The 144,179-nt window shown below is 39.3% G+C and overlaps 2 protein-coding genes and 1 pseudogene across 2 annotated transcripts; 1 reads left to right on the forward strand and 2 right to left on the reverse strand.

Annotated features, from left to right (window-relative positions):
* Positions 1 to 4,627: 4,627 nt before the first annotated feature.
* LOC140227808 (adhesion G-protein coupled receptor G6-like) lies at positions 4,628 to 82,105 on the reverse strand. Its single transcript, XM_072308204.1, has 13 exons — positions 81,940 to 82,105; positions 55,402 to 55,653; positions 54,288 to 54,542; positions 52,777 to 53,034; positions 43,490 to 43,620; positions 42,041 to 42,187; positions 41,366 to 41,756; positions 40,514 to 40,710; positions 38,812 to 38,976; positions 38,337 to 38,446; positions 37,646 to 37,908; positions 15,094 to 15,163; positions 4,628 to 5,192 (listed from the first exon to the last, which is right to left on the reverse strand). Exons 1-13 carry the CDS (start codon positions 82,103 to 82,105, stop codon positions 4,628 to 4,630), a joined length of 2,970 nt encoding a protein of 989 aa, XP_072164305.1.
* On the forward strand, positions 16,617 to 22,972 carry LOC140227072 (uncharacterized; annotated as a pseudogene).
* Positions 82,106 to 125,164: 43,059 nt separating the features above from the next.
* On the reverse strand, positions 125,165 to 127,511 carry LOC140227174 (uncharacterized). Its single transcript, XM_072307607.1, has 2 exons — positions 126,605 to 127,511; positions 125,165 to 125,250 (listed from the first exon to the last, which is right to left on the reverse strand). Exons 1-2 carry the CDS (start codon positions 127,509 to 127,511, stop codon positions 125,165 to 125,167), a joined length of 993 nt encoding a protein of 330 aa, XP_072163708.1.
* Between the last annotated feature and the right edge of the window lie 16,668 nt (positions 127,512 to 144,179).

Here is a 144,179-nt window from a genome sequence, read left to right on the forward strand (position 1 = left end):
AGTGCATAAGACTTTACTCACTTTAGGTTTGCAGCTAGACCAACGGGTGACGGATAATTAAATAGTAATAATGCTTTTCATTTAGCGCAAGTCACAACAATGATTATATTATTGATGTCTCTATGCTCATTTAAGGAGGGAAATACAGATATAAAGGAAAGAAGATTTAAGAGGTAGAAAACGACATGAACTGAAAAGTGTTAAAATGACACAGTGTACACTTTTATCCATCGACAAAACTTGAGAGAAGAGATACTTTTTCCAAAAGGCTTTTGAAATCATTTACTCTATCAGCCTGTATGCTACTGTAAGTAACTTTCGTATAGCTCTGCTGCCTCCAGCTGGAAAGATATCAACAAGCGTAGACATTTGTTGATATTTTTGGGTGGCTAAAAGAAATTTTGACTGGGCCTAGTTCGTGGTGCACATGAACACTACTGTTGAAATCTTGAAATGTAAAGACTAAACGATACCGGACCCCCCCCCCCCCCCAAAAAAAAAAAAAAGAAAAAAAAAAAAGAAAAAAAAAAGATCCTTGCGGGACCGCAAATGAGGATCTTCTAACATCAAGGGGCGTCCATCCGTTTGTCTCCTCAATATTTTTATGGGGGTAAATGGGCTGCCCGACTCAAGCATCTACGCCCCTGCTATTATCTGACTTGTAATTATCAGTTATCACGACACGTGTCATTCCAAGAAAAAAAAAATGAAAAGAAATAAAAAAGGTGACATGTTGATGTGCCTTCTGAGATACAGAGCAGGGCTCGACATAAGCAGTGGCCCGCTAGCCCGCCGCCCAGGGGACCCTAAATTATGTCCGGCCACCAAATAAAAAAACAACTAGTTTTGGTGGCTCGATGTGACACTTCTTTTCAAAATGGATCCCCCCCCCCCCCCCCGTGTATTTCGTGCCATTATATATTTCTTGTTTGGGGCCACCACTATTTCAGATTTTATAATGTCAGAAGCCCGAACGGACCATCAGAGAAAAACGATTGCGTCAGGCCCTGTATTAATAATCAATTAAAGCTGCTGAGGGCATCACTCGACACAAACATTAGACGAGTAATTTTTCGTCGTATATGTGATCTCCTGAATGTCTAGCTACCAACGGCGTGAATCCGGACTGAGGAGTGGGTGGGTGGGGGGGGGGGGGGGTGATCGGCGATAGTCACCATCACCACGATTACAAGCCCATAACTGGACCGGCGCAGCCTTGGGAGGGGTGGGGAGGGGAGACACACACACACACACACACACACACACACACACACACACACACACAATCACAAAATGAAACAAAAGGATTACAGCTACTTCTGCGTAATCACGAGGACTAGATCTCCTTCACACACTCCCACTCTCCCTCCCCCTCCCTTTCTATGTTCTTTTGCTCAATCACTCTCTTTAACGGTATCATTACTTACATCGAATGATCCAAATAATCATCATCATATTTATACTCGCAATATTCACTTCAATCTGACGAATAGAAATGCGAGTGCATCAGACTTTACTCACTCTAGGCTTGCAGCAAGACCAACGGGTGACTGTGTGTATAACAGTAATGATACACCTTTTTTCATGTAGCCAGAGACTCCAACCCGAAGCACCTTCTGATCTGGAGATTCTCCCGCGAAACCTCTTGTAAACGGGAGACTCCAAATTTATGTGCGCGAAGCGCAAGTCACAACAATATCAAATTGACGTCTCTATGCTCATTTAAGGAGGGAAAATAAAGATATCAGGATAAATGCATTTAAGAGGGAGAAGACTTCACACAGATTAACTGAAAACAGTGAAAAAAAAAATTGGCATACAGTGTAGACTCTGATCCATCAAAAGAAAAATGATAAGAAGATACTTTTTTTTTTCTTTCAAAGAGGATTTTGAAATCATATACTGGAGCAGCCTGTTTCTTGTGCTATTCTAGGGAACTTTAATACTGTGTACAACTCTGCAGCCTCCAGCTGGAAAGGTATTGAACTAGGTATACAAATTTGTCAATATTTTATGGCTAAAAGAAATTTTGACAGGGCCTAGTTCTTGATTTGGTGCACATGAACACCACTGTTGACATGTTGAAACGTAAAGACTAAAAGAAACCGGACCCAAACCGATCCTTGCGGGACCGCGCATGAGGATCTTCCAACATCCACGGGCGTCGATCCTTTTTCACGGGGTGGGGGATGGGGGGGGGGGGGGGAGGCAATACTGGGTATGTGGGAGAGAGCGGAGAGACCGAATAGGGGGAGGGTGGAGGGTGTAGAAGGGGGATAGCCCCTCCCCCCTCCCTCCGAGGGAGATTTTTCATTTTCAGATCCGATGCCTCTGGTTCACTTTTGGCGAATCTTTGGAAATAAAAAAAAAGGAAAGAAAAATAAATATTCTTGTGAAATTAGAATTGCTAAATCGTGGTATTTCAGTTCTACTCCACGTGTTATCACTGCGTACTAAGTGTGTGGAAGGTGGGGGAGGGCGTGGAAAGGGGTATCCGTCTCCCACACGGTGGAGCTTTTGTTTTATCTTTAAAATTGTAATAGAACGATCTGATGCAGTTTTTGTGGAATGCGTCATGTATTAAGAAAATTGTAAATCTCGAAGTGTACCAGGTCTACATGGAGGGGGACAGAGAAAGAGGGAGGGGTGGATATCCCCTCCCAATTGAGGGAGATTTTGCTTAATTATAACGATCTGGAACACATTTTGGTGGGATATATCGGGTAATTTGTATCAGAGCAGTGTAGTCAATCTGTCACCTATGGAGGTACACCAAGCGGGCGAAGGATGTTGGAGGCATCCCTCTCCTCCAAGAGGGATACCTCATTAACATACTTTTGACGAAATGTGGGGAAAATGTCAATCCCTAAAGTGCACCAATCAATGGCGGTTAACTAAGCGGGGATACGGTTAATTGAAAGGAGATATTCCCTCCCACACAAGGGAGCTTTTGAATTTTTTTGAATTAAAGTGACATATCTGGTGCATGCTTTTGATGAGTTCGGAAGAACAATGCCAATCTCAAACATGTGCTAAGTGTATTAACCCTAACTAGGCCGGGCTATTTAGGTAGATCATAGAGCCGGGGGGGGGGGGCCTCCCAGGCCCCCCCCCCCCTCTCCAGATCTCGGCCGTCGACTGCGCGATCGCGACGAAAATTGGCACACACGCTGCCTATGATGTGATCTAAAGTACCATGAAGTTAAATAAAAAGAATTATCATTTATGCTTAATTATGCTAATTTATGCGTAATGATGCATGAAATCAGACAATTTGGTATAAATCAGTAAATAAGGCTCAAAATGGGCTCATTTTTGTGCAAATATTCTTTTTAGTGTCCTAAGCAAATATAAGAGAAAAAATTGTGCCATCCAAAAAAAAAAAAGTATTTTATTGTTTTTTGAATTTCTTATGTATTTCCTTCTTTTTCGACTTTATGTTTTCATTGTTTTTTCAATGAAACTTGTCCGCGACATTGTTCCGAGCAAGAAAATATGTTATTAATTGATTTTAATCAATCAAAACCCCCAAACATTCATGCTTTTATGAAATTTGCCTGTAAGCACAGTTTGCATTGAAATTGTACATGAATTCACGTTTTTGACCATTTTTTTGTCTGACATGCACATACATATTTATGCGCAACTTCGGAACCGCGCCCGGGCATTGCAAATTTGGTGTCAAAAGATGCGGGAGACTCGAAAGAAAAAAGTCATGAAACGTTGCGGCGTTAGCTTTTCGCGTTAGCGATACATCGCGCGAAACGTCGGGGGGGGGGGGGGGGGGTGGGGGCTCGGAGGCCCCCCCCCCCCCCCCGGTCTACATAGGGTTAAAGGGGACGTACAAACCGGTATGAGGGAGATTTAACGTTTTTCAGAATTGAAATTAAGCAATCTGGTGCACACTTTGAGTGAAATACGTGGACAGTCTTTCCATATAAGAAAAAAAATTAAATATCTGGAGAATCATTGTTGGTGGGGGCAAAATTATCGTTTGTCCTCTTCATATTTTCATTTCATTTTTAATGGGGATGGGGGACTTCCCGCCCCTAGGATCGACGCTCCTGCGATCATCTGACTTGTAGTTATCAGTTATCACGATACATTTCATTCTCAAAATATGATTTACTGGAGTTTGAAAAAGGGGAAATGTTGATTTGCCTTCTGCGATACAGAGTAGGGCTCGGCATAAGCGGTGGCCCGGTGGCCCGGTGGACTCTAAACAGTTATATCGGGCCACAAAAAAAACAAAAAAAAAAAAAACAAACAAAAAAAAAAAACATATCACAATTAAAATGAATATCATTGCTTTGTTTCTGTTTATTCCGCATTGCTACACTTCTTGTCTTTTCTTTTCTATTTTTTTTTTTTGGGGGGGGGGAGGGGGAACAACATCTTTTCAGATGTAATGACTTTAGTAGATCAAACGGGCAACCAGAGGAAAATGTTTATATCAAGTCCTGCATTAAGGATTAAATAAAGCTGCTGAGAGCAGCTTTAGACGAGCAACTTTTGCGTATGTGATCTCCTAAATGCCTATAAATTGTCACACCATTTAAACATCTCGCTATAGCCACTTGGGGTTAACACCCGCTCGCATCTTTTGAGACAGCATAAAAGAGACCAATCACGCGCTGACACTAGGCGCGTTGGTACTAAGTGTCCCGCCACTCGTCAGCTGGATACTCCCGGGATCCAAAGAACCTCCGTTGGTTGACTTCTCTGACGTCACACGTGTGCCGGAAGCTGAACCGGATCCCGTTCCCGATCCCGACGTTGGCTTGGCCTTGACTTTTTCTTCGCGGAATTGTCCTGGCCTCTCCTCTCCGAACTGGCAGTGGAGCCAGCGCCGCCATTGGTCGCGGATCTCCTGCTGCCGAAGGCAGAACATAACGAAAACGAAGAAGCCCTGTAGCGAGTTAAAGATGAGGAAGAGGATGTTGAAGACGATTCGAGCGCCCCCTATAGCCAGGAAGCCGAAGATCCAGGTCAGACCCAGCAGCACTGATATGGCCACGGCGTTTTGAACTCGTCGCCATGTCTCTCCTTTGTCGGCCTTCTGTGCTGCAATGGTCTTGCGACAAGTCAACCGCTGTAGCACCAACGCGAAGACAACGAAATTTACGAGAAGGAGTACGGCCACTAAGAGAAGGACACCGTAATACAGAGCCGGGCCAGGACTGACGAAGCAACTGGAAAAGGAACACATCCATATCAAACAGCGTATAAAGGAGATACATGTACCACGTGAAATTATGCTGTACAAACACAGAAAACAACTAGAAATGTCACTATGGCGACTGATGCCTCCGCCATAATGCATGATTCTCCCAATAGGTGTATGGTACGATGTCTTCACAATGTGTTATGACAGTTTCACAAAACTGACAAAGTATTGAAATGACAGGTTTGTCAGAAATATCTTGAATGTTCACTTTCCTTGAACTAGGTTTGCTATAATTGTCTAAGAGTGCAGGTACCTGTATTTGGGGAATTGAGAATTTTTACTTGATTTCTGACCGACCCTTTTATAAGTTTATGCATTAAGTAATTTTCAAGGTATGAAGAAAGAGTGTAATGACAATATATATATATATATATATATATATATATATATATATATATATATACATATATACATTGCATTTAAACCTGGCCTTTGACACTTAAATTTTGACCTTTGACCTTCTGGCTGGAAATTTTCCAGAGAACCTCCATTACACTGTGAAAAATTTGTTTAGTTTCTAAACACCTAACTAAACACTTTTCTGTGACAGTTTAAAAACACTGCGACGCGTTTATATATTAAACATGTTTAGGAACTAAACACATGCTGTGTTTATTTTCAGCACACCCTAAGTGTTTATCACACACACGTTTATGTTTTAAACGGTTCTGATGTTTAAAAACTAAACACCTGCTCTGTTTATAGCCTAAACACCAAACGTTTACACCATAATCACTCACAGTGTTTAAATACTAAACACCGCACAGTCACATAATCACTCACAATGTTTAAGATCTAAACACTGAACCAAAAAATAAACATGACGCACTGTTTACGATATAAACACTGCGACATGTTTATTCGCTGTGACAGATTAAAAACACTGCGACATGTTTATTTGCCATCTTAGTGTTTATTCTCAGAACACATGTCTGATTTTTAGATCGATCACAAAATTGCATACACTAAACATGTGACATGTTTACATATTAAACATTGCAATTTCTCAGTGTTTATATGATACATGTTTACACCTTATACATGCTGAGTGTTTATATGAGACATGTTTACACATCATACATGGAAATTTCCACGTGTTTATATGAGACATGTTTACACATCATACATTCATACATGCTAATTTCTACGTGTTTAAATGAGACATATTATTAATGTAAGGTGGATTGTTTCCACTTTTTTTTTTGTATGGAATGAGATAAACGCATAACATTATATAGAATTTACCCAGTATGTACCAAATCATCAGCACACTTACATCGCATAATACCAGGGAAGACCTGGGTTAGCTTTCACAAACATGACAAGAGTCAAAGGCAATTCTCTGAATGCAAGTTATCAACACATCAGTCAGAGCTTGGGCGATATCTGATGAATAATAAGTTGCAATCCTTGAAAGGGGAAATCGAGTCCAATAAATAAGATATAGTCTGATAAAAAAGAGTAAAATCTTACAAGTTTAACAGTGAAAATTTGAATGAAATCAGATGAAAAATAAGGAAGTTATAAAATTTTGAAGTTTTGCTAATTTCTGCAAAGCAGTTAAGTGGATATGAATATGCAAATGAGTGAGTTGACCATGCCATAACCTCACAATTTTCCATTGATCGCGTACAAAAACAAAATGATGAAATTCAATGTTTATGTTAATGAAATGTGAAACATTATGGCATTGCTGGTTGAATTAATAACTTCAGAAAAGTGATCAGTTAGATATATCAGGACTTGAGCCTCGGGAATAATTGCGTTTGAATGAAAAACTTGAAATTAAGGTAGTTGTGCGGGAATGACATGCCAACGTTGCCATTTGCATATTTATATCAACCATTCAAGAACTGTTTCCTCAAAAATTAGCGAAACTTCAAAATGCTATAACTTCCTTATTTTACATCCGATTTCGATCAAATTTTACCAATGAACTCTTGATATTTTAGTCTTTCTTATCAGACTAACTTGTATTTGGACTGGATTTCCCCTTTAAATATTGCCATGTTTTGCTATACGACACCATACTGAGTTAAATGCAAGATACCTGGGAGTCACTGGACTGTGCATGAAGACGTAAATTATTCTCTCCTATACACACAGTATAAAGTTTGTATATATGCAGGAAATGGCACACAATTCATTTTGGAGAAAAAAAAATATTGCATCTAACAATTACTTCTCAGTCACATGTAATTCTTGGCCTACTTTCAAGAATTGTCGTCTTTCAACTGTATTCAGAACTAATTCTTAGTATTGTAAAACAAACTAATAAACTTGTTGATTGTGAATTGCAGTTCAACGCTTCGGAAGCTTGACATGTATGTAACACCTCAAGGAACATAACTGCAGTCTGTACACAAATCCATGCCGACCTTGAAGATTGCATCAATTATTTGGAAAGTGCTTTGGGGTGTACCCGAACCAGATTAGCCTCACGCCAAATTATACCATGCACAACGCTATGATGGTCGTATTGGTACTGATCAGGGAGTGTAGATGATGCACTCCATCATAAAGAGACATAAAAAAAGGTTTTCACCCTATTTAGCCTGTGGTGAACATCTGCACTCCCTGATCAGTACCAATAATGGAACTTGAATACAAACATGATATTGTTCTTTTTACTGCGACGATCCCTGAAAGTACATGTAGGATAACAGTAGTGCATGGATTTTTCACTTTTGCTATTTTGAGAAAAATATTAGAATGTTAGGGCATTTCAAGGGGTGAGTGAGAAAAAACTTCCTACCTTGCTAGAACCTTGGAGAAAGAAGTCAAACTCAATGGGTATACATTAATAGTCTATTAGAGTCTAATCAGTCTCATCATACTCCACATAATCATGGTAAGGAGGGCTACTTTCAATCTCGACACAGCATAATTTTTGGTAAAGACAAGAGCATATGAGCAAAGAAAAAATGCATTATTTAACAACTGGAGGCGGGAGGGTATATGCAAGGCTGTCATGAACACGCGAGGTGATCAGCAAGACCCCTCCCTTGCCAATTTGTCAGTCAGTTGCAAGACTCCTCCCTATTCTCGATACATGTTGTACTACATTTCTAATACCTCTCTCCATGTGACCGATTTCAAGAATATCTCAGAAAGAAAATATTAACTACCGAATACTGCATTTCCTATCAGGTCTACAAGAAAATTGCAAAGAATTCCAAACAAATGCAAATTCTGGCCTCTTATTTGCGTCCAATATCTGCTGATTGTATTGGAAGCACCTGAGGGAAAACAAATGAAATGGCTGATATTTTGATTTGATTTGTTTTGATTTCTCGATATTCCCTTTTGCACAAGAATATAACAGAAAACCAATCCAACAAAGTTCTTGAGTAATATCTTAACAGTGAATTACAAGGACACTGGTTGATGAATAAAATGAAGTGAATAAAACTGATTTTCTTAATAGTGCAAAATGATTTCGAGCAAGTGTCTTTACATATTAGATGAAATTACAATTTTACGTAAGTAAAAAGGTTGCTCTAACAGGTGGGATACCTCCTAATAGGTCTGTAGTGCATCTTGACGATGTGAGACATCACATTGCTAGCGGGAAAAAGATTATTAACGTTCAAAATTATTATCCATGGTTCATTTCCTTCATATGGCATGTAGGCCTATAGATATACTGTATATCAGTATATCTTGCGATGTCCTTGTAATCCTCAGATGTTTGCACTTTTAGACGGGTTGTATAGAAGTAAGCGCATGCATCTTTCATTCTAATCCAGACAGGTTTGGCGTGATCCCTGATCAATTCTTCCATGACGTACTGGTGCTGGTAAAAACAAATGATTACACAAGGAAAACAAATCAGTTGGCTTTGCAATACAATGGACTTAACTGCTCCAATAAATTCTGAAAATGAATGGATAGCAAGGAACTTGACTGAATCCATAAGCAAGTTCAAATTAAAAGGAATGACAGAATCCCTTCATCACATTAGCACTTAGTGTCTTGCGTCAGTTTTACTTAAAGTGTATTTTGCTGAATTTTCTGGAAATAATTCAAATCTTTTGTTGTTGTTGTTGTTGCTTCTTTCTCATACACCATCATTATCAAGCAGAGTTACGACCATTACTGTATCCTGTGTCTCTTGGGTGAAGATTTTCACATCTGTAATTTACACGTTCAACAATATTTGCAATAAATCAATTTTCCATATTTATTTTAGCTAATGGATTGGATTCGGGAGTCGGGAGTAGATAATCCCCACCCCCCACCCCCCCCCCCCCAAAAAAAAAAAAAAACCACAAGCAAACAAACAATTAAACAGATGAAGAACTTAAAGCATCTAAAATCTGCATTTTATAGAAACTCATTTACATGCCCTTTAAGTACATAATATTCACTGATTTGGCTCTGCAATTTTGAGTACTTACGTGATTTCCACTTTCCACATGGGTAGTATACAGTGATGTACTATCCCCAGTTGATTTACTCTGCTGACTGCACCATGCCTCGTTCTCTGCCAGCAGAGGTAATGTCTTGCAGAATTTAAACAGTCGTCAGGACATCATCGTCATCCACTTTGGTGCCATCGGCATCCCTTTCCAAGACATCCTATTCCTATTGCTATTGGGCTTTACATTCAGTTTTCACCACCTGTTGAATTATGAAGAATTTACAGGGAATAAAACTGAATTTCACTCAAAATATAGTCACACACCTATCGTCATTCACATGAAAGATACTTCATAACTTCGGAAAATTAAAGATAGGGCCTACAGTGAGTTTACCGCTAGGCCGAGTTTACCTAAAACTACGGTACCGGTTATCTGTAGAGTGTAGGCCTATTGTAAACGTTAATGTACCGGTACAACACTAACACGTATAAATACAGTTAGAGCGTTCCCCCGTTCTAACGTTAGATTTAGAAATAGAAAACTGAAACAAACGAGCAAAATCTTTAAGGGCGTAGCTTATTTCTACGCCTACTACAGTTTTACATTAAACGAGGGCAATTTTGCAATAAATCTTGCTATTCACCGACCTAGCAGACGTAGCAAACTTACCGCTTTCATGCAGGCCGGCCAGCGTTTTTTTTTAAGACGGCACAGATTGGGGCATGGCGCGTGTTAAACCTATGGGAAAAACGTTGGATTAGGGTTTTTGGTTATGGTTATGGTTAGGGTTAGGGTTAGGGTTGGGGTTAGGGTTAGGGTTAGGGTTAGGGTTAGGGTTTGATGGTTAGGGTTAGGATTAGGATTAGGGTTAGGTTTGGGAATAGGGTCCCCGATAGATTTTTAGTTTCCCCAATCTGTGCCGTGTAAAAAAAACACGCTTCCCGCCAATTGTGCATTGATTATGGTCATAATACATTATGCATAGCACGAGTGTGCGCTAGAAGCGCACGCACACGGCATGCGTGCGTTGTGGCCGCGGCCGTCATGTCACATGCGCTGCTGACTTACAGAGTACGAGTATTACAGTGTTTATGTTAAACATGTGCGGTGTTTAGAACGTGTTTACGAGGCGTTCTAAATGTAAACGCGTCTGTTTACCCTGACAGTAGAAGTGTTTAGGCCTAACCAACAAACATTTGGGTAATGCCCTAAACCATGAATGAAATCATTAACAAAGGCAACTCCCATTTTTTCTAGCAGTTAAAATATAGGACTGTACATGAGAAACCAAAATATGAATTTATTACAGTTGTATTACATATTTTTAGGTACCGGTATATACTTTTCCCTTATTGATTAGGCATTTCCATAAAAGGCCTAAAACATGAATTATTTCATAGTGCATCTTGATGTCGTAACAGCTTCCACTTTCTCGTGATAAAAGGAAACTAGAAATTGCAATTTACACGCCATTTCCAACACTTCTCCATATATATATGGACATATTGAGATTAACATAGCGTGACCAGAATAAACACTCCATCTAAACACTCCAAGCTAAACACTTTAACTCTCAATACTTTACACGTGCTATACACACCGGGTGTTTAGATGTTAAACAAAGTGTTTAGATTTTTAACACTGTGTTTAGTTCATAAACATGTCGCATGTCGCATTTTTTACAGTGTAGGGAATACATGTATATAATATCAAGTTTTAGTTTTAAAAATAATAATGCAAGCATTGCATATAATAGTATATAAAGGAAATAGTAAAATTTTGAGGAGTTGACCTTGACCTTTGACCGCCTGACTATTGACCCATGACCCCTACATTCCCTAGAAAATCCCTGCCGGTCAGTACATGCGTATGTACCAAGTTCCATGAAGATACATTGAACCATTTGCGAGAAAAGTGAAATTGTGACATATTCACCTAACCTTTGTCCTTTTGACCTTTGACCTTATGACATGAAAATCTCTCTGGAGAATCTTTATGCAGTAGTACATGTCTACACTAAGTTTCAAGAAAATACCTTCGGGCATTGCATGGATATGGGGGAAATAGCAACATTTTTAGCATTTGACCTTGACCTTTTGACCTTTGACCTATTGCCAATGTTACTAAAATCTACTTAACTAATTGCCCCATCATACATTATCCTTGGACCAAGTTTGGTGAAAGCTGCTTTATCCAGTTTTGAGTTATCACGTAAACATAAATTTTAGGATTTGACCCTGATCTTTGACCTTTGACCTCTGTCCAATTTCACTCAAAAACACTCCTGTCAAAATCTCCTACAAGAAAATGATATCAACCCGGAAAGTGCGATCAATCAACGTTGGTATGCTGCGTGAAGATCCGATGATGGAATCTCTGCCTTTTATTTGCTCAAGTGCTGAAAATGTTGAAAAAGCTATTAGCAATTATAACTCTACTTTGTCGATGGTTCTGGACAAGTACGCCCCTATCCAGAAGCGCTGTATTACCCTTCGCCCAAACACTCAATGGTACAATGAAGAAATTGCACGTGCGAAACTGCGTCGAAGGCAATTAGAAAGAAAATGGAGGAAATCGTTGTTAGAGATTGATAGGCAGTTGTATTGTAAACAACGTCAGTATGTCCGTTCACTACTCAGGAAAGCGAAAACTGAATATCACTCTAAACAAGTTAATGACTGTGGTAAAGACACGAAGAAACTCTTTCAGGTTGTAAACAAGCTTCTTGGCAGAAAACAAAAATCCCCTCTACCTGAGCATGATTCTGACAAATAGTTGGCTAACGAGTTTAATCGGTTTTTCGTTGATAAGATAGCGAATATACGTTTATCCTTACCATGTGTCAGTGTGGTTAAAAGTGAAGCTGAAGTTGCAACTACTTCAAAATTAGACTCACTAAATCCAACGTCTGTAACTGAGGTTAAGAATATGATTATGAAGTCTCCAAATAAGTCATGTGAATTAGACCCTTTCTGTACGGATCTGATAAAAAAAATGTGTATCAGTGACTGCCCCTGCCATTACGAGCATAATAAATGGCAGTTTTGCAGCAGGTGTTGTGCCAAATGAATTGAAAACAGCAGTGATATTTCCAACCCTTAAAAGACCTCATTTAGATAAGAACATGTTAAACAATTATCGACCAATTTCAAACCTGCCATTTGTTAGCAAAGTTATGGAACGTGTTTCCTTTTCACGCCTACGAGACTACTTGCAGGAGAATGATTTTCTTGATAGCCACCAATCAGCGTATCGCCCTGATCATAGTGTAGAGACATTACTTACTGACCTAACTGATCAATGTTTGAGACAAATGGATGCTGGGAATATCACTGCTGTTGTTTTACTTGATATGTCGGCAGCTTTTGATACTGTTGACCATTCCATTCTCACCCAGACTCTCAGATCTGTTGGTGTCACAGGACTTGCATTAGAGTGGTTTTAATCTTACCTTGCCAGCCGTTCACAATATGTTAAGATCAATGACAGTAACTCTGATCCGGCTGCACTTACTTGCGGAGTCCCGCAAGGGTCTGTAGGTGGACCACTTCTATTCTCACTATATCTTTCAAGGATTAGACACATTTTTGAAAGACACGACATTCAGTATCACTGTTATGCAGATGATACACAAATATTTGTATCCTTTTCACCAACCAGGACTGAACTCACTGAAGCTGTAAAACGATTGGAATTATGTATTGATGATGTTAAGGCATGGATGGAAAGAAATGGTCTCAAATTTAATGACAGTAAGTCAGAATTTATTCTGATAGGATCCAAACAGATGTTGTCTAAGGTGAATTCTGATACATGTTTTGTTAGAATCGGCAATAGTAATATCAAGCCTTCGAACAAAGTTCGTAATCTTGGTGTTGTTTATGATGCAAATCTGACATTCAAAGACCACATTTCATATGTATCCCAATCTGTAAGATTTCATTTGCGTAACCTGGGCTCAATTCGGAGATATTTAACTAGATCAGCAGCAGAAAAACTGATGCATGCTCTTATTTCGTCTCGTCTAGATTTCTGCAATTCTCTGTTTTGCAGTCTTCCACAAAAAGAACTCAGTAAACTGCAACGTCTTCAGAATTGTGCCGCTAGATTACTTACTTTCAAGAAGAAAACTGTGCATACTACCCCAATACTTCGGTCCCTACATTGGCTTCCTGTTGAAAAACGTATTAACTTCAAGATTCTTCTTCTTGTTTACCGTACATTGCGCAAATTTGCCCCTGTCTACCTTCAAAATACTCTTCATCTTCACCAACCACCACGTAATCTACGTTCATCAAACTCGCTAAAATTACAGGTACCTCGAATCAAGCATAATTGGGGGGATTGGGCTTTTTCATATATGGGCCCAAAACTATGGAATGGCCTACCAAAATCTCTTAGAGAAGCATCTTCCATTGATAGTTTCAAAAAGAATCTCAAGACGTATATTTTTAATTTGAATTGACAATATTGTATGCCTGTATGTAATGTATGTGTACGTATATATTGTTTGTTGGTTTATTGTCTTATTATTTTCTGTGATACTGTTGTAACGTGACACAATATGTACTCTGTTCTATAGCGCCTTGAGTATCTTTTTTAGGTAGAAATGTGCGCTCTACAAGAGTCTCACTATTATTATTAAGTAATTGTCCCATCACACATCATTCTCAGACAAAGTTTGGTGAAGTTTGCTGAATCCAGTCTTGAGTTATCGCGTAAACAGATACAATTTAATAATTTGATCTTGACCTTTGACCTTTGACATTTGGCCGATTTCACCCAAAATCTAATCAAGTAATTGCCCCATCATATTATATACTTGGACCAAGTTTGGTAAAATTCCAGTCAATATACTCAAGTTAACGAATGCGGACGGACGGACGTACGTACAGACGTACATACGGACGTACGGACGGACGGACAACCCGAAAACATAATGCCTCCGGCACCACTTCGTGGCGGAGGCATAAAAACACATAATGCATATCATAAGCACAATTGGCCTATCATAAAGAGAATATTGCTAAATGAATATGATATTTTAGTCTATCATGGTATCACGAAGGCACTCATACAACAGCTGTCATTGTTGCATGACAATGACAATTGTACATAAAACGAAAATAGGACTTTCACATTATCTCAACTGATTATAGTACAGCTACTTGCTATCTATATCAGCTATGACATTAGCAAGAAAAATGTTATCTATGGTCACATGTAGGTCCTACTTATGCATTCCTATGACAAAATAATCGCATTCGATTTACTCATCCGTATGGATTCAAGAATTACCGAGTTTTCGTTTGCACCTCCTGCATTCCAAACGGATGAATTTTATCCAACTCTAATCACAAGAGATGAAAGAGATGAAAGACGGTTGTTCATGGAAAATAATATGATCGTGCAAAAGAAATTACCGTATACGATGACATTGATTGATCATGCAATACATATCGCTTTGAAAGACTTGTGTTTTGAAAGGGATTACAAACTTACTAAGTGTTGTCACCCAAGTACATGGAATGGTCCGAAGCTACAACTATGATGCACACGACAAGGGGCAAACCTATGTGGAATCAAGAACGTATGATACAGTAGATAAGGTGTTAGAAACTGACAAGGGAAGCATGCGTTTGAAACTCAACAGGTTCGTGCGATCTTTCTTAAATGATACTGCATCTACTACCTCAACCACCACTACTACTACTGCTACAACAACTAATACTGCTGCTACTACTACTACTACTGCTTCTGATAAATAATAAAGATACTAATGACAGCAAAAATAATGATATCGGTAAAGATAGTATCAGTAATAGTAATAGTAATAGTTATAGTAATTGTGTTGATAACAGTAATAACAATAACAACGACAAAAGCAGCAACTACAACAAAAATAATTATTAAACATGCAATCATTATCTCCCACTGTAATTACAATTGATCTCAATGATAAGATCATACATGCTATCGTTGAGAAAGATTATTGTATGGTTTGTTTTCATCAGTTATATCATTATCATGCTCATCAGAATTAGTTTCTATTACCACTGCAGCTGTATTACTACTACTACTACTACTACTACTTTTACTGCTAGTAGTAGTACTACCACTTTTACTGCAAGTATTACCATTAGTTATAGTAGTACACAATATAAAGTAGCAGAGTTGAAAGTAAAAGTACATGTAGTATAACACGTGATTTCATTGACCTATTTTTTATTACATGGTCCTCTCACAGGGTCAACCATATCTGTATTGTTGTTGATATCCTGTGATATGTCTTACTTGACTAACTTTGACTATATCATCCAAACATACATTCAGAATCACGAGACAAAAGAAACACGTTCGCACAGAAGAAGTTATGTTGCCGAACTCGTATAATATCGCAATGCGCATGCGCAGCAGCGATACATCACATTCCTCCCCCCCCCCTAGATAGATCATGTTGAATGCACATACAAAATAATTATCATCAATATAAAATAATGAACACAGAGTTCATATACATGTACTTAGAATAACGGAGTCCATTTTCATTGTGAGTCCAATAAGAGTAAAAAAACGTCCAGTTCACACATTTTTGAAAATAACAGAGCATTTCCCGAAGTTCCGGCATTATCAAAACTGCAGGTTCGAATTTATTTAACTTTAACTTTATTTTCCATAATATTTTTTTGTCCAAATTTATTATCCAGTCAGAAAAAAAATATATATATATAATTTAATAACCTTAACAAACAAATAAATTTTCTTTTTAGGTTGAATAAGTGTTCTTATTCAAATTAATAATATGCCGGTGGGCGTCTATTTCTCCTTGGATACTGCTTCCTCTGCTCTGCCTCATCGTGAACGTCAACTGCGATGTCATCTGCGACGTCGTCTGCGTTGTCATTCCCGATGTCGTCGTTCCCGACGTCGTCACCTTCCCTTCCAGCCACCGTAAGGACATCGTCATCTGGAGCTGACTCTGGAGATGGAAATGGAGCATCAGGTCGCCCGCGAAGATGATCAACATGCCGCTTCCACTGGAGTATTCGTTGTCCGACGACGACCTCGACGTCGTACGATACGGGGCCGGTCTTTCGGATCACTCGACCAGGAACTCATGCGTTGCCCGGCGAGAAGTTTTTCGCGAGAATTGTCTCTCCGATTTCGAAGTCGCGGTGGTGCCGGGGACGCGAATCACCAACCTGACGCGTGGTGACATTTTCGTCTACTTTTATTGTGATGTCAGGTCTGACTGCATCAAGGCGTGAACGGAGACGGCGTTCCATCAGGAGATGAGACGGCGCCACACCTGTTGTAGCATGCGGGGTTGTCCGATATGCGAACAAGAAACGGGCTACACGAGTTTCGAGGCTTCCTCCTGAGAGTTTACGAAGTCCTGTATTTACTGTTTGCACCGCCCTTTCCGCGAGTCCGTTTGTAGCGGGGTGGTACGAGGCACTACGGATGTGCCTGATCGCATTGTTTTTCATGAACTCGTGAATGAGGTGCCATTGTCCGATCGACACGAGTGTAGCGAATGTTTGCCGCAGGCGATTGACTGTGACGGCTGATGTCGCTGACGTCATCACATGTGCCTCTATCCATTTCGAGTGCGCATCGACCACGATGAGGATCATTTATTTTTGGAAGTCGATATGCAGTCTCTTCCATGGAGTACTCGGGTACTCCCATGCGTTGACGGGTGCTTTCGGCAGAAGACGCTGATGCATGTGATTGGCATGTAGGGCAGGACTGTACTTTTGACTCGAGGTCTTTGTCGATTTTCAGCCACCACATGAAACTCCTCGCCATTGATTTCATGCGCACAATGTCTGCGTGTGAACCGTGCAGCTCCTCAACGAGCTGTGCTCGACCTTGAATGGGGACGACGACGCGGGATCCCCACAGTACCCATCCATCTTGAACGCTCAATTCATTTCTACGCCTGAAGTATGGCTTCAGTTCGATGTCATCGACGGTTTCGGGCCATCCTGCCATGACATGGTGTCGGACCCAAGCGTCTTCATCAACATCACAGTTTCACCTGGCAGACGGGCGATTGGAGCTGTAATGTTCATGGGGAGACGACTGAGGGCGTCAGCATTTGCGTTAGCCTTGCCCTGCTTATACACAGGGTTTTACTGATAGGCAGCGAGAGTTATTGCCCAACTCTGCACTCGCGGAGAGGCCATTTGCGGTATGGCCTTATTTTCTCCTGGTAGTCCGAGGAGAGGTTTGTGATCGGTCACGATGCGGAACTTCCGTCCATACACATACTGGTGAAATTTTTTTAACTCCAATCATCACTGCAAGTCCTTCTTTGTCTAACTCAGAATAATTCCTTTCGGCGGAGTTCAATGTACGCGAGGCGTATCAGACTGTTTTTTCCTAACCATCCGGCATCGTGTGGGTGAGCACCGCGCCCACTCCATACGGGCTGGCATCACATGCCAGGATCAACTCCTTGTCGGGATCGAAGTATGTCAAGAGCTGAGAAGATTTGAGCAATTCTTTGCTACAATCGAAAGCTTCCTGTTGTTCTGAGTTCCAGTGCCACCGCGTTCCTTTTCTCAGCAATCGATGCACTGGTTCCAGAGTTGACGGAAGATTAGGGAGGAATTTCCCGTAATAGTTCACGTTTCCGTGATACGATTTCAGTTCGCTGACATTCTGGGGAGCCCGTGCTTCCGTAATTGTGCGAAGTTTGTCTTCTGTGGGCTGCAGGCCTTTCGCACTGACCTTGTGGCCCAGATATTCGACTACATCGGTCAGGAAAACGCATTTTTCCTTTTTCAACTGAAGTAATTCACACTTTGTGAGAGATACAATGCTAGATTCTGCTGTTTATTGGAATTTTTTATTAGATGTAAACCAGTACAGGAAACTGGAGATTACAGTTAAAGTGCAGGTATAAGTGTATTGTTGTTAGTGTTAATTGAGCTGCACTTTGTTTGGATTTCATGTAGGTGCATGGGCAATTGAGTTGAAACTCTAGAAGGATTAACTGTGGTAGATAACAGGGAAGGGGTATAGCTCTTTGTGCATTGTGCCTTTCCTGTATACAAAGCCATGGAACTTAATAGCAGTATAAAATGTTTTGTTAGGGAATTAAGTTGGCCACCTTGGATGAGTTTTTGATTGGGTCTGTGTTTAACTTGGGAAATTGTGTTCCTTTGTCCTTAGTTGTTGAGGTTGGCTTTTTGAGTGTGGGAGAAGAGTTGGATTTTAGATCTCGCCAAGGACAGACCTGTACAGTATATAGGGGAAGAGAATTGTCTTAAAATAATGATGAGCTGCTGCTCATCATCAGTCAGTCTGAGTGTATCATTTTCGAAATCTGAAATGTCTTGTGATCTGGTGAATATGTAACTGTGGTTACAGAAACAAGGAAAAGTAGAAATTACGCGGTGCGTAATATATGTCCCCGCCGGAAGTAGCATTTTGTAACAAAATGTGCAATATAGGTAAAAAATCAAGGTCAAAGGTCAAAGAAGTCAAAGGTCAAAATTCTGTGTAGAAGTTTTGAAGCCCTAACCTAGTGCCATCACATAAAGCAAATGGAATCGAAATTGGGTTAGAAATGGCGAAGGAGTAGCATTTTGTAGCCAACGTACAATATAGGTCAAAAATCAAGGTCAAAGGTCAAAGAAGACAAAGGTCAACATTCTGTGTAGAAGTTTTGAAGCCCTCACCTAGTGCTATCACATAAAGCAAACGGAATCGAAATCGGGTTAGAAATGGCGAAGGAGTAGCATTTTGTAGCAAAATGTACAATATAGGTAAAAAATCAAGGTCAAAGGTCAAAGAAGTCAAAGGTCAAAATTCTGTGTAGAAGTTTTGAAGCCCTCACCTAGTGCCATCACATAAAGCAAACGGAATCGAAATCGGGTTAGAAATGGCGAAGGAGTAGCATTTTGTAGCAAAATGTACAATATAGGTCAAAGGTCAAGGTCAAAGGTCACAACTGAAATTCTGTGTAGAAGTTTTAAAGCTCCCAGTAGTGCTATCATATAAAGCAAACAGAATCAAAATTGGCTCATAAATGACAGAGAAGTAGCAAATTGAACAGTTTTATCACACACGGACGCACACATGGACGCACGGACGGACGCACGGACGGACGGACGGACGCACGGACACACACACGTACGGAGCCCGTTTCATAGTCCCCTGCTCGAACTCGTTCGGCGGGGACAATGAAGCCGCTGAGGTCAGCTTAGAACTATACAATATACACCAAAAGTTGAAATCTCCATATGTTTGAGTATGTGTGGCAATGTTGGTGATGACAGTCACAACGATGGACTGTGAGAAGAAAAACCCACAGGAGTGCAATTGGGCGATGCCCTCCCCACGCGTATCTCTACACAACCTTAATCCTGCTTCGCGGAGAACATCCATCATGGTTTACAGCGTCGCGAGGTGGTTGTCGATTATGTCACCGGTTATCAAGATGTCATCCAAGTACACCATCACGTGTGGTATGCCTGCCAAGACCGATTCCATTGTCCGTTGGAATATCGCGGGTGCGGTAGTGATGCCAAATGGCGCGTGTATCGGAAAAATCCACGATGCGTATTGATGGACCACACGATTACACTTGCTGTAGGAAGTCTTTAACATTAGAATCTGGTTGGGGCACAACCTATCGACAGGGCACCTTCCCATCGGCACCCAGCGTACGCATGGCTGTTTGCGTACAGAACGAAAAGGTACGCGTGGGACTATGCGTAATACGCTATGAAAATGCACTGGCCTGACCAACCGATCCAAAATGAGGCGAAAGCAGGTAAGAATCTGCATTTAATCGTTATTTATTCCGGTAATAACCTAGTTGTTGCTATAAATTGTTCATACTTACGATTGAAATGCGTGAAAGAATTGATTTATGCTGTTATTTCGCCGAATTCTGCAGCATGTCGTCGCTGTCGATCGAATTCTGATAGTGACGTAATAATTCTAGTACAAAATGTATATGTCGCTAGCGCCAGCTACGCTTGCTGGTGGTTCAAGTCCATTTTCCGAGTTATTTTAGAAGACGGGGAAAGGAGTCAGTTACGGAAAAAAAGAATGCAAATCTGATTTTGATTTAAAAGGAGTTTATGTATGCCTAATAGGTAAAGACTGAGTGATAGATACAATCATAGTTATTTGGTTAAAAATTACATATGGCATTCAGAATCCCGGAATTTGTTCCGTGACCTACTCAACAATACTGGTGACAGAATATTGGTGGACGAAAGGGTGACGAAAGGATGACGAAAGGGCGATGAGAGTGTGGCGAGAGGGTATAATGTGATGAGAGGTTGAGATGATGTCATTCTGGGGTGACTAGAATTTGTTAGAAAGAGCTTGAACATTGATGAAAAATTGTTTCACGACATGATATTTGCAAACACACACACACACACACAAGGCAAGAATAATTATTGTTGAAATTTAATGTGATTAACATGAACGTCTGATTTTTCTAATTTTCTAGCCAAATCCCCGACGTCGTCGTCGAAGGAACTACTCTCCTCAAAGCTTTGAGAGAGCCCTCGCATTGGTGAAAAAGGGCGTATCAGTGATGAAAGCTGCCTTCAAATGTGGAGTCCCGAGAACCACTCTCCTGGATAGAGTAAATGGGCGCACGCAGAGCAGCAATTTATCCACGAAGCATACAATTTTGACACATGCAGATGAAGCTACATTGGTTGACCATGTAAAGAAACTAGCATCATATGGATACGGCCTCACCAGAACACAGGCAAATATAATTTCAAACCTAAACTCACAGTCAGTATTTTTATACCAAAATAAACAAACATAAAAACATTATTTAATTTAAGAACTAAACCAAAATTTATTTCCATGTTATTTCTGTCTCTCACTTTCTGCAGGTGATTCATCTTGCTACTGACATGGCAGACTCACTAGGAAGACGGCCAATAGAGATGAAAGGCAGACTTCTCTCAAAGAAGTGGTTCCAGCTCTTCATGCGTCGATGGCCTTCTTTGAATCTCACCTCTCCTCGCCGTCTTGAGATGAACCGTGCAAAGGCCACAACAAAAGAACTGCTCAAAAACTACTTCGGTGAGCTGCAGAGAACCATGCAGATATATGATCTCCTGGACAAGCCCCAAAACATCTACAACATAGATGAGACAAACTTTAATGCCGATCATAACCCCCCCCCCCCCCAAGTGGTGAGTGACAGAGGTGAAAAAAGATCAAACTCAATAACATCGCATCGGATGGGAACGACAACCATTCTGGCATGTGGGAGTGCTATCGGCAGAGCACTCCCCCCCCCCCCCCTTCTATATCTTCAAGGGGAAACGTAAGATATCTGATCTGATGAATGGTGCACTCCCGGGGTCGCAAATGTGCATGACAGAGAGTGGATGGAGCAACGGTGACGTCTTCAGAAACTACCTAGAACAACATTTTCTGCCATCACTCCCCCCACGACGGGTCAATGAGCACGTCATGATCTTATACGACGGGCATACATCATATATCTCCATTCCAGTCCTTGAATTTGCCAGAGCTCATCGAATCGTGCTGTTTGTGCTGCCGGCACACACGAGCCACGTTCTACAACCACTAGATGTCGCGTGCTTCGCACCTTTGAAAAGAGCATATAGCACTGAATGTGCTAAGTTCATGCAAACACATCCCGGAGAAATGGTGACCAGATACGACATCGCCCGTCTGTCCTCTTCAGCCTACCTAAGAGCCATGGGACCAGAAAATTTGTAAATCGGCATTCAGGAAATCAGGGGTCTGGCCATTGAATCCCAAAGCCGTAGGAATGGAGGAAGCCACAAGACCAAGCTTGTTAGTGACTCCAACAAGAAAGGAAGCAAGCGCCCCACAACATCAGGTCGGACCCATGGGTGACGCCAGACAGACAACACAACAAACGTCTGCAGAAAGCTTTCTGTCGTCAAAAACACCAAGCCCACCCCAGCAGCCGGCAGAAAAGGGGACTCAGAGGAGGGTTACTGTCCACTTCCGGCCATCGGGTGTGTGTGTCTCAGAGGATAGGATCTTCCTCAAGATCTGCAAGGCAAAAAACAAGGGAAAGGAAAGACCCACACAAAAGAAGACATGCCCGACAGATCAACCTGGACCATCAGGAATTTCAACAAAGTCAACAAGGAGGCTCTTTTCCGATCCCTCAGTTACAGACAGCGAGGACATGGAGGAAGATGACAACCCATGCTGTGTTTGCGGGAGGAATATGCCACCACATCCATCGCGGGACCATCTAGAATTCTACTCATGGGTTGCCTGTGACGAGATTGGATGTTCTCATTGGGTACACCAGAAATACTGCACAGCATCCAACAAAATGTATGGCAAAAATGACACCTACAAATGCCCATGCCATTGAAAAAAAAAAAAAAGATTATCTTGGCATGATAATACATCAGGAAAAATATTGAAAACGGATGTGTTTTGTCTTTTATTTGCACTATGACTCTAATCATCAGTGATCATGACTGTAATTGGTTTTTATGTGTTCAGAGTGCGCTTGTTGATGGTTATGTTTGTTGGCTGTGATCTTACCATGTCAAAGAAATTAATGTATCAAAATAACAAGAGATATAAACAAATTAATGTTTATATCGATCGGCCACACATAATATCAAAATTGCTAAATGAAACATACAAACATATATTCAAAGTGATTAAAGGACAAAAGATATATAACAGCAAATAATGACATTAACAACTTCACTACATTCCATCAGTTAAAAGGAAGCACTTTATTTTCAAAGGTTAATGGCAGAGGTTTTATTCTCTTTTTTTTTTGTATAGGTTGAAAAAAAAAGAAATATACTAAATGTATTATCAGATCATAGACCTGATGCAGAAATTTAAATTTCACATCTTATAATAATTCAAACGTCTACAATACAAATAAATAATAAATAACTTCTTAAAAATAAAAATGTAATTGTATTTAAACGAAGAGACAAAGAAAAAAATCATAAACAAGAAAGCAAACTAAACTAAATACAAGTTTACAAACACGGTTCTGTGTGTATGACAGCGAAATGCAATGCACGTGTATTACCAATAGAGGGCGGGGTGCCGATGGCAAGGTTCCCTTTTCAGCCGCGCAAAGAAACCAGACATCGCGTACTGAAACGGCGATATTTCACTACGGAGATTCACAATCATCAGCTATCATCGGGGCGGTCACGGGATTCGAAACTGCAGTATTTACGGCATATCTGAGGCACGGCTCAGGTAAACTGGTTTTATACTTTTGGAATAAACGAGCTACAGATCCTTAGGGTGTCGATAGGTGGTACCCCCAACCCTACATACTTGCGCGAATTTTCATCTATCACGAGCTGTTGGTATGCACGGCTCAGATCCAGTTTCGAGAGCACTCTTCCACCCTACAATTTGGCGTAAAGCTCCTCAATACGCGGGATGGGGTGTGCATCACCCTTCACTGCTTGATTCACTGTTACTTTGTAGTCACCGCAGATCCGAACTGAACCGTCACTTTTCACTACTGGGACGATAGGGGCGGCCCATCTTGAATACTGAACTGGTTCGAGAATTCCTTCACGTTTTTCATTTCATTTCATTTCATTTCATTTCATTTTATTTCATTCTCCTTTTTCCAACAAAACACAACACAGTATGAATTAGGTTATCATCACAATCGTATACACACAACTAACAAATGATATCAAATGATACAATAATAAAGTAACAGATGTATACGCAAAATAATACAAGACTTTGTTTCAGTTGAAAAAAAAAGGAGAACTGAGAGGTCCACTAAAAAGCAAGCTTGTAGATTGTGAACCACTCAAGAAAATCTAACTAAATACTTATTTGTATATGCTGGACACAAGTATGATTTACACAAGACGGAAACAAACGGGAGACACACAATAACATGACACGACTAGACAAAAAGGTGGAAAATGAAAGGAAGGAAGGAAGAAAGAGAATGCCTACACGCTGATCAAAGAAACGAAAGAGAGAATTGAAGAGGGAATTGAAGAAATTCTTTAAACAGCCGGTGGTTGCATACAGCTGTGTAGAAATTATAATGGCTATTTCATAAATTAATGAATTCAGAAATCAAATGGTTGATGGTTGGATGATAAACCCTGTGGTTGTTGGAACTTCATTAATAAAAACGAACATCAGAGAGGGTTTAACAGAAAGGATTTCAACTTACGCTTAAAGGAATACAAAGAAGGAGAATTTTTTATTTCGCTACTTAATGAATTCCAGAATCTAGGGCCTGTGTATATAAATGTATTCTGAGCCAATAATGTTCTCAGAAGAGGTAGATGAAACTCAGAAGATTGTCTGGTGGGATAATTATGGAAAAATTGATTCCTTGCAAACATTGAATTGAATATACAGGGAAGTGCATTTGTGTTGAAATTAAACATAAACTGTCCAAGTTGAAAAAAATACAAATCTTTGATTTTTAAAATCTTATATTTAGTGAATAATGGATCTGTATGGGAACGTGGCGGGACACCACAAATAACACGAAGTGCCTTTTTTTTTGTAAAACCAGTAATCTATCTAGTAAAGTTTGATGAGCGTTACCCCATGCTAAAAGACCGTAGTTAAGATAAGGTAATATTAAAGAGAAATATAACGTCAGCAAAGAAGACAATGGAATATGAAACTTAAGTCTATTAAGGATTCCAATATTACGTGATATTATTGTACTTATGTTAATAATATGTGGCCTCCATGAAAATTTATCGTCTACTGTAATCCCCAGGAATTTTATATGAGATACGCGTTCTATTTGAATGTCATCAAAAAAAAAAAATCTCTTTACGTAAAACTTCTATAGAGTTACTAAATAACATATACTTAGTTTTCAAAAGATTAAGAGATAATTTGTTAGCTCTTATCCATTGGGTCACTTTTTTTAATTCGGAATTAACAATGTGCACGAGTTCATCTGGATTTTGATGTGAAAAGAAAACATTTGAATCATCAGCAAAAAGTATAAATGACAACACGTCGGATGAGCTGCAAAAATCATTGATATAAATGATAAAAAGTAAAGGACCTAATAAGCTACCTTGTGGGACGCCACACTTAATGAATTCGAGACTTGAAACGTTCTCGTTCTGAGATACGTATTGTTTGCGGTTTTGCAGGTAGCTCCTGAACCACTCCAAGGCCTTCCCCTTATCCCATAATGAGACAACTTGTAAAATAAGATTTCATGATTTATTGTGTCAAAGGCCTTGGAGAAGTCCAGGAATATACCAATAAGATGAGAATGATTATCAATAGTATGCGCTGCGTGGTCGATAAACTTCAAGAGGGCGTGAATGGTACTGTGTTTTTGACGAAACCCAAATTGAGAATTTGTAAAAACGTTATGAAAAGTTAAAAAATTAATTTTTCTTTTAAATATCAATTTTTCCAAAACTTTAGTCCATGGGCCAGGCCAGATATTGGTACCACCTGAGGTGGCAATACCTTTTTGGTGTCATTTTGTTTGTCGGGCATAGATATGCTTATCAAGCTATGATAGCATTTCCAAATGAGTAGCTTAGTCATAACAAATGAATTTTGAACCAATATGGTCTCGTTGTTATATCCCTATACTTCTGAATCGAGACCAACCGCTATATAAAGAAGAGCACTGTCTTCTGTATTTTAACAGGTGTTCTGTTGTAAACGCGGTGCGCTTAGTCTTTATTCAAGGCAGCGAAGGGAATATCCAAGGGTTATGATGTCCACAGCGCTTAGTCTAATATTCAAGACGGCGAAGGGAATATCCAAAGCTTATAATACAGTGTATATCCCTTTATCTAAAAACAACAACATCAAAAAAGCAATTCCTCGTGAATTTTACCGTATTTTTCAATTATTTATCATTTTCCAGTGAAAACGCTACGGTGAAAAACGCTAATGCCACGCCAATGTCGCTTTATTTCCATCCAACAATGAAAGATAATGCAAAAACAATGTACCGGTACACTACAATACATTACAATAAATAATGTTGTAAATGAACAGAGTGATTTTTGTTTAAAACTGATGTATTTGTTGCGAGGGTGGTACAAAAACAGTATAGATAATCCCTTTTATTAGGAACTTTAAATATGATAACGGTACATTGGTCTAGATAAAGACTAAGCGCACCGCGTGACAGCTGTGGACATCATAACCCTTTGGATATTCCCTTCGCTGCCTTGAATAAAGACTAAGCGCACCGCGTTTACAACAGAACACCTGTGGACATACAGAAGGCAGTGCTCTTCTTTGTATAGCGGTTTAGTTTCGATTCAGAAGTATAGGGATGTAAAAACGAGACCAAATTGGTTAAAAATTCATTTATTATGACTAAGCTACTCATTTGGAAATGCTATCATAGCTTGATAAGCATATCTATGCCCGACAAACAAAATGACACCAAAAAGGTTTTGCCACCTCAGGTGGTACCAATAACCCATTTTTCGGGTCTTGGCCCATGGACTACGTACTAGGCGATCCAATTCACATTCCACTCTCGATTTCAACGCGAATGGGACTGAGCGGGCCTTGAAAAATTTCGGTGTTACGTTGGAATCGATGTTTAGCTCTACTTGCATGCCTTTAAGCTCTCCCAGCTCAGGCGAAAACAATGCACTATGCTCCTCCAGCAGACGAGACAAATTGGTTGCCATGGAGACGCTGTGCATCTCTGCCCAGCTGAGGCGTATAGCCTTCAGCCAAAGAGATTATGCCCCGATCCATGCACGATGATTAGTCTTAACTGTTTTAACACTGGCGTAGCCGGGGGGGGGGGGGGGGCGATGGGGGCGGTCGCCCCCCTAAGATTTGGACCGGGGATTTGGGAGGCGGGAAAAAAATGCGTGTATACTGTATGCATGCACATGAAGCGGGCCTCCTTTGCAACCTTTCATACACTAAGATCATATATATATTTTTTTAATATTTCACTCAAAGTGTGCACCAGATCGTTGAATTTCAATTCAAAATATGCAAAATCTTTCGTGCTTGGCAGGGGGTATCCCCCTGCCAAACCCTCCCCCTCTGTGCCTCTTTCCCTAGCTTAGTACACTTTTTAGACTTACACAAACTTATGAATAATTCACAAGACTTATCACTTATATTCCGAAAACTCAAAGTTCCCTCATGTACAAGGGGAATTTTCCCTTTTAATCGACCCTCTCCTCCCTTAGTCTCCCCCATCATTCTTTTTTTTTTTTTTTTTGGTGATTTCCCAAATATTCCATCAAATATGCGTACATGTATACGAGATATCTCAATTTCAACCTTAAAAAGCAAAAGCTCCATAGTAAGGGAAGGATGGAGATAACACTCGCCCTCGCCTTATCCCTGCCCGCCCGCCCCCCTCCCTCCCCCCCCCCCCGCCATGCATAGAAGTAGACTGTGGCTACACTTTGAACATAAACAGTTTTCCAAATATGACACAAAATGTGCGCACCAAAACGTTAAACTGCAATCAGAAAATAATACAGAATCTCCTTCCACAGACTTGCTACACTTCTCTTCTGATTGACAAATTTCCAGATATTGCAACAAAAGTGTGTGCCAGATTGTTGAATTTCAGTTCTAAAAGCTTAAAACTGGAAAAAAAAAGGCTCCCTTGAATATGGGAGAGGTATCTTGCCACCCATTCATTGCTTGTTACCCACTATAGACTTGGTACATTTTTGGGAATGACAATTTCCGAATTTTCCACAAAAAGTGTGCCCCAGATCGCTTTATTTCAATTCTAAAAATGCAAAAGCTCCGCGAGCGGGAAGGGGAATCCCCCTTCCCCTAAGCTCTACCTCACTAGACTTTGTACATACACACAGGTGATGCAAATTCGGAATAAGAGCTAAATTCCGTGATTTTAACACTTCGATGAAAAAGTATTGCACCGAAAATTTGCATCAGATCGCTGAATTTCAGGTCTGAAAACGCAAAAATTACTTTCGTGTGGGAGGGGATATGCCCCTATCTACACCATCGTGTGCATGCTTTTTCTGTTTGATTGCTGAACAGACAGCGTTCATGATATTCAGTGTAAGAATTGATACAAGAAGATTATTTAAATGATACTATTTTATAAGAAACTTGTTCAATAATAATCTACACTAAAATATACTGCAACCTTAAACAAGTGGGACTGTTTCAACTCGTTAAAACACGCAAAACATGCATCAAATTGCACCATTTGCAACATCAAAATGCAAAAAGTTCTCACCGTGGGAAGGGGGACACCCCCCTCCCACACCCTCCCCTCCCTCGCTCCGCTCGCTCGGGTTCAGTCTCGTTCATGATATTTAGTGAAAAGAATTAATACAAGAAGTATATTTAAATTATACCATATTGTAGGCAAATTGTTCAATGATAATCTACATCAAAATATACTGCAACCTTAAACAAGTGGGACTGTTTCAACTTTCCACACCCTCCCCTCCCCCTCGCTCGCTCCGCTCGCTGGGGTTCAGTCGCGTTCATGATATTCAGTGAAAAGAATTAATACAAGAAGTGTATTTAACCCGTTCCATACTGAATTCTAAAATCCTCATAGAGTTAATACACAGGCCACCAGGTTCCCATATGGAACGGGTTAAATCATACTATTTTATAGGCAAATATTATTGTTCAATAATAATCTACATCAAAATAAACTGCTACCTTAAACAAATGGGACTGTCGATAAAACGCGCAAAAACATGCATCAAATTGCACCATTTGCAACATCAAAATGCAAAAAGTTCTCACCGTGGGAGGGGGACACCCCCCTCCCACCGATCCCCTCCCCTCCCTCGCTCCGCTCGCTCGGGTTCAGTCGCGTTCATGATATTCAGTGAAAAGAATTAATACAAGAAGTGTATTTAAATTATACCACTTTATAGGCAAATATTATTGTTCAATAATGATCTACATCAAAATATACTGCTACCTTAAACAAGTGGGACTGTCGATAAAACGCGCAAAAACATGCATCAAATTGCACTGTTTACAACATCAAAATGCAAAAAGTTCTTATCGTGGGAGGGGGGAAAACCCCCTTCCACACCCTCCCCCCCCCCTCGCTCGCTCCGCTCGCTCGGGCTCGGTCGCTGCGCTCCCTCGCAGACTAACCGCCCCCCCCCCTAAGATGATTAATCCCGGCTACGCCGTTGCTGTTGTCCATACTCAACGACTACTTCACATTCCCCTTTGATTGGAATGTTTTGTCCGGTGCAAGTGTGCAGCACTGTTGCACACGGACGTATTTGCGGGCGGGATGCGTCATTCCAAGTGTATATCAAAATACGTACGTGCTCCCGTATCAATCTGAAATTCCACGCTTGCCTTCGAGACTGATAATTTGGTCAACATGGGTTTGGAGCTGTCTTCCTCGCTTTTCTCAAAAAACAATCCACTCACTTGTTCACTCTCCGTCTCCAACGATAAATTCTCCATTAGGTTGGCTTTCTGCCCATGGTTTTGTTTTTGTTATGCCCCTCCATGGGTTTTCTGCTGGCGATTAGATTTCTCCTGCGTGTTGGAGGATTTCGAGGGACATACCTTGGAAATGTGTCCTACCTTGCCACACGCGTAGCATTCCCACTGATTGGCAAGACACTCGTCCACTCGACCGCATATATCACATTGCGTTGACGACTGCGTCTTCGGTGGTCCTTTGCCGTATGTTTTCGGACGGCCACGATGAGACGTCGTTTTGTTTATCGTTTCTCGTGCGCTGCCTCGCAGATCAGCGGAATTCTTATCCGCGAGCTCCCCCAGGTCGAAAAACCAGTTGAAACCAGTAGAAACCAGTAAGCATTTTTAACTGGTCTTTACTGGTTTTAACTGGTCTTAACTGGTTTCAACTGGTACCAGTTGAAATCAGAAGGTAACTCCAAATTTCCAGTAACAAAATAAGCAATTCTAACTGAAACCAGTTGATACTAGTTGAAGATGTACTGGTACCAGTTGATACCAGTTTAATCATACTGGTACCAGTTTATACCAGTTGAAGTTGCACTGCTTACAAGTTGAAACCAGTACAAGTCTACTGGTACCAGTTGTAGTCTTACTGGTACCAGTTTATAACAGTTGAAGTTGCACTGCTTACCAGTTGAAACCAGTACAAGTTTACTGGTACCAGTTGAAGTCTTACTGGTACCAGTTTATACCAGTTGAAGTTGCACTGCTTACCAGTTGAAACCAGTACAAGTCTACTGGTACCAGTTGAAGTCTTACTGGTACCAGTTTATACCAGTTGAAGTTGCACTGCTTACCAGTTGAAACCAGTACAAGTCTACTGGTACCAGTTGAAGTCTTACTGGTACCAGTTTATACCAGTTGAAGTTGCACTGCTTACCAGTTGAAACCAGTACAAGTCTACTGGTACCAGTTGAAATCTTACTGGTACCAGTTTATGCCAATTGAAGTTGCACTGCTTACCAGTTGAAACCAGTACAAGTCTACTGGTACCAGTTGAAATCTTACTGGTACCAGTTTATGCCAATTGAAGTTGCACTGCTTACCAGTTAAAACCAGTACAAGTCTACTGGTACCAGTTGAAATCTTACTGGTACCAGTTTATACCAGTTGAAGTTGCACTGCTTACCAGTTGAAACCAGTACAAGTCTACTGGTGCCAGCTGAAGTCTTACTGGTACCAGTTTATATACCAGTTGAAGTTGCACTGCTTACCAGTTGAAACCAGCACAAGTCTACTGGTACCAGTTGAAGTCTTAATGGTACCAGTTTTATACCAGTTGAAGTTGCACTGCTTACCAGTTGAAACCAATACAAGTCTACTGGTACCAGTTTATATACCAGTTCATATCTCATTGTATACCAGTTTTCAATTAGTTCACCAATTGAAACTGAATTAAAAGGTTAACAAAACTTAGTTAAAACATTACATTAAAGAGTAAACAAAACACAATTAAACAAAACATTTGATGTGATTGAACTTGGACTCTTAATGACTTCAACTAAATGAAACTGGAACCAATTAAGATCAGTTGACACTTCAACTGACAGACTGTATTTTGACCAGTTTGTGTGTGTGATTGTGTGTGTGTGTGTGCGTGTGTGCGCACGTGTGTGTGTTTCGGTGTGTGTGCAAATTAGTTTACACAATTTGATACCCATGTAACAGACTGGACTTGCTTATAACTTCATTCCATATTAACACCCACTAAATCATTGAAATTCTAATACCAGTTGATACCAGTTGGTTTCTATTGGTTTTTACTGGTTCTTTTGCTCGTGAATATTCATAAGCTATTCAAATTATCTTCGTGAAAATGAGAAAATATTGTTAGATTTATCTTTTTTATGATTTGAATAAACATAGAAATGTCTGAAATGCATTAGAAATTTATCTAATGTTATTGCCGTGATATTCACAATTTCAACTTGTATCTCTGATGAGGTATTTTCATATTTTTATAATAAAAGTTTAATCTACTTGGTAACCATGTCTTAAATCATTACAGCAATATAGCCCTATATATATGAATGAAATGTCCCTGGTACTAACTAGGTCTAGGATGTATGCTAAGCCTAAATGTAGTGGTAGGTATAGGCTTTAAGACTAGCTGTAGGATTATGTTAGGTTAGATATTAACAATGTCCTGACATACACCAAACACCCATACACCAAATAATTCAACACCGAATTAATTTTGTCAACTGGATCTCAGTTGATTCCAGTTGATACCAGTTGACAACTGGTACCAGTTGATACCAGTTGACAACTGGTACCAGTTGATTCCAGTTGGACGAATACCAGTTGATACCAGTTCCCTAACAAAAAAGTCCTGTGGTACTCCCTGTGGTACTTGTCGGTACCACACAATGTACCACACACTTGTAATGTTACCACAGGAACTGTGTGGTACTGTACCACAGGCTTGTAGGGTACTCCCTGTAGTACTTGTCAGTACCACACAATGTACCACATAAATAAATGTTACCACAGGAACTGTGTGGTACTGTTTTACAGACTCATGTGGTACTCCCTGTGGTACTGGTTGGTACCACACAATGTACCACACAAATATATGTTAACACAGGAACTGTGTGGTACTGTGTCACAGGCTCGTGTGGTACTCTGGGATGTACCACAGGGCAGTACCACAGGATATTACCACAGGAAAGTACCACAGGACAGTACCACAAGACAGTATACACACAAATTGTCCTGTGGTATTTTGGGACGTATACCACACAACAGTACTACAGGACAGTACCACATGAATTGTCCTGTGGCATTTTGGGACGTACCACAGGAGAGTACAACAGGAAAGTACCACAGGATATTACCACAGGACAGTACCACACGACTTGTTCTGTGGTATTTTGGGACGTACCACAGGACAGTACCACAGGGCAGTTCCACAGGACAGTACCACAGGAAAGTACCACAGGATAGTACCACAGGACAGTACCACAGGAATTGTCCTGTGGTATTTTGGGACGTACCACAGGACAGTACCACAGGGCAGTACCACAGGGCAGTACCACAGGAAAGTACCACAGGATAGTACCACAGGACAGTACCACACGACTTGTCCTGTGGTATTTTGGGACGTACCACAGGGCAGTACCACAGGACAGTACCACAGGAAAGTACCACAGGATAGTACCACAGGACAGTACCACACGACTTGTCCTGCGGTATTTTGGGACGTACCACAGGACAGTACCACAGGGCAGTACCACAGGAAAGTACCACAGGACAGTACCACATGACTTGTCCTGTGGTATATTTTGGGACATACCACAGGACAGTACCACAGGAATTGTCCTGTGGTATTTTGGGACATACCACAGGACAGTACCACAGGATATTACCACAGGACAGTACCTCACGACTTGTCCTGTGGTATTTTGGGACGTACCACAGGACAGTACCACAGGGCAGTACCACAGGACAATACCACAGGGCAGTACCACAGGACAGTACCACAGGATAGTACCACAGGACAGTACCACACGACTTGTCCTGTGGTATTTTGGGACGTACCACAGGGCAGTACCACAGGACAGTACCACAGGATAGTACCACAGGACAGTACCACACGACTTGTCCTGTGGTATTTTGGGACATACCACAGGACAGTACCACAGGAATTGTCCTGTGGTATTTTGGGACGTACCACAGGACAGTACCACACGACAGTACCACACGACTTGTCCTGTGGTATTTTGGGACGTACCACAGGACAGTACCACAGGGCAGTACCACAGGACAGTACTACAGGAAAGTACAACAGGATAGTACCACAGAACAGTACCACATGACTTGTCATGTGGTATTTTGGGACGTACCACAGGACAGTACCACACGAATTGTCCAAAATCCCACAGGAAAATCATAATATGGTGCTATTCCACACAGAAGTAACACACGTACAGCAAATTAAATTCGTAAGTACCACAGAAAAATGCTACAGGATATTCTTTTTTTTTTTCTTAACATTTTATACCAGAGGACTATCACATCAGGAGAATATCAAACAGCAGTACCACACAGGAGTACCACACAGGAAAATTGTAAGGCAGAATCAACTGAAATTTATAACAAAAATACAAACAAAAAAGCACATATAAATATTCCTCAATTAATTGATAGATGAGTTATGCTGTGAATTATAAAAATTGATTTGCCATTACTTATCCTGTCCTATACTCCTACAATATTACCTATTTAGTGAAAGTGCTGATGTAAAGCATGAGAAATTTCATAAGGACTTCTGTGGTACTCCTGTGGTACTCCTGTGGTACTCCTGTGGTACAAATTTTTACATAGCTCATGAATATTCATAAAAAGCACTCTAGATTTTAGAAAATACATATATGACTTAAAAAGTCAAAGTATTAATGATGGAACTTACTTTGAACTTTATGAAAGATTGTCTAATTATGTTATGTTATTCCCAATATCATAGATATTGTTATGAAAGTGTAATTTCATATCTTGATAATAAAGTATAATCGAGTTAGTAACCATGCCTTAATGCTTTACGGATAGACGGCCATATATATATGTACTGATAGGGTCGATGGCTACCTAGGAATAGAATATGACTATATAGATCTATTATAGGACTAGATTGGCACTTGGCCATTAGACTCTCGTTTGAGGTTATATGTTAGGAGAAGGACAGGTTATTAAGTAGGGCCATGTTTGTCCTGCAATCCATCACTCACCTATCAGGAATATTCCTTGATATGTGGCTAAAATTGTCCCAGATTTTTTTTTTCGATCTATCCTGTGTGGTACTCTCCTGTGGTACCATGGAAATGCTGTGTGGTACTGCCCTGTGGTAATGCTGTGTGGTCATGATCGACCTGTGGTACTGTCCTGTGGTACTGTCCCAAAATACCACAGGACAGTTCCTGTGGTACTGTTCTGTGGTACTAGTCCTGTGGTACTGCCCTGTGGTACGTCCCAAAATACCACAGGAATTCCTGTGGTACTGCCCTGTGGTACTGTTCTGTGGTACCGGTCCTGTGGTACTTTCCTGTGGTACTGCCCTGTGGTACGTCCCAAAATACCACAGGAATTCCTGTGGTACTGTCCTGTGGTATGTCCCAAAATACCACAGGACAATTCCTGTGGTACTGTCCTGTGGTACTGTCCTGTGGTACTGTCCTGTGGTACTGTCCTGTGGTACCGTCCTGTGGTAATTACCACAGGAGTACCACAGGACTTTTTCGTAAGGGTTGAATGAATACCAGTTGATACCAGTTGATTTCTAGTCACTCATTCCAATTTCCATATTGAAACCAGTTGCCTTAACTGGGAATCAACTGGTACCAGTACCAGTTGCCAACTGGTTTTTCGACCTGGGCCATTGCGGTTGCGATTTGGAGGGCTTGAGCGAAAGACAGTTGTGTTTCAGCTAACAGGCTACGCTGTATCCTGTCGTCTGCGACCGCAAACCAAACGATCTCGTAGCATGTCCTCCAAGATCTGACCAAACCCTGCGTTCAAACGATCCCCCGCTTCGAGGGGAATCTCCCGTTTGCCAGGACATCCCCCGGCAATCCCATCGTGTGGACGCTCGATGGGAGATTCCCCGCTCCCCCGGAAAGCTTGTCGAGTCCGGAAACAATTCTGGCGGGGGACAGAGCGCGCAGCTGTTTTCCTCGTAAGTGCGCATGCTCAAAATGCCATTTTGTACGGTGACCTCCGACACAGCTGAAACCACCAGCCTTGATTTGTCCATGTCTCTGTTAGTAGCTCCATGATTTGTCCCCCGTTCAGCGGGGGATTTCAAGACACGTGTGGACGGTCGATCGTAAAAAAGATAAGATCTCTCCCCTTCTCTCCCCGCGAAGCGGGGGATCGTCTGAACGCCGGGATATTCGCAATGCCCAGCAATATGGCGGAGTTCCGCTATGTACTCAGCAATGGCTCGTTGGTCTTTCTGCATGACCCTACATGTACTATGAATGATGGCTTCGGGTTCTTATATTCTAAAATGAGTTTTAGAAGTTCATCCAAATCACACTCACCGGGTTTTCTGGGAGATATGAGACTGCTAAATAGCTTGTAAGTAGCGGCCCCACACACACTGAGGAAAATTGAACGTTGCTTTTCCTTATACTTGATCTCGTTGGCCAAGAAGTAATACGTCATGCGCTCGACGTAGCTTAGTGAATCCACTCTTCTTCACCATCCTTAAACTATCCCAAACTTCCAAAAGTCGCCATTTTCCGGAGAATTAGGCAAATCAGCACAAAAAGATCATCCTCGTCGCCAGAAATGATATGTCTTACTTGATCGACTTGCTTTGACTATATATCATTCAAACATACATTCAGAATCACGAGACAAAAGAAACACGTCCGCACAGAATAAGTTATGTTGCCAAACTCGTATGATATCGCAATGCGCATGCACAGCATCAATACATCACATTCTGATATCAATTTAAAATTCCATAATTGTACTACGTCTTACAAAGGAATATTCACGGTAATGATTATGGATAAGAATTTTCGTACGAAAACAAGTGCATGTAAGCTAATAATCATTCATAAAGTCAATCTACCTGCAGGGCGTCATCAAATTGGGTTCATCCGATAATTTAATAGAAAAAAAAATGTTATAGATATGGCTTTGAGCTTTCCATCATTCCATACTGCGAGCAGATCTTCTTCGAATATCAGGTTTTGAAGAGTTCATCGTGATGATTGATTTTCTTGCATGGAAAACGTTATCCTCCCCCACCCCCCCCAAAAAAAGGGGGTGCTGTTCGTTATTCCGAAGGTTCGATATTCCGAAGGTTCGTTATTCTGAAGGTTCGTTAATCCGAAACACGCAAATTCCCTATACCTAGGGGTTCGTTAATCCGAAAATGAAAAAGGGTTCGTTAATCCGAACATTTGTGGCGTTATTCCGAAGGTTCGTTATTCCGAAGATTTGTTCATCCGAAAATGAAATTCGGAAAAACGAACCTTCGGAATAAGGAATCTTCGGACTTAAGAGCCTTCGGAATAACGAACCTTCGGAATAACGAGTTGTAACCAAAAAAAAAAAAAAAGATACCTTAACAGAGGCATATTGGATTATTGGATTATGTGTAATTTCACTTAACGGCCGTTCTCGAATTGTCGCGGGTGGTAGGGAGAATAGTCCCGATCGATTTCAGTGAATATCACTCAATGAATCAAACGTATCGTTGGTCTTCCAATACCAGACTAATGCAATTAATAGGGCCTACAGTTATCATCTGCACAAATTAATAACAGCTTAAGTATGAGTGCAACCTGATGATTAACTCGCATCATTATGAAAATAAACTTAATTCACCCTTAAGATGCATCCCACATCCAAAGTGTCTCTGTTTAGAGAAACGAGCAAAGCGTTCCCGAAGAAAGAAAGAAGAGATAGCTTTGCTTTTAATTCATGTTGCAATCGCGCTCACTCTTTAAAACAAATGAGTTCTGACTCCCCGTGGCAATACATAATTGTAAACCTTGATCGTATACTTGTACTAGTGTAAAATTAGCTTTAGATTGCAGAGAGTATAATGGATACAGGTAAGGAGACGGACTGCGTAACTTACCCCACGCACAGAGACAGGCCTTCAGCATGAACTTCGACAAGTGGGCGTTGAGAACCTTGACGAAGCGCAAATACATGTTGGCGGCCTCGACCGCCATCCAGCACATGGAAGCTAGGAGGAAGTAGTGGATGAGCAGGCCAGCGATCACGCAACCCCCAGTAGGATATCGTCGGTCGATTCCGATAACGAAGACAAAGTAGAGACCGAGTAGAGCGAGACAGAGGTTGAGTAGAATCTGCTGAGGCTGTTTGGTGCGGAGTTTTCTGGCAGGTATGAAAATAGAGTGCAAGATGGCATTGAGATTGAAATTGCAAAAAAAAAAATGATAAAAATGAAATCGAGAAAACTTATTCAAGGATTGTTGTAGTATACGAAATCTTGGGAGATACTTTTATGTTGAAAACCTCCCTTCACTTTTGCAATAGTATTTGCTAACGAACTGCAAATCCAGCCAAAAATAACTAGCATCGTCATTACCTGTTACATTGTGTTCCTTCAGAGCGTTCACATCATGGGGTAAAGGATATTGTTTTGCTAGCATATTTACCTTCACTTTTCTATGATCATTAATTCTTGCATTCGTCTACCACAACAAAAGATGATAAAAAAAATAACAACAAGAGAATAAAGATGTGATGTGTATCTCAGACCGAAAAGGTCGATCACTACACCGAGGTCGCCGAATACCTACTTCATGCCCAGATATGTGACGATTGTGATGACAAGACATATGATCGAGATAACGCAACCGATGATGCCCAGTACGTCGAGAACACGGTGCCCGCTATCCCCAGAAATGTCCTATACGTCAAAATATATAGAAAGATAGATAGACAGACAGATAGATGGATGGATAGTTAAATAGATAGAAATATAAGTGCATAAATATTCAATCAAACGTGATCTCGTGCAACAAAATAATTCATTAAGCACTACGTCAGCACCAAACACAGTAATAGCAGAAGTCACTGACTATTAAAATGCGTCAGTCATGCCCTTCTTTGGATTGATTTGAGTCATTTAAGTGGCATGTACTGACGAAGCTCATTCTGATTGAAATTCAGATTCGTATCGATACATCGCCACATAATAACGGCGTAAGATGCCCCCCCCCCCCCAAAAAAAAAAAAGAAAAAAAAAGAAAGAAAAAAAAAAGTCGTTCTCACCAGAAGCACAGCGAAACTGGTGAGATGATCACAGAGGCAACGAATGCGGTCAACGTCGGGTAGATCCTCTCTTCGACACCCTTCGGATGACCATCGTCCTCCCAAAAACGTCTCCTCCCAAAACACACATGTCCGACCGTCCACTTGTTCGCCTTGCAATGTGACCTGCGTTAAAGCGTTATATGAACAGAGTAAAGAGATTTGGACCATCAAGCCATCTGCAGATTAATATATTTTGATAACGTCTCTGCCGTCGCAATGCATCGCACTTGACAGTGTAGTAGATAGTGATCACAGACTTGATCTATTTCTATTTCTTTCCTGACAATTTTTGCATATTCCATGCACCAAAGCGCGGCATCCTTTCACCAGTGAGTACGATTGGTTGTTTCAGAAAAAAGGGGCAAATAGTAAAAATGAAGAGATACATCACTAGCAGTAATATTCTACTCAGCGGAGCATCATGAGAAATATATTGCATACAAAATAATGCATAAAGAACAATGGATATGATATATATACAATTATATATTCATGTATGTTTAAAAAATCAAGTGCACACATTTGTCTATATACAGTACTCTCCGCGTAATCGGGTATCGCTTAAACGGGTACTCCGTTTAATTGGGTAGTAATGTCGAAATCAGTTAATCGCATTTTCTGCTTAATTTGCAAAGAAGACCGATCATTTGGGGAGTGATTAAACATGAAAACCCGTAGCAGTATCGACTTGCCACACGTACAATGTAAACGAACATTACACATGTAGCTGCATAGACAGACAGGAGTTGAACACACTTGCGCTCCTCCCCTTCTCCACAACATTCACAATAGGAGATGTTTGCAATGAAAATCAGGCCATGCACCAACTCCATAATTTTGCTTTTCCCCAGTCACTTCTCGAAAAGAAACCCGGCATTCTACGTGACTAGTGCACGCAAAGAGGCGTGTTCATTTCGGAAAACGTCTGCGTGTTAGTGAGGAGTCTATAGTGAAACGACAAAGTTTTCTGAAGCTAAGACGTATTTGTCCATAAAAAAAAATAAATTATTGCTCATGACTGAGCAAGTGTAAACCATGCGCCATACAAGCATGTGTGTTATGCATCTATGTACAGTGTAGGTGTTTGGTGCAGGGTACAATGCATGTACTTACACATTGTGTGTCAATTGTGAATGAGACGTTTTCTTTTATTTGAATTGCTGTGAAAGCAGAAAATGTAATTAAGTGGCTATGTAGTACATGATTTATAAATCAAATCTATAGTAAACTACAAGTACCTCGCTGTCCTCGACTGGATATGCTAATCATTATATGCAAGGGGTGCTTTTAAGGGACAATGATCAGTAAATAAGGACTGAGAAAAATATTTTTCGTCCTGGCACAATACTGTCTGACGTGTAATGTTCCAAATAAAACTGTAAATGTACATTAACTATTATCCCGAGGAAACAAGTATCGGCTGGATGGGTAAATAATATGTCAGGATCCGTAACGAAGTTTGTTTCCGTATCAGATTGTCATGACACCAGACTGTGTTATTGTCCAACGTCAAGATTTTATTACAATAGGTACCGCACTACAAGGCCATACTTCTTCAACTTGATCTGAAGTACACTCTATATTACGCTCATGCACCTTTCTGAAAGTAATATGTTTCAGTGAATGAATGTTAATGCCTTCCGTGATTAATTTTACTCACATTACGTTCCAAGAATACGGTTTCCACTTCTTGGCCGGCTGGTAGCCCCTTGATTATGACACCCTCAACTGTAGCCGAAATGACACTCGTGCCAACAGCCAGGCGACGCCCCGGACCAATATCGTACTGTTGATCTTGGCTTTGAAACAACTTACTTTGCTTGAAAACGAAGAAACTGATGGGGACATTGCCTTTGTCTATCAATAGAATGAGAAGATTTAGTTTGGTACATAGAATTACCGTTGGTACTCTGAAAATATCACTTTGTAAAGAAGGCCTGTTGACTCCTGGCATGTAAGTCTATTCAATCTGGTTTCGATGTCTTACCATCGGGCATTCTTTGTTGGACCAGAAGGGCTCAAATTATATCATGCACCCGTTTCAGGAAAACGTGTTAAACAGACTAATGCATTTCGCAAAAAGTGAAGTGGGATCTTTAACTCGTGGAAGCTGTTACTATTGCTTATATTCTGGAAGTTTATTCCTGTTCCTATAAAGTAGACGGATGTACTTGATTTCCAACGGTTCAAAAGAAAGCAAACAACAATAGTATTCTCGTATGACGACCTATTAATACAGCAATCTTAAACACAAGAATGCATCGCAAGTGAATAAGACGCAAATAAATCCTCCAAACAAAGGACCATAGCGATCGATGCATTTCCTATGATACTGTTTCATATTCTTTAAAGTTTTATTGCTTATCATCATCGATGCACACTCATCACTTCAAAGCAACAACGGCAACAGATGAGTTTCTTCCGAAAACTAAAGATTAAGAAATGACGATAAAATCAATTGTTGATTGTAATTCCATTGAAGATCACAAGACTGTATAAAGAGAAGATTTACCGTGCGGGAGGAAGTCCAATATGCCATCTGGGAGGTAAATGGAGGCATCAATCACGGGTCTCGGGATATCCTCCGTGTCGAAGTAAATCATAGTCCCGTTTTCTACCACTTTTTCGAAATACCGACTGTCTCCTCTGAAACCATCAGCCGAGAAAGCAGCAAACCCGAGACCCAGCACCAGCGACTCCTTGGGGAGTTGTAGCGCCACCACCGTCAAGTTCTCACCAATTACAGTGAGATTGTTGCCAGGCCCCTCTGTCTGAAAGAGGGTAACTTGGTCCTCCAATGCATATAGGATCTGAGTTGGCGCTTCGAATTCAACCGAATCCACGAACTCAACGCTGTCGACAGTGAGCACATTGTCCACCACTCGTATTACGTTTGCGGTCACCTTTAATGTTGCCGGTAACGGGAGAAAAAAAGAAGAAAAGGAATGATGAGGTCTATGAGATCATGTCAACAGCTTTTACTAATTTTTCATAGTTGTGATATAACAAATGAAAGTTAACAAATTGCCAGGAGGATACAATGATTAAATTATAAATAGCGGTTTTATTTCGAAAATGCGGTTATAAAAGATGTAAACGGGCTCACAAAATGTAACCACGAGATGGAAATAAAATTGACAAACTGTAGATAATATCCAGGATTGATCATGGGTAGGCTTTGACATACCTCTGACGATGAGTTTCGAATGGCTACAATTTTGGAGAGAGCGGTTGCTATGGCAACAAGCTCAGTGGCGTCTATCTCGTTGCCGCCTTCAGTTGCTTCCGCCAAATCGTCGGAATACGCTGTCACGTTCTCCGGAGTAACAGGAGCCTGTGAGAGAAGACAGATATTAACTCCAGTCAATATTTGACATCATGTGATTCATGATACTTCTGGCACGCTACCAACTTTACACTTCATGCTACACGCTTATCACTTATTCTCATATTACTACCAGTAATGTTCATTATAGCTACAGTTCTGTAGGGGTGGAAGACAGTATACCAACATACAGTAACCAAAAGACAAATTCATCTGCTGTCATTTATGTATAATATTATGACTGACATGGCTCCCTATCATTATAAAAGATATGTTCAAGTACAAGACATCACCCTACTCTCTCCGTAATGAAAACGATACAGCTACCACAGCCTAAAATGAATTATTGTACGAGATCATTGTCATAAAGAGCTGCAGCAGCTTATAACATACCCGATGATTTACGTCAAAGTTCTTCTTTTCCCGTATTTTTTAAGTTTAAAGGGTGTGTACAGTTCTGGTCGAGGTGAGGATTTAGCTTTGAACGTTTGGCAAGATATTCAGAAACCACTCTATGAGATGTCAAAGAGCAGGCAGTTCTAAGGGGTATCAAAAGTTTATTCGATGAAAATCGGTTTTGAAATGGCTGAGATATCCAAAAACAAGGTGAAACAAAGAGATCCTAATAAAGTTGTGGCATGTCGCCTTTTATTATTAGCACTTTTTTTGATATCTCAGCCATTTGAAAACCAATTTCCATCAAATAAACGTTGAATCTTTCTTAAAATTACATGTTCTTTCATATTTCATAAGAGGCTTTTCATTATCTCACTTAAGAATGTTCAAAACATGAATCCCCACCTCAACCAGTACTGTACAGTCCCTTTAATGTAAACTGAACCAAAGTCCCTTTCACCTGAACTTTTACATGCTCCAAACCTACTGATGAATAATAACGTAATACATGGCATCACTAGAGTGTAACGTATTGTACCGTTCCATGAGTAATGGTGATATATTCTTATTCTATTGTCAGTCCCTAACTGTGTAAAATTTTCGTAAAAAGGGTCCCAAAGACCAGAAGTGACAATCATTGTCACTACTGAAAATGGGATACTCTCTGTATGTTTGTTTGGTGGGTTTTTTTTTTTAATGACCTTTATGTTAAACACTTCTCTTGCTGTATGGAATATGATGATTTTTTATACGGCAAACGAACAAACAAACAAACAAACGCTATTTGTTACACACTATGTATGTATGTACGTTTTACCATGACATTTCCAAAGTAATTCTGCTCGCAAAACAAAATGAAGAATTATAGGTTTTGTCACAAAGCATGAAAGCACGACTTTACGATTCAAATCTCACCAGCGCTAAGTATTGAAGAACCTCGTTCACGTCATTGTCGTCGGTAAAGCAGTCGCTGAACATTAGTTCTCCCCACATAACTGGTGAGAGGAGATCGCCCATACACTGACGTCTTGCGTATGGCAAGTGAGCTTCGGACAGACGTAACAACCAAACAAAATTAAAACCATAGTGGGAATTACTGTACATTTCAGGAGTACCCTACTACTAAAGTGTGTCCTTTGAATCCCGATGGGCACGGTAAACATGGTAAGCCTAAAACGTTGTACACAATGGCAGACAGTGAAAAGGTTAAGCAGGGAATCTGAGTTCAAATCCCCGGACAATGTTTGACTCATGCACTCTTTGATGGTGAATGTTACATCTATCTCGAAATACAATGGTCAAAATAATGGCAAGGCCATCTAAGAGTCACCTGACTGCATGATGAAAGAGCTCTTATCTCTGTCTTCCTCATTTTTCCCACATTTTTTTTTAATATTCAGCAATTGCAAAAAAAAAAAAAAAATGCAAAACATGATATGCCTTCTTTTGTAGTCATTGACTACTATATCCGACATGAAAAAAGAAATGCAAAACGTCATACGCTTTCTTTTGTAGTCATTGACTACTATATCTGACACGAAATAGTTCAGTTCGTGTACTTCGTTAAGACTGAATTAAACATAACCTCTGTCTTTTTTATTTCACAACTTTATGAAAATGATAATATCATAATATGTAATGAGAAAAGACGTAGATTGCAATGACGTTCATATTTTGACTGCAAAGGTTTTTTTTTTTTTTTTCATGGGTGGGGAGGGAGGGGGTGGCTGCGGGTAATATCTGGAGAAAACGGTTTATAGAAGACATGTATGTAAGCAATTTCTTTCTGATTATGTATTTTTCTGTGTGCTTCGAGTACGCACACGACACAGCGTTTGATCTTCGTTTCTACTTTGATGTTGTTTTGTGCTCAGTAGTGCTTGCTTTCTGCCTTGACATACATTCCTTGTACGCTACACCAAAATCGATCTCACCTGTGCGTACCAACAAATTGATTTTTCACAATTGTGCCAAGTGCATACTTATGATCGTACGTATAGCCACATGTATGTTAAGATCTAAACAGAGAACTTGTTTGTCATTTTCATTATGTAAAGTACCAGTACTTAGTATACCTGTCTATATTGCTATTTTCACGCCCACTGTGCTGTCTCTCTTAGCGAAATTCACAAAAATTTACATAACAGTGTTAACGAACTTCCTATTGCGTATGCAAAAATGTGTTATGCCGGTGCTCTCCACAGCTACCAACTTGTCAGCTTTCAGTAATCTACCATCCTTGTGTATGCAAAAACGTGTTATTCCGGTGTCTTTGACCGCTCAAACCAACTTACTACCTGTTCTCAGCTATTCGTTATTGTATATGCAAAGATGTATTACCACGGTGCTTCCGACTCCTCTCAGAAATTTGTTATTAATGTTTATGCAAAAATGTGTCACCCTGGTGGTGTATCTGACTCCCCTATGTAAGTTGCCACCTACCCTGAGCAAACTGTTATCCATGTGTTTTACACAAATGTGTTTCTACGGTGTCTTCGACCAACCCCAATAATTTATTGTCTGTTTGCCTTTGCAATTACCTCTCTGAACTGTTCAGTGCAATTGTCCCCTCCTATAGACTAGTAACAACCACATTCCCTACGCATTATGCTCACGCAGATACCGTTGAATTTTTGACATGCCTTGTTTTGCGTACGGAAACTGAACATTCCTTAACCGTCTATTACCAGGGTAAATGTTCTTTCATCTATTTTCCTTTAAAATCCAACAGCAGATGTATTTCTGAGCACCTATTTTCTGTCAACAGCCTATCTCTATATTCACCTATTCTGTATCATGCACAATGATGAATCCAAATACCACTGTTAACTCGAACGCCGCTGCTGTTAGCATGCTTTATCCCCAGTCACCTGCTGATATGACACCAGTAATTTCAGTAAACAGCGAAGAGGGCGAAGATTCCGACATCGCCACTTTCTTAAATATGCAGACTTCTGAACTGAGACTAGATTTCGACTGTAACGATGCCGCAGTCCAAAATGTATTCACTCACTATCACACAGAGGATGAACTTCTTTCACTCACTCATAATGACGTAACTCAACTTTTTATTTCACATTTTAATATCAGAAGCTTAAACAAAAACTTTGATCAATTTCTTTCTCTTGTGAGCACGTTGAAAACCGAATATAATATTATCGGGCTCAGTGAAACTTGGTTAAAGGAGACATCACCCTCTTCGCTGCTTACAATAGACGGCTTTAGACTCATAACAAATAATAGAACATGGAAGAAAGGAGGAGGAGTCGGATTTTATGTGTCACAGAATTTAGATTGTGTTTTTTTGGAAAAATATAGCGTGATGTCAGAAGTTTTTGAGAGTGTTTTTATTGAGGTCAAAACCTTAAATAAAGGTAATATTATAATTGGGGAGATTTATCGACCACCCAGCTCAAACCCTGCTGAATTTTTAGAGTTATTTTGCGGCCTTATTTCAAGCAGTTATTTTGATAGTAAGACATGTTTTGTCATGGGTGACTTTAACCTCAATCTTCTTAATTACAATGATAATCTTATGTGCGCAGATTTTCTGAACCTTATGTTGTCGAAATCATTTATTCCCCTTACAAGAAAACCGACTCGAATAACCGATGATGTATCTACTCTAATTGATAACATTTTTGTAAATGACTTATTTTCTGACATCACATCTGGCATAATAGTTTCTGACGTCACTGATCATTTTCCAATCTATGCCCTTGTGTCAAATTTTATGACTGCTAATGTTTCTCACACCCACAATCCGGGTATTCGTGTAATGTCTGAATCTAACCTTAACAAACTTAGGGAGAAATTAAGTTCAGAAGATTGGTCCACTGTATACTCTCAAAGCGATACTGATTTAGCATTTGAAAATTTTATGAATATTTTGACCACTAACTATGAATCTAGTGTTCCTCTTCAAAGGCCTCACCATTCAAATTACAAAAAAGTACCCCGACAACCATGGGTAACAAAATCTCTACTCAGGTCCATTAACCGCAAGAATAGTCTTTTTCATAAATATCGCAAAGATCCATGCCCTCGAAATAAATCAAGATATACTCGATATCGGAATATATTGACCTCCTTAATACGTGTTGCTAAGCGGAATTATTTTTCGCGACAGTTTGTTAAATATAAACATGATGTGAAGAGTACGTGGAAGGTGATTAACGAGACACTCAAATACAAAACCAATACTGATCTTCCCAAATATATTTCGGCGGACGGCCGGCAGATAAACGATCCGGTTAGCATGGCGGAATCTTTTAATAATTATTTCGCAAGTCTTGGTCCACATCTTGCCAGTAAAATCCCGAAATCCCCAACTGAATATCATAGATATTTAGGTAATAGGAATCCTCAATCAATATTTTTTGAACCTATTGTTGAAGAAGAAATTGTTGATATCGTCAAGAATCTAAACTATAAAAAAAGTTCAGGATATGATGGAATCACAAATTTTCTTTAAAAAATGTTTTGAATCAAATCATTTCTCCTTTAACATACATTTTTAATCAATCTCTAGTTAATGGTAAAGTCCCCAATAAAATGAAAGTTGCAAAAGTTGTCCCTATCTTTAAGAAGGGACAGAAAGATTTGGTGAATAATTACCGACCAATTTCTTTATTGACTTCGATCTCTAAAATCCTTGAAAGGTTAGTTTACACGCGATTATTGAAATTTCTCACAAATCATAATATTTTATCAGATTCTCAGTTTGGCTTCAGAAAACATTATAATACAACCCACGCTTTACTCACTTTTATAGACAAGGTAGCTCATGCTATAGATAATTTTGAGCATACAATTGGAGTTTTTCTTGATTTCTCTAAAGCTTTTGATACGATAGATCACGAAATTTTATTTTCTAAACTGTATCATTATGGAATTCGCGGGCCACCTCTCGAATGGTTTAAGAGTTACTTAACTGATAGAAAGCAATTTGTTAACATTAACGGCTATGATTCGCAGTTAAAACTTATTTCATGTGGAGTCCCACAGGGCTCCCTCTTGGGCCCACTTTTATTTATTTTATACATAAATGACCTTCAAAAATCATCGCCAATTTTATCATTTATTTGTTTTGCTGATGACACAAGTTTGTTTTGTTCTCATCGAGACCCTAATACATTAATTGATATGATGAATACTGAGCTTAGGTCTGTGCAATCCTGGATTTATGCCAACAAATTATCCCTGAATATAGAAAAACCTTATTATATGGTATTCAGTAATTCTTTGAATGTTGTCCCACATGAGATCAAAATAAATGATATATGTTAAACGCAGGTCAATAACGCAAAGTTTTTAGGGCTTTGGATTGACCGAGAATTATCCTGGAAAACTCACATCAATTTTGTAAGTAAAATTTTGTCCAGAAATATTGGAATTTTAAACAAGCTTAAACATTTGTTCCCTGTTTATATTTTGCAGAGTATATATTCTTCTTTAATATCTCCACACTTTAATTATGGAATTTTGGCGTGGGGAAATGCAATCAATTTACTATTAGATTCCCTTCTTCGTATTCAAAAGCGTGCAATAAGAATTATAAACCACGCCGGATATTTTGCTCATACCAACTGTTTTTTTCATCTAAACAGAATTCTGAAAATTCCAGACCTATTTTATTATAATCTTGGAATTTTCATGTATAAACTAACAACTAATGAATTACCATCCGTTTTTATTCACATGTTCAAAAGAAATCGCTCTATTCATTGCTACCCCACTCGTCAGAGTGACGCTTATCACCTTCCCCGTACTCGCACTATTTTTGCAAAGAAAACAATTATGTTTACCGGTCCCAGATACTGGAATGACCTCCCTCAAGATATTACTTCTTCCTTATCCTTATTCACCTTCAAACGCAAACTAAAACGGCTATTACTTAGTGGATACATACTACCCGGCTCTTAGCAACATTTTTTTTTTTTTTTTTTAAATACCCCCAGTCTTTTGTCTTTGCAGCTCCAAGTTATTTGACGATACTGTTATAGCACTTTTGTGTGTGTATGTGTGTGTAAACACGGCGAAATATGTACAGTCTCGTTTAAGCGATACTAAAGTATTCATGTGGTTCGATAGTTCGTTTTTGATACTGATTTTGCACTGGTACAATTTAAGTTGGTCGACAGGTCGAGATAAACATGTCCGTTCTCCGTATAATTTCACGCCTATAAATTCGGGAACCTACAGTTTTTACAAGCATCATTGCTTTTATGTAGGCCCCATCATATTTCTGACATTTATTTGTAATAGCCTCAGATGAAAACGACCATTTATATTTGTGTGTAATGTTTGTTTGTCTTTTTTTTTTCCTCAAACACAAGATATGGTTGTGTATGTTTTGTACTTTTGTTTTATTGTCAATCATTTTGTAATCCCATCACTGAGAAAGTGGAAATATGAAATAAACTTGAAACTTGAAACTTGAAACTTTTAAATTAATATCTCTGTCAAAAAGCATAACATTACAGTCGAAGGAACGTGTACGTCATTTTCAGTGAAGTGTTGTTGAATTCTCTCTTTTTTTTTCATATCGATGTACATATACAACACGTGATGTCACAAATTGCAGTAGTATTCTCATCCAGCGATGGATGCACCGAAAATTCGTTAATTTCCAAGGGATTGTCTGATTTTTATTTTATTTTTTTTTTTTTTTACTAAAGATTGCCTATTGCTGCAGCCATCCAATTCACATGTATCTGGGTGTCATTCCCTTTAAGGATGAAAAGAATAACAGCCGTACTTTTGAAGTGTAAAGTATTATTGTGGCTTACTATTCCTGCTGTACTCTTGGCATGATTCCAGGCTGTCCGCAGTCTCGCCAATAGGGGTAGGTTCGAAGGTAAGGGTACCGAACGCTCCACTCACTTCAGAACGCGGGCAGGATGCTATAATTAATCACCGACGTAATTACAGTTACTTGGTAACATGGTATTACTGATTCAATAAATTGTGTTTTGTTAAATCATTGAGTTGCAGAAGCCAACAAATCATACACCTGTAAGTGAATGCACAAAGGTGAATGAGCAACTTCTCACTACCACGCCCTACTACACTATACCAAATTGATCTCTATGACATGTCAAATTGACGACAAGTTTAAATAGGAATAAAGTATGTAACCTTTTAAAGGAAAAGGGATGTTCAGATCTTTGAAAATCCAAATCTGTGACAGTGACTGAGTGCTCTGTACGCTCTACAATCTATGCTTTACAGTGTGTTTATGCCAGCTCTAAACATGATGACAGAAATAGCCATTCCCTTCTTATCAAAATCAGCTCAAATAAATTCAGCAAGCGTTAACAAGTAGGTACATGAAGGCGTGTTCTAATTTTAACGGATGAGTCGTCTTATTTGACTCAATGCTTATGATTTTTGCCACATCTTCAAATTGACAATACAAAATTAATGCCCTTCAGAGACTTTTTAAGCTAACGATTTTTTTTTCTCAGTTTAATCTCATAAATTTCAGTCTCATACAACTTTCAAGTTGTTGTAGATGAATCGCAGCTTTTATAAGTTGACATTACCGTCACATACCAGATACTAGGGAGCTTTAGATTTTAGACACGCGGACGTTCACAAGAAAAAAAAAAAATGTACTGAGCGTGCGCAGAAGCGCTGGGATGGTATTCTGAGAACGTTTTATCTCTGTTGTAAGTCTGTTGTAGCAAATCGGTATTCTGAACACCGTTTTATCTCTGTTGTAACTTGGCGCTGTTTCATAAAGTTGTCCGCCGGTAAAGTTACGAACGACATACGAGCGACTGGTGATCAGTTCTTGTGGTGAATTTTTGAAATTATAGTAAGTATAGCACATCGCAACTGATCACCAGTCGCTCGTAAGTTGTTCGTAACTTTACGAACAGCTTTATGAAACACCCCCCTTGTGTTGTAACTTCTGTTGTAACAGTTTGTGTTTTATCTTGCGTTCTCTTTGCCTGCGCATACCATTGTCTTAGGGTATGCGCACGCGCGTACAAGTGGGTGCAAACCTAGTACCTGAACACCCATTAGATTACACGGTATTCTGAAAACTGTTTTATCTTCTGTTGTAAGTCATGCTCCGTGCAAATTTATGCTTCTGAGATAAAACAGCGTGGAAGGCGTTTTAACTCTGTTGTAACTTTCATTTCAACTTCTGTTTGTATAGTGAGATAAGTTATAACTCAGGGGTGGTATTCTGAACACCGTTTTATCTCTGTTGTAACTTCTGTTGTAACTTGTGTTGTAAGTTCGACCAATTGTTGAGTATGCTTCCACAGTTTGGGACCCATCTACCAAGAACCTAATCCACCAAGTGGAAATGGTCCAGAGAAGAGCTGCGCGATTCACTTTAAATCGCTACCATAACACCTCGAGTGTCACCAAAATGCTACAAGAACTTGATTGGACCACTCTGGAACAGCGCAGAGAAAATGACAGGCTAATTATGATGTACAAAATACACAATAATCTTACACCTCTTTCAGCACAGGACTATATTATCACACAGGCTACTCAGTTGACGAGAGCCTCGCAACCATACTCCTATCAGGTACCATATTCGAGAACTGAATCGCATCGCCACTTGTTCTTCCCAAGAACTGTAAGGAATTGGAATTCCCTGTCGTCAGAAATTGTTTCAGCGCCATCTGTGGGATCATTTCGAAACCGTCTAATGGTTGATCACAGTGGCTAGTTATTTTCGTCAAATTTTCTATGTGCTTGTAAATATCTGTAAATAAATTGTATTATAATGTAAATAGCACCGGTCTGCAAGAATCTTCAGTCTATTGAAGGAGGCAGACTTAATCAGAAGAAGAAGAAGAAGAAGAAGAAGAAGAGTTTTTCACTACGCGTACTGGGCTATTTCTACATCCGCACAGTTTGCAACGTAGAGAGTTACTTCATGCACCTATCATTTGGGGGCGCGATTTTATTGTTTATACGTTGCGTCCCAGCGTAATCTAAAGCTGCTTTTCAGCACGACGCAGGGGAGAGGAGAACGTCCAACGCACTCGTCGTCTCAAACGTCCGCGCGTCAAAATCTAAAGCTCCCTAATATCAAAATTGCGGTAGGACTCCACATGTGATCATTTCAATTTCTCATCGTCAGAATGAAGACCGTAACGGAGAGTCACCTGATTTCGTGAAACCTTTATTGTTGTTTGCTTTTCATCAAAAGGTTCGCCATTGAGGTGTACGTGTAAGTAGCCCATTGGGGGTGTTTTGTTTGTTATTTGTTCGTTATTTGACATTATATATATATATATATGTATATATATATATATATATATGAATATATGTATGTATGTAAGATTAATGCCATTTTAGGTTTTAATCTCATATATTTATATATATATATATATATATACAATCATGTATATAAACACAGCAAAATATCCCCCTCACCAAAAACTAAATTTTCACTAAAATTCTGGCAATTTGGCTATCTATGTTATAAGTACCACATGTTTGAAGATTTTATATTGAAACAAATGAATATCTATGATATATATATATATATATATATATATATTATTATACATACTGTATATGTGTGTGTGAGCGCGCGCGCGTGTGTATGTGTGTACGTGTCAGGGCCGGCGCAGTGTTTTCATAAGTGTGGGGGCCCACTTCCGGGTTTCATGAGCTAACAAGCAAAAAAAAAAAAAAAAGGTCCTCAGCTCATCTCTCCCCGTCCACTTCCAGGTTTCTTCAGCTGACAAGCAAAAAGGTCCACAGCTCCTCTCTCACTTCCGGGTTTCTTCAGCTGACAAGCAAAAAAAAAAAAAAAAAAATAGTTCCTCAGCTCATTCTCTCCCCTCCCATTTCCGGGCGTTATGGTCTTCAGAGAAAACACATAACCTTACCGCCGCCATACTTCAAGATCTCTATTTATTTCTATTTTAGTGCCACTTACGTACTTCCGGGTTGAAAAAAGTGGGGGGGGGGGGGCCCAAAGTGATGACACCTTATGCATTCCTTTGTATGGTGCACAAAAAGTGTTGGGGCCCGAGCCCCCACGGCCCCCACGGCTGCGCCGGCCCTGCATGTGTGTGTGTGTGTGTGTGTTTGTGTATTCACAGAATGTATGCAACAGTAGCTGGAGAAGGAAGGGTGGGGTCCGTGGTTGACTTGTAGAACTTGCTAGCCGTTTATACTTAATGAATTTGGAGAAACTCATAGTCCAAACTGCTTACCTCTCTTCACGGTCACTGTGAAGCTACAAGAGGTATCCATGTTCCCCGAGCCATCCGTTGCTGTGTAAGTCACAATGGTGGTGAGACCCACCGTAAACGAAGACCCGGGTGGGATATTTGGTGTCAAAGTAGGACTGACTCCAGAGTTGTCTGTGGCAGTAGGCCCAGTCCAGGTAACGGGGTAAACTACAACACCGGATGGGGCTCTTGATACGATATTCCCGGGACAGCCACTAACAACCGGTGGTGTTCGGTCAACTGGAGCAGAAAGATAGATTAGATAGATAGATAGATAGAGAGATATATATAAAAATAAATAGATAGATAGATAGATAGAGATAGACAAATATAGATACACAGATAGATAGATAGATAGATAGATAGATTATAGATATGGATTGGCAGATAGAGAGATAGAGAGACAGATAGATAGACAGATAAATAAATAAATAAATTGAATAATTAGAATGGCCAATGGAAAAATACATAAGAAGAAATGGTAGAAAATGCCTATTTGAATCAAGGAATAGTTGACATGAATGAATACACAATGGAATGAGCAGAAAAAAAAAACATTGTTAAAAGTAAAATAATAATGTTCAGGTAAATAAAATTAAAATGTAAAAAAAAATCAGCGTATTACTCGTCGGTCATTTGGCATCAACTTGGGTCCAAAATTACTTACCATTATCTTGGCACTGTGCTATCTTTATTCACAGTAACAAAATTTAATGGGCATGTTCTGTTACACAATTCAAATGCGTGTCGTCCATAACATGTATAGTTGAAAATACTATGTAGATCATAATAAAAACTGTAATACAAGAAAGAGGGAGAGAGAGGGGGAGAGGAAGAGAGGGAAGGGGAGAGGAAGAGAGAGAAGGGGAGGGAGAGAGAGAGAGAGAGGTTGGGGGGGGGGGGGGCATTTGCCACCGTGTTTCAACGATATGGCCACGCCTGCCTGCGTGATAATGTTGAAGAGTAAGTCTTAAAAATCGTCCCTAGTGGCGCAGTTTTTAATTACAGTGTCATTTTCCTATACCTTCAGCAATGAAGGTGTGCCACCAGTACTGACAAACACTCATTAAAGAGATAATATAGGTTTGGCTGAGATGGGGATTCAGGTTTGAACTTCTTGTCAGATAATTGGAAACCACTCAAGTGGAATATTAGAGAGCATACAATTCCAGAAAAAATTCAGAGTTTATTTGAAGAAAATCGGTTTTGTAATAGCTGAGACATCAAAAAAACAAAGAGGTCCTACAAAAAAATTGGGACCCGATTTTTACTAGGATCACTTTGTTTTACCTTGTTTTTGGATACCTAAGTCATTTTAAACCGATTTTTACCAAATAAACTTTTAATTTTCCAAAGAATTGATGCTGCTTAATAATTGATTTAAAGAGTGGTTTCCAATCATCTGGAAGGAAAACATGAATCTCCATCTCAATCAACCAAGCCATACGATCCCTCTAATAACACAAGTTCCATAGACTTACGATACAACTTACCCACAACAACTGTAACTCTGAATGAGCAGGAAGTATCACTGTTGCCAACGGTGTCTGTGGCCGTGTAGATCACATTCGTGGTAACCCCACGGGTAAAAGTGCTCCCCGGGAGGATACTGGGCGTGAGGCTCGCCACACCCGAAAAGTCGGTTGCTGTTGGCAGTGTCCAGGTCACTACGGGATCGGGGTCATCGGGCTCGACTTCCCGCACGATGTCAGAGGGGCATCCTGTAACCACCGGAGGAGTCTGATCGTCTGCTTATTGAGGAAGATAGACAGCACTGTTAGACATAACAAACTCTTTGTATGTTACATGGAGGTCATTTTCACTCCAATAAACAGGCTGGTAGCGGTAATCAGTATCTTGTGTCATTACCGACGAAAATATGAGAGGAAATCATTGATAACGTCATGGTATTGTGACAAAAGTTTTAATAGTCAGCACTCATCATGGATAAGATTATATCAAAAATTTATATTAAGGTATACATTTTCGTTCGTCTTTTCGTTTTTAATGGATTTGAAAAAATCCAAAGAAGAAAAAAAAAATCAAATGAGCCGAGATGAATGTAACTGGGCAGTTTATTTTGTGACTGTTGCTTTGCAGAGAATTCAAATTTAATCGTGAGTTTTGTAATCACTTCAAAAGTTCTGACACGAATAAGAGAATATTCCTTATCTTCTCACCAAAAGAACATAGCTATTGCTTGAATGGATTTTAAGTGAAAGAAATAGTGCAATGTTAAACTTTTCTCTATGGCGATATTACTTTACTCCTCCCAAATTTTATTGTACTTTTCATCTCATACTGTTGGAAAACGTTCATGCGAATTAAATGAACGTTGTCATGGTTGTAGTAACAAAACGTAACGAAATATTCTTTCCCCTTTAATGACCGTGTATATCATAGTCTGACTGAACTAAGCTTGCCCATGTCGTAAATGAGGATCATCACCACCCGAAAGCAGAGCCTGAACTGCAAAGCATCATTCGTAGACTCTCCAAAACATCCCAAGATGCTCGCCTTGCACATACGGTGTGAATACAGTGGCGATGCGATACAAGAAACTATCGCAACGATAAAGGACACAAGTATATCAGCCCTGCTTCTCACCCTCCACTCTCACTGTCACTTGAAACATGCACGTTGCTACGTTTCCAAAGTTATCTGTCGCTGTATACATCACAACGGTCGTAGTGCCGGCGTTGAACGAATCCCCTGGATTGTAGTTCGACGTCAGACTGCTGATACCGGAGGCGTCCGTGGCCGATGGTGTCTGCCACGAGACGGCAATGGAAACAGTGCCAGCGGCTACCTCCCTTTCAATGTCACTTGGACAGCTCAAAGTGGGCGGCGTTTGATCGACTATGGCAGAAAAAAAATTAAAACAACTAAGAAATATCATTTATTGACTTCTTCGGTTGAAAGGAAACAGTAATCATTAAACGTCTTAGATTTTTTTTTTCAATGCTGGGGTAATTCATAGCAGTATATGCATTGTTAGGAAGGGGAGTTAGGTTGTATAGGGAAAATTGTTTTTTGGGATGGGTTTTATCTTAGATCTAATATACTTCCATTTTTCCCTCGGCAATTGCTGTACTATTGTCATTTCATTTGTTATAGTAAAACATAAAAATGTATATTTATTTCAATCATCTTTAAAGGAACAATTCTTTCATTTTTGTACAGTAATGCAAAAGTGAGTTGATTTTTAATTTTATCGAAAGTGAATAAGTGTTGCAACTGGTTTACAAATTGCCCTACATCGACGTAAATAAGCACTGAACTGATCAATTCAATGCTTATTTACGTCGATGTATGGCAATTTGTAAATCAGTTGCAATGAAAACATCTCGACGGAAGAATTTCTTGAATTAGAATGAATAAATGTTGATTGAAAAACAGATGTCAGCGTTAGGTAAGTTTTATCTGGTCTCTTTGCACATTTTCTTTTTTGCACTTCCCAAGCTTTGTAAAACATTAAAAGGTAGATAATATTATAAGGGATATCAACAACTGGCCATTATAAGGAATTCTGTTAGAGAATCTGGGCTTGCATTTTAACCAAACGTTATACTATTGGATATGTGTGTGGCCATTTCCGCTTTTATTTTCATTACACAATCTTATAGTTAGAATGTTGTATATTAGTTGACCGAAACATCCACAATTACATGAGTTATATAATACATGCAATTTCTTTGAGCTTTTAATAGAGTTGGCAATGGTATGATACACTTTGCCAAGGAATTCTGGTGATAGTGCTTGACACAGCAGCTGTTGACATTTAAATCGAAAACCATATTCACAAAACACACAAACTTGGCACTCGCAGTCAGACAAAAGATTGCAGAAAGATATATAAGCAAAGCACTCGGAGATTTAATCAAATTCATTGATATTTTGTAAGAGTTCAGATATAGTATGCAAAAAAACAACAACACAGTAAATGATAACTGTCAGGAATTCAACATGGGTAGCGTTATACTTATTTTTAGGCAGTTATTACGTCATTCAGGATCTAGGAACAAGGTTTGCAGAAAAAAAAATGTCAGTAAAATATACGCAGCTGTACTTTTTAGGGGCTAGTGCATGATTACTTCAATCTGATGAACTTTCTGCCGACGTGTGTTGAAGACGAGACTACCGGAACGCTAATGGGGTATTTTTTGATTGCCCTGTTTTTTAGCGAGTCTCTCATCGGTTCGTTAAGCGATCAACCTAGAATTCAATAAAAACACAAACATATTTTATGTTGCTTTATCATGATAACTTTGTCTCTTTTCCCCTCTATTTTGCTGCACATGATGTAAGTGTTTTCAGATTTGAAGTTATGCAAAAAGTGTAATGAAGTGATCAAATAACATTGTCACATTTCGTTGTTAACCCACTGACTACACCTGTTGTATGTTTAATTGGTTCCTTTTGATAGGTACTAAAGAACATTGATTGGTATTAAAGAAAATGAGAGCCCATGCACTTCGAGTCCATGTGTCTCTAACTGAGGCTTTATGGTGCACGCTCATTCAACGCATTCATTGCAAGGATAAGGCAAAGAATAGGTGCCGAGGGCGCCAAGCTAACGCTCCTCAAACGTTCCTAACGTTCAGGTTAATTTCTGTATGAATATTATATATATATATATATATATATATATATATATATATATATATATATATATAATTATGTTGCGAATTCACGTATTGGCTCCAATATAACGAAGAATCAAGACATAAACTAGTAATGCATTAGGGGAACGTGGGGCAGGATGGACCACATTTCACTAAATTAATGTGCTTTATTTCAAATACTACGTCACAAACTTCCACATGAAACAGGAATTACAAAGATTGTGTAAGGCAACACTATCACACGTAATATCATTTTAATTGCCTACTTTTGTTTCACGTAATAGCCATCTCAAAATAGCCAAATCTGTCCCATCCTGCCCCACATACGTGGGGCACGATGGGACAAACAATCGGCCGAATGCATAAAACAAGCAATTGCTTGTAAGCAATTGCTTCAAGTAAAAGCACAAGCTCGTCTAGCAAAAGGTCTAGCTAAAGCAATTGCTTAAATCCATATGCATAACCTTGCTTATGCTAATACCTTTTGCTTGTCCCGCACAAGCAATTGCTTGCGTTTTCAACAAAAGGGACGTCACACCTGTGCAAACACAAGAACAAAGGCGAGTGTAGCAGCATGTATTTGAAAGGGCATGTCTGTGTGGAAACTTTCCTGACATAGCAGAAGAGCTATGAAATGCACACACAGACACATACACACACATCTATACACACACACGTATTACTGGCTGATTCCCATCACTGCAGCTTACAGTAGCCCGGATCTGCCAGATCGCACGCGGAGAGAGGTCTCCTTGCTCTCGACCGAAGTCAGACATCCTACTGTTTTTCATCACATTTTGCTTGCTAACCACTGGAAATTCCTGTTGTTGAAATGAAAAAGTTTCTTACCCTACTTATGAGTAATTTCTTGTAGATGTATACCACTCCTTCACAAGTGTGGTCTTTCTTCCATAAATATGAAAAGGATACTTAAAAGGGTACGTTCCGGTTAAGCAAAAGCTCAAGCTCATTTTACAGAGCTTGGAAAATCGTAAGCAATTGCTAGCAAGAACTAGCAAAAGGTATGTTTTATGCATACGTTTTTAAGCAAATGCTTGGTCTCTAAGCAATTGCTTGCGAGCAGCAAGCAATTGCTTGTGCTTGCTAGCAAAAGCTTCTGCTCGCAAGCAATTGCTTGTTTTTATGCATACGGATTCGAGTAAAAGGCTAGCACAAGCAATTGCTAGCGTTTATGCATTCGGCCCAATGAAGACGCATATTTCCGTGTTCCACTTGAAACGGTCGCTCTTTCTTTTGTAATTCGGGACCATTCTGAAACTGAAAAAAGAATGAAACATGTCATTAACCTTATCAAATATGACGGGGCAAGATGGGACACCCGCCCAATCTGGGCCGAATGCATAAACGCTAGGAATTGCTTGTGCTAGCCCTTTAATCGAATCCGTATGCATAAAAACAAGCAATTGCTTGCGAGCAGAAGCTCTTGCTAACAAGCACAAGCAATTGCTTGCTGCCCGCGAGCAATTGCTAGAGACCAGGCATTTTCTTAAAAACGTATATGCATAAAACACACCTTTTGCTTGTTCTTGCTAGCAATTGCTTACGATTTTCCAAGCTCTGTAAAATGAGCTTGAACTTTTGCTTAACTGGGACGTTCCCTTTTAAGTATCATTTTCATGTTCATAAAAGAAAGACCACACTTGTGCAGGAGTGGTATAAATCTACAAGAAATTACTCCTAAGTAGCGTAAGAAACATTTTTGTTTCAACAACGGGAATGTCCAGTGGTTAGGACACAAAATGATGATGAAAAACAGGTAGGATGTCTCACTTCGGTGGAGAGCAAGGAGACCTCTCTCCACATGCGATCTAGCAGATCCGGGAAGCGTTTTTTTTTTTTTTTTTTTAAGACGGCACAGATTGGGGCATGGCGCGTGTTAAACCTATGGGAAAATCGTTGGGTTAGGGTTTTTGGTTATGGTTATGGTTAGGGTTAGGGTTAGGGTTGGGGTTAGGGTTAGGGTTAGGGTTAGGGTTTGATGGTTAGGGTTAGGATTAGGATTAGGGTTAGGTTTAGGGATAGGGTCCCCGATAGATTTTTAGTTTCCCCAATCTGTGCCGTCTAAAAAAAACACGCATCCGGGCTACCAGCAGTGATGGGAATCAGCCAGTACGTGTGTGTGTGGATAGATGTGTGTGCGTCTGTGTGTGCATTTATGAGTGTCATTTCATAGGTCTTCTGCTATGTCAGGAAATGTTTCAGCACACACACGCTCTTTAAAATACATGCTGCCACACCCGCCTTTGTTCTTGTGTTCGCACAGGCGTGACGTCCCTTTTGTTGAAAACGCAAGCAATTGCTTGTGCGGCACAAGCAAAAGGTATAAGCCCAAGCAAAAGTTTATGCATATGGATTTAAGCAATTGCTTGAGCTAGACCTTCTGCTAGACGACCTTGTGCATTTGCTTGAAGCAATTGCTTACTTTTCAATTGCTCGTTTTATGCATTCGGCCCAATGGGCCGGATGCATAAACGCTAGCAATTGCTTGTGCTAGCCTTTTACTTGAATCCGTGTGCATAAAAACAAGCAATTGCTTGCGAGCAGAAGCTTTTGCTAGCAAGCACAAGCAATTGCTTGTTCTTGCAAGCAATTGCTTAGAGACCAAGCATTTGCTTAAAAAACGTATGCATAAAACATACCTTTTGCTTGTTCTTGCTAGCAATTGCTTACGATTTTCCAAGCTCTGTAAAATGAGCTTAATCTTTTGCTTAACTTCATATTCATAAAAGAAAGACCACACTTGTGCAGGAGTGGTATAAATCTACAAGAAAATACTCCTATTAAAGTAGTGTAAGAGACCTTTTCCTTTCAACAACGGAAATGTCCAGTGGTCAGCTCGCAAAATGTGATGAAAAACAGGTAAGATGTCTGACTTCGGTGGAGACCTCTCTCCACGCGCGATCTGGCAGATCCGGGCTATTACACGTGGGAATCAGCCAGTACGTGTGTGTGCGTCTGTGTGTGCATTTGAGTGTCATTTCATAGCTCCTTTGCTATGTCAGGAAATGTTTCCGCACACACATGCCCTTTCAAATACATGCCGTCACACTAGCCTTTGTTCTTGTGTTCGCACAGGCGTGATGTCGCTTTTGTTGAAAACGTAATAGGGGACAAGCAAAAGGTATGAGCGGAAGCAAAAGGTTATGCATATGGATTTAAGCAATGTATTGATTGAGCTAGACCTTTTGCTAGACGAGCTTGTGCTTTTGCTTGAAGCATGGTCTACCTCCCCTCCCCCCCCCCAAAAAAAAGAGAAAGATAATACTTTGAGGGTGTCACATACCATCTATACAGTTAAAATGTAGTTCATGTTTATGATTCAGTTGTCATTCTAAACCGTGGCAATTACACATCAAGCCATGAATCACACTCTATGGAAGACTAAAGCTTACATAACTTACATAAAGTAAGCCTGATAAGCATTGTACATGACTGTTACAGTCGCAGGCTGATTCCTGAACTGACCAGTATTTGGCATGAATTCATTCATACAAACATCAATTATAATTTCATAATTTATTTTAATCTATCATACAGCATGATGCATGATTTGAGGCATATAAACTAAAGTCTACTCACAACAAAGGGTTTATTTCAGCATTTTCCAAAAATGTATGTGTATATATATACACATTGTGTGTGCGTGTGTGTGTGTGTGTGTGTGTGTGTGTGTGTGTGTGTGTTATAAGGTGGTTACATAACAAAGGTGAGCAGGTTGTGTGGCTGGTAAAACACAATAAAATTCCACGCAAATTTCAAAATGTCTTCAGTGTACCAGCTTGAAGGTTCACCGATATATTGTAGTATCAGTGTAAAACATTCATAAGGTATGAACATCTAACTGTATACTATAGGTCTGACATTAATTATGTGCAAGGTATTATGGCTGAATTATTGAGAAACCCAGGTAACATGTTTAGTGTTCTGGTATAAGTGTCATGCGTGAACATAATGTGTGTGTGTGTGTGTGTGTGTGTATGTGTGCGTGCGCGCATGTGTGTGTGTTGTGTGTGTGTGTGTGTGTATGTATGTATGTGCGTACATGTGTGCACATGCGTGTGTGCGTTTGTATGTGTGTAATCATGTGACCCACACATTTCCCCAGCACAATTTCATGCTGATATCCCCCTTAAATGTTTGTGAATTAGCAACAAACAAGTTGCTCTGTCAGACTGTCCTTTGATATGAATACTAATGATAATTTATACATGTAACTACCATTTTGGGCAAATCCAGGTATACTTAACAAAAAGAAGATATATATATATATATATATATATATATATATATGCAGAAGGGCAATTCACAAAAACTGTTCACTTCTGTAATGCCAGAGACAAATGGATCAATATCTCTGTAGCAAGAATGCCCTTAAACGTCATCTTCATCTTAGATTACTTAAGCTTTATCATCATGAAGACTAACAAACGAAAGACTGAGTGACGGGGTATTCTTACTACAGAGATATTGGTCTGATTGTCTCTGTTATACAGGCATTATCAAAGTGAATAGTTTCGTTGTATTAACTGCCCAGTACATGAAGTGGTAATAAAATAACAAAAGTTGAACAAACTTAACACAATGCTTTACATTTAGACCGCTCTCTACTAACATTTTGGGAAAAGAACAAACAAAAAAGGCGCTTTCCGGTTCTTTACATGTACTTCAAAACTTTGCACTACAAATTGTGTAATGTATCCCCTTCACTTCCACCACTACTGAAAATGTTTTATATCTTGTATACCATAGCTAAGTACCGGTTCATAGAACCTGCATCTCAAAGCCCTGAGCTTACATTACAAAATTACATTGTTATTTAGTGGGCCAGATAATAGTGAAAACAACAGGTGCATTCAATTACCTATGTCAATTCAAGAATTTCTTTAATTTCTGAATCTCTCATCATACAATATCATGAAGAATTGATGACCAAATTATTCCCTTTAATTAATATGATTACTACCCCCCCCCCCCAGATTTGTCAACTTTGACTATTGACTTTGGACACACATTTATCACAAACATTATTATTGATCCCCTTGACGAACAATAACATCGCCAAACAAATCTTCCGACTTTTTTTGAAGTCCATGCACATCTCACGACCTTCATAGAGTTCAGCTTTATTTAGTGTTTGGACGTTATAAGTGGCACATCACAAATCATACATCGGCGAGCTGGCGATTTGTAACTCGCCATTTTCAATCTCAAGAATAATATTCAAGTCATCGTCGAATCCGGGAACAACGAAGTCCAAAACACCACGTGAAAGTAGGTCCTACAGAATGATGACTCCAAACATAACTTTCAGCCAGTCAAAAACGTTGCACGAATCAGCTGTGCAACAATGCATACAGATTCACTGAAGTATCGCCATTTAGTCAAGGCGCAGGGACCCAGAAAAAAAATGACTTCGTTCAACCCACCCCGCAGAAAAGGTTTGACTGCATGGGGTGGTTGGTTGGACCCTCTGGAACACCCCTAGGTAGTATGTGACTCCAAATTGTGGTATCAATAAAATTTTACAGGCCACTTAACCCTATAAAGCCCAAGGGGGCACATTGTGCCCCCCTACCATATTTTCATTTGCCACTCCTACACCCTTTACTCGATTTCAACCAAATTTGGTGACTTTTCCTAAAATCTTATTGCAAACATTTTGATATATAATTTAGCTATGTCCGATATTGCTGGTTGCCATGGCAACCGTAAACTGACAACCATGTCAGTCAGATTTTGAATGATTTTCTGTTCCAATTTCACTTAACAATATAATAATGGATGAAATGGGGGCTTTCTTGGCTGTAATTTGCTGATGGACCAAAATGTGAAGTAATTATGGTTGTGAATTACCCTGAAATGGTCTTCTTATTATTTCCTTTATTTTTCATATGACATAGGCATCAAACAATAGATATAATAAAAATAATCGAAAATACAGCATTTTCCAAAGACTACCCTTTTATTTTGTGTTATCTTCACACAAGCTTTGCCTGTAATATCATTTTTTTATCATATTATCAATCTGCAAACTCAAAATTTCAATATTTTGGAAATATGAAATGTGATACCAATATAATTATGTACCCATTCCAAGCAATACATCATAGGTTTCATATATTTCTTTATATTATAACAAGTAGCGCCCCCACGTGTTGACCTTGAGAAATTTCAACCATAACAAATAGTGAAGGTTGACTTGCTTTTCCTTTTTGGTAAATATGAAAATGATTGATATGAAATAAAAACATATATACTGGGGATAAAGAAATAAAAAGAAAAATACATGATTTTAGCGTATTTCCTATGTATTTCTGTATATTTTGGTAATAGCGCCCCCAGTGGATGACCTTGAGAAATTTCAAATTTTGGGTCATGTAGAGTATGAGTTGCTCTACTCATGCGCCAAATATGACGGTCATACATCAAATAATAAAGAAGTTATGTAGGGGGGCACAATGTGCCCCCCCCCCCCCCCTTGGGCCTGGAAGGGGTCAAAATAGCATGGGCTTTATAGGGTTAAGTTGCGACAAGACCTTATTCTTCGAGAAAGAGTCTGCGCACGATAAGACTACTACACGTACCACTAGCTCTGCTACAGGCGCCAATGTCAGTGGTGCGTGTAGTAGTCTTAGCGCATACAGACTTTTTAGGTCACAAACGAGGGTTTTTGCCTGCAAACTAACATTTCACGCCAAGCTGGGGTCGGTGTAGTGTAGTTTCTAGACGTTTTTATTTCGTGTTTATTTCTCCGAGTTGAAGTAAGCAGAGTGAGAGCACATACCCAGTGATTGCGACGCCACAACCGTTTTTGTCGCAATCACTGGGTATGTACCCTCACTTGGCTTAGCGCAATACAGCGGGCTTCTGCACAATACACAAGCTGCAACTCAGAGAAATAAAGACGAAATAAAAGCGGCTAGAAATTAAGACTAGGGTCAGTAATGCTTGTCGCTATTGGGGCACTAAAAATTACAAACTTCTCACAGTTCTTGCACTTATTTCATGAAAAATTCATCAAAACTGCATAAAACTATATATGTACACGTTGCTAGAGATGTCAGCAAAACAGTGGGATTCATTGTAAGTTATAATATTGTGCATTGTAACCATGGTAACGGGATGCCTACAGGTGATTGGTAACCCCCCCCCCAAAAAAAAAAAAATATATATATATATATGTATATACCTTATATGTATCTGAAATTTAGACAGATTTGTATCTTTTGCCTTTTCACCCATTGTAGACCTGCCTCAACACTGTTAAATTAGCCTGGATTAAAGGGAAAAGGCGCCCAAGAGTTTTCCCTCATTGTCTCCTTAGCATTAATTCATTACTGCACGTTTTGATAAATATTTACATATCATGATTTTTTTTCATGTTATTATATCTATCTATCTATCTATATATATATATATATATATATATATATATATATATATATATTTACAAAAGCTAACGAACACAAAATTACGTTTAATTCTTTGGTGGATAATCCAGCGCACGTGTGTATTCCTTCTTATCAAAGAAATGTATCTGCATTCTTGAATAAACTTCCTTTACGAACATGAACAATTATTGCTTTCCTCTGCTCTCTTCCAGGATTGTTTTGCATAACCATCGCTCTGTTAATGCTCAAAAGAGCTAACATTAGAATATAATTGGCTTTGCTCTCTGTATTCACCTATATTTTCAAGGGAAATTTGTGTCCATACATTACTAAAAACTATATTTGCCTATGTACTTTGAAGTCAAATTTGTGTTGAAAGTACGACGGATGCAACTTTTTCATGCATTTTACTATTCGAAAATGATATCTTTCTTTCAATGGCCGTTTATTATGCCTTTGTTTACAAATATTGCTGTAACTTGAGAATGCTTCAGTATATTCTTCACATAAGTTGTACACAAAATATGCAAAAGAAAAGACTTGCTCATTGAGCTTTTTGAAATTATGGGCTTTAGTTTTTGAGTTATTGACAGCTGAATCATGATTGGATAATACTAGTTGCCTTGGCAGCAGAAGATTTTTTTTTTTTTTTTTTTTTTTACAATAGTCAATAAAAAGGTTTTTTTTTTTTTTAAAATTGCATCTATGAAATTAAAAAAATCAAAGTTTGCAGCAGTAGGAGGCATTTTGGGGGTTACCAATCACCTGTAGGCATCTGGTTACCATGGTAACCATGTACAATATTATAACTTACATTGAATCCTACTGTATTGCCGACATCTCTAGCAACGTGTACATATTAAGTTTTATGCAGGTTTGATGAATTCTTCGTGAAATAAATGCAAAAACTGTGATAAGTTTGGTATTTTCAGTGCCCCAATAGCGACAAGCGTTACCGACCCTAGTCTTTATTTCTAGTCGTTTTTATTTCGTCTTTATTTCTCTGAGTTGCAACTTGTGTATTGGGCAGAAGCCCGCTGTATTGCGCTAAGCCGGATGAGGGCACATACCCAGTGATTGCGATTCGGGCATCGCAGTCACTGGGTATGCGCTCTCACTCTGCTTACTTCAACTCGGAGAAATAAAGACGAAATAAAAACGTCTAGAAACTACACTATACCGACCCCCAGCTTGGTGTGAAAAGTTAGTTTGCAGGCAAAACCCTTGTTTGTCGAAGAAAAAGTATGCGTGCGCTAAGACTACTACAAGCACCACTGCACTGGCGCATGTAGCAGTGCTAGTGGTGAGTGTAATAGTCTTGGCGTGCGCAGACCCCTTTGCGTTTGTTCCAACAAAATAATAATGATGAAAAATGGCCAGTAAAATTCTACTGACACCACAATTTGGAACCACATACTACCTGGGGATGTTCATGGAGGTCCCATCTACCATCCTGTCTGGTCAAACCTTTTCTGCGGGGTGGGTTGAACGAACTACTAATACTTAAGCCTCCTATAGGCATTAGCGCCTTGACTATAATTGCATTGTGATAATAACAGATTGTGCAGAAATGCAGGCATCTCTGTGCACATGTAGTAGATCATATCGCACTCTATTCACGGTGCAATGCACACAGCTGGCTGCAGATAGATCGATCCCACAGTTTCCATGCATACGTAATGAGCTTGGGCGTACAGGGTGGATGCGTAATGATAAAAATCGTCCAGAATCATACGGCGAGACAGTCGCACTATGAGCCCCACCCCCCCCCCCCCCCGCTACGTCAAAGGGTCACCTGACAAGCCACGTGACCGGTCATTGCTTTTTCTGGGGGCGTTCCCGACTACCCGAAAAATGAGCGATTTATAGGCGATTTCAACTGAGTTTTTTGAAGTTCATAGATCTCGTTGAAAAAAAAGTATGCGATTTCCAATAGTATTGACACAGTGTTTTCATTATGATCATGCATTATATAGTTAAAAGACCCCCCCCCCTTTAATGGAAATGGGTGACGTCAGCCATGCGCTATCCATTTTTGCTCAAACAAAATTGAACGCCTGATAGCATTGGCAGCGTGCGATGGAACCTTTCACGTAATGGCACGTGATAGGTAATTGACCAATCGGAGAGCTACAGTATTTTTAGGTGTTGTAAAATGAAAGTTATGAAACTCTTAATCGCTGTCTATTGCACATACTATATCAATAATTTGGCGTTTATGAGGACTATTCCAAACTCGTTTGGCCACACGGAAACACTTGGGTTTAATACATTAAATGTCATGAATGATTTGTATTATCTCTCATTGTGTTTGAAACCATTATTCTACAATTTTTGTTTCATTACAAGATTTATAAGATATTTTCCAAATGTAATTCACTATAGATATGTAGAGGTCTTGACATAATTATGTATGTTCGACTGAAAAATGATTAGTCCCATGGAGTATACTTTGCATTGGAGTTTCACATTGAGATGGCTAATATACTGTTCAACAAATTTGCTTTTTATACTGACAGGAAGAAAGTGTCTTCCTCATTTTTCCCACATCTTTTCTAATATTCAGCAATTGCAAAAAAAAAAAAAAAAAAGAAATGCAAAACGTCATATGCCTTCTTTTGTAGTCATTGACTACTATATCCGACATGAAAAAAGAAATGCAAAACGTCATACGCTTTCTTTTGTAGTCATTGACTACTATATCTGACATGAAATAGTTCAGTTCGTGTACTTCGTTATATAAGACTGAATTAAACATAACCTCTGTCCTTTTTATTTCACAACTTCATGAAAATGATAATATCATATTTCATATGTAATGAGAAAAGACGTAGATTGCAATGACGTTTATATTTTGACTGCAAAGGATTTTTTTTTCAAGGGTGGAGGAGGGAGGGGGTGGCTGCGGGTAATATCTGGAGAAAACAGTTTATAGAAGACATGTATGTAAGCAATTTCTTTCTGATTATGTATTTTTCTGTGTGCTTCGAGTACGCACACGACACAGCGTTTGATCTTCGTTTCTACTTTGATGTTGTTTTGTGCTCAGTAGTGCTTTCTTTTTGCCTTGACATACATTCCTTGTACGCTACACCAAAATCGAGCTCACCTGTGCGTACCAACAATTTGATTTTTCACAATTGTGCCAAGTGCATACTTATGAACGTACGTATAGCCACATGTATGTTAAGACCTAAACAGAGAACTGGTTTGTCATTTTCATTATGTAAAGTGCCAGTACTTAGTATACCTGTCTATATTGCTATTTTCACTCCCACGGTGCTGTCTCTCTTAGCGAAATTCACAAAAATTTACATAACAGTGTTAATGAACTTCCTATTGCGTATGCAAAAATGTGTTATGCCGGTGCTCTCAACAGCTACCAACTTGTCAGCTTTCAGTAATCTGTCATCCTTGTGTATGCAAAAACGTGTTATTCCGGTGTCTTTGACCGCTCAAACCAACTTACTACCTGTTCTCAGCTATTTGTTATTGTATATGCAAAGATGTATTACCACGGTGCTGCCGACTCCTCTCAGAAATTTGTTATTAATGTTTATGCAAAAATGTGTCACCCTGGTGTATCTGACTCCTCTATTAAAGTTGCCACCTACCCTGAGCAAACTGTTATCCTTGTGTTTACACAAATGTGTTTCTACTGTGTTTTCGACCACCCCCAATAATTTATTGTCTGTTTGCCTTTGCAATTACCTCTCTGAACTGTTCAGTGCAATTGTGCCCTCCTATGTCAGGCCCGTAGCCAGGGGGGGTGCGTCGGGTGCGTACGCACCCCCCCAAATTCTGAAAGGTCCACTTTTTCATAACAACGGTTTTTAGCAATTCTCAAGATAACAATCCAAATAAATATAAAGACACATTATATGCTACGTAAATGTGGAAGAGTACGTTTAACAATGTTAGAAATAATTGTACGAAACCCTTTTGTTGTATGAACCATCGGATCGTCCCCATGCACACAAACACAAATGTTATGTATCAATTTGTGCGAGCTATTATTATATTGGCACTGCATGCCATGGCCCTTGGCGCGTGTGACCGGTGTTTTTTTTTTTTTTTTCCACTTGCCGCCCGAGTACGTGCGAGTCGTGGATGACATTGAGGTTGACACTTGCATTTTTTCACAGGAACAGAGGTAAGTGGATGAAAATCTAATAGCCTCAAGTTTACATATATGATAAAAATTAAAGAAATTTCCTCGAAATTACTATAATCGAAAACCTGAGACATTTTATATCTACGTCTCACAAAGATATAGTAGGAAAAGCCTGAATATTGCAAGAGCTCCGGAGTAAAAACAGTCAGTGAAAAACCCTATGTATGATAGCATTGTGAGAGCGTTAGACTGCATTGTGACGCATCGTTATTTAATTTACATTCTTTATTGATATATTTTCATAAATATCTCAGGTAATGAGTCGGATTGGATTACAATTCTCACTTACAGCTTTGTAGAAGTCTGAGTCAACAGTATCACACAGTACTTCAAGACGTATTATAGTACAAACGATTTCTTGAGCCTGCACCGTTTCAGGCTCTGTTCTGGATATACGGCAGTAGAAACTCATTCTTTTTTGTTGTTTATTTTATCATTATTTACTAATCTCTTTTCTAACTTACAGGTAGCGGATTTCTTTGCACGCCAAATTCGGAAATGTAGTGTTGATTATTACTTATACATTTTCTCATGTTGTGACAGTTCTATTGGTTCTCATTTTAAAGTGAGCCAAAACCTAAGAACATTTTCATTTATAATTTCCAAAGAGTATTATGCAGGCACGCAAACTCATTTTAGTTGTATTCATTTAAATGTAATGGGTAAGAGGGTATGAGAGAGAATGGAAAGTGCTGAGCTATGAAGTAAAATGGTAAAGTAAAAAGTTTTTCAGATAGTATTACAAAAGAAACTCATTCTTTTTTGTTTGTTTATTTTATCATTATTTACTTATCTCTCTTCTAACTTAAAGGTAGTGGATCTCTTTGCAGCCCAAATTCGAAAATGCCTAGAGACAGCTAGTAACCAAATATGCTACTATAATTTAATAAATAAGAAATAACCATTCCAGTATGTATCTTAGTGTGCATAGTAAGACAGATCAAATCAAATAGGAAAACATCTGAGCACAAAGCCTGAGGTCTGAATTTGCACTCAACTTCTTCCAATGGCTAACGGATGTTTAATTTTTGAATTTCATTGACCTCCAAATTTCACAAAAAAAAACTTCTTAGCATGATGGTTAATATGACATTTGACTGATATTGGAGATGTTTGCGAATCGGATCTACTACCTTTAATATTATTGAATCTAAAATGATTATTTGAAAGTTCGGAAATGCTGGAAATATCCTACCAGAAGGAGGCAAAATGTAAATGGTTCACATTTACAATTCATTTTGTTTTAAAAATTTTCTTATTTATTTTCGTTTTTTACAAACTCGCATACCAACGGCTGATATACTGTATAGTAAAGTGAATGTTTCATCTTCCAAACAGCATCCAATGGGATGGAAAACTCCAACTGAAAGGTGGACACCGTGACCATACTCGCTAAAGAAAACGCGTAATAGGGGTCGTTTTTTCTCACGGATTAGATGGAAAGTGTGATGTACGAGTGTATATAATCAAAGGGTATCAAAAAGGCCGAAATTTGGGAAAATGGTATATTGTTCAATCATGATGAAGTACTTCTTTAGGGTGCAGGAAACATTTAAGGAATGCTTGTTTTTAAGGCCCGAAAAAATCATATGATCATTACTTATTTAGGGGCCATTTTGAAAGTCCATGTATGAGGATGGTGTCCACCTTTTAATTGTCGCTACCCCTCCCGGGACAGTATCAAAGGACCGTTTTGTTAATTAACGCAATCCCCCCTTCCTTTAAAAATCCTGGCTTCAGGCCTGCTAACGCGGGTATACAATAGAAAAAATAAAAGTTAAAACAACACCAGGAAAATCACTATTCTCAATTTTGCGGCGCGCTACGCGCGCAGAGTCTCGAACACAATTAAACTTAGCAACTTCCTGGCAAAATGAGTTTTTACTATTTCCTAGATGAAATACCGTAACGCGATTGCATGCAACAGACAAAAATACAAATTTCCTCGAGACTCTAAAACGTCATTAAAACAGTCAAAATTCACAATTTGCGGCGCGCTTCGCGCGCAAATTCTTATACAACTTTTGTAGTTCGGTCGTCCAAAGAATATATATATATATATATATAATTGTGCGTGTGTGTGTGTGTGTGTGTGTGTGTGTGTCATCATTGGTATTGGTACCGAAGGTCCGTTTTTTTAGTGACCGCACCCCCCCTTGAAAAATCCTGGCTACGGGCCTGTATGTAGACTAGTAACAACCACATTCCCCGCCTACGCATTATGCTCAAGCAGATACCGTTGAATTTTTGACATGCCTTGTTTTGCGTACGGAAACTGAACATTCCTTAACCGTCTATTATCAGGGTAAATGTTCTTTCACATACTTCCTTTAAAATCCAACAGCAGATGTATTTTTGAGCACATATTTTCTGTTAACAGCCTATCTTTATATTCACCTATTCTGTACCATGCACAATGATGAATCCAAATACCACTGTTAACTCGAACGCCGCTGCTGTTAGCATGCTTTATCCTCAGTCACTCGCTGATATGACACCAGTAATTTCAGTAAACAGCGAAGAGGGCGAAGATTCCGACATCGTCACTTTCTTAAATATGCAAACTTCTGAATTGAGACTAGATTTCGACTGTAACGATGCCGCAGTCCAAAATGTATTCACTCACTATCACACAGAGGATGAATTTCTTTCACTCACTCATAATGACGTAACTCAACTTTTTATTTCACATTTTAATATCAGAAGCTTAAATAAAAACTTTGATCAATTTCTTTCTCTTGTGAGCACGCTAAAAACCGAATATAATATTATCGGGCTCAGTGAAACTTGGTTAAAGGAGACATCACCCTCTTCGCTGCTTACAATAGACGGCTTTAGACTCATAACAAATAATAGAACATGGAAGAAAGGAGGAGGAGTCGGATTTTATGTGTCACAGAATTTAGATTGTGTTTTTTTTTTTTGTGGAAAAATATAGCGTGATGTCAGAAGTTTTTGAGAGTGTATTTATTGAGGTCAAAACTTTAAATAAAAGTAATATTATAATTGGGGAGATTTATCGACCACCCAGCTCAAACCCTGCTGAATTTTAAGAGTTATTTTGCGGCCTTATTTCGAGCAGTTATTTTGATAGTAAGACATGTTTTGTCATGGGTGACTTTAACCTCAATCTTAATTACAATGATAATCTTATGTGCGCGGATTTTCTGAACCTTATGTTGTCGAAATCATTTATTCCCCTTACAAGAAAACCGACTCGATTAACCGATGATGTATCTACTCTTATTGATAACATTTTTGTAAATTACTTATTTTCTGACATCACATCTGGCATAATAGCTTCTGACGTCACTGATCATTTTCCAATCTATGCCCTTGTGTCAAATTTTATGACTGCTTATGTTTCTCACACTCAAAATCCGGGTATTCGTGTAATGTCTGAATCCAACCTTAATAAACTTAGGGTGAAATTAAGTTCAGAAGACTGGTCCACTGTACTCTCAAAGCGATACTGATTTAGCATTTGAAAATTTTATGAATATTTTGACCACTAACTATGAATCTAGTGTTCCTCTCAAAAGGCCTCACCATTCAAATTACAAAAAAAAAAGTACCTCGACAACCATGGGTAACAAAATCTCTTCTCAGGTCCATTAACCGCAAGAATAGTCTTTTTCATAAATATCGCAAAGATCCATGCCTTCGAAATAAATCAGGATATACTCGATATCGGAATATAATGACATCCTTAATACGTGTTGCTAAGCGGAATTATTTTTCGCGACAGTTTGTTAAATATAAACATGATGTGAAGAGTACGTGGAAGGTGATTAACGAGACACTCAAAATACAAAACCAATACTTATCTTCCCAAATATATTTCGGCGGACGGCCGGCAGATTAACGATCCGGTTATCATGGTGGAATCTTTTAATAACTATTTCGCAAGTCTTGGTCCACATCTTGCCAGTAAAATCCCGAAATCCCCAACTGAATATCATAGATATCTAGGTAACAGGAATCCTCAATCAATATTTTTTGAACCTATTGTTGAAGAAGAAATTGTTGATATCGTCAAGAATCTAAACGATAAAAAAAGTTCAGGATATGATGGAATTACAAATTTTCTTTTAAAAAATGTTTTGAATCAAGTCATTTCTCCTTTAACATACATTTTTAATCAATCTTTAGTTAATGGTAAAGTCCCCAATAAAATGAAAGTTGCAAAAGTTGTCCCTATCTTTAAGAAGGGACAGAAAGATTTGGTGAATAATTACCGACCAATTTCTCTATTGACTTCAATCTCTAAAATCCTTGAAAGGTTAGTTTACATTACACGCGATTATTGAAATTTCTCACAAATCATAATATTTTATCAGATTCTCAGTTTGGTTTCAGAAAGCATTATAACACAACCCATGCTTTACTTACTTTTATAGACAAGGTAGCTCATGCTATAGATAATTTTGAGCATACAATTGGAGTTTTTCTTGATTTCTCTAAAGCTTTCGATACGATAGATCACGAAATTTTATTTCTTAAACTGTATCATTATGGAATTCGCGGGCCACCTCTCGAATGGTTTAAGAGTTACTTAACTGATAGAAAGCAATTTGTTAACATTAACGGCTATGATTCGCAGTTAAAACTTATTTCATGTGGAGTCCCACAGGGCTCCCTCTTGGGCCCACTTTTATTTATTTTATACATAACTGACCTTCAAAAATCGAAATTTTTTCATTTATTTGTTTTGCTGATGACACAAGTTTGTTTTGTTCTCATCGAGCCCCTAATACATTAATTGATATGATGAATACTGAGCTTAGGTCTGGATTTATGCCAACAAATTATTCCTGAATATAGAAAAAAACTTATTATATGGTATTCAGTAATTCTTTGAATGTTGTCCCACATGAGATCAAAATAGATGATATATGTTTAACGCAGGTCAATAACGCAAAGTTTTTAGGGCCTTGGATTGACCGAGAATTATCCTGGAAAACTCATATTAATTTTGTAAGTAAAATTTTGTCCAGAAATATTGGAATTTTAAACAAGCTTAAACATTTGTTCTCTGTTTATATTTTGCAGAGTATACATTCTTCTTTAATATCTCCACACTTTAATTATGGAATTTTGGCGTGGGGAAATGCAATCAATTTACTATTAGATTCCCTTCTTCGTATTCAAAAGCGTGCAATAAGAATTATAAACCACGCCGGATATTTTGCTCATACCAACTGTTTTTTTTTTCATCAAAACAGAATTCTGAAAATTCCAGACGTATTTTATTATAATCTCGGAATTTTCATGTATAAACTAACAACTAATGAATTACCATCTGTTTTTATTCACATGTTCAAAAGAAATCGCTCTATTCATTGCTACCCCACTCGTCAGAGTGACGCTTATCACCTTCCCCGTACTCGCACTATTTTTGCAAAGAAAACAATTATGTTTACTGGACCCAGATACTGGAATGACCTCCCTCAAGATATTATTTCTTCCTTATCCTTATTCACCTTCAAACGCAAACTAAAACGGCTATTACTTAGTGGATACACACTACCCGGCTCTTAGCAACATTATTTTTTTTTTTACCCCTAGTCTTTTGTCTTTGTCTGCAGCTCCAAGTTATTTAACGATACCGTTATAGCACTTTGTGTGTGTGTGTGTGTGTGTGTGTGTGTGTGTGTGTGTGTGTGTAAACACGGTGAAATATGTACAGTCTCGTTTAAGCGATACTAAAGTATTCATGTGGTTCGATAGTTCGTTTTTAATACTGATTTTGCACTGATACAATTTAAGTTGGTCGAGATAAACATGTCCGTTCTCCGTATAATTTCACGCCTATAAATTCGGGAACCTACAGTTTTTACAAGCATCATTGCTTTTATGTAGGCCCCATCATATTTCTGACATTTATATGTGATATCCTCAGATGATAACGACCATTTATATTTGTTTGTCTTTTTTTTTTTCAAACATCAGATATGGTTGTATATATATTTGTACTTTTGTTTTATTGTCAATCATTTTGTAATCCCATCACTGAGAAAGTGGAAATATGAAATAAAGTTGAAACTTGAAAAACTTCAAACTTGAACTATCTTACCAGGAGTTGTGCATGTGTCTCCGGTATATTCCGCCGTGCACGAGCACTGTAATTCTCCTCGCGACGAGCAGGTTCCTCCATTCTGACAGGGGTTCGGATCGCAAAAACCGTCCTCCTCTGCAGCTAAACAGCAACAACAACAAAGCGCAAGAAAGAAGCTCAGTTCAAAAGCCTTTCAAAAAAAGTATTCGCAAATTCACGAAGAAAATTAGTTTTGTTTTGTTTGTTTAATAGATACTTTATTTTCTGCAAATCAACAAATCAATCAGCAAATCAATATACATAAGGCACATGATTATGAACATGTGGGAAATATACAAAATAGATTCAAAACAGAGTCGTTTGACTTGCGTAAACAAAGATATAAAAGGTAATTAATGATACAATATACAGTATGCATGTCTATGCAGCGGGGATTACAACAATTATAATTATGGAGCGATAATGCAGAGGGCCGCCATTGTAAGCATAGCTTGAAAAGATGGCCGGCCAGAGGAAAAGGTAGGGACGTATACTAGTTTCGTAATACTACAATACAATACAAATTTTGCTGCGAAGATAGCAGGGGAAAAACGTGATGGTGGTGGATGTGCGTGCAAGTGCTAGAAAGTGCAGAAGGGCAGATATGCTGGAATGTAGAATAATCGAACTGGTTTGCTGAAAGAGGGAACGGTATGCGATGTTGCTATTTGGGAGACCAACATTAATCATATGAATTATTTGTTTTTAATTTGTATTTGAAGTATACTGTAATAAAATGTGCTTCTTTAAGTTTGCTTTAAATGAAAACAAGGAGGTACACTGTTTCAACTCCTCAGGAAGAGTGTTCCATGTATCCGGACCGTGATGATATCTAATCGATTTTTGAGCAAGTAAAAGCTTTGGATTACTTAAATGAAAATCATGGGAACGATGGATTGGGTATGAATGAATATGGTCATTGGTTACTAAGGCATTATGAAAAAATGGTAATAAATTTCGAGTGCACTGTAAAAACATCGGTGTTAGATTTAACACCACTGGTGTTAAATCTAACACCGATCAAACTTCAATAAAGGACCACACCCACAGGTGTTAAAAATGCACTGTGATGGTGTTGAAAAGTGTTCACCTGACACTTCGTGGTGTTAATTTGACACTGTACCTGGTGTTATTTTGACACTGTACTGGTGTTAATTCAAAAATGACACCACATGGTCTTGATTTGATATTTGCTGGTGTTAATATCAATGGTTTAACACCCGTCCAGCTTCAATAAGGGACCACACCAGCTGGTGTTACTTTGGTGTAAATTTATTTTCACATTTGTTCAAAAATGTAGTATTTTAATGTAAAATTCTTGATCGTCTTGTTTAAATAATAAATCAACAAGAAGTGCAGTTACTAAGAAACTCTTCAAAAAACAGTTTAAAATTTGGAAATGACACCCGTAGGTGTTAATTTAACACCATAAATGAGCACCGAAAATTTAACACCAGCTCGGTGTTCACTATTTAACCCTATAAAGCCCAAGCTATTTTGACCCCTGCCAGGCCCAAGGGGGGGGGGGGGCACATTGTGCCCCCCCCCCTATATAACTTCTTTATCATATGATGTATGACCGTCATATTTGGCACATGGGTAGAGCAACTCGTACTCTACATGACCCAACATTTGAAATTTCTCAAGGTCATCCACTGAGGGTGCTGTTTACCAAAATATAAAGAAATACATAGGAAATACGCTAAAATCATGTTTTTTATGTTTATTTCTTTATACCAGTATATATCTTTTTTTTTTTAATATCAATCATTTTCATATTTACCACAAAGGAAAAGCAAGTCAGCCTTCACTGTTTGCTATGGTTAAAATTTCTCAAGGTCAACACATGGGGGCGCTATTCATTACAATATAAAGAAATATATAAAACCTATAATGTATTGCTTGGAATGAATACATATATTGGTATTGCATTTCATATTTCCAAAATATTGTAATTTTGAGTTTGCAGATTGATAATATGATAAACAAATGATATTACAGGTACAGCTTGTGTGAAAATAACACAAAATAAAAGGGTAGTCTTTGGAAAATGCTGTATTTTCAATTATTTTTATTATATCTATTGTTTGATGCCTATGTCGTATAGAAAATAAAGGAAATAATAAGAAAACCATTTCAGGGTAATTCACAACCATAATTCCTTCACCCTTTGGTTCTTCAGCAAATTACAGCCAAGAAAACCCCCATTTCATCCATTATTATACTGTTAACTGAAATTGGAACAGAAAATCATGCAAAATCTGACGAACATGGTTGTCAGTTTATGGTTGCCATGGCAACCAGCAATATCGGACATAGCTAAATTATATATCAAAATGTGCGCAATAAGATTTAAGGAAAAGTCACCAAATTTGGTTGAAATCGGGTAAAGGGTATAGGAGCGGCAAACGAAAATATGGTAGGGGGGCACAATGTGCCCCCCCTTGGGCTTTATAGGGTTAACACCGGACTTTTTGCAGTGTGTGTTTATACATGAATATAGCAGTTAGATATATATGTATGTCATGGGCTTTTAAAGTTTTTAGGCGATGAAATATAGGATCGGTGTGAGCCAAAAAATTTGAGTGTGTGCATATACGAAGAGCCTTTTTCTGAAGAATAAAAATTGTATTTAATTTACTTTTGCTACAGTTGCCCCATACAATATTGCAATACATTACATATGGTAAAAATAAAGCGTTATATAACATTATTAAACAATATATAAAATAATTTATTCTCCTTAAAACACCAGTTGTTTTAGATATTGCTGTAGTAATATTCTGCACATGAGTATTCCAAGTTAAATTGCTATCTAGGGTCACTCCTAGAAACTTGGTTGGGTGTTTCTCAGCAATGTTTATACCATCAATATAAATACTTTTGGGAAGGGTGGGTTGGGATTGAAGAGTATGAAAATGTATAAAACATGTTTTATCAATATTCAATGAAAGCTTGTTACTTCTAAACCATTTCGAAATATTACCTAATTCCATATTAAGTGTATCAATCAGTGTTGCAATATCCTTATGAGAATAAAAAACGTTAGTGTCGTCTGCAAATAAGATGAAGTTCAAACGAGGGGAGCAATTGGTGATGTCATTAATGTAAATCAAAAAAAAAGTAGGGGCCCGAGGATAGATCCCTGAGGGACACCACATGACACGTTAGAATATAATGAGTGACTAGATTTAAATGCAACATATTGTTTGCGATGACCTAGATAACGTCTGAACCATGACAAAGTAATCCCTCTCACGCCATAATTCTGTAATTTTCCAAGTAAAATGTCATGATCAATAGTGTCAAATGCCTTACTAAGATCCATAAAAACTCCAATTATATGTTCTTTTTTAGTAAGCGCATCAATAATATTATCAACAGATTTGATTATAGCATAATCGGTAGAAAATCCTTTTCTAAAACCAAACTGATTCGTATTCAATATATCATTTCCAATCATAAATGAGTAAAGACGCTTGTAAACTACTTTTTCTGAGATTTTCGATAGAACAGGCAACAATGAGATGGGTCTATAATTTTTCACCATTAATGGATTTTCTCTTTTATAGATGGGGATAACTTTGGCGATTTTAAAAGAGTCTGGAAACTTGCCATTAAGTAGGGATAGATTGAATATATGGGTGAGAGGGGCTGCTGGGGGGTAAATTATCTTTTTCAATAAATTCACCCTCAAATTATCGGGCCCACAGGATTTACTACATTTCAAAAGTCGAACAATATCAATAATTGCAGATTCATTAATTGGAGTAAAAAACAAAAGAATTTTGATTATTTTCAGATAAATATTCTTCATAATTTTTTATATCATTTATGGGAATAGATGCTGCTAAAGAAGGACCAACATTAACAAAAAAATTATTAAAAATATTTGCAATTTGGTCAGGATTAGTGATAACATTATCATTACGAGTAATACTATCAGGACATTCCATAGGTCTCTTTTTGAGTATTTCATTAACAGTCCGCCAAAGAGCACTTTTATCATCCTTGTTAGATTCGAGTTTATTTGAAATATATGATTTACGTGAAACTCGAATTAAAGTAGTTAATTTATTTCTATATATTTTATACCTTTTCACATTTTCAGGAGTGGGTTTTCTCAGAGATATCTTATAAAGACGGTTTCGAGTAAGAATGGAATGTATAAGACCTTGAGTAATCCAGGGTTGCCGGGCTCTTTTCCTTCCATTTCTCTTGGTAGTTAAAGGAATATGTTTGTCATAATAATCTAATAATTTTTGTAAAAAAAATTCATAAGAAGAATCAACGTCTTGGAGTTCAAAGACGTCATCGCATTGTTCTTCAAATAAATCTTGATTCAATGAATCAATATTTTGTGGTGTTTCATTTCTATACATTTTCAAGTATTGTTTGGGTTGGCGGCGTATTGGGGTTGTTACAGATTTGTCTTTAATCATAAAAATCGGTAGATGATCAGATATGCCTGAATAAAGAATGCCGTTCGTGCAGGTTTCAGTAATGACATTAGACAGTATATTGTCTATTAATGTTTTACTATGGGTGTTGTTGTTTATTCTGGTGGGTTTATTGATGTGGGGATGCAGTGAGTTGGAAAGTAATATGTCATGAAAATGGGTGGGTTGTAATAAATCTATATTGTAATCTCCCATCAAAAAAATTGATTCTCTCTCTCCAAGAATTTCATTAGCACATTGATCGAAACTGTCAAAAAAAGACTGAATATCATTTTGCGGAGGACGGTAGATGGTACCAACTATAATATTTTTCTCATTGTCATTTAAAATTTCAATAAATAAGCTTTCTGCTCCTTGAATATGCAAATCAGTTCGAATTCTGAACTTAATTTGATTATTAACATACATGGCAACCCCACCTCCTATGCCATGCTTTCTGTCATTACGAATAAAATTGTAATTGTCAATGCCAAATAGGTCCGGGGAATTGGAGTGCAACCATGTTTCGGTAATTCCTATAACGGAAAATGAAAAATCATTGAGAGAATTTAGAAATAATTCAAACAATTCAAAGTTTCTATTCAAACTCCTTGAATTAAAATGAATCAAACTAAAATTAGCACAAATCTGATTTGCCTTATTGACAAAAAAATTGACTGTTAAATTCATTAATAGTGAAATACTGACTTGTGTGGTTGACTAGCTGTTGGTCATCTATTCCAAAATCAGAATCCATTTACAATGAGTAACATTACGTGATCGCAGCATATCATGGTGCAAAGGGAAGTGTAGTGCACATCGTATACACGGGGTGTATACGATGAGGTGCATCGGTGCGTGTTGTGCTGTAACAAACTATAGAGGAGCGCTTGAAATGAAATTATTGACATGATCTACAGGACTGCAGAGCATAGACACACAAAAACACAAATTCAAATAATATGCTACACTTTAGGGGTGACCTAGCAAGTAGTGTGACTTAAACAAAATGACTTACACAAAAACTTACACAAAAAGTGAATACTGTAATGTAACCGGATTTCTCCAGTTACTGTGGGATCTTTATTGGGTATATATTCGCGGACACTTTACTCACGCTCACAGCGATCAGACCACATCTCAATATCACGCCGAGTCGACATCATTAATTCACAAGCAACAAGAAAAGTGCGTGCAAAGAAGAAGCTTTATTACCGTACTCGCCAATTGAATTCGGAGAGTTCGTCTGCCACGGTGCGTAAGTGATCACCGCACGAAGAGTCGATACTCACCGTCTTGTATACAATACACAACAAAACACAGGGAGACACACCACGGACCAGTCAGCTAACAACTGCTCGCTCACACTGCTCGAGCGAGACTTTTCCCACGTGCGACCCGTGCCCCCACTGCAACTCTTAAGGGTCACGGTGTCACCGCACGCCACCTACGTCCTACTAGACGTACCAGAGACACTTACTTCTAGGGCTCTAAACTCATTTCATTACACAGCCCCTCCCTAAGACTAGTCAGTCCCTTTACCAGAGCATGGCTTCTCATACATAATGAAATGAACGAAAATCGGATGCTTAAATTCCGTATCTCTCTTAATAAAAAAACACAAACAATAAGGCAATATCGACCTGCTTATTTGAATCCCTCCAATGAGCACGTACAGCAACCTTTACCCTTTCTCTCTAAGCACATTAAAACAACAAGTATCTTATATGAAAACAACATGAAACACTTTCTGGCAACTTTGCATGAACATGTATTTACATAACTTAATTAAGTCAACACCGTAGATAAAGCTGAATCATTACCTTCGTTTGAGTTATCAAAAGGTCCTGAGAGTCTGGTCTTCTGTCTTTGTCATGACGTAAATCTTACAAAGCACCTGGTGTATGTACATTGATTAAATTTTCTGTCGTTGAGCTATTTGCGCTTTTCCAGTGGTAACTCTTCCAGTGAATCGAATTATATTTACGCTTCATTACATGAATAAACAAAAATAAGCAAAGCTTTCTTGAAAGCAGTCCACATTAACTTAAACACATATAAAAAACATGAAACACTGGAGCGTCACTGGTCGTTGCATCTCTTCGCTAGGTCTGAACTCCCACCACTGCGTCAATGAAGAAGTTCTTGCGTCGTTCTAGCTTGTTGCACAAGACTCCGTCCTTGTACGTCATCTCGCAGACGGTTTCTGTTATCTTGGTATCCCGGCCGACGAGAACCTTGGTCAATTCCCCCTCCGTAATCTGTTGGCCTGATGTCCCAGCCTCCACATGATGATGCTCCCTATCGGAGAAACACCACTTCATACTGCCTGTCTCCGTTCTCCTCCCATATCTTCTCGCCTTCACTATTACTTATATGGACCGAGGGGACTCTTCACCGACGTTCACCCGCTGGTTCTGCAGGAGATCTGGGACGCGTAGTTCTCCGACCGGCTGGTTTACCGTGCCCCGCCTGATTTGGGGTTCCAGGGTGTCATCTGGCTCAGATACTTCGTTGTCCGGCTCCGAGTCTGATGTCCCAGATCCGGGATCCAGCGGCCCCATCATTGCTAGCATGCTTCGTGGCTTCCCCCTTGCTGGTGGAGCTATAGCTGAACTGGGACAGACTCCACCTATTGCCGCGTCCCCGGTGAGACCGTCACCTCAATCTCTGCACAGGGAGTAGGAGTCTCAGGAACTGAAACACTGCTCTTCACCTGCTTCGCAACAGGCGAGCGGGATCTACGTCGTCTCCCAGGTTCATCGTTGCGGCTGTGGACTTCACGAGAGTGGTTGTCCCTTTCAGCTATTGGGGAATCTCCTCTATGACCTCGGTGCAGCCTCCTGTAGTGAGTCAAGAGGTTATCTCTCCTTTAGAATAACTTCACGCACTGCTTGCACTCGTGGCTGCGCCGATTTCGATGCTCGATTTCGATGTGCCGGAATAAACTCCGATGGTGGGAGAAGTATCTATGGCAAGTGTAGCACTTGCAGAGTCTTTTCTCAGGTGATCTCGACATGATGAAACTCTGTTGTAAAAAGACAACAATTATGACAATACATTGGTTAGACGGTCACCACTTTATCACATGGTGTTGACGGTATCCTGTAACTTCCTATGTATTTACATTACGCTGTACATCAATAAACTGCAATCACTCCACACTCTGTCCCACATTCCTGTTAGGAGTCACCGTATCGCTGAGGCGGATTTCGCCTCCTAGGTGGATAGCGTCGGGGAGGAGTACTAAAAGAATCTGGGGTATTGGGCTCATCTTCACAAGCCTGTGTATTGGGAGGTTAGACTCTGGTCGAACTTTTGTAGCTCCGTTGGGGCTCTCGTGAGGTGGTGCCTGGAGGACATCACTATCCGGCTCCTGCAAAGGAGCATCACTTCCCCCACCAACCTCGATTCATGACTCCAACGGCTCTCCAAGGTAGGGTTTCATTCGGTCCACGTGGACAACCCTTTTCTTTCCGTTGTGTTTTCTCCTGTATTCGGCACGCAACGTCCGACAATTTTCCCACAACAAGAAACTGACCTTGCCATCTTCGTTTCAGTTTGGGAGATAAGCCTTTAGTCTTTGCTGTGTTGTGGAGCCATATGAAGTCTCCAACCTTGAAGTTGCTTCCCTCGGCCTTCCGGTCGTATGTTTCCTTTTGCTGTCAGACGCTTGCCGCTAACTTCTTCCGAGCCCTCTGGTGGGCTCCTCGCATAATCTGTTACGGGGACGGGGTAACTTCTTCTTCCTGCCTGGCTGTTTCCATAGTGAGGTCGATCGGCAATGAGAGCTCCTTCCCTAACATTAGCATACTGGGAGTCCCCCCAGTAGACTCTTGCGGAGATGTGCGGTATGCAAAGAGGGCCAGTGGCGCCTTGATGTTCAAATCCCTCTGTCGATTGTAGGGATCTATCAGCATTGACACAGTGGTGATCAGCGTGTGATTGAACTTCTCGATCATTCCGTCGGTTTTAGGGTTGTATGGGGTAGTTCTTGTCTTGTCAATTCCGAGAATGTCACACATCTCCTTGAAGACCCGGGATTCGAGGTTCCGCCCTTGGTCCGAATGCAACACCTTAGAAACTCCAAACCGTACTAGGAACTCACTGACAAACTTGTGTACGACTGTTTCAGCAGGCTGGTCCGGTGTGGGGTAAGCTTCCATCCATTTGCTGAACTAATCCCCTACAACCAATATGTACTTGTTTCCTCTATCGGTTTCGGGCAGAGGACCCATGATGTCCATGGCCACTCTCTCCATGGGAGCATCTACTATTTCCTGAATCAAAGAAGCCTTTTTCTTGTTCAGAGGGTTTTTCCGTTGGGCACAAGTGCTGCACCCTCTAACCACTGATCGGATATTTGTGTCCATTCCAACCCAGTAGAACCGAGCTCCTTCTAACTTTGGCTCGAGTCTTCTTCATCCCAAAGTGACCACTGGACTTTCCACCATGCAGTTCCTCAATGACCTCCTTCCGGCGTTTTTCCGGCAGGACAATGTACCAGGTAGTCTCATCCCCTTCATCACACTCCCATTACCGGTACAGGATATCTTCCTTGACTTCAAGTTGCTCCCACATTTGCCAGTAGGCCTTTTCCACACTGGATTTGGATGCCATTTCAGACTTGCTTGCCTGTCTCTTCCTTCCTTCATCCTGTCCAGGATCCATTTTAATGAATTGTCTTCAGCTTGGTCTTGGCATAGGGTAGCATTATCCAAGGGCTGCAATGTCACCACCTTCACCTCCATGCGAGGTTGAGTGTCATTGTCAACTTGATTTGGCCTCGCCTCCTGCATAGGTGATCAATCGCTGGTGTCACTACATTGTTTGCAGTCCACGCATGGTCTCCTTGACAGGCTGCCTGCATTTGCATGGGACCCCCAGCACGATGTATGATTGTGAGGTCATATTCCGCAATGAGCTGCAGCCACCTTGCAATTTGGCCCTGAGCATCGCGGAAATTCAAAAGCCAGCGAAGGGCCCCATGATCAGTCCTGACTGATCATGGGGCCCTTTTGTCCGTAGAGATACTGTTAAATCTGCTTCAAAAACAGGACAAAAGCTAGAAGCTCCTTTCGAGTGGTGCAGTAGTTTCTCTCTGCCTTGCTGAGGGATTTGCTTGCATAGCAAATTACTCTTTCCTCGCCACCCTGCACCTGTGATAGAACAGCTCCCACCCCCTCGTTGCTAGCGTCGGTGTTTAGGATATATCCCTGCTCATGATCAAGGTAGGCCAGTATGGGTGCTTCAACAAGTCGCTTCTCTGAGCTATCTTGTTCTTTTATCGAATCTGTCTCACATACTGGTGAAATGTAGCCTGCAAGAGTTCCTTGCTTGACAACACAGTCCGCTTGTCCTGGATTGAAAATCCTGATCGGGAATTCATTCGAGGCATCCACCAGCACCCGGGCAACTAATATTCCCTTCATCGCCAGTTCATCATTGATTACTGTTTCAATGATTCCGACACCATGAACAGCTCCCTTCTCCCTTACAGTACCATGCACCAGTACTTCATGTCCAGCTGGGATTCTTGTTTCACCAACCATTACTCTCGAACAGAGCGGTGTTCCTTGTCTATCACTACATTCGATTCTCTCCCCATTTAGCTTCACTTCCATCTTCTTGAGGTCAAGGCTCGCCCCATTTTGTGGTAGGAAATCCATTCCAAGGATTCCATCCAACTGGTTTGTGTCTCAGAACACCACTTGCAATGAAGTTATCCTTCTCCCAATTTTCGACTCGATGACTGTTTTCCCAAGTGTTTTCAACGGGCTACCATCCGCAGTCCGCACTCCTAGACCACTGGTCTGCAAACGGGGCCTGTTTTCTGGTGAGATGCGGTAATACAAGGTTGCTGACAAAATCGTGTCTGTTGCTCCCGTGTCTACTAGCAACCTTGCATTAATACGTCTAATCTCTCCATCCACAAACAGGCCATTGCGAGCTTGAAGGAGGTTGGGTCTGATTTCCAGTTGTGGTTCCGATGGACTCTCATCTACTGTTTTGGCGCTCCCGCCTGGCTCTCCTGTGTGTCCAGCCTTCCCTCGGGCCGTGTGGTCGGCTGGTTGTCGTTTCCCCGGGATTGCTGGTCAGCTGTCTTCTTCTTTCTCTTTGGACATTCCCTTTGGAAATGGCCTTTCTCGTGACAGAAGTAGCATTCATCTGTTGCTGTAGCAAATCTCCGTTTCCACTGACCACGGTGCTCCTGACTACCTCGATCTGCCTTGTCCAGCCTTTCATTGATCTTCTTTATCTCTTCCCACAACTTATTGCTATGCATGACACCGTCATCCAAGACCCGTGCTTGCTTGTATCTCCTTCCCGTTCGTTGTTCTTCGAGCCGGTAGAAATTGTCTGTTGTAAGTGCTGCCTGTATTGCCTCGTCTAGAGTAGTTGGTTTTGAGCGGAATAGACCCTCTCGCACTGATTGGTCTTCTATGGCCTCAACGAAGTGTGTCCTTGCCAAGCGGTCTTGTGACCCCCCAGGAAGTTCTGGATATGCTAGCCTGGTGAGTTCCCAAAGTCCTTGACCCAGCTCTTGGATACTCTCTTTGGGGCCTTGCCGACGATAGCGTAATTCAAGGAGGTAGTTTTCTGCCATCTGCCCTGGTCCAAAACGCTTCTCCAAGAACAACCGTGAAGATTCGCCGACTTCAACCCGAAAGGCCTTCAGGGCAGGCCCCTTCAGGCTAGCCGCTAAGAAGATCCTGGCTTGCTCATTATCCCAACAATCAGCCATCCTGCGGGCTTTAAAGTGACCACGATATTCAGTCCATGGAATCTTTCCATCAAATCTATCCGGAATGATGTTTGGCCTTGGGGCATTAGCATTTGTTTACACCGACTGGGGCTGTCTTGATTCGAATTGGTGTTCTTGAAACTGACGACTACTGGGTTGCATTTCCACCTGCTTTCGACTCTGAGTAGGAACTACTCTTGGTGCATGCAACTCCTGCCACTCATCCATGTTGTGCACCTCCATTGACTCTGGACTTTTTGCTTGAAGCCATGATTTCCGACTAGTTGAAGACCTCTGAGGTATCCAATTTTCCGTGGTACCGATTTCTCTCGGGATTCCGGGTGTACACCTGTAGGTCCTTCCACATTTAGCGAAGTCCCATGCCTGTTGAAGTTGAGAGGGGAATTCAGCACACCCTCAGGCGCTACTGGGACTGTGTACTTGCTGTCGGCGGTGTGCTTTGTTGGTGTCATAGTTGCAGCTTTTGTTTTTGGAAAGCTCACTGGCGATTTCTGGCCCAATCCAAGCTGTTGCAACATTTACTGTTCCTTCAGTGCACGATTCTCCTCCAGTAGTGTCTCATTTTCTGCCCTTGAACTGAGCAATTTCTCCTTCCCTTTTTGGACCTCCGCCACTAAGACAAGTAATTCGACATCGGGATGTAATTTCTCTGCCGCCATGATGTGTAAGAATGTGAAATTGAATTAAAATTCACCCGGAACAGCGTAGTTCAATCTATCAGTCTGCTGTGAGATTATGTATGTGCAGGAATAGCAGGCATTCGATTTGAGGGCTCTACTGGCACGGCAATTTTTTCTTCTTTTTTTTTTTTGACAGGTATTTTTTTTTTCTTCCGGAGCAGACGTCTACCTCTCTAACACCAACTTCAACCTCTGATGTGGGGATTTTTCACGTCGGCTTGACTTGTACCAATATCAGAACTTAATTACTTGAATACATCTGGAGCAGAGCAAATTTAGAGTAATTAAGTTTACCAGACGGATGAATTAACGTGCAGGCATGACAGGCATTCAATGTGAAAGCACCACTGGCACTGCAGGCATAGTAGGCATTCAATATGAAGGCACCATGCACTGGCACTGCAGGCGCTACTATTTCTTCATAGCAGGCCCTACAATTTCTTCATTTACTTCTGGAGAGTCTATTAAAACAATGCAGGCGCCTTCACCTGCAGGCGCCTTTCACCTGCAGGCGTCTTTCATCTGCAGGACGAAATATACGCAAGGTGAATTTACTGATCCAGACTCATCCTGCAGGCAACGAAAATTATATGGTAGGCATTCGTAACGAGGGCACTACTAGGCCTATAGCACTGCAGGATGAATCATCTCTCCTCTAATGCAAAACGATTTTACATTAACATTATACATTTTCATACATGCCAACATTTTGAGATCCTGAAGAGGTAGATTTTGCGAGGGAGCGAAGCAACCAAGCCCGAGCGCGCTTGCGCGCGAGGGGGGGGGGGGGGGAGGGTGTCCCCCTCCCACGGTGTGGACTTTTGTGTTTTTCAATATCAAAATATGAGATTTGGTGCATGCTTTTTAACCTTTTTAAAGGGTTCTTGGTATTGATAAAAAATATAATCCATGTAAATCTATGAACTATTTTGTAGACTATGCATATGAAAATAAATCAGACATATTGGTAAATAATTTTTGTAGGCTAAGCATATGTGAAAAAGTAATCAAACATATTGGCAAATAATTTATCCCCTTATAGTGTACTTTCTATTGTGGAGCTAGTTTGATGAATAAGACATAATGTTGCCCTCACCAAATCTAAATTAATTAGCAGATGACCTGGCTGTGAGATTCCTGTACGTGACAGATTTTGCTCTCTTCTGCAGTGTTTCCATTCGTAGCATTCACTCTTGCAGAACGTGAGCTACCAAAACATTACTATAATGCGTGATTCGAGTTACACGTACACGTGTACAGTAAGTCTTGCACGCACATAGATATGATAAAGACTAGTGCGCCACTGCAGTGTGCATACATGTGTGCATATTAAAAGGCTGAATACGGCATTTTTGAGGAACGAGTCCTTGAAATAATTATTAGTATTTAATTACTAGCTTATTTTAGGGAATCAACGCACAATTAAGGGAAAATATGACTTCCATTTCATTTCATGGTAGGTTTGCTACAAAATCGGTAGATCAGAAGAGAAAATCGGTAGCCGGTCAAAACCTCTAAAAAGCAGTAGTCTACCGCCAAAAGCGGTAGAGTTGGCAAGTATGCATTTTAGCAGTCACCTGGTCCACGAAACCCATCCCGACGCTGCCACCAATGTAATGTAACCGGATTTCTCCAGTTACTGTGGGATCTTTATTGGGTATTTATCCGCGGACACTTTACTCACGCTCACAGCGATCAGACCACATCTCAATATCACGCCGAGTCGACATCATTAATTCACAAGCAACAAGAAAAGAGCGTGCAAAGAAAAATCTTTATTACCGTACTCGCCAATTTGGAGAGTTCGTCTGCTACGGTGCGTAACTGATCACCGCACGAAGAGTCGATACTCAGCGTCTTGTATACAATACACAACAAAGCACAGGGAGACGCACCACGGACCACGTCCTCCTCTGTGTGAGCATGGACCTAGGTCCATGGTGTGAGTCAGCTAACAACTGCTCGCTCACACTGCTCGAGCGAGACTTTTCCCACGTGCGACCCGTGCCCCCACTGCAACTCTTAAGGGTCACGGGGTCACCGCACGCCACCTACGTCCTTCTAGACGTACCAGAGACACTTACTTCTAGGACTCTAAACTCATTTCATTACAATACTAACAAATTAAATGAGTGTAAAGTTTCTGCAATGTGTTACATCAACTGGTCGATGCTATATAGAACCGATAAATTCAGAGCTGGTCTATTGCCGTTTTGATCTTATGTTGCTTTGCGTATTAAAGGCAGATAGTTACGGTCGATTATTACTCTTCAATACTTTTTACTTTCTTGTGTTTTTGTGTGTCTGCGCTGTGCAGTCGTGCAGATCATGTCAATAATTTCGTTTCAATCACTCTTCTAGTATAGTCCGGCCGTTACAGCACATCACGTCATCGTATACACCCCGTGTACACGATGTGCACTGCACTTCCCGTTGCGCACGTAATGTTGCTATCACGTAATGTCACTCATTGTAAATGGATTCTGATTTTGGAATAAATGACCAACAGCTAGTCAACCACATAAGCCAGTACTTCACTATTAATGAATTCAACAGTCAATTTCTTTTTAATAAGGCAAATCAGATAAGTATTAATTTCAGTTTAATCCATCTCAATTCAAGAAGCTTAAATAAAAATTTTGAAACGTTTGAACTATTTTTAAGTTCCCTCAATGATTTTCCATGTTCCGTTTTTTTACCGAAATATGGTTCCACACCAATTCCCCGGACCTATTCGGTATCGAAAATTACAATTTTATTCGAAATGACAGAAAGCGTGGCATAGGAGGCGGGGTTGCAATGTACGTTAATAATCAAATCAAATTCAAAATTCGAACGGACTTGGGTATTCAGGGAGCAGAAAGTTTATTTATTGAAATCTTAAATGATAATGAGAAATATATTAATTGGTACCATTTACCGTCCTCCACAAAATGACACTCAATCTTTTTTTGACAACTTCGACCAATGTGCTAACGAAATTCTTGGAGAGAGAAAATCCATTCTTTTTATGGGAGATTATAATATAGATTTATTACAACCCACCCATTTCCATGACATATTACTTTCCAACTCACTGCATCCCCACATCAATAAACCCACCAGAATAAACAACACCTCCCATAGTAAAACATTAATAGATAACATACTGTCTAATGTTATATCTGAAACCTGTACGAACGGCATTCTTTATTCAGATATATCCGATCATCTACCGATTTTTATGATTAATGATAAATCTATAACAACCCCAATTCGCCGCCAAGCCAAACGATACTTGAAAATGCACAGAAATGAAACGCCATAATATATTGATTCATTGAATCAAGATTTATTCGAAGAACAATGGAATGACGTCTTTGAACTCCAGATGTTAATTCTTGTTACAAAATTTTCTTACAAAAACTATTAGATTATTATGATAAACATATTCCTTTAACTCCCAAAACAAATGGAAGGAAAAGAGCTCGGCAACCCTGGATTACTCAAGGTCTTATATATTCCATTCTTACTCGAAACCGTCTTTATAAAATATCTCTGAGAAAACCTACTCCTGAAAACGTGAAAAGGTATAAAACATATAGAAATGAATTAACTACTTTGATTCGAGTTTCGCGTATAAATCATATAATTTAAATAAACTCGAGTCTAATAAGGACGATAAAAGTGCTATTTGGCAGAGTGTTAATGAAATACTCAAAAGGAAACCCACGTAATGTCCTGATAGCATTACTCATAATGATAATGTCATTACCAATCCTGACCAAATTGCAAATATTTTTTAACAATTTCTTTGCCAATGTTGGTCCTTCTCTAGCAGCATCTATTCCTATAAATGATATCAAAAATCATAAAGATTGCTTGCCTGCAAGTAATTAAAATTCTTCCTTCTTTACTCCAATTAATGAATAGGAAATTATCGATACTGTTCGATCTATGAAATGTGGTAAATCTTGTGGGCCTCATAACCTAAGGGTGAATTTGTGGGAAAAAAAAATAATTTACCCCCTAGCAGCCCCTCTCACCCATATATTCAATCTATCCCTGCTTAACGGTAAGTATCCCGACTCCTTCAAAATCGCTAAAGTTATCCCCATTTATAAAAGAGAAGATCCATCAATGATGAAAAATTATAGACCCATCTCATTGTTACCTGCAGTATCGAAAATTCTAGAAAAAGAAGGTTACAAGCGTCTCTACTCGTTCTGGCATGATTGAAAATGAAATATTGAATGCCAATCAGTTTGGTTTTAGGAAAGGATTTTCTACCGATTATGCTATAATCAAATCTGTCGACAATATTATTGATGCTCTCTAATATTAAAAAAGAACACATAATTGGAGTCTTTATGGATCTTAGTAAAGCGTTTGACAATATCGATCATGACATTTTACTCGAAAAATTACATAATTATGGCGTGTGAGGGATTACTTTGTCGTGGTTCAGAAGTTATCTAAGTCATCGAAAACAATACGTTGCATTTAAATCCAGTCACTCATCATATTCTAATGTGTCATGTGGTGTCCCTCAGGGTTCTTTCCTCGTTCCCCTATTTTTTTTTTATTTACGTTAATGATATTATCAATTCCTCTCCTTGTTTAAACTTCATCTTATTTGCAGAAGACACCAACGTTTTTTATTCTCACAAGGTCATTGCAACACTGGTTGATGCACTAAGTATGGAATTAAGCAACATCTCGAAATAGTTTAGAAGCAACAAGCTTTCATTGAATATTGATAAGACATGTTTTATACACTTTCATACGCTTCAATCCCAACCCACCCTCCCTCAAAGTATTTCTATTGATGATACAAACATTGCTGGGAAACATTCAACCAAGTTCCAAGGAGTGACCCTAGATAGCAATCTAACTTGGAACACTCATGTCTAGAATATTACCACAGCAATGTCTAAAGAAACTGGTGTTTTAAGGAGAATAAAATACTTAATTAATGATCAAAATTTGATAATGTTATATACCACCTTATTTCTACCATTATGTACCGCAATATTATTGTACGGGGCAACTGTAGCAAAACTAAATTGAACACAATTTTTCTTCTCCAGAAAAAGGCTCTTCGTATATGCACACATTCAAATTTCTTGGCTCACACTGATCCCATATTTTATCGCCTAAAAACTTTAAAGGCCCATGATATACATTTACACCTAACTGCCATATTTATGTATAAACACACTCGAAATTTGTTACCATTTTCTCATAATGCCCTAGAAACCAATGACCATATTCACTCATACCCTACCCGTCGTTCCCATGATTTTCATTTAAGTAATCCAAAGCTTTTATTTGCTCAAAAGTCGATCAGACATCACGGTCCGAATACATGGAACACTCTTCCTGAGGAGTTGAAACAGTGTGCCTCCTTGTTTTCATTCAAAGCGAACTTACTTTCTACTACCTGGCAGCTCCACATTGGGCTCATCATTTTCGGCTGCTTTTAGCCTTTTCTACTTTGAGATATATCATGAGTTTTATATCAAGAGAAAGCTTGGAATTCACTGATCATCATGGGCACCTGCACTCTCGATGAAAGGACTCCTGGTTGGAGAATATCTTGGATAATTTTTTTCTGACTTTTCTGTGTATTTTGGACATAGGTGCACCAATCTCTTCAACAGCTTTCACACAACATGGATTTCAAACAATAGCATTCCAGAAGACGAGCATTCACAATAGGTCAGTTCTGCACCACAAGTGGCCTAGTATTGTGCACCATCATCTTTATGGATTAGCCAGCTGTCAGGGAAGCAGTAAGCCGCCAAGTCTTTCACTGCCATCCTTTCATCTCTGTGGAGGTCTATTGAAGCCTACAATTTAACCTCCCACCAGCAGAAGTTCACTTACACATCTACCCAGCTCTTTATGCTGAACACGGACGAAGGGTTTAATAATGACCAAGCATGTCCTTTCCAGCTACATACATGCAGGTATATCACTAGCTTACACATCAGACAGACCCCATGCTTGTTGCATCCACCTACGTGTGATCCTGATGAGCATCGTGCTCCCCGAAGACGTACACGTAGGGGTTGCAAAGCTGGAACTAACAGAAGAAGGAGGATCCCTCAAAGTTTGATTCCAGTGCTTGTTGGTCACGGGAGACGGAGAAAACCTATCACTGCTCAAAGTAACTTTGACCCCTCGCAAAATAGAAGAGAGACCAGCTGCCAAGGTAATCTAGTAAAGATTTCAGGAAGCACAAAACGGATAATGAGAGAGCCAACAACCTCTTTCTGTATGATCAACGCACCGGAATAAAAAACTGTGAATTTCTTGACTTTGTTGTGGACAGCAAGTTCGTCAGCGTCTGTGAAACCTGGCTATCCACCGACGATGATGTTGTCATTGCAGAGCTTAGCCCCAGGGGGTACACCTTTAAGTATTTTCCCAGGATTGGGAAACGTGGTGGTGGAGTTGGTTTCCTATATCGGAGTCATTTGAATGTCAAAGTTTATACACAGGTCAACAATTTCAAGTCCTTTGAAATGATGCAGATGGATGTAATCGAAAACTCAAAGTCGATGCACTTGGTAGTTATCTACAGACCTCCCAGATCATCAGTTCCATTCACATGTTTCCTGGAAGAGTTTTCAATCTTATTGGATGATTGTCTCTTCAAACAATCCAGTCTGGTCATTGCTGTTGATTTCAACATTCATGTCGACACTTGATTGATGTTCTTGACTCATATGGCCTACAGCAACATATCCAGCAGCCAACTCAAATACGGGGCCATACTTTGGATCTGCTCATTTCACGGAAGGAAACTGATATAATCGTGCTTTCTGACGTCAATGTCATCGAGGGTATTTCGGACCACTCAGCTATCATATGTCATCTTCATATAACGAGTCAGAAATCATCACGACAAACTGTTGTGTCCCGAAATATCCAGTCTGTAAAGGCCAGCTGCTTCATGGAGGATCTGGATAAAGCCTCACTGACGGATAAATGCATGTTGACCAATGCAGACATTGCCGTCAACAACTATAACTCTATTCTTGAGGAGACTCTAAGTAAGCATGCTCCTGTCCGACAGCGTTCTGTAATTGTTCGTCCAAACACTGAATGGTACACGCAAGAAATCGCAGAAGCAAAACTGTTACGTAGGCAACGTGAGAGAAAATGGCAATCTTCTAAGCTCGAAATACATCGACAATTGTATCGCCAACAATGTCAACGTGTTCAGTCTTTAATTCGTACAGCGAAGAGGGAATACAATTCAGAACGAATCAAAGGGTGCGTTTATCAACTCCTTTTCTCGGTAGAAACAGGTTATCCAAACAGCTTTCAAGGAATTTTTACGAGTTGATAAACGCAAAGCTGTTTTGAAAGCCCTTTAGGAAAGCCTTTACGAAAGGGTGCGTTTATCAACTCTCCTTTCTCGGCAGAAACAGGTTATCCAAACAGCTTTCAAGGAATTTTAACGAGTTGATAAACGCAAAGCTCTTTTGAAAGCCCTTTAGGAAAGCCTTTTCGAAAGCCCCAAATTTGTGGCGATCCAAACAGCTTTCCTAAACAGGTTTTCAGAAACCTGTTTGTAAAAGCCTTTTGGAAGTTGATAAACGCAAAGCTGTTTTGAAACGGCTTTGTAGTCTTGTACTTCAGGCACGCCTTATGACCTCTTCTCCTCTGGTCAAATTGCGCAATGCAGCTGTGCAGTGACAGGCCAGTTAAAAAAATCGTGTTCGCGAAGAGAGTTGATAAACGCAACTATTTTGAAAGCCGTTTCTAAAGGGCTTTGGAAAGGGCTATCGAAAGCCGTTTAAACAGGGGAGAGTTGATAAACGCAGCCAAAGTCGCATGCCGCCACTCAGAAATATTTGAAGTATGTGCTAAACTGGAGCTGCCTCACAGATAGGAAGACAATTGATTCATGTGGCATTGCATCATGACTCGTCACTCTCAAAGGAAGATATGTCTTTATTATGGTAATTGCTTTTCGCCGTCCCTTCTTAGAAAACAAGCGGCACATTGATAGTACAGGCAGTCAGGGCTTTGGAAAGGGCTCTCGAAAGGGCTACGGAAAGGGCTTTCGAAAGGGCTATCGAAAGGGCTATCGAAAGGGCTATCGAAAGCCGTTTAAACAGGGGAAAGTTGATAAACGCAGCCAAGGACTGCTCTGGAGACTCAAAACGACTGTTCAAAATTGCAAGTGATCTTCTGAACAGAAAGCAGAAATCACCTCTTTCAACACATACCTCTGCTTTGGATCTGGCCTCACGTTTCAACATGTTCTTCACCAATAAGGTTGATGCTATACGTGCATCATTGCCAGATGTTAGAAGACCTTCTGGGGCGCGTCAAACTGCTACAGTTATGGACACTCTGACTGCTACCAATGAAGATGAAGTCCGAAAGATCTTGTCAGGGGCACCAGCGAAATCTTGCAAATTAGATCCTATCCCAACATCTCTTCTGAAGAAGTGTTTTTCTGCCATTGTTCCTGCCATGACAAACATCATCAACACCAGCCTCGCCACTGGACTGCCCCCCTCCCCCCGGGTTTTAGGAGTAGTTCCTGCGGATCTGAAGAGAGCTATTGTTCATCCGACACTAAAGAAACCAGGAATGGACACTGAATCTCTTCAGAGTTTCCGCCCAATCTCCAACTTGTCATATCTCTCCAAAGTCTTGGCGCGTGTCGCTTTCTCTCAACTTTCAGAATATCTGTATGATACCATGCTACTTGACAGCCATCAATCTGCATATCGGCCTAACCACCGCGTGGAAACACACCTGACCAACTTAGCAGATGATGTACTACAGCAGATGGATAGGGGAAACGTTACAGCTCTAATTTTTACTTTGGGAGTCAGTGGGACAGCCCTGCGTTGGTTTACCTCATATCTGACAAATCGTCGTCAAAGTGTGATCATCGGTGATGCCTTGTCCCAAGAAAGTAGTCTGATTTATGGCGTCCCCCAAGGTTCGGTAGGAGGCTCTCTCCTATTTTCCCTGTATCTGCAGCCTATTGGTCCCATCATCAAGAGTCATGGCATCAGCTACCACTGCTACGCCGATGACATACAGCTCTATGTGTCATTTCCTCCAACCTCCACCTCGATGTCATCAGCTGTAAGTCGCCTTGAAGCTTGCATCAAAGACATCCACAAATGGATGTGTGCATCTGGTCTAAAACTGAATCAGCAGAAGACAGAGGTTATTGTTCTGGGTTCAAAGCAAATGCTCGGCAAAGTTGACATGAAGGACTTTGGCATCCACGTTGGCGATAACGTCATCTACCCATCCCCCCAGACTCCCAATGTAGGCGTTATCTTTGATGTCAATATGTCTTTCAATGCCCATGTTTCTCACTCATCGAGATCCATAAGATACCAACTCCGCAACCTTAGCTTCATTCGTAGTTATCTGACCAGAAGTGCAACAGAATAGCTTGTCCACGCCCTCATCTCTTCTCGCCTTGACTTTTGTAACTCTCTCCTCCTCGGCCTTTCCCAACGACAGCTCTCCAAACTTCAACGCCTCCAAAACTCTGCAGCTCGACTTGTCACCCTCACTTATACCCCTTTCCCGCTGCCCCTCTCGGTGAACCACCGTTGGATTCCCCGGTGAATTCACTGGGGAACCTCCCGGTGAAATTTTCACTGCCGTCGTTTCACACCTACGACAATACTCTCGGTGAATTTTGTTATGCAACTTTCCCCTAGATGTGTTTTCTGCTCGCACCGCGGCCGATCCCAGCTGAAGTGTGTAATAATGGCGCGATTCGCGCCCTAATTTGAACATGGTCTGGTGGATACTGTACTACAGTGCGTAGTGGTTCGTACTCGTAACTTCTTTTTGATATCACCTGTATCGATCGTAATTCGCATTTTTTTTTTTCGCAGAGGGCCTTCATTTCATTTCTCACAGTGTTGAAATTCGCGATATTTGCTGAATTCACTGATTCAATTCACTGATGCTTCTGAATCAACTCGGACTGTTCAGAAAACGGGTGATGTTGCAATCGCAGCAGTATAGTCGAGTACGAAGACGGATGAGACTCAGCGTACCAGACTGGAAGAAGAATCAAAGAAGAAGAAAACACGGCGACTCGAGTACACTCTAACTAATACAACACCATGATGCATTACTGTACAACAATGCCGTCGCGGCTGTGAAAGTCACACGAACGACATACTACTGTAGTCGTGTGTGTGGGTATACACGAATTACGTGTGGATTAATTTGGGAGAGCGCGATAGCTGGCGAAAAACGAGTGCATGACCAGAAACAAGACATGACCTGTGACATAATTTGGATATTTTCCCCGGTGTTTCACCGAGACAACCTTTCACGCTGGGCGTTCCTCGGTGAACCACCGGTGGTTTCCCCGTGAACTATCGGTGTTTACGCAGGACGCTTCTAGGGTAAAAATTGCCCAAAATTTAATCGGTGTTTCACCTAGGCTTCCCCTAGGTTTCAACCGAGTTACCCTTCACGCTGCGGGGTTACCCGGGTGCCCCCGGGGGCACCCGGGGAAGATTTCCTTCAGCGGGAAAGGGGTCACATAACTCCCGTTCTTCAGTCCCTTCACTGCTTACAAGTTGAAAACCGTATCATTTTCAAAGTTCTCTTACTGGTCTACCACACAGTCCATGGATCCTCGCCACTCTACCTCCAGAACTCCATTCATTTATATTAACCCCCTCGTATACTCCGTTCAGCTTCTCCATATTCCTCGATCCTCTCACTCTTGGGGAGACCACAGCTTTTCCCACGCCGGTCCTTCTCTCTGGAACAATCTTCCCCTTTCTCTTCGTCAGGCTTCCTCAACTAATCCCTTTAAGCAACTCCTTGAAACACATCTGTTTAATTCGCAATCGTGAATGAACGTGATTGTTATAATTTGAGTCGTTTTGTACACTGTATAAGTTACTGTATAAATTGTACATGAAGGGTTTTTCTTATGTTCTGAGATTGATTTCATTATGTATAGTAAGCATCTTGTTTTTTTTTTGTGTATTTCATTTGCTATTTCATATGTAAGAGCGCCATGAGCATCATTATTGAATGGACTTCAGCGCTTTATTGGAGGCCACTATCATTATTATTTTTATTATTAAAGAAGCAAATTCTATTACAGTATAATCCAAATACGAACTAAAAATAAATAATTTATATGACTAAAATGTTGGTCTCCCGATAGCAACATCGCATATCGTTCCCTCTTCCAACAAACCAATTCCATTATTCTAAATTCCAGTCTATCTGCCCTCGTGCACTTTCAAGCATTTGCACGCACATTCACCACCATCACACACCAGAGTTTATTTTCCCCTGCTATCTTCGCAGTAGAATTTGTATTCAGGTTCGAGTTTCTTCAGTTTGTCTCCCTATACAAATGAAAATTTGTTAAGATCGCAACTGCTGATCTGTAAATTAACAAACATGTCGGAAAAAGGAACCAGTGGGACTCGAACCTGTCATCTAGAGGGAGACAAACTGAAGAAACTCAAACCTGAGTCTTCACCCCTCTGAATAATATCTTTCTTTCATTTAGAATTTGTATTGTTACGAATCTAGTAAGTCCCTACCTTTTCCTCGGGCCGGCCATCTTTTCGAGCAATGCTTACTATGGCGGCCCTCTGCAAAATCGCTTCTTAATTACAATTGTTATTGTAATCCCTGCTGCATAGACATGCATACTGTATGTATATAACATTAATTTCATTTTATATCGTTGTTTATGCAAGTGAAACGACTCTGTTTTAAATGTACTCTGTATGTTTCCCTCATCTTCATGATTATGTAACTTATGCATTCTGATTTGCAGAAATAAAGTATCTATCAAACAAATATATCCGTCATTCAAAAACATTTTCAAATATAAGCTGCAACAGAGGCTTGTATGAAACACAACGGCGAACCAATTATTTACTACAAAGGTAGTCGAATAGGTCTAAAAATATTCGCTATCGGCAGCATCTTTCAGAAACATCACCAATTAAACGGGAAAAGTAATGATGCATGAAAGGTTGTTTTTTTTTTTCCTGTTTTGTTGTTCTGTTGTTGTTGCTGCTGTTGCTGTCATTGATTAAGGTCTTTTTGGCCTTCTGTTTGCGTTACAAAACATGGAGACATGATTTAAAGAGAAGGTTGAAATCCATTAATTTTTGTCAAGGTTACGGTGAAAAATAGAGTTCATGTTCAGAACATTTCACTGTATCGTCCCTTCTGCAAGAATGCAAAAATTAAATGCTTTTATAAAGTATTAGATTGGTCAGACAACCGGAGAATTTTTTATATTGTTCATCTGATGTCAGTGTACTGATCTCTGAATTTCCATTTTTGCTGTAGAATTTTATCAAATCTCATTTAAGGGAAACCCAAGCACAGGTATCTTAATTAAAAAAAAAAATAATATGAAAATTCAAAGCACAAAGCTATAGAAGGCGTACTGTCCGTTTTCCACGTCTTATTTCTAATAAGCTTAACGCAGCTTGGTGTTATATTTTAATACTTACCTTTTAACCCTATACGGTTGTCAGTGGTTAGTCAATGAGGGAATGATTTCTTTGAATATTAAATATTTCAAATGAAGCAAACTAAGAAGGATGCACCACAAGCGTGCACTCATAAACCAAAGACATTGAAAGGTTCATGAATAATACTGTTACTTGAAAATGTTCATATTTGAATTTCCCCAATTATATTTGAAAAGGATATAATTAAAATGTATGAGTGCACGTTACCGCTTAAAAGGGTGGATTTCATCGGAAAAAAAAAATTGTTGAGAGTTTCGCAGATGAAAGTTTTAGCACTTTGTAATCAGAATATAGCAGAATTTGTCAAGCTTTATAGTAAATTTTCCAAAACCTTCACCTTTAATATGGCATCGGCCATGGGACTTTGGTGTATGTGTTGGGGGAGAGGGGTCTTTTGTTCGGTTTTTTTTTTTTTTTTTTTTGCTTTTTTTATAATGAAGAAACAGAAATGCGGGGGATTCAGCCCTTCCCAGTCCAGCCCCCGCCCCTCCCCGCTCTGCTACCCCAGTTTTGCATGCTAGACAGCCAACAAAAGTGTATAACAATGTCTTAGTTCAACAGGAATGTTGAAGTAGAAATTACAGAATTAAGTGGAGGCCTATTTTCTTTTTACTGACTGTTTGCTTCCAAACATCTGTGCCAACCTGCGAGTAACGCACTCCAGTGGATGATATATTGACGCACGAAGCACAGTTTAGGTGAAATGCCATGGGTTCGAAATATATCTTCCATATCCGTTTGGATATCTATTATCTTTTAGTTAAAGTGTCTTAACAGAGTGAAGGCATCATCTCCTAATAACGCACAGAAAGGCAAACAAGAAAGTACAGGCGTTAAACAACGAAATTTTCCAGAGTAGACATCTTCTAGAGCAATTCATAAAATTTGCGAGCTATGTTTGTATTGTGAATTTCTCTTTTCCATATAGATTTACAGAATAAAATTTTATTGCTTACTTGTTTATATACCTAAAAACAAAGTTGATATTGTTATAATTACTGTATCCATGTTTTGTTGAAAGTTATGTAATTCAAAGTTTCTTAAAATAATACTCACGTAATGCGTTATGTATATTGCTTTGTATTACTTTATATGAAAATATGTCACTTGAATTGAATTGAAATATGCATGCTCATACAACGCCATTTAGCCCAGAAAGGAGAAGATCTAACATTGTCTTTTGCCAAGGAAGGAATTGTTAATTTCATCAGAATGAAACGAAGAATCATGAGATAGTTCGTTAGTAATCTATACACAGCGCAAAACTCTGTGGTCATGTATTAGTTTTGAGCTTATTTCATTGACAATTTAGTATCGTTGAAATGCAACAGCACATAGAACCGGTTGATTGCTGTACAAAGCGAACACCATCTTTCTGTGACAGCCCATGTTTATCTGCATGATTATGTTCGTATGGGGAGGAAAGGCAAGAAAGGTGAAAGGGTGATAGAGAAAGGGAGAGAAAAAGGAATGTACAAATCACAAGAAAAGTGAGAAGATACGTAATTCTTTTTTTTTTTTCATTCAGCAGGAAAAATGCTATGTAAGGCATCGTCAAAATGATAGTTGTGATATTTTTAAATGACACAGCCACATACAGTGTTATGCGACATGAATGGATCAAAATTTCATCTTTTCCTCTTCGCCTTTGAATTAATTATTAAGTTAGTTATTAGATTTAATTCTAAGGTCAACAAAGAGAGGAAACAGACAAAAGAAATAATAAAATATATGAAAACTGTGAAGAAGTTGTGATCAATCCCCGTAGACTATTTCATAGTGGCAAGTGGTTTCCTATAAAAGAGCTTATACATACATTTAAAAAAGTTAGAAATTGTTTCTCGATGTTAGTGAGACGGTTGTTAAGAACCCCATTCCACTAAAGGGTATCTGTTTCACATCGGGATCCCTCAAATCCTTCTGGACATTCACATGTGCAGCTTGTCATGTCGCTGGAATCCGAACAAGTACCTCCATTCTCGCACGGATTCGAAATACACGGAGACCCTCCTTTCATAGGCAATGTCATATAATAGGTCTACATTAGCCACAAAATCTTGATATGAATTTGTCATATATAGGAATGCACATGACCATAAAGATTCGTGGCAAAAAAAGGAAAAAAGACTCTCTTTTCTTGATAATAGTGCTTGATATAGTTCTTAAAGACCCGGTAGTTTGGGGAGAGAACATGCTGGCTAGACCAGGATAGGAAGTCCCCGAGACGAATTTTGCTCATCATAACTTTTCACCATGCTCCCGGCGGTCACGGCAGTCACGTTCCAGGCAAAAAAAAAAAACAAAAAAAACAAACAAAAAAACAAACAAAAAAACAAACAAAACAAACCAAAACGGGATGGGCAAACGCGACAGGCCGTGATTGCCGTGGATGCCGTGTCCGATTGTTAAACTCCCCTCCCCCCCCCCAAAAAAAATAAATAAATAAATAAAAGTAAATAAAAAAAAAAAAAATCACGCCCAGTCCCGTTACTAATGTGAAACCTTGTACGCCCTAATAAAACGGGATGAACGCAACAAAGCATGACAGCACGTATAGGATGTAGCAATACATGAAGGCTGTCGGTCCGTATTGATATATGAATGCACTTCCCAGTATTTTCAATTCAATGTTCCCACGGAACCAGTCTTTTCATGATTATCCCACTAGACAATCTAATGAGTTTCATTTACCCCTCCTGAGAACTTTATTGGCTCAGAATACATTTTTATGTATATACACCGGTCCTAGATTTTGGAACTCACTGAGCTATGAAATAAAAAAATTCCCCATCTTTGTATTCTTTTAAGCGCAAGTTGAAATCTTTTCTTTTAAATCCTCTCTGATATGTTTTTTTTTTTCCCTTAGCTATAGGTTTTGTCAACCTCAGGGTTTATCATCCACCCACCAATCATTCAATCACTGAATTCATTATTACGTAAAGAAGTAGCCATCACAATCCTTGCACAGCTGCAATCAGCGCCAACTCTATGAAGCACATTCTCTACCATCCCCTGTTCCATTTCCCTTGTTCAGCGTGTAGGCATTCTCTCATTCTCTCTTTTTCTTTCTTTCCTTCCATACTTTCCATCTATTCTGGCAAGTTGTGTCATGTTGTTGTGTTTCTTCTGTTTTGTCCCGTACTGTCGTGTATCATATTTGTCACAAGTGTTTGTAAATATGTAATTCATAAGTTTTATGAGAGGTTCACAATCTACAAGCTTTGCTTTTTAGTGGACCTCTCTATTCTTTCTTCCTTTTTTTTTCAACTGAAGCATGACTTTGTATTATTGGGTTTTTTTTTGCCAGTATGCGCTCTTATGTTTATCGATATCATTTATTCATTGCAAAGGCAAATGTTTTTTGTTTATGATGTATAATATCTGATTTATCTTGTGTTATGTGTTTGTTGAAAGAAAAAAAAAGAATGAAAATAAACGAATTGAATTGAATTGAATTGAAGTGAGACACGACGGAATTATTGTGTAAACAGCCTCACCAGAAGACGTGAGAACGGCGTCTGATAGTTACATGTTCACCGGAGCGAGGACTAGAACGAACAAGACAAGAAAACGGAGGGGAAACACAGGAAAATTATCCCATCTACTAACGGCTCACTACGTTCCATTCTAACGGGCTGTCGCGGCTGCTGGGAACATGGCGTAAACGTAGCTTGAAACTCAATGCGCAGTACACACGCAGCAAAAAAAAAAAAAATGAAATAAAATAAGATAATAAATATACAAATATATATGTATATACATGTATATATAGACATGTATATATATATATATATATATAGACAGATATAGATATATACATGTGTGTGTGTATATATATATATATATATATATATATATACATTTATTCACACTAGAGATGAATTTTTGCCGATGAGCGCATGTTTCCGTGTTGGCCTACATGGTTCTATCAGGCCTACGTGTGGTTTCGAACCTGAAAATGATCTATTCTATCGAGCCACATTTGTATCCCCACTATACAGGGTCTTTAAGTTCGTCTTCAAATTGGCAACAAGTAATCTGCGTTCACGATGCGCATGTACACACAGAGGTTAAAACCATGAATCTACACCCGGCTTTCCCTTACTAAAAATGATACTAATTATTTCATTGCTCTCGAGAACGGAACCGATTCGAATACCATATTCAGAAAGAGCAATAGATACATGCATATCATATGTTAATATACGTTGCTATATCATGAATTATTATAATATGTATGCACATATCATTTTGTGTTGTGGGTCACGGCTTAATTTCTGTGCGCTTACTGTGAATATAACCATACCTTGTGAAACAGAGAAGATTATGTATACATAGTCAAAGATTACAGTTAAAAGTTAGTGTGAGAGCCAGTCAGTAAATATCTTTCTGTCACTTTTTTAAGTGATCTCCAGCAACTTCTTAGGTTAACAGAACTTTTTTGTTGCTGTTTTGGCATAACATAGTTTTCAGCAAAACAATGACAAAAGCTTAGGTGAGACCGTTAATTTTGGTTATGGCAAATGCATTTATAATAAGATATCATCAGAGAGGAAAAATGTGAAGCTTTAGAAAAACGTGAAGTCACATTCTAAATGCAGTCTCATCCCACATCTTCACATTGATTCTTGTTACACTTTCATTACCGTGTGGCTTTTATAGAACAGTTTTGTGAAAAAAACCAACGTATCAATAGATGACAAACAAAATTACTTGGCAGTTGAAAATGAATCCAACGGGAAGAGTAGAAAACAATAGGTAACATTACACATATCAAGGTGAAGTTTTTACTCAACAAAGCAGGGAGTTTGTCAAAGCTGGCGACAACATTCAAAGTTCAACGTTTGATAAAATCTCGTTCCATTGACATGATAGGTAATTATGATAGTGACTGGATAGACGTTTTCACACGGCCCATTTACGGACTTGCAAGGTAGCAATAAGAGCACATTTGAATTCGGTAATACATTCAGTAATGGGCCGTGACAAAATGCACCTGTGAAAATATATAAAACGAAATGTGTTGAAGTGCAGAGTAATTGGATGCAGGATAGATTAACGTAGACCTGTCTTGAGAAAAAAAAAAAACCTATTCGTTGGTTGCAGAGAGTTCCCTCGTAATCGTCAAAGCACTCACACCTTAAACCTCCAGTTGTGGTGACACAACGTCCGTTATTGCAAATAGTTGGGCTGGCGAGGTTGCAACTTTCTTTTGTTCGGTGCATTATTTGTTACATCGAGATGTCAGATCATGCATTTACAGAGGAAGAGAAAATATTGATTGATCGAGAAGAGCATAAGAGCTGAAACATAATTCACTTGTGCACACATTTACTACACTGTATAACATGTAGATAAGTTCTTGTGAACAAAGTATTACACCTGTACATAAGATCGATAATGAGTTGAATAAAAAACATTGGAAAACAAACTCACTGATGCGACTTTTCGCCAATTATCGATTGGCTCCTTCGAGTAAATGATGCTCCCCATGATTGGAAGGCCCTTAAATAGTGCGAGATCGTGCAGAGCGCACTGACCTTGTCCAGCGCGCGAAAGACGGCTTGGGATCTTGCGAACGGCTCGGTCCCACGCGTGTGATAAAATGAAATGGAGACCTCCTCTCTTGTCAAGTGTGGGCCTCTTCACTGGTTCCCGGATGCGTATTTTTTATTTACACGCAAGCCTGTGGCTTTTCGCAATTAAATTCAATGAAACCGCTAGTAATACGTCTATGCTTACTCCGCTCGGGTTCGTTGCGAAGAGTTGTGTGGGTGCCTCTGCTCGCGACGATTCGATTCGTACACGTTCATCAGTGAGTGTGTGCACGGGCTGTGGAAGTTTTACCTGCCGTGGTAGACTCTCATCGAATTATTATTGTGTAAATTAATAAGTATGTAAACGAGTGCGAAAAACAAAACAATGCAAAACAAACAATCTGACAAGGAGGAGAGGGGGAGAGAGAGAATCATATTCACAGGAAAGAGATAAAAAAGCAATGAATATTCTGTGATATCTCATCAGTCATGCGCAACAGTGATCAATGTTATTGCGGGTTCCATATGGAAGACCGGATGCACAAGGTAGGCTACCTATATAAAATGATGGGAATGTATTTATTTCTCAGCCCCCAACCCCTTCTGTTATATTTGTTGCTATTAAAGGCCCCTAAATAGTTGTTATCTTCAGACTGTTGATATATTATTTTGTTTCTCAAACCTGCCCCTCTTTTCTTCATACTAGTTTCAAAGACTCACTGTGCATATGCATTTTCCGACCTCTCTCGACCCCTTCCTTTTTCAAATGCATGACTCGTGTATTTCTTCCCTTCCTCGATCACTGCTTGAATTATCATACAATTTATTTGTTTCTTACTACTTTCTCTGCCTCTCCCCTCCTCTCTTTCTCATTTCAAAACTTTACAATGTTTGTTAACAAGACTACTTTCTACTTTCTACATTGATCAGTTTGTCTAGAAACACTGTACAGTCACGTGTACAGTGTAGTATTAGTATGAAGGAAAATTATACCACTATTGCATGAATTCATTATCACTTTATTCACTTCTTTTTGTTCAAACACTTTTTTTTCATGAAGGTTTATACAGAGATAACCTGATCCTCCAATATCCAAGAATATTGTATAATACAAACTAGAACTATCACTCAATGTGATTTATACCCCCTACTAACAAAGTAACTGACATTTGCCATATCTCACGTCAAGTGCTCAAAACCTGAGTGAGTACAGTAAATAAATCAACAATTTCTATGATTTTCATTAGAAATACTGTTACCATAGCAACACAATGTTTGAAATTAAGAAGAAATAAAGTTTGCCCAGCTAAATATCATAACTGTCACCGCGATGTGCCAAATCTCAAGTCAAATGCTCAAAACTGAGGGAGTTAAGTGAATTCATGATGTCATTGTATTATGATTTTCATTCAAAATAAAATTAGGCTGTCACCATATTGTGTCGAGCCCACAGTAATGTCAATAATATTCGACCACTAATGTGGCTGTCGTATCTTTAAGCATTTACACTCCCAATACAATGTGCCATAATTCAGTCAGATCATTTGATTGTCTTTATTCCGAGTGGTTCCCAATCGACGTTTTCTCTTACTTTTTTCTTTAATCTGTACACGTAATCTCAGTTTTATATTCGAATGTACACACTGTATGTTCCATTCTCTTGCAAAGCAAAAAAGAAATGACTGTATTTTATTTTTCTAACATATGATCGATGCAGAAAATTCCGGATAAATTCATTTGAATTTGGATCGTGTAATGTCATAACAACCACTAACAGGAATCTTTAGATTTTAGACGCGCGGACGTTCAAAGGGGAAAAAAATAAAAACAGAAGCGCACGTCAACTTGACGTACGCTTCTGCGCACTTCTAACCCTTCTGCGCACGCTCAGAACATTTTTTCCCCTTTGAACGTCCGCAACCGCGCGTCTAAAATCTAAAGCTCCCTAATGTCATAAGATGACGACGACAAATGTCATAACGACCACTAATGTCATGACACGTCGACGACAATGTCATAATGACCACTGTCATGACACGTCTACGATTTAATGTCAAGATCGGATTAACACGTTGACGACAAATGTCAAAATCGGATTAACCACGAATGTCATAACACGTCAACGACAAATATCAACATTTCCATTTTTACTGCAAATGTCATCACGTTGACGACACATTTCATAACGACTACTAATGTCATAACACGTCGACGACAAAAGTCGTAACATCGGACAAATATCAAAGTCTGATTATCCACAAATGTTATAACACGTCGATGACAAATGTTAAAATCGAACTAACCACAAATTTCATAAACGCGTCGACCATGAATGTCAAATTTTCCAAATTTATCACAAATTTCAGAATGCGTCACAGGGGCGGATCACGGAATTCCGTAAAGGGGAGGCGCCTGTACAAAAGTAAAGACTGCCGCACCCCTCCATTTTTCTTTTTTTTTTTCGTTTAAACAAATAAGAAGAACATAATTAGGGGGTGGAGTTGCGCCAGCCTTTCATTTTGAAAAGGTGTTTCCCCTTTACGGAATTCCTTGATCCGCCCATGAAATGCAAGCAGTGAGTTTTGACATTTGTGGATGACGCAATAGCGGATCGAGACGGGTGCATCTCCCTCTGATGCCCATTTCTGTTTTTGTTAAAACAACAGAAATAAAAAGAAAAAAAAATAGGGGGTTGCGCCAGCTTGTAGTTTTGAAAAGTCGGGTTTTACCATTAACCTGTGGCTGAAGCAGTCGCGGATTTAGAGGGGGCGCGGCGCCCCTCCCCGTCTGTATTTTTGTTAAAATAAAAGAAATACAATTCAAAAAGGGAGGAGGTTGCATCAACCTTTGATTTTGTTAAGGTGTCTCCCCTTTACAGAATTCCTGGATCCTCCCCTGTGATGCATTAGGTCCTATGACATTTGTGGTTGACGCGTTATGGAATTTGTGGTTAATTCGATTTTAACATTATGTCATTGACGTGTTCTGACATTTGCAGTAAAAACAGAAATTTTGACATTATGTCGTCGACGTGTTATGAGATTAGTGGTCATGACATCTGTCGTCGACGTCTTATGACATTATTGGTCATTATGAAATCTGTCGTCGACGTGTTATGACATTAGTGGTCGTTATGACATTTGTCAGTGACGTGTTATGACATTTACAGTAAAAAAAGAAGAAGAAATTTTCACATTTATTTTGTCGTCGACGTGTTATGAGATTAGTGGTTATGACATTTGTAGTCGACGTCTTTGACATTATCGGTCATTATGAAATTTGTCGTCGACGTGTTATGACATTAGTGGTCGTTATGACATTTGTCGTCGACATAATATTTGCAGTAAAAACTGAAATTTTGACATTTGCCGTCGACGTGTTATGACATTTGTGGTTAATCCGATTTTGATATTTGTCGTCGACATGTTATGACATTAGTGGTCGCTATGAATTTGTCGTCGACGTGTTATGACATTTGCAGTAAAAATGGAAATTTCGACATTTGTTGTCGACGTTATTGGTCGTTATGACATTTCTCGTCGACGCGTTATGACATTAGTGGTCATTATGACATTTGTCGTCGACGTGTTATGAGATTATGGTTATGATATTATTGTCGACGTCTATGAAATTTGCAGCAAAAATGGAAATTTTGACATTTGTCGTCGACGTTATGACATTATTGGTCGCTATGACATTTGTCGTCGACGTGTTATGACATTAGTGGTCATCATGAAATTTGTCGTCGACGTGTTATGACATGAAAGTGGTCATTGTGACATTTGTCGTTGACGTGTCATGGCATTAGTGGTCGTTATGACATTTGTCGTCGTCTTATGACATTAGTGGTTGTTATGACATTACACGATCCAAATTCAAATGAATTTATCCGGAATTTTCTGCATCGATCATATATTACAAAAATGAAATACAGTCATTTCTTTCTGTTTTGCAAGAGAATGGAACATACAGTGTGTCTTTTCGAATTTAAAACTGAGATTGCGTGTATACAGATTAATCAAAACATGAATCCCCACCTCAGACAGTACTGTACAGTCCCTTTAAAAAAAAAGAGTAAGAGACCACGTCGATTGGGAACCACTCGGAATAAAGAAAATCAAATGATCTGACTGAATTATGGCACATTGTATTGGGAGTGTAAATGTTAAAAGATACGACAGCCACATTAGCGGTCGAATATTATTGACGTTAGTGGGCTCGACACAATATGGTGACAGCATAATTTTATTTTGAATGAAAATCATACAATGACATCGTGAATTCCCCTATTCCCTCAGTGTTGAGCATTTGACTTGAGGTTTGGCACATGTGACAGTTATGATATAGCTGGGCAAACTTTCTACTTAACTTTCTTCTTAATGTCAAACATTGTGTTGCTATGGTAACAGTATTTCTAATGAAAATCATAAAAATTGTTGATTTATTTACTGTACTCAGGTTTTGAGCACTTGACGTGAGATATGGCAAATGTCAGTTACTTTGTTAGTAGGGGGTATAAATCACATTGAGTGATAGTTCTAGTTTGTATTATACAATATTCTTGGATATTGGAGGATCAGGTTATCTCTGTATAAACCTTCATGAAAAAAAAAGTGTTTGAACAAAAAGAAGTGAATAAAGTGATAATGAATTCATGCAATAGTGGTATAATTTTCCTTCATACTAATACTACACTGTACACGTGACTGTACAGTGTTTCTAGACAAACTGATCAATGTAGAAAGTAGAAAGTAGTCTTGTTAACAAACATTGTAAAGTTTTGAAATGAGAAAGAGAGGAGGGGAGAGGCAGAGAAAGTCGTAAGAAACAAATAAATTGTATGATAATTCAAGCAGCGATCGAGGAAGGGAAGAAATACACGAGTCATGCATTTGAAAAAGGAAGGGGTCGAGAGAGGTCGGAAAATGCATATGCACAGTGAGTCTTTGAAACTAGTATGAAGAAAAGAGGGGCAGGTTTGAGAAACAAAATAATATATCAACAGTCTGAAGATAACAACTATTTAGGGGCCTTTAATAGCAACAAATATAACAGAGGGGGTTGGGGGCTGAGAAATAAATACATTCCCATCATTGTATATAGGTAGCCTACCTTGTGCATCCGGTCTTCCATATGGAACCCGCAATAACATTGATCACTGTTGCGCATGACTGATGAGATATCACAGAATATTCATTGCTTTTTTATCTCTTTCCTGTGAATATGATTCTCTCTCTCCCCCTCTCCTCCTTGTCAGATTGTTTGTTTTGCATTGTTTTGTTTTTCGCACTCGTTTACATACTTATTAATTTACACAATAATAATTCGATGAGAGTCTACCACGGCAGGTAAAACTTCCACAGCCCGTGCACACACTCACTGATGAACGTGTACGAATCGAATCGTCGCGAGCAGAGGCACCCACACAACTCTTCGCAACGAACCCGAGCGGAGTAAGCATAGACGTATTACTAGCGGTTTCATTGAATTTAATTGCGAAAAGCCACAGGCTTGCGTGTAAATGAAAAATACGCTTCCCGGATTGTCTCCTTAACGCCCCTCTCAAACCATTTAATTACAGGATGATCACCTCATTGGTATCGAAAGATTGATGATGTCCCATTTTTATAATAATCTTTTGATCTTTTCTGACAAATCATACACTCACGGGATGGTGATGGCGACTAAGGCTAAGGCTTTTCTTTTCTTTTTTTTTTTTTCTTCAAGATATTCGATGGGTAATGACGAAAATGCGAAATATTAACCAAAAAGGTTCTGTCTCAGAACTTACCCGAACGGGGTTAGGCTAAACTCGGACTCTGGGATAACTCGGCCTCGCTTTGACGGCGGGCTGAGTTGTCTTGGTTGTCCCTCTGGATTGAACAGTGTTGTAGGCCTACTATGGGAGCGGCCTAAATAAACTAGCGTTTCGCATTCTGGCTACTCGCAGTAATGGTCCGAGTTGATACAACGCACGCATAAAAAACAAAAAACAAAAACAAAACAAAACAAAACAAAACAAAAACCTCTTCGGCGCGCATGCAAAATAAGTGTGCGCCTATCAAGCACCTCTAAACACAATCAAAGACGCTTTATAAACAACAACAAGAACTTCAAAGACAGCGCGTCTCAGCAACTGAGGTCATGTGCGTATAGGATTCAGGACCGCGCGCTGTCCATTTGTTTTGTATAGGATTAGCACGCACTTTCCTGTCTGTTCAGTTAGGCCTCGTTTAGTATACAAATGATGCACAGGATAGAGTGCGTTAGTGGAGATGTAGCGCACTCGAGGGTATTTACAATTGTGAGACATGCACGAGGCGAAGCCTCGTGCATGTTGCACTACATTGTAAATACCCGAGAGTGAGCTGCATCTCCACTAACGCCACGAAATAATCCTGTGCATCATTTGTTTTATAAAATGGGTCAAAAACTAGCAGCATTTTTCACGTACCTTTGTGGATCAAGATGTCCGAAGATGTTCGTCCCAAACATTGACGCAAGTCGCACTCGGAAATCCCGCACATATAAGTACTGTATGTATAAGAGTATACGTACGCCACACATGTTATGCCATTATGCACACAAGAAAGGCCGGCCGGCAGCCCGATCTAGAAGTTGTTTACAGGATTGACAGCGCGTATAGTAGCGCGAGACGCACTTGTAACAACTGATTGAGTGGCACTGCTAGTGTAAACATTGTGACGTCAGGCCGCGCACGTTAGTGAGAAATTAATACAAGCACACGTGACTCATTTTCAGCGCTTCCAATTCTCGCTATCGCCAATGACGTAAAAAGTACCCGGATGTTGATTTAAGCGTCATTTACGGTGCGTTATGGGATAGTCCGGTAGCAAAGTCACTTCCGTTCGTACGCGCGTGATACGTGACTAATGCTATTTACACACACAACCGACTGTATTCTACGTGTACTTCCGGTTTTCTCGACTTGAATTACAGCTTTAATATGATTTGAAATTTCTCCATTCTTAAGAAATTGCTGTTAATACGACTATTGGTTGTTGCTGCGAAGCTGCCATGTATTGTTCGCACGACAATAAATGAAAAAAATCTGCAGAAATAGGACCCTTACTGGCCTGCGAGACGTGACGTGGCCGCGTGGGTGAAGTTTGCGGGTGACTCCACAGCGCAGTACGTGCACGCGCGACTTACTAGTAGTGGTAGTATTATAGTAGCACTAGGTAGTAGGCCTAGTGCCATGCCTACGTACATTGTACGTACTTACTTGGAAGAAATTGCTTCAGAGACAGGATAAGTTCGAGATCACTGTTCGTTCCCGATTGTGTTCGCGACATTTCGACAGAGAACAAATAAAAGAAGAAGAAAAAAAAAAGATTGGCATTCCATGACGATATACTGTATATCCAGGTGGGTGAATATTTTCCAGCATATTTTCAGCGTATGCAGAGATGACTGATCTGTGATGTGCACATCGATGGCATGATCAAGCAGTACGCCGTACCGGTATGTGTTAGCTTAATATGCGTTGCGTGCAGTGGTGCATGCTAATGCAAGGCCGGCCGCCGGCGGGGACTACAGTGTACGTGAGTATGACAGGCCTGGCCACTCGCTGGCTCGGGCGGTACAGCGGCCTACTGTACTAGTATCCGTGGTCGGCGCTGCGCTATAGGTAAGGTACACGTACGCGCACGCTAGCGTTGTGCAAATTATGCCCCGCGCCGGAAGTGCCCTTGCTACCAAGTGCACTAAATCTTGACGAAAAAGCCACATCCGGGTACTTTTTACGTCATTGGCGATAGCGAGAATTGGCTACATTCTTGAACCCATTTTATAATACTATTATACAGTATACAAATAATGACTGCTATCAGGGGCACAGTTAATATTACGGGCCAAAAGTGATTTCGAGGGACTGCATAACTTTAACTATGCCCCGAATATCAAGCTGTCATTATTTGTTTAATATACCTCAAATATAGATTCCGAAATACAGATACCGAAAATATAGATTCTAGTCTCTTTTACAGCACTCGTAATCAACGCTGATCGACAACGCGGCGGTTGTATCATTGGTACGTACATAATTATGAGTGATCTATGTGCACTGGGTTGCGACTGTCTCCAAACCTATTTACAGGGCACAGTTGATTGTATGCCCCGGGCCCGGCAAATCATGACGTCGTTTTGATCAAAAATGGGGCACAGCTATTTTCATGACTCCACTTTTAACCAATCAGATGAGAGGAATCTATATAGGAGGTATATGATAGAACATGGCGATCACGAACTGCGTGTAAATTGTCGAGTTTTCCCTGAGACCAAGTAAGTCTGGATCCTTCTAGAATAAAAAGTCGGTTTTCCGACTTTTATTATTTCTCTCAAAATACTCCAAAACGACTCATCATCCCGGTAAATCGCGTCAGCCAGGTAAGTTTCTTTGTAGTCTCTTTCGATATATTGCAAGCAGACGGGTTCTCAAACCCTTACGTTTTTCGGGTTGCCCGTCCTTCCGTCTGTCCTTCAGTCCGCCCGACCGTAATTAATTTTGTGGACAGCGTAACTAAGAAACTATTTGAGGTATCCAAATGAGACTTGGTATGTATATGCATGAGTAGATGAAGTTGTGCCTATCAACTTTTTGGTGCACATGCTCAAGGTCAAAGGTCAAGGTCAAATGCTAAAAATTGCACTTTTTCTCCCATATCTATGCAATGACTGAAGGTTTTTTTTTAACTAAAATGTATGCATGTACTACCCAATAAAGATTCTCTGGCTAGAGGTTTAGGTCATGAGGTCAAAGGTCAAGTGAAAATGTTAATTTTTTTTTTCTCCACATCTCGGAAATCGTTTAAGTTATCTTCATGGAACATACTACATATGCATATAATGACTGGCAGTGATTATCAAGGGCATTTTGGGGTCATGGGGTCAAATGTCAGGGGTAAAAGGTCAAGGTCAAAATTTCACCTTCTCCCTCATTTTCATGCAATGCCTGTAGGATTAAAAAAAAACTTGGTGTATATATACATTACCTAATAGACATTCTCCGGGAAGCCAAGAAGGTCAAAGGTCAAAGATCAAGTTAAAGTGCTGAATTTCACCTTTTCCTCCGTATTTTGGAAGTTACTTTAGGTTTCATCGTGAAACTTAGTACATATTTATGCATGTTTTGCCTGAGAGTGATTCTCTTGTGAATTTTATGGTTACAGGTTCAAGGGTCAAAGGCCAGGTTAAAATGCTAAGAATTTACTATTTAAAACAAAAATTAAACTTTTTCCCCATACCTTGACAATTACTCAATTCATAAACTTATAATATTTTGACTAAGGTTATACGATCGGAAAAGCGGAAATATTATATGATTCAGATAGAAAAATATAAAAATGATGTAAAAATACATGAGAGATATTAAAGCAGGCCATGGATATATCAAAAAGAAAAATTAAACATTACAAAAGAAAGATTTAGTAATAAAATTTTTGAAGATTCTGGTTATATAGCAAATATTTTTCATCCTTATTTTACAATGACTGGAGAGAATCTGGCAAAAGAAGTACCACAGTCTGATAGGAATTTTGCAAAATTTTTAGGTCAGTCCAATCCCAGTTCTATTTTCTTTGCTCCAATAACGAAATATGAAATAATAGACACTGTTACTGCAATAAAAAATAAACGAAGTGCTGGTTATGATGATATAAGTAATCTTATTATAAAGGGAATTATAGACCGATTCTGTGACGCGCTATGTGTATTTTTGGTATGGGCAGTGCCATTAACGCGGTGTCTTAGAGCGTGTTTATACAGAGAAGCAAAATACGAGCTCATGCCGGCTCATGCCGGCTCATGCGAGAGGACCTCTCGAATTTTGCTCTGTATAAACACGGCGTATGCCAGCATACGCCGCCAAATACAGGCTCATGCGAGAGGTTCCGTCCGCCACCTTTTGAGGTGGCCGATGCGAGAGGAGCCTCGCGTATTTTGCTGTGTGTTTATACAGACGACCGAAATTCGAGAGGTAACCGGAAAGCGTGTTTTTTTTTCTTTTACAAATTTATTTATTTCCTCTTCATGATACAACGTAACATACAAAATCATATTACAAATCATGTTTTGTTTAACAAATTAACAACAACAACAACAACAACAACAACAATAAAAGATAGGTATCAAACTCTTCAACAATTGAACAATATCCTAAAAATACAGTCAGCTCTCGTTACAATAAACTTCTTGGGCCCAGCGAAACCACCGTGATCTTGTCACTTTTGAAACCTTGCCATATCCAGGGCACAAATACCTCTGAATAGGAAAATTTTCAAACCCTGGGACCCAAAAAAAAAACTACCCCATCACGTCGGGGTTCTGCCATATGGATATTCTTTATAACGAGAGTCGACTGTATGTTCTTCTACAATGACCTAAAAGATATGTTCTACAGGGGACCATTTCTTATAATGGAAATTTAATTTGTTTGTTCGTTTTGCAATGTTGGATTCTATATATCGGATATTAACAATAAATACTGTCAATCCATGAAATTTCACACCTGTATCTTTGCATCTCTGAATATATACGTACCTTTTGTATAACAATATTAAATGATTCAATAAACTCCTGTGGGGCCCTTTCCAGTCTTTGATGAATCCAAACATTACTCTAATTCTTGTACAATCCTCTAATTTGACATGAAAGATCGTACCAATTTCGTCCACAAATTTTTGAAGTAATTCTTTGGCAGCTTTACAATAAAAAAACAGATGTACATGGGTCTCAGCACATGACTTACAAAGCGTACACAACTCTGATTCTGATATTTTCATCTTAAACAATCTTTCATTTGTGTAAAGTATATTATGCGACAACTTGAACTGAAATTCTCTCAATTTTACTTCAATTGTACATGTAAATGGCAACATATATATTTGCGTCCAATCTTCTGGTTGAATTCCATACTTGCTAGCAAAAACTGTTTCGCAAACAGGTCTTGATTTAATCTCTTTTAAAAATTCCTCATATATTGGTTTTGATTTCACATCTTGTAACTGTGAAATAATAAGATCCTTTTGTTTTTGAGCCACTTCTTCTTTCCAAAACATCTCCAATAGGAGTGTATTGAAGGAACATTTCGAGTATTTTTGAACAGAGTCTACAATTGCCATATACATTATCATATTTGCTTGGCACTCCTTTCCTTAACCAAAATTCAAAATCAATGAGCCGTCCATCAATACTAAATATTTGATATATATAACATAAACCTGCTTCAAAAAACGGCCTGCAGAATATTGAGTGCTTATCAATCAAAATATTCTGGTTATTAAATACTGGTTGTTGTAGGATGCCTGCTTGGCTATTTTCATCACCAATAAAATCCTCATGTATGTTTGTCTTTAACCATATTTGTAGAATATTCTCATAGAATGGAGGGATACCCCTCTTATCAATAGTTTCAAGGGAATAATTACTTTGAAACACTAGAATTCCACCAAGCCTTTTTAAGAAATAATCTCCCAATAGCACCCATTGATGGTTGCGATTTCCATAATATCTTTTAACCAACTTAATTAACTGCGTATCAATCATACATTGTAGATTGGGGAATTTGAGACCACCCTCAGCATATTGTGCATACATGGTTGACCTTGAAATCTTATCTGGGCCATTCCATAAAAAAAAAACATTAACTTCTCTACTTCTTTCCCAAAATCTTGAGGAATTTCAATGTTTGACATCAAATAAATTATCTTAGACATAATAAATGTTTTCAAAATTTGAATTTTACCAATTAACGTTAAATTACGATTTTTCCAAATGAAAAATGTTCTCTTAATCTCACCCAATCGATCTTCAAAGTTTCTTCGGATTGCTTCTTTTTTGTCATATGAAAACCAGATTCAAAGAATTCTAAGACCATTGTCTGACCACTTTAACATCTGTGGCTTTTCTTTCGATAGTCTATCATTTCCTATCCACATTCCTTCTGATTTGCTTCGGTTGAGGCAAAGGCCTGATATATCAGAAAATTCTTGAAAGCTTTCTAATAATACTGATAATGATTCTGTATCCTTACAAAAACATGTTATATCATCAGCGTAAGCTGTATATTTAATCTGTTTTCCGAGCATCTCCATTCCAATAATATTTGGATTATTTAACAATCTCATTAGATATATCTCGAGCCCTAATATGAATGAAAGGGGGGCAAGGGGGTCGCCTTGGCGAACACCCCTTCCAATTTCAAAATAACCAGTAGTAAAGCCATTTATCAATACACAGCTATTTATACCTGCATGCAATGTTCTCACCCATTGTATCATTGACGGACCAAAATTAAGACATTCTAAACACTGTAGTAAATACCTATGACTGAGTGAATCAAATGCTTTGGTAAGATCTAATGCTAACACAATTCCAGATACATTGTTGGCATCTGCATAAAACATTAAATCTGAAATCAGTCTTATACCTTCACCTATATATCTGCCTTTAATAAATGCTGTTTCCTGAGGATTTATCAAATTACCAATAATTTTGGACATACGTTTCGCTAGACATTTAGAAAGTATCTTTGCATCCACATTTATTAAGGTGATTGGTCGCCAATTACCCAATAATCTCTTATCTTTATTGGATTTAGGAATCAATTTAATTATTCCTTGCCTCTGTGACACGGACATACTTCCTTTTTCAAAAGCATGATTAAATGATCCTATTAGTTCTTTAGAAATCAAAGGCCAAAATGTCTCATAAAATTCCACCGATAAGCCATCATTACCAGGTGTTTTATTTTTTGACATCCCAAGGAGGACTTCCCTTGCCTCTTCATGTGTTATCAGGCCTTCACAAGAGGCCTTTTCATCTTCCGTGAGGTGTTTTAAGCAGGAACTTTTTATATAATCATAAATCACTTTGTCAGACACTGTATCCCTGTTTTCAAACTGTTTACCAAAAGATTTCATCACAAAATTTCGTATATGATGGGGATGTTCAATAAGTTCCTCACCTGTATCTAATACATCTATGTTTGTACTCTGTGCTTGTGTCTTTTCCAATGATAAAAAATATTTTGTACTCTTCTCTCCTTTCTCGTACCAGGTACATCTTGAACGTAATATGGCCCCCTCTGCTAAATAGTTGTACATGCAGTTAAGTTCCTGTTCAATTTTCTCTTTCTTTTCCCATTTTTGCTCATTCATTTCTGTCGGGTCCATGTCATTTATCATTTTCAATTCTTGTTCTAATTCTTTTCTTCTAATTTCTTTTATATTTTTCTTCCTTTTAGAAAATGTGATTGTAAATTCTCGTATTTTGAATTTTAACCAATCCCATAATTTTCCTATATCATTTTTATCTTCCCATTCATTTACCCACATCTCATAATGTCCCTTTAAATTTTCAACATACTCAACATCATTAAGTAAACTGTTATTAAACTTCCAATAAGATGGGCCCACAGTGTACTCTTTAATTCTCAGATGTAAATTCACAAAATCATGATCTGACAAAACACAGGGGACCATATCACAATCTGTCACCATATTTTGTACAGACTCATGGATTAACCAGAAATCCAGTCTTGACTGAACACAAAGATTGGAGCGTCTCCAAGTAAATCGTCTTAATAACGGGTTCTTGTCTTTCCGGATATCTATTACATGATAAACGTTTTTAATATTTTCTGTTATTTCACAAGAGTGCTTCCAAGTGGACTTCATATTACCGCCCTCTCGGTCCAAAGCCAAATTTTGAATAAAATTAAAATCTCCCCCTATTAATATGTGTGGCGCTCCGACAAAATGAGTCATAAGTCGCACGGGGAGTTTTCCCGTAATGAGCCGAAAATGAAGGGGAAGCACTGCTCGGGTCGAAATTTTTTTATCACGGATTTTGATTCCTTTATGTTTTATCTGTTTGTACAGAAAAGTTCAGCGTGTAAAAATGAGTACAAGTGTCCCAAATCACAGTTTTTCTGAGACAATTTTTTCGGTTACATTTTTTTCGAACGCTCGCCTTTGCGTTGCGTCTCGCACCTATTGTTCTTGCCAGATCGAGACTCCGCCTCCGTTGCTAGGGTGTATGCTAATGAGGCATTGCTCTTGACCCCATTGAAGACAAAACAAAGCATGGTGCGCGCGGCGGCGGCGGCGTCGGCGGCCAAGCGGCGAGGGCTATAGAATTACGCAATAATAGTGAGCTGACCAAGGCTATTGATTGCATGACCAGCGAGTTTCGTTTGATACATGCACTCCATTTCATGAAGTGGTGATTGACATGACGCACAAATCGCACTGAAAAAAAAATAATTCCAACGAACGATCACGCAAAATTTATGATACTTTATCTATGAGCTAATACAATGATCACATATCGAACTTGAAACCTTTTTATGCGTGTGTGTACTTTTACAACGGTTATTAATTGGCCTCATTAATGAATTTATTCAAATAATCATAACTTTCGTTCCTTGGTATGTGACTCGCTGTTTAAAGTTCATCTCTGCAGATACACGTAGGGCCTAAGTTGTCAATTATACTCGTTTTTATAAAGTCGACAATTTGTGTGATAATTCGCCAAATGTATGTAATGCGTACTATTATTTCCCTGGTTAATAAAACTTATTGGCTTATTTCTTATGATGGTTTGGGCCGTGACGGCATGGAGAGAAATCGGAAGACAAACATTATTAATGCCCAGATAGCTCGTGTTCCCTTTGGAGGATATTCTGACTCTTGTCATCTGTGTATTTTTTAGAAGTAGGACCTATTTGAGAAAGGGACAGAAAGCTGTGTCGCTACTCAAAAGTGTGCGTCTTCATTTTGTTTTGTTTTTTAATCAGAATGTTTGTAATGATAGCTGTTTGCCGTGTATTGCGTGTAGCTGACATGTGAGAGGTCAAGTCTGCAAAGAATTGGGTTGGCTAACAGCTTTGCCAAGTATCAGCGCTAATTGCCCATTGAATTGCGTATTCTGAGGAATTTCGAATGAAAGAACTCGGACGGCAATGTTCACGCCTTGTATCCGAGTAAACCCCGCATCAACGAAGCCTTAAACAATGAAAGATAAACTTCCTGCTATCAAGGGGTGGATAATCACGCAACCAGTATTCTTTCTTCGCCATTGATAGCAGAATCAGTGACGGAATGGAGCAACAGTGTTGGAGGATCGGCATTATGTCTGCTAATTTGTAAAGGAATTTTTCAGTCTCCTTTTGTGTTCAGAACCACAGTCAGGGACGCTAACTTACTCTATCTCCTACAAGCTATCGTTACCATCTTAAAACGTGAATTTTATGAAAGGTTAAAAGTGATCACGGAATCAGTTCTTCCGCGTGACACATGCAGGCTTTTATAATAGCATACCAAGCTTAAATCGTTTACCTGTATAGAAAGGGCGGGGATACACACTTATCGCAATCATCCGGATTTGAGAGTGATACACTCTACTACTTTTCTTCATCTTTCCTCCGACAAAGACCATGGTAATTCAAAACAAACAAACAAACAAACAAACAAACAAACAAACAAGCAGTTGATTTATATCAGAACATAGAGAATTTTTGTGTTTCATGTATGTATAGGTCATCTCTTGATGTATAGTAGGCATTTGTTGTCGTTTTTACAGCGTTTCCTAATAAATGCCTATAGCGAAAACCCAACAAAACTTTTATCAAGGAGGGAAGGGAACTTAAATTTAAATATCACATAGTTTACAGAAATCAGACATGTAAATAAGGCAATCATATACATCCGCACGGCCGATTGTAATCTCTTACTTTGATTATCAAACATGATCGCCAGCATTTACGTGCTTTTTTTCTAATTTCTTGAACTTTGCCTCATTTTCTCTTTTTTTTTAACAATTGCTCGAAACATTCAAAAATCGTAACACAGTCTGCTATCCCACAACATAATATTGCATTTGATTTGCCACTTATTGTTGGTCGGGTGACGCCAAATGTTGGAATCTCGAGCGATGATACACGGCATTTTGTTTGTTGGTTTTCGTCTCATCGCTCAAAAGAATTTTGACTACGATTACAAGACATAACTGATGGTTTACAGAAGTGATCATCAATTCAGTATGGATTAGTCAAGTCATGAATTCACTTTACCCATCATGTCTAATCGAACTACGACATTGTTTGGGTAACCGCGCCTTTTTATTCTCATAGTTCAAACTAATTCTTGACATAATCAAAACAAATAATTCTTTATATAATTTCTCAAAATACTCAAAAGATGGCCTAAGTCAAAACTTTCTACAAAGATTGCCTATACGGCAATCTTTACTAGCCTAAACAAGTTTTCTAGAGCTATCAGTTCCCCCTATGAAAATGACTTCGATTGCGTTTTGAACTTGTATCGAACTACTTTCAAAACAGCTATTACCTTAGTAGTTCGATTAATAAACCAGCCTTTTGAATTCATAACCAACATTCGTAATCGTAACAATACAGTAACATTGTACTGCATGTCAATAAAAGTTGGAAAATGTAAATGCTATAATAGTAGCGCAAAATAAATGAGTAACGATTATCTTAATACATTTTAATTCCTAGTGATGTCGCTACGAAAATGACACATGGTTTGGTTCAAGCAAATAAAAGTAAAAAAGGAATGGGATATACTTCTAATGATAGTACCACGCCGTACAATGCATTTCACTGTATTTTGTAACATTTGGTTACGTTTCTGTGCGCTTTACGTACGGAAAATAAAAGGCAGATTGGTGCTATTAACATGCTAACACGCAACGCATTCAAAATGTTTTTGGAAATACACCGTATACAATATAATGTTTTAGTATACGGTTTGAAACTTTGAATTTGCGAGTTCTTTATGAAATTATAAGCAGGGTTATTACATTATCACGCAAAAATTAAAGTATTTAGGGATTCGGATTTGCGCAGAAGACTAACAGTGCTATATATGGCGATCGTTCGCAACAGAGAAAATCCTCTTCAATAGATATACAATGTAATTCTGTTTTCATGAATTGAAAGAGAAACGAAAATAAGTCAACTTTTTAACTTCATTTAGCTTTCTCACCAATTGAACTTGATTTGATCTGCCATGCATGATATCACTGTGTGCTCTATTAATTATATCAAATTATTTAATCGGCGTGCTTGTTTTTTATATAGAATATCACAGGTAAGTTTAATTCATTGAAGTTCATAATGTTTGTACATATGGCATGTTCGTTGTTTTGTATTTTCATTTTCATAATATATCACGTGTCCATTATCTGATTCTGACCACGAAAATATGGCGACTGTTTAAATGCGCAGCATGTACTGGAAAACTGTAATGTCTCCTGCCAGTATAGACAAACTAATTTCTAGTCTATCCCCGCTTAAAATTGAAATGAAATATAAAAAAAAAACGAAGTTCGACTTTCAGTAGATTTCAACCGTTTTGTACAGTGTCTGATTCATGTAATGGACACAATTCTTTAGCACATAAGCAATCACACAACTTTCGTGAATAGATGTGTCTTAATGATTGCATCTCATGGAAGAAAACTCGTCTCCTTGCCTGAATTTTAGCTTCTTCCTGTTCAAGCTTGCGTGAAAGAAATAGTTAAACATCAATCGCAATCATTAAGAGAAGCACATCCTTAGAAATAAGCACAGGAGTACTGAGACACACTACGAAATAAAAACGGGCCTTTTATCACTATTGACAACGCATGATATTGAAATGCTTTTTTTTTTCTCGGGAGGGGGGGGGGGGTAATACAATTGATTATTCTGAAGGTTCGTTAATCATACAATGAAATATGGTTCGCTATTAGCTTAGGTTTGTTAACAAGAAAATTAAATGCGGTTCCTTTCCGGTAGTTCCTTTACCCGAAAGTAATCAAGCAATCATTTTTTTCTGATAAGGTTTGTGAATACAAAACGAAGTGAAGAAGGCCTAAGTATTAATTCCGAATATTTTTCATTATTATTATTCATGATCCACTTCTCAAACGCAGAAAGATTGTAACTGCAAATGTGATGTGTGTGTCATCCCAGTTTAGCTTCGACGAGCTGCTACAGGGATTATCATTTCAAGATTTCAAGATGTTAAAAAAAAAATAATTCAGCTGAAGCTACAAGTTAATGTTTTTTTTATATGCTATGCTATTAGAAAAGTGACTGAGAACTTATAAGAAGTATATTTTATGATACAATCATTGTAAACCCAACGTGAAGCCGTCAAGCCTACATCAACCTTTGCTTCTGATACGTATAATATGTGCAGCATTGGCAAGCGTGATAAGCGATAATTACTGTGCACGCAACGCCTATAAAGGAAATGTGCCTGTGGTATGGCGGGAATTCATAATGTTACGGCTGTATACAGCTGCAGCAGAACAGACGCGAAAGCAGTTTTTGATGCTCTGCAACATTACGACCATGTGCGTAATTTGAGGGTTTTAAGTACACGCAAAGAACACGATCTCAAAAAACGACTATCGTTAATCAACTTCATTGACTTTTTCTACCGATGCTGTGTTTTGAACCCCCGCCTAGAATAGGTTCTCAGGTTCTATTTAATAGGTATTGGTACTTGCTAAACGCATCCTCTTTAGTTTCCATTGACAACAACATGGGAGGAGAATGGAAGCGATCAACGCCCTCGCTAAAAGACGCTTCTCGTAAGACGCATTGCGTGCCCGCCTACAATAGGCTCTCAGGTTCTGTCTAGGTATTGGTACTTGCTAAACGCATCCTCTTTAGTTTCCATTGACAACAACATGGGAGGAGAATGGAAGCGATCAACGCCCTCGCCAAAAGACGCTTCTCTTAAGACGCATTGCGTGCCTTCTTTTCTTTCTACTGTTTCCTATTGTTTGTGAGTTAAAAAATTGCGGCAAACCACAACGCAGCCGACACACAACGCATACCGACTCATTCATGCGGCGGCAGCGGCACGGACACAAACGCGCCGAAGTTTACATTCGGGCTGCCGTATTGGTCAGAATCGTTAATGATAGACCTGTCCTGCGATTGGTTGATTATCTTACATACCCAAGCTATCGCCTTATACGGTAGTGCGTGCGATGGAGCGTAAACGCCGTCGCTAAGCAGGACAGTTGTATTGTTTCGACACGTGAAAGAAACAAGTGTGAGCTTGAACATAGCCTGAACTTTGAGAGCGATTTTCTCCGTTATTTAGAAAATCAACTGACATAACAAACGTGGTTAATATTCGTTTTTATGATCTATAGGGATGTCGAAATGAGTTGTATTACATATCAGTGTAAAGCTTAGAGTCTGTAGAATTCACATATAGGCATAACTACGATTTCATTTTTTGCGACTTTTGACTCATTCCGACGGAGCGCCACACATATTGTCTGTTCAGCATCATAATATTCTTGTATAGTCAAGTCCACAGCTTTAAAAAAATGCATGTGGTCTTTTTCATTATTTGGTGCATATACATTACATATCATAAATTTTTTTCCATATACTTCCATTTTAACCAGCAAAAATCTCCCGTTAGAATCTTTCACTGTCTCTGTCAATTTTATATGTGGGGTTTTCCGAAATATGATACACACTCCCCTACTAGAGGAGGTTCCATGACTGAATACAATATCGGCTCTTAATTGGTTCTTCCATAAACTTTCATCCTTATCAGTCGAATGGGTTTCCTGTAATAAAATAATATCCTTTTTTAATTTGGATAAAAAACAAAAGTATTTTTTCCTGGCTTTAAAGTCCCCTAGCCCATTAACATTATGGGTCATTAACTTCAGATCCATATACATATTTCACAAGTAGGTAACCTTGTAAATTCTTATGACCTATCATGATCAAAACAAAACAGACAACAAAACATTGGCAATGAAAAAAACATACATACAACTTGCATGAAATCGAATAAAACATGATCACAAGGAATCCAAGTGCCCCTGGGCATCTTCACAGTTATTTTTTCCTCAAGTTGGCAAAAACAAATGATTTTCCCTATCACTTAATCACATGAATAGTGTATCTTGTCTTCGGAGATATCAACTGTTAATATACTATTGGCATGACAGGGTGCTGACTGCTGAGTTATGGCAGTCGTGTCAAGAGTTTTTCAAAGCATGTCGTATTTTGTTAGACCATTGTCTACTGTGCAAAAGCAAACTGCCAATATCCATTCTATCTTGTGGTGTGCTGCTTGTACTCCACTTCTTTTCCGCTCTCAGTCTCCCTGTAAAACAATCGCGCCGGATATTTGAAGTACAGGCGCGCCGGAAGCAGTTTTGGATTGGGGGGGCAAACATTGGAGGGGGCTCAAGATTAGACCATGCATATGTTACACAATATACACATACACACACACACACACACACGCACACATATCTATATATATATATATATATATATATGTACATATATATATATATATATATATATATATATATATATATATGTAAAGTGGCGTACGGTGGGTCGAAACATGGGGGGAACCAGAAAGTAATTTTGACGGTCTGTATGCTTGTGCGTGTGTGCGTGAGCAATAATGGGACTACAATACATTACGGAATGTGATACATTCAACAACGCAGTCATTGAGGAACATTGTAAGTTTTCCTTACATGGATTATGGAATGACGGTACGTGTGAAACGATTGACAAATCATATACTGTCAGCAACATAAGGTGAATGGCATAACAATAAAATGCGAGCGAGCGAAGCGAGCGAGCTTGAAAATTTTGATATTCTACAGTCCCAAAACTGGGGTTTGTAGCTTTATCTTTCACTTTGGAAATTAATGGGGCGGCGCATCGGGCGCAACTGCTGGCAATTACTGGCAGCAACATTACGAGAATGGCATAACGATTCAATGCGAGCGAGCTTGAGAATTTTGACATTTTACAGTCCCAAAACTCCCGTTTGTAGCTATATCTTTCGCTTTGGAAATTAAGGGGGGGGGGGCATCGGACGCAACTGCTGGCAATTACTGGCAGCAACATTATGAGAGTGGCATAACGATTCAATGCGAGCGAGCGAAGCGAGCGAGCTTGAAAATTTTGACATTTTACAGTCCCAAAACTCCCGTTTGTAGCTATATTTATCTTTCGCTTTGGAAATTAAGGGGTGGGGGCATCGGGCGCAACTACTGGCAATCACTGTCAGCAACATTAGGAAAATGGCATAACGATTCAATGCGAGCGAGCGAAGCGAGCGAGCTTGAAAATTTTGACATTCTAGAGTCCAACAACTGCCGTCGTAGCTATGTTTTTCGCTTTAGAAATTAAGGGGGAGGCGCACCGGGCTCAACTGCTGGATGCGAGCGAGCGAAGCGAGCGAGCTTGAAAATTTTGACATTTTACAGTCCAAAAGCTGCCGTTTGTAGCCATATTTTTCCCTTTTATTGAGATATATATACATATTTATTTTATTTTCTTTGTTTATTCGTTTATTTGTATTATCGTTTTTATTATTATTTTTTTTTTTTTGGGGGGGGGGCTTTTTGGGGGGGCAAAAATGCGTTTTGCCCCCCCCCCCCCACTTTTTGGATTGGGGGGGGGGGGGGGCGGCCGCCCCCCCCCCCCCCCCTGCCCCCCCACTTCCGGCGCCTATGTTGAAGTACACCTTTCGCTTTGGGTCCTCCTCTTTCAGCTTTCGTTTCAGTGGCAGCAATTTCCTCCTGCTTTCTCGCACTTCTACCGGAAGCATCTCATCGACAAATATCGGGTGATCCTTTCCGTTGCGCTGAAAAGGCCTCTCCTTCAAATATCTGCGGGCACTGCTGATCACTGTTTGTCTGGTTGTGTATCTACTGAAAGCTACCACAACTGGGCGAGGAGGGCCGGGTTTTGGCCTGATGCGGCCTGTGCGATGAGCTCGTTCAATGCTCACTTCACCTTCCATTTGCATATTTGACTTGGCAAATTCTTTGATCAATTGCTCACACTTCCCAGCGTTTTCAGCACCTTCAGGAAACCCGTAAAACACAGCCGTATTCCTCATCTCTCTCGCAGTGAGGTCAACAAGACGCTCTCTCAATTTCATATTCTCCTTTTCTTGCTTGTTTACTTGGTCCTGTAACTGTTTGATATCAAAACGGCACGACTCTTGCTCCTCTTTCAAGTTACTGATTTCTTTCTCATTTGTTTCAATCTTACCAAGAGCTGTGTCCAACCTGGATGTGAGATTGGAGTTCATTTCGTCTATCTTGTGGATAAGGGCCGCGAGTAGTTCATCTGTGGTTGACTTCTCCCCATCTACTCGTCGTTTTTTCTGAAGCGAGGAGCGTGGAGGTGATTCCGCCGACGCGCCCGGGCTGGTTCCCTCCATATCTCGGTGAAGTGGTTTCACTACCGTGTGCACTGCAGAGTCAGTTAAGCCGTGTGCATTATCACTGTCACTGTGTTCTTGCATAGCCTTCTCCGTAGTAGCGTCGCTAAAATCCATCTTAGGCTCAGAATCCTCCTTTTCCTTGAAATAATGGGATATTGTAACGACTCCTTGGTCTAAGCTCCTTTTTCTCGATGTCATTTTGACTTTTCAAACTGTAATAGGCGAAATGAGCTGCAATTTTATTTCCTCCTAATGCCTCCGTAACACTCAGGCACGTCCTAACCGCACAGCGCCATCTTGGATTCCTCCCAAAGCGTGTATTTTAATATCTGCCATGATCGATATCAATCCTGTAACATTTTCAAGCCACGTCTTCTCCTTCTTACTGAAAAACTGGATTTCAATTGATCATTTGGCCGGGTGGTTGTCAAGAGGAACGATACAAGAATGACCTTCAAGCTTGATGGTCCTGATGACTTGGCCGGCGCCATATCTTGATTATTTTTCCCCCCATCATGCAATAAACTGCACTGCGAACGTGACCTATGCTTGACCCCAAAATTCGAGAGGTCCGGTTCAGCTGAGGTCCGCTCGCATCGGCTCGCATCGGCTCGCATGAGCCGGTATTTTGACTTCTGTAACATGAGAAATAAGCGCTCACACGGGAGGTAAAATACCGGCTCATGCGCGCCGATGCGAGAGGCTCCTGTATAAACACGCACTTAGCCGACCCCCCCCCCCCCCCCAGTTAGACCGCAACGTCCTGAAAAGCCTTCGCATTTATCGTACGCGTATGCATGGACCTCGCGGACATGAATACGTAATGAGCTGGGAGACCACATTTTTAGAGTGTCTGTAAATCTAAACGACATTATCAATCTTCATGATTTATATATCGATAAAAAGCTGAAGAGTTGTACTTTGATGAAATTCGACCACTTGAAAGGTTATGACATATAAAATATACTGAACAAGGAAATTATAAAACACAAAATTTGCATATTTTCCATTCTTCTTAAGGGGTACACTAGACCGACGAAGTTAAGGTGGACCAAAATGGAAGAGGTATAAAATGAAAGAGGAAATATCATTCTGTGAAAACATAATGACTTTATGTGGACTGATCCTATGAACGGGTCAGGTTGGCGAATAAATCATTGCGTTGTACAGTTAATTTTTGACGAGATTTCAGTTTGCCGCGAATACGCGTTTCTGATTGGTTAATTCCCTCTGAGTGGAGAGTTGAACGCACCTCGCGGATCGATGTGTGTGTGTGCGCGCGCACAATGTGTGTATACGCGCTCAGGTTCAGGCAACTGCAGCTGGTGTAAGATCTCCACGTAAACAACAAGAACAACACTCCACTCTGATCGACAGCTCAACTTTGGCTTGAACTTTTTTTTGCCGGCACAACTAGATAAAAGTAGAGTGCATTAATAAGTAGCATACAAATCAATAATACAAGATCTAGCACTGTGTTTGCACACATGAGTTCTTTGGGGCTCTCTTTTTGGTATTAGAATAATTATTCCTTATTAATCCACTGTATACATCGCTGAGTAATTTGTCTAATGATACCCTGGGAGCGCATGTATCTCAAATTGCCACACTATGATTTTTACTCGACGAGACTTTCAATTTTTATTGTTTTCTAAGCGAGGGACCAATTCAGTTCTTAGTGTGCTGTTATAACAGGTATATCTAAAACGTTGACTATCATTCATGTGGTGATTCAACCTATGAACGGGTCGGGTTGGCAATAAATAGAAAGCCTTGTTCTAATTTGTCTCAGGGTCGTTTGGAAAATATCGATATAATGCAGAGATATGAATAATGATATCATAAGCTCATTTTGTATAATGTAAGCATTAAAAGGTGTGATTTATTTCAAATATTCACAAACCATGTCAATCGGTCACGGATAGTAGATCTTCATGTCGCCAATAAGTGAATCTCGTAGACCATGCACTTTGTCTCTGAATTATCTCGCAAAATCTCGGGTGCTGAGAAGGACATGCGCAAAAACCTGCGCGTACGATAAATTTTTGATTTGAGCTCATTAACAGCAGCGTTGCGGTCTGACTGCCCCCCCCCCCTCCCCCTCTCCATCACCCCCTTCCGCGCGCGGAATGAAAAACTGATGCATGGTCGTTTTAACCAATAGGTGTCTCGTACTGAGTGCGCGAACGCTCGCTTAGTGCGCGAACCTTTGTCACAAGTGCGTGATAAACACGTTGCCCGGGGGTGGGGGAGAGGAGGGGGGTCGGTTAAGACATCTCAAAATGAGCTCATGGCTGCGCCCCGAGTCACAAATTGTCTGCTGCCCTCAACGAACCCGAATCGGTCTATACTTTCTTTTGCTGATCCACTTTCTCATATTCTTAATAAATCCATATTACATGGTGTTTTTTCCTGATTGTATGAAAATTGCTAAGGTTTACCTTTACTTAAAAGAGGAGACAGTTTTGATAGAAGTAATTACAGACCTATTTCTTTACTTTCACCCCTATCTAAAGTTTTTGAAAAATTGAACTTCTTAATTATCATAATGTTTTTACGAATTCCCAATTTGGGTTTTGTCAGAAACACAGCATCATTCGTGCTTTTTTGAAGTTTATTGATAACGCCGCACACACTACTGATAACAATTCTCATCTTGTTGGTATCTTCCTGGACTTCTCCAAGGCCTTCGATACCATTAATTACGAAATTTTACTTCATAAATTGTCTCATTATGGAACACGAGGGAAGGTTTTGGAGTGGTTCAGGAGTTACCTGCAAAATCGAAAACAATATGTATCTTTGAACGAACACAGTTCTAGTCTTGAAATCATTAAATGTAGCGTCCCTCAGGGCAGTATTTTAGGACCTTTACTTTTCATTATTTACATTAATGATTTTTGCAGATCATCCGACAAACTTTCTTTCATACTCTTTGCCGATGATTCAAATATTTTTTTTTTGTCCCATCAAAATTCATTTGCCCTTGTCCATACTGTCAATTCTGAATTAAAAAAGTGACTGAATGTATAAATGCCAATAATTATCACTAAATCTTCAGAAAACCAAGTAAATGTTATTTAGTAAGTCCACTGAAGTTCTTATTTTTATCTTATTTTTGATGACGTTCATTTAGAAAGTGTATCTCACATAAAGTTTCTTGGTATTACAGTGGATGATAAACTTTCGTGGAAGCCTCATATTACTGATATTAGTTAAATGATTTCGCGTAATATTGGTATTATCAATAGACTAAAATCTCATATCCCGTTGACTTCTTTGTTGACGTTGCATATTTCATTAATATTACCTTATCTTAATTGCGTTAAACAAATACATACTGCTACTGAACGTTTTCGACGTGCACTCTTCGGAGTAGAAACCGCACGTATGAAACAGGAAGCGCGAACATAACAATATAAGCAAAACGAGCAAACCATTCAAGCGAAACAGTGCGTACGCTGATTGGCTATTTAAAGTAAACATGAGTATCAAAAGAGTGCCAATGTGCGTACAAACTCCTTTTGCCTGCATTCTACTCCGAAGAGTGCACGTCGAAAACGTTCAGTAGCAGTATGTATTTGTTTAACGCAATTTTGAAGTTTTGTAATACCAAGCATCTCTTTATCTTAATTATGGAATTTTAGCGTGGGGTAGTGCCCATCAAACTTTATTAGATAAACTATTGTTGTTACAAAAAAGGAACTTCGTATTATTTGTGGCGATTCACCACGTTCCAATGCAGATCCATTTTTCGTGAAATATAAGATTTTAAAAAAATTGTTTTCTTTCAGCTGGGTCAGTTTGTAATAATTATAACACAAATGCACTTCCCAGCATCTTTAATTCAATGTTTCCAAGAAATCTTTTTTTTTTTCATAATTATCCCACCAGGCGATCTAATGAGTTTCATTTACCCCTTCTGAGAACCTTATTGGTGTAAAGTACATTTATTTACACTGCCCCTACATTCTGGAATTCTTTAAGCTGTGATATAAAAATAAAGTCTTTATCATTGAATTCTTTTAAGCGTAAGTTGAAACTTTTTTGTTGTTGAATTCATACTAAGATATATACTATTCATTACTTAGCTGGTCTCTACAACCTAAGGGTTCATCGTCAATCATTGAATTCATCATTGTGCATTTTTTCACATTATCTATAATCTTATTTGTACAAACTTTGCTTAGCTGCTCGAGCTCTGAAGCACCTCACTTCCGTCTTTCGATCCCGATGTTCAGCGTGTTGGCTTTTCCTTTCATGTTTCTCTTTCTTTCTTTCCTTTCTTTCAATTTTTCTTTTGTGCTTTATAACTTTCAATGGTATACCCTTCTGTCAAGTCATGTAATGTCGTGTGTTTCTCCTATCTTGTTCTGTCCTGTTTTGTTCTATCCTGTCTTTGTAAACAAATATGTTCACATGAAGAATCCTTTGAGTGGTCCACAATTCACAAGCATGCTTTTCAGTGGACCTCTCAATTCTTTCTTCTTCTTTTTTCTCCAGACATAACTCTGTATTTTGTCGGCATGCATGTATAATTTTGTATTTGTTAACTATTATCTACCATGTCAAGTGAAATATATGCCTACGTTATATCTTCTGATTCATTTCGAGTTATGTTTACCGAAAAGAAAGAATGAAATAAATGAAATGAATTGATATGAAATGAAAGAGGGTCAAAAGTCAAGTAAAAGTCCTCAAATCTCCAAATAATGATCTAAGAAATATAGCCGTTCATCCAATTAAACCTACATTGTAGTTCGAGGAAAGTGAACATTTAAAATATTTGTGACAAGAATATCTAATATTTTGCAAATTATGTGAAACTGTTATCACACATTGTCAAGATGACTATAGACCTATGAAGAGAATCATGCTTTATGGCGGAGGCATATCAGTCGTCACAGCGACATTTCTAATTTATATTTTCATTGGTAAGGTTGTAACCTAGGTATATGCTCTTATATGTCTCCTAATCTTTTCACAAATCCAGGCCCTTCTTTGTCAGTGTAGTTGCCTTTATCAAATACAACGACACACCTCCTCTTTTCCGCCAGTATATACAATGAAAATATTCTTATCACTTGCAAAACCTTCCAATACCCGTCGTTTTTTCTCTATAATGTTCGGTTTCGGTAAATCAAAGTGACACTATAGGGTACTCACGTCATGCCGTAACTCCTCTGCAGCATCAGGTTGGATATCTGATATAGTCCATGGGCCAAGACCCGAAAATTGGGTTATTGGTACCACCTGAGGTGGCAAAACCTTTTTGGTGTCATTTTGTTTGTCGGACATAGATATGGTTATCAAGCTATGATAGAATTTCCAAATGAGTAGCTTAGTCATAATAAATGAATTTTTAACCAATTTGGTCTCGTTTTTATATCCCTATACTTCTGAATCGAAACTAAACCGCTATACAAAGAAGAGCACTGCCTTCTGTATGTCCACATGTGTTCTGTTGTAAACGCGGTGCGCTTAGTCTTTATTCATAGCTTGATAAACATATCTACAATGTGTATGCCCGACAAACTAAATGACACCAAAAAGGTATTGCCACCTCAGGTGGAAACAATATCTGGCCTGGCCCATGGACTAATAAGGGAGTTTTTGCAAGCACGACGCGGTCGGGATTTTAGCGTGTCGTGTGAAAAATTTGCTTCTGCGCATGATCAAATCCGAGACACGTCCCGTCCTGGGGAAATCGAGTACGGTATTCAGCCAAAATAGCGTTCGGTCCCGATATGCTGGGCAGCGAGTGAGCCAGCCAGCCAACCATCCAATCAGCGATCTTGTCCCTACGCCTCCGTCCTGTACAGGAAAGCGAAACTGCTTAGATATGGGGATGGTAGTCTGAGTACGGGGACCATCACAGCTGATTACTTCCGCGTATTCTCGGTCTTCCCGTCGTGTAGCGAAAACTCCCGAATACCTAGTTGGAAAGCAGGCTAAGATGTCGCAAAATTTAAGCCCGTTCCTAAGAAAGATTTTTTTTTTTTCATCATCCGATAAATCCCCGGAAGATAGGTTTCTCACCCAACTCGATGGGACACTGGTTGCCCAAAGCTTTTGCTTGCGACACCTCAAATTCTGATCTAACTCCACTCGCGATTCATACTTCTTAGGGAGCCTCGTGAATCTTAAAATATGGCGCCGTTTAGTGAGCTCGTGTTGTGCCAACTGTGCATGTGTTGGGTAATCCTTGATTTGTCGGACAACCTCGGATGGAAACTGATCTCCTATCTTCTTCACCAGATAGTCTTGATGTGCTTTCAAATAATCCAACTTATGATTGATTTACCCTTTTGTTTAGTAATTTTTATCTCGGCGCACGATAGTGGGTGTAATGTTGTAATGCAAATAACGTAGGTTGAACCGTAAGTGATTACGGAAATTCGCGATTTTCCTAGCCGTCTTTTCGCTGTTTCTGCACAATCTCACACATTCCTGGCCGAATTTGTTTCGTATAGACTAATGTAAATTCTTCTCATTCATCCAGTCAAAATACAAGATCAGTAATTAGCTGAATTAAAAAAAACTAGAAAACAAACTCACTATTGCGACGTTTCGCCAATCTCGTTCTATTTAAGGTCATTCGCATCATCGGAAACAACATTCACCCGACGAAGCCAATTGATAATTTGCGAAACGTCGCAACATAGCAGTGAATTTGTTTTTACAGGTTTTTTGATTCAACTAATCATTGATCTTGTACTTTGACTGAATGAATGAGAAGAGTTTGCATCAAAGCATGCATACATTTTGAATTTATTACAGATACCATCTTTTGGGGCAAATTACAACTATGCTTCTCTAATTTTGGAAAGCATGCATTTAGGGGTATAACTAAAGTTGAAAATATTATTATTTACAATAAATTAGATAGAAAACAAAGCTTTTTGATCAACACTATAGCAAAAGGAATGACATTATTTTTTATTATAGCAAGGTACATATTAGCATGCTGCTTCATTATCAAGGCAAAGAAAGTAGCTCTTTGTCAAAGTCTATTGAAGCAGACGTCATACTGTCCCGAAGGTGAGCAAAGATGGTCACACGATAAAGGAAATCTTCGATTTCGTCTCTGATCGTATGAACTTCCGGTCATTCATGAAGGCATCCTAAGCCATCGTACGACGGTCGGTGGAGTTTCTCAGGCTTCCGCAGCAGCTTCGTGAGCGATGGCAATATATTCGAGTAGCCAATATATCTCCTTCTATTAGCTACCCTTTTGGTAAACTTCTTGATGGAGATTCACATCTAAAAAGTCTCCATGCGTGATACGGCTGCCATCGTGTGACCTAACACATGCTTCGACTGCTGATTGGCTTTTTTGGGCCAACTTCGCACGAATCTGAAAATAACCATAGTCGTATCGCCATCTTGTGTCAACTTCAGGACAGTGTGACGTCATCCTACGATAGCTTCACACTGAAGAAACACAAGGACATTCATTTTTTCGTCCTTATTGATGGAGGACTGAAGCAAGCCGCCACGTCCTTCAGCGAAGAATGGCGATACTGAAATAATTCGAGCATGTCACCTGAAGAACTCTCCTCCTTATCTGGCATGCGAGAAATGATGTAGTCAGTTGGAAGCCAATCATTTTGGAAGCAAGCTATTTGTCACACGTTTAGAAAAATTGCGCCCTTACTATTCGCTATCGAGATTAAGGGCAAGCAATATCAAATGTAATCGCACACCCACAAAAAATTCTTTGCACAGCTTATCACTAACCACGGTGAATGAATAGAGTTTAAAACAAACGTAGCAAACCTTGAAGGGTGGGAGAAGTTTGAGCTATCCAGTAGATGTTACGGCTCTGAGCAAACGTGGCCCTGTGAAAATGAATAGAATAAGCACAAGAACGCAAAAGGAACTATATAACTTCTCGGAAATGTTAGGGACTGATAGCAGCGGTTTACTTGATAGAAAAGGAGAACTTTCTCTTGAAACTCTTGCAACATTTTTACTTTACTCCACATCGTTATTGTAATGGAAACTGTGTGCATATAATAAAGTACTCTATTTCTTTTCCATTTGTTTTAATTCAGTAGTTTATCTATTTCCATCAAGGAAAAAATATATGATTCAAAGTGGTACAACTTGTTAATTTGACTTTCATTCATCTGTTTAATTATGTATAATTGATATTACATAAAAAAGAAGAAACAGTGCACAGCTTTTCATGTTAACAAAAAAAAAAAGAATTATAACGACTTAAAAGAGTGTTCCACTAAAAAGCCAGGCTTATTCACGTTATAGGACGTTGTTTACCAAAATCACCCCCAATAAGATAAAAGAACGGATAGCATGTGTTCAGGTAATGCCCAAACAACAAATATATGAAGAGTTTGTTTGCAAAAACCGATAAGTCCATATTTGCTAAATGGAGATATTTGCGATTAAAGGTCAAGAAAAATAAAGAGGATAAGAAAATTTTTGCTTCTTTTGACCATAACTTCAAAAATATGTCTTTATATATAGACACCAATATATCATTTAAAAGGTATTATTTTGTACTTTATGACAGAGATCGTACTTCAAAATCTTCAAAAATGGACTTATCGGTTTTTGCAAACAAAGTCTCTCACGGAGTTTTCTTTTTGAAGTCCTGCTGTGAATACAGTTGTATACATATCATGTTAATATATATACATACATATACATATATATTTAGTTTCACAATTCATCCATCATGGCCATGGTTTTCTTGTACTATTCACAAGAGTAAGATTTCAGTTATGTTAAGTCACAATTGATTTCGTGATTCAATTTCAAAGAGATGTAACTGACGTATTTGTACCTGTTTCTTTCTCTGACTGTAGACCGATTGGTTTAGGTTCATAATTCAACTATTCTACTGATTCTAACACTATCCGTTCTCCAACTATAACAGTGCAATCCAGGCTAACTTTTTGCTTCCTATCTTTAAACTTACGTGAAGTATATGGCTTCACCACCTACGTCGGGAGGCGTCCAAGTAAAAGTTAAAGGAAGAGATTTCACGTTGGAATTCGCGTGAGTGATCGCCGAAGTTATTCCATCGCCGCACTGGAGGAGTTGAAAATTGGTTGGGTCTGAGATAGTCCACGCCCCTATGGCTTCCGTACCACCACCAGCACGTCTTGCCTGTATTAAGAGGCCTCGCAGGTCGGCAGTACCGCTGATTGTAACTGGATTAAAGAATAGATGTAAGAAACAAATGTCAGCGCATCTGAAATTTCAAGAGCCAGTCACCATGCTGAATAGTGCACAACTTCCGCCATCATAAATACTCAAGGTCTGCACGTATTTCCTCTATCACCATTCCTCGTTTATGGAAACAAAATATTCCAATACTATACCGTTTGTCCCAAAAAATTACAACCGGACCCTCCGCAATGATATCTTTAAAAATATCTTGCCTGTATCAAGAGGCCTCGTAGGGCGGCAGTACCGCTGATTGTAACTGGATTAAAGAATAGATGTAAAAATCAAATGTAAGCGCATTTGAAATTCCATTAGCCATATACCGTGCTGAATTGTGCACAAAATTTTGCTGTACTATATATTATGCAGTATCCTCTGTTTGTATATCAGGAAGACAATTATGGACTAATATTTTGCAAGGAATCAAAGAATGCATTGAACGCAAGATCTTCCCAATAAAGCATTCACATTTATTGAAACATTAAATGATATGGTGTTTATCAACTATAAGGTACACACATAAATAATGGCTATGCCTCCCCCTCTGTTTAAACATTATAATATAATGTTTAAACAGAACATATTGATATGATTGCATATATCATATATCATATATATATATATATATATATATATATATATATATATATATATATATATATATACACTGTATATATATATAATACATACATATATATATTATATATATATTATATATATATATATATATATATATATGATATATGCAATCATATCAATATCTTCCAACCTCCTCTCTATTCAAATCTTTAAGCTCTTTCGACCTTTTGTAGTTACGACTCCGTATGTTCTGTATCTTTTTATACCTGCGGTTGCCTAGAAAACACAGTTATTACAGATCTCTCTTTTTTTTTGCTGCATCTTGCAGTCCAGAATTGATAAAAACACCTGTGACTGATAAAGTGTCAAGCTGGAGATTTCCAAAATTAAATGATTTCTCAAAGTATTTCTCTCTATTACACTGTCCGTAGAGTTTTCATAGTAGCAACCTTCACATCTCAAATAATTCCCTCAGGTCTAGAACCATTTACTGATGAAGCCCTCTGTTCTTTTTTACTTTTTTAACTAAATTTAAACGGTTGAGAAACCAACATGTGCGGGGGGGGGGGGGAGGCGGGAGGGGGTAAGCAAGTTGGGGGTAAGCTAAGGTAGGGAAACTTCTCGAGTTTTACGTTCTCCTTCTGCTAATTAATGCATTAGACTTTATTTGTTTCATTTCCATCAGAGAAGATAGCTGGATAGCCCATATTCAGCTACGTTTAGCTGGTCTGCCATGGGGTCCACTTGAATGTGAGTTGGGACCACTTCACCGGGTTAAACACCCTGCTCTTTGCAATGAATGAATGAAGCGAGATCTTTTGCACGCATCAGACGTGACTCTCACACACGGAAACTCCATTTTATGTCCTATCCGAGGGACAGAGTGTTTTGACTCTTACTAGAGGGAACGGTATGTTTGATGACTCACAAAACTGCTCAGAGGGACCAGAGAATCGAATCGTAGTCCTTATAGAATCGTTAATTTTAGCTACCGACTGAGCTAACTCATCGCCCTGATAATAATCACAGTGAATTCAATTTCATATCCACCACCCCCCCCCCCGACATTTACTCACCAGTCTGTCGTAGTTGCATTTTGTGGTGAAGTTAAACTAAGGATTTCAAAAGTAAATTTTGAACGTACAAGAGACATCACAAAATAGTTATATCAAATCGCGCTTGTTATAAAGAAAGTTGGGTGAATTTTTTTGTTAGTTTTATGGGCTGATGTTTTTTGCTTGTTTTGTTTTGTTTCTGTTTTTTGCCTTCCTTCCCATGTCGTTTGGTTTCGACTGGTTTGCTCTCATATTCGTACTCCTGAGTTTATTATAAAGGTTATTCCTGATAACAAAAAACTTGCTTGTCGACATAGAATCAATAATAGCTATATAGATGCCTGCAAACTGAACTTCACTAATTGAAATCCATTGAGTATGCACAGGTAAAAGTAATAGTTCATTACAAGGTCCTCATATGGGAGGTAAAATATCCATTAATTCCATGATTGCACAAATAACTGCCTTCGTGTAACACAACTGCAACCGGCAAACACCAACACCAACAAATTCGATACGCCAGTTTTGCGACGTCTGTTGAGATACGTTTGTTGTATTATGCTGATCAACAAAAGACGTCTCTAAATCTTATTATATAGTTCACCAGGGGCGTCACCAGTTTTTGTTCAAGGGGGGTGCGTTTTGACACTAAATGTTTACGAGATTTTTTGGACAGACATTTGGATTACAGGAAGCTCTCAATCCCTAGACCTTTACTGTTTTTTGAGGGAAACCAAGCGGGGAAAGGGCACCGGCGCGCCGGTAGGGGGGGGGGGGGGGAGGGTGTGGAAGTGCCGGAGAGGGTTGTACCCCTTATAAATGGATTATGGAATGACGGTGCGAAACGACAAATTACTGGCAGCGATATCAGGGGAATGGCATAACGACTACATGTGAGCGAGCGGAGCGAGCGAGCTTGAAAATTTTGACACATTACAGTCCAAAAACTGCCATTTGGAGCCATATTTGTTCGCTTTGGAAATAAAGGAGGGGTAGGGGCGCAACGGGCGCAACGGGCGCAACTGCCGGTTATTACTGGCAGCAACATCAGGAGAATTGCATAACAATTAAATGCGAGCGAGCGAGCGAGCTTTAAAATGTTGACATTTTACAGTCCAAAAACTGCCGTTTGTAGCCATGTTTTTTTTTTTGCTTTGGAAATTAAGGGGGGGGGGCACCGGGCGCAACTGCTGGCAATTACTGGCAGTAACATCAGGTGAATGGCATAATTAAACAATTAAATGCGAGCGAGCGAAGAGAGCGAGCTTGAAAATGTTGACACATTACAGTCCAAAAACTGCCATTTGGAGCCATATTTGTTCGCTTTGGAAATAAAGGAGGGGTAGGGGCGCAACAATTAAATGCGAGCGAGCGAGCGAGCTTGAAAATTTTGACATTTTACAGTCCAAAAACTGCCGTTTGTAACCGTATTTTTTTTTTTTTGCTTTGGAAATCAACGGGGGGGGGGGGGGGTCGCACCGGGCGCATCTTACTGCTGGCAATTACTGGCAGCAACATCAGGTGAATGGCATAACAATTAAATGCGAGCGAGCGAAGAGAGCGAGCTTGAAAATTTTGACATCTTACAGTCCAAAAACTGCCATTTGGAGCCATTTCTTTTTCGCTTTGGAAATAAGGGAGCTGGGGGGGGGGGGGGGGGGGGGGAGGCGCACCGGGCGCAACTGCCGTCAATTACTGGCAGCAACATCAGGAGAATTGCGTAACAATTAAATGCGAGCGAGCGAGGGAGCGAGCTTGAAAATTGTGACTTTTACGGTAGAAAACAAACAAACTGCCGTTTGTAGCTATATTTCTTCGCTTTAGAATTTAAAGGGGCACATCTGGCGCAACTGCTGGCAAATACTGGCAGCAATATCAGGAGAGCATAATGATTACATTCGAGCGAGTGGAACGAGCGAGCTTTAAAGTCCAAAAAACTGCCGTTCTCTTCTTAGCCATATTTTTTTCGCTTTGGATATTAAGGGGGGAGGGGCACCGGGGGAACTGCTGGCAATTACTGGCAGCAACATCAGGTGAATTGCGTAACGATTAAATGCGAGCGAGCGAAGAGAGCGAGCTTGAAAATTTTACATTTTACAGTCCAAAAACTGCCGTTCTTAGCCATATATTTTCGCTTTGGAAATTAAGGGGGGGGGGGGGCGCACCGGGCGCAACTGCAGGCAATTGCTGGCAGCAACATCAGAAGAATGGCATAAAGATTAAATGCGAGCGAACGGTCCAAAGTCCAAAGTCCAAAGACTGCCGTTTGTGGCTGTATTTTTTCGCTTTGGAAATTAAGGGGGGCGCACCAGGCGCAACTGCCGGCAATTACTGGCAGCAACTTTAGGAGAATGGCATTACGACTAAATGCGAGCGAGAGGCGCGAGCGAGCTTGAAAATTTTTACATTTTACTGTCCAAAAACTGCCGTTTTAAGCTATATTATTTTTTTTTTCGTTTTTTAAATTAAAGGGGGGGGGGACGCCCGGTGCGCCCGGTGCGCCCCTCTCCCTGGATCCGCCACTGGTAATCAAGGGTGTGGGTGTATGTTCATGACTGGGGGAGGTATGACCAGCGAGGTGGCGTCGAAGTGACCAAGCGGGGAAAGGACGTCCAAAATCTGCACTGTAGAGCATCCCCTAAACTAATTGTGCGTGTTTGTTTGTGTGTGTGTATAACATGGAAAAGTTAGGAATTAGCCCAGGTCAAGTCTTTTTTATTGGCAATGCAAGACATTTTTACATAGACTAGTATGTAAAGCAACACTGCAAAATCAATGTACACTCTACATCACATTGCGCAACATTGTAGCGACTCTTCGTTCGGATGTACTGAGTATACTGCGCACATCCTGCTTATATGCAGAATGCCAACCAGGAATCACGCTGAATCACAATCTTTTGTCGGGTCCGGGCTTTTTGAAGAATGTTTCACACTATATATATCTAATTATGGTTAAAAGAAATCATAGAAAAAAATCATATTTTTTTGATCACCCTTTCATTCAAACGCAGTTTACTAACACTTGAATTACTATTTCGGTAAGTCTTTTTTTTTTTTAACCAGCGGATTGGGAGGGGGCGCACCCCCCCCCCCCCCCGTAGTTACGCCACTGCTTTTGGGTGAAATAATTGGACAGACTTCTTGAATTCTAACAAAAAAGCAAGAAAATCTTTTCATCGCGGGAATTATGATTATGTGGGGTGGGGCAAATGGTGCGCTTGCCTCTCAATATTTTCATCGGGGCAACATTTTTATTTTCTTTCAAAAGCAAGAAAATCTTCTCAGTTCGGGAATTATCAATTATGGGGGGGGGGGACCAAATTGAAATATGCTAGCCCCTCCAATATTTTTATGGGGGTAACTTTTTGTTTTTCTGTCAAAAAAAATGGAAAATCTTCTCGTCTCTGGAATTATGGAGAGGGGGGGGGGGGTGGGCAAAATGATTTGCTTGCCCCTCCATTTTTTTCATTTTTTTTAATGAGGCTAAGGCTCGCTCTTTGGCTGGCAATATGGATTGGTCAGAAGTAACGTACATAGACCCTACATACTTGTAAGTAGCACACGTACATGCAAACGTGGATAAGTGCTCCGTATCGTACGGATGTACAGTACGGTCGATGAATAGTAAACATTGTAGAATACTAATAGATATGAATAAAATCAGTGCTGCCAGAACCAGGGGTGCGAATTGATTTGTGTGTGTGTGTGTGTGTGTGTGTGTGTCCCTGGTGCAAAAAAAAAAAAAAAAAAAATAGAAAAGAGTAATTATTTAGCGTCCGGCGTTGAGGTCGCTCGCAGACTGATTTTTTTTTTTAAGGATCTGAAGGGGGATGCGTTGGGTGCGACTCTACACTTCCTCTTACTCTTTTTATGTAAAGATGGCAAAAAGACCTCATCCATCCACGTATGAGTCATCCGCTCTCTTATAACATCCCAACCATGATTTCGCAAGACTCTTTTCTCTGTATAATGTTTTGGAGACGAGGGTTGAAGAGATATGAACTTATCATGCCTGAAAAAAAGTCTGACTGGTAATACAAATCAAAGCATTATATAATCATCAGAACTTGATACTTATGGTATATTTTTACATTTTCAATTCAATTCAATAGTTTATTTATTTCCATCATCAAAAAGAAAGTAAAGAGTTGACATAATCCAAAGTGATACAATATTTTCATTTTTTCTTACACTCGTCTGATAACGGATTTTATTTTCGAATACAATATAAAATATACGCACGAATGATGTCATAAAAACAAAAACAATGCACCATGCCATGGCAACAAAGAAGTAAATAATCACAACAAAAAAGTAAATAATCTTTAAAGGGATGACCGTGATGACCTTTTGGATTCAGGAATGATTAGAAAGATGAGGCAAAGTACAAGTAGAGTTACGCGCACTAAACTTGCACGGTGTTGTAAGTTCTGTGCCACTTTGTACCAGAAGGCTACTACAATACTTTTAATGCGGAAGTATTTAATGTCATATTCTTATCTTAGTATACTAGTAATCAACGGATGATGTATTCCACCTAAATGAACACACATGTAATTACAAAATCCAGCTCTTGAAAAACATTACAAAACACGTGGATCACTTATTAGGTGATCCGAGTATCCTCTCGGATCACCTTCTGTGTCTGTACTGATTCTTTATTAGGTGATCCGAGTATCCTTCGGATTACCTTCTGTATCTGTACTGATTCTTTGTTATTTCTCCCCAAAAGTTGAGCAGAGGTTAGCTCAGAAAGTGCATTGCCTATCATTGTCTAACTTATACCATAATCGTGTCCCAAAGACGACAGATCTAGTAAAATCATTGTGATCAGTCGACCGTGACGTCACTATGACGTCATTATATGAAAACACATTCTCATTCATATCTCATTAATGGAATGGAATTTTTCAATGAAATTTACGTTACATATAGTTCAAGTCAAGCGAATTCTACTCATGTTTTCAAAATTCATCTACACCCTTAAAACGTGCGCGTACGCGCGCGTTGAAGTATTTGTATGTTCCAATCGAGCTCAAAACTTTTTTGCACACGTTTCAGACCAGTTAGAGCATTTTTTTAAAAAATGAAAAAATCGGTGGGACGCGTACGCGCGCGCGCATATACGCACGCACAGCTCATATGCACTTGAAATTACCCGTTTTTCATTCTGATCGGATGTCTGAAATGTCAAGGAATATTTCTACCAAGTTTCAAGTCAATCCGACTTAATATGACGTCATACGTGCCCGTCAAAGTTGAAATTCGGCGCGCGCGTCAATGGCGATATACAGTGCAACTATGCCAAAAAACTGCCAATTTTAAATCCGGTTTTACTCGTCAGGATAGACGGTGACCCCCCATTTTCTTTACAAATTTTGAAAGCTGATGAGTTGTACATGTCATTTCATGGGTTGCCGATACTGAAGAAAAGTTGAAAAGATATCAAATTTCTTAATAAAGTAAAAAAGTAAATTTTCAAAATGACGTCATCAAATTTCAAGTTCAATCGTTCAATCTTTGCCGATTTTCACCCAAATTTCAGTATGTTGTAGCTTATTTAATGGTCTTTCAATTATCTATAGCAAAATTTTGATTCAATGACGACATCACCTCGTAAAAATGTATTGAATGTAACCTTGTCAAATTTGACCAGTTTACGTGTTATCTCTATGGGAGTGCAGTTTTTCTGGAAATGAAAATTGACATGACTATCTTTATCGAGCACTAGCTCACTTATGCTTCGGTGAATTTCTACCAGATTTTAATATGTTGTAGCTGAGACTTTTGGGCTATCGTAATGTGCCCTACGTTTTTTCATGCGATGTCGAGATCACGCCAAAAAACTTGGTTGAAATTAAAGCTTATCTTCGATGTATTGAAATATTTCTTTCTTTCTGCAACTTTCTTTGCAATAACTCAAGAAAAACATACATCACCGCCATATTTTGCACATGTTTGGTTCATGTCAAGTAAATTATTTCATAAAATAACAACTACTTGATCAGACGCCGTCTTGGGTATGTAAATTAGGG

The sequence above is a fragment of the Diadema setosum genome, chromosome 4 (genome assembly GCF_964275005.1).
Source record: "Diadema setosum chromosome 4, eeDiaSeto1, whole genome shotgun sequence".
Taxonomy (NCBI): domain Eukaryota; kingdom Metazoa; phylum Echinodermata; class Echinoidea; order Diadematoida; family Diadematidae; genus Diadema; species Diadema setosum.

Excerpts from the sequence above, each read along its gene's own strand:
- LOC140227174 (XM_072307607.1), bottom strand. The coding sequence starts at position 127,511 with ATGACATCGAGAAAAAGGAGCTTAGACCAAGGAGTCGTTACAATATCC. Across the intron at positions 125,251-126,604 it reads GGAGGACCCAAAGCGAAAGG|TGTACTTCAAATATCCGGCG; the intron begins TGTACTTCAACA and ends TTCCGGCGCGCC.
- LOC140227808 (XM_072308204.1), bottom strand. The coding sequence starts at position 82,105 with ATGGGGCCGCTGGATCCCGGATCTGGGACATCAGACTCGGAGCCGGAC. Across the intron at positions 53,035-54,287 it reads CAGAGTTACAGTTGTTGTGG|TTGACCGAACACCACCGGTT; the intron begins GTAAGTTGTATC and ends TTTCTGCTCCAG. Across the intron at positions 38,977-40,513 it reads CCGTATTCTTGGAACGTAAT|GTCACATTGCAAGGCGAACA; the intron begins GTGAGTAAAATT and ends GCTTTAACGCAG.